Source organism: Fringilla coelebs (assembly GCF_963513975.1).
Source record: "Fringilla coelebs genome assembly, chromosome: 1".
Classification (NCBI taxonomy): domain Eukaryota; kingdom Metazoa; phylum Chordata; class Aves; order Passeriformes; family Fringillidae; genus Fringilla; species Fringilla coelebs.
Window position 1 is genome coordinate 106145379 of NC_140028.1, and position 144179 is coordinate 106289557.

At 43.5% G+C, this 144179-nt stretch overlaps 2 protein-coding genes across 2 annotated transcripts; one reads left to right on the top strand and one right to left on the bottom strand.

Annotated features, from left to right (window-relative positions):
- Positions 1-10978: 10978 nt before the first annotated feature.
- MATCAP2 (microtubule associated tyrosine carboxypeptidase 2) lies at positions 10979-35139 on the top strand (the record flags this gene model as incomplete). Its single annotated transcript, XM_084205516.1, has 7 exons — positions 10979-11123; positions 18088-18734; positions 26541-26684; positions 28784-28916; positions 30116-30421; positions 30931-31028; positions 34978-35139. Exons 1-7 carry the CDS (start codon positions 11099-11101, stop codon positions 35137-35139), a joined length of 1515 nt encoding a protein of 504 aa, XP_084061642.1. The 5' UTR covers positions 10979-11098.
- Positions 35140-45311: 10172 nt separating this feature from the next.
- EEPD1 (endonuclease/exonuclease/phosphatase family domain containing 1) lies at positions 45312-107552 on the bottom strand. The gene is made up of 7 exons (XM_084206721.1): positions 106396-107552; positions 74612-74663; positions 58172-58282; positions 54566-54700; positions 53152-53287; positions 45824-46018; positions 45312-45725 (listed from the first exon to the last, which is right to left on the bottom strand). The coding sequence occupies exons 1-7, from the start codon at positions 107247-107249 to the stop codon at positions 45526-45528; spliced, it is 1683 nt and encodes a 560-aa protein (XP_084062847.1). The 5' UTR covers positions 107250-107552; the 3' UTR covers positions 45312-45525.
- Positions 107553-144179: the final 36627 nt, after the last annotated feature.

Genomic DNA, 144179 nt, shown 5'->3' on the forward strand with positions numbered 1-144179 from the left:
GTAGGGAATGCAGGAAAACACCAGAAGACAAAATAGCCAATATGGAGCTCAAAGTCATTGGCAGAAAATAGAGAGAACTACCATTAAGTCCTTTCTTTCTCCTGCCCTCCCAAAGGAAGAAAAGTCATGTACAATTTGAACCCTTTAAATAATACAGAATTACTGCAATCTAAACATGCTTTCTGCTTTGCTTGTGGGTCTGTGAGATTTATATGGTGCAGCTCCATCTGTCCTTGGTCCATTTCCAAATGTGGCTCCATCCATTCCTGTTGTCTTTCAAATGACACAGCACAGCACATAATGCTCAGCCTGGGGGCCAACAGAACGGGGATGGCTGCACTGTTAATGTACATAAGGATGTTTAAATAACACTGACATATGCTAATTACTACTATTAAAAAGAAGAAAATCACAATTCTTGATCTGTGCAATAAATTTCTTGTAACATGTATTTCTGTGCAGTGTACTCTGAAAAATGAAATGGAGATTCCTAGGAGTGTATAACTGCTTAAATCAATTCAGTATATATGTGACAGTATATATGTGACAAATGTCCTTCCCTTTTGCTTTCTACAGAGCCAATAATTTCTTCATAATTTTGATCCAGACTTATCAAGGTCCTGCTAGAAATAAATAGAATACTTAGTTTCTCATCTTGTCAAGGAATTATGTCTGTCTTCCAGGAACCAGTGGACAGTAAATATATCTTATCCTTTTACCACTCTAAGCAGCCAAAGAAAGTCAGTCCTTTTCAGGAAATTAGATATAAAAATGAAGCCTGTTGTTTATATAGTGGTGGGGGTACAGCTCTTAGCAATGGAATTTTCATTCATTTTCAGTCATTGAAATTATATTTGTCTTAATAAATAAGTAAAACTATTTCTGCAGCAACTTATGGGAAGAAAAATCAACTGATCTTTCACAGTGCAAAGGCACAGAGAAAAAGAGAGGTAAAGAAAGGAATGCCATGTGAAACCAGCAGAACAATGAGCCAGTTCTGCCTGTTCAACAGCTTTATATTTTATGCCAGACTTTTGCATTCAAAAATTATGAATCACACCCTTCACTGTCTCCTCCCCTCACCTCACATGATGTGGTTTAAGATGTCTTCTTGCCAGGCATAAGCTAATGAAAAGAAATTCTTTCTGTAACAATAAATAACACAATACAAAGCACAGGGGGAACAGTTTTTGCTGGCTTGCAGTTTTCATGGGAGTTAAGAACTTATGCACTGGAGCCAGTCATTTTTCTTTTAACATGACAAGAAGAACATTTTCACTTTTCCCAGGTTTTCCTTCAGAAAGTTTTAAAGTGTAATGACTGTTTTCAGGGGTGCATTTTCAGAAGGTTATAAATGTTTGCACTAGCACTTTAATAAGGGTGGAGCACTTTTTAACTAATAAGGAGAACACTTGCCAAAGTGTTTTTTATCTCTGGCTTCCTTACAATATCAATACAATCAGAAATGTAAAATATTGACATTGAAAATGCTGATCCCACTGTAGTCCACTGTGTAGCTCCATTCTGTAATTGTCAGAGAATATTTCCTAAAACTTTCTTTCTGCTGAGAAACTGAGTTCATAATGCTGATTCCAAAGGAAAGATGAACAAAGTGGTTCCTTGATGGAGAGAAAAATCCTGTCAATTAGAGAAAAATTACTACTTTTCATCTTGTAATTTCCTTTTATTCATTGTTTAATTACTCAAAAGTTGATGCTCACCCATCTAGCACTTGCAAACACATTCAATTTGTAGCATGGTAATTAGAATACAGTAGTGTAGTATTCCTTGTAGTGTAGATTTCCTTTCAAAAAGTGTTTTTTGCCAGAAAAAATCCACTCTTCCACTAATAAGCTGAAGAGCTGTCATGATTTTGAGAGCCATTTCCCACCTCGTAATAGGATTGCATAGGAATCCACAGAGAGGAGAAGCAAATGTATGGCCTAGCACATGATGGTATGCAATATAATTTCTGGGCTAGAGTTCTAACTAGAATTAATTCTTCCCCATGACTTTAGACAAAGAGGCAAGAAGAACCTTGGGGAAGAGACAAGGTGACAGCCCTTGCAGAGCTTCTTGAGGACATCTCCTTCCCCTAGCCCACTTTCTTTTTTGCCTCTCCTGGATCCTGGAGGATGTATGGCACAGGTCTGACTCTCTGGGTTTTGGCTATGTCTAAGTTGAAGTCATGCTGTAGGGAATTCCCCTCTTCCCAGGCCCCTCAGCAGGACCCCTGTAGTAAGGGAATTCTGCACTACACAAGAGCAGTAAGAATATAATATCCATCCTTTCAGTGATTCTGAAATGAAGAGCCAATTGTGCTCTCAGATCCTCTTGAATATTCTAGTGTGCCAGAGAGCTGGCCTGGAAAAAGGCAATTTCACCTCTAAACAGAGAATAGAAGGGCAGATCCATAGTCTGGCAAAACGCTGCAGTTTAGATTAATCTGTACTTTCTATTACAAATGTTACATAATCAAAAACATTTTGATGGGCAGCATTTAGGATATGTTCTCTAAGCCAAGCCAAAGGTGATTATACTGCTTTTGTCAGCTCCTATGATAATCAGAGAGGCAATTTAGACTGACATTATCCAGTAAAGGAATATATTTATGTCAGGAACAAGACAGGTTTCAAGAGCGAGTAACCCAGTGTGTGACACGGATTTAAACTAGCAATGCTCAGAGCACAGGTCTCTCTCCTAACAGTCCAAATAGGAAATTCATAACCAGCTCACCCTGTGGCAGCAGCTCTCTGGCCTCAGAGAGCAATGCACAACTTTCCCAGGCATTGTCCTGAGGAAGGCGGTGAGAAGACCAACGAAAAGAATGATAAACCATTCATATCTTCACTTGCTGTGCCTATTGAAGATGTAGAATGTGTTATGGAGATTTGTTAACCAAAGGATGGTTCCTTAATCAGCCAGTGGTGATGGTGTTTGGATGGAAGGACCAGTTGGGTCCACCTGTGTCGTGTCTGTAAGGGCGATGGGTTTATTAATAAGTATAGAATAATGCAGTGATTGATCAGCCTTCTGAGAAGCATGGAGCCAATGCTAATTATTACCCAGCTGGGGGCCTGCGGTGACATCACCCAGACGAGAACAATGTGAGGCCCCATAGCCATTACAGTGTAACTTTTACCTGGGACTTTGTTTTCTATTACCAAAAGGATTCATTCCTTACTCTGCCTTGACAAGTGTAGCTGGGGGGAAATCCTTAAAGTTGATGCTTGCTGAGGGAAAATAGTACAGAAGCTCTCTTACGAGGAGCAACTGAAGGGAAAAATATCATGGAAATCAAAGCTGGAGGGAAATGCAAAAACATTTTAGGTTAATGGTGGACTCGATGATCTTAGAGGTCTTTTTTCAACCTTAATGATTCTATGATTATGGGGAGAAAGAACTACAACAGGATGAGTGAAAAATGGCAGACAAGGGAGGATAACAAAGAAACAGGGGAAAAGAAAGAGGATATATTAAAATGGAGAAGTTGTGAAACAAGGAATGAGATAAAAACCATATTTCATTAACAGCAAAAGACAATTGTCAAGTGGACTCAGTTTCAGAAAAAGATCTCTGGGTGGTTGAACTCTGCTTTTTTTACAAGGCTGTGGGAGTTAAGAAATATTTGCGTTTCATGCACTCTCAAAAGATTTATTGTCTTCAGTCAGTATAATATTGCATTTGTATCACTAAATCATAGAAAGTTTCTCAGGGCTGTTCATTTAGGTCTCCTCACTGATTTACACAGGAGAAAGAGTATTAGACTACTTTCTTTTGTGTCTCAAGGTAAAATACCCCCTTTTCTTTCTTTATCCATATGGTACAGACGTACCATTTGCTGACATAAAAATTCTGAAACTAGAGCAAAGGGTGTGAGAGTACTTAAGTGTTGCTATGTTAATTTAAACCAGGATATTACTCTCAGTATCTGACACTACAACAGTATCTGTTGCAACTACAACATAGAGCAAATGAAGTAATCACATCAGCAATTTCACCAGCCAAATTGTATTGCATTTTATGTTTTTGAAATATTTTCTGAACAATGGAAAAATTAGGACATTCTTGTTGAGAAACCGTTTTTCACTAACAAAAAAAAAGTATTCTATCAGCTCTAGCTTTTTTTTAAAGACTCCAAAGGCTGTAAGCTTAACAGGTGATAATTTTCTGACCTCTTGCCATCATATTATAAATAAATGTTACCTACAAAATCACCTGAAAGTTTTTAAAACCAAAATAGGTGCTTCAAATTAAATGTGGCCTATATGCTTTGCTAAATAGCAAAGGATACAATAGGATATGATAAGGATACAAAATGGGTTTTGAGTGAGTTCACAGTAGTTTTTTTCACTTTCTATATTAGTTCTTTAGAAAAAACCAAGCATAGAGTGTAATGAAATCCTTTCTGCAAAAGTAGCATATTTACACTAGAGGGTGCTACTTAGACAGGATTTTAGGCAGCTCAGTGCCTTGCTTTGGAAATCCCTTTTTCAACATTTGGAAAAAAATGAACATCTGAAATAAGAAACAGATGTTTCTTATGGGACAAATTCTACTGAAATAAACATAACTGAAATTTTATTTTCCACACACATATCCAAGAGGGACCCTGGTCCCTTATGTCATCTCAGCTTCAGTACAAACTGCATATATAATTACACTGAGGATGTGTTAGAGATGAGTAAATATCCTTAATATTTCAATCTGTTTCTGCTTAACAAACTGATATGACTCAGAAAATAGACTAACTAAAGGAATATAAAAATAAGACCATGTCTTTTCGTTAATGAGAAGGACAGAAGCATCTGATGGAGTAAAACCTAAATTAGCAGTCTACAGCTCAAACATTGTGTTACCGAACGCCTGGGTGAGTATGACAAAGGGTTGCTTCACCTTACAAAAAAGCATGAAAGAAGGCAAAGGGAATGGAAATGGCCAAGAAGTTATTTAAAATAATTCTTCCTTAATTCTTCCCATGGTGATGAGAATTGTGAAAACTCTGAATATGTCTCTCTACATCTCCAGGGCCTTTAGCTGTCTCGAGTCAGAGCCCACATGGAGATGGTGCGGATCTTGGGCCATGAAGATAACTGCTGCCCCCTAACAGCTGTTTGCAAGCAGGTTGGTATGGGCACCTTATCTTCTTATATGTCTAATTCAAAAATCTCTTTTGAACTTGGTAGGTCTGTAACAAGGTAATACAGTGTTTGCCCTGCTCTGTCCCCATCTCAGAGATGCTGCAGCTCCATATCTAGGACTCTACTAACACCATGATGAAGAGGTAGCCAGGGAATCTCCAAAACCAGCCAGGAGGTAGAGGTGAATAAAGTCTGAAAATACCTCTGGTTTGGTTTACTCTTTTCCTCAACACTACTGAACACTTTCCATTGGCTGAATTTGTCACTGATACCACTTGGAAGGTGTTATTACTCACAGAATAAATAAAATAGCCTCAGCTGTTTTGTAGCCCCATTTAACCTCACAAACTGTGTGAGAATCTGCAAAGTAAAGCTCAATAGCAGTACCAGGCAGGTACTTGGAAACTGGAAAAACAGAGTGAGTTTATACCTTGGGTTCTGCCCCTCACTGAGTCAGCGTTTCTCCTTGAAAACAGGTTTTACCAGAAGACCACCTTCTCCAGGCCAGGAAAAGTCTCTTCTGCTCGACAGATCCTTGTCGTGTGAGAATCTGGATGTCTCATGAAGTGAAATGCTTTGACGAAGAAGTACATCATCACTCTTTCCACAGCTATTGCATCACTGCCCCCTAATGTTGGCCGTGAAGGGTCCCCTGCTCCCAGCACTGGAGCTCCTGCTGCAGAAAAGTGCAGGGCCTGGCATGTAGGTGAGAGATGCCTCCATGTACTCCATGTACTCACACTTGCTACTGCACAAGGAGTAACTTTGTTTCTTGTAAAAATCTGCTAAGGAAGTGCTTTGTGTTTTTTGAATATCCCCTTCTCATTTTATAAGTCTGTTGTATAGCTTGGACTAGCAAAAACATACGGGATCAAATAAACAAAGTGGAAGAGGAAAAGATAAGGAGATGAATGGCAATAGAGAGAGGAAGATAGTGCCTTTTTCAGGTTGGTTAAGAAATAAGTGAATTGCTCACCTGAGAAGTCAAAACCAACAATGCACTGCTAGGAAGACTTTGCTTTTCAACTGAAATTATCCCAGCACCACAAAAGAGGTGACCAACTTCAAAAGGCACAAAGTGCAAATGTATAACAGATTGTCATTTTTTATGGCCTCTGGTGTAACCCCAGCCAGCAGCCAGACCCCATGCAGCTGGTCACTCACTCCCCCACCAGTGGGATCAGGGAGAGAATGGGAAATGTAAAAGCTAGAAAAACTTGTGGATTGAGATAAAGGCAGCTTGATAGAAAAAGGAAAAGCTGCTTGCACAAGCAAAGCAAAACAAGGGACTAATTCAGTGCTTCCCATGGGCAGGCAGGTGTTCAGCCAGCTCCAAGAGAGCAGGGCCATCACACATAGCAGTGACTTGGGAAGACAAACATGCACTCCAAACATCCCCCTCTTCCTCCTTCTTCCCTCCAGTTTATCTAGTGAGCATGATGTCAAATGGTCTGGAATGTCCCTTTGGTCACTTTGGGTCACCTGTCCTGGTTCCATCTCTTCCCAATCTCCCATGCACTTCCTGCCACTGTGGCAGTAGGAAAAGCAGAAAAGATCTCAGCTCTGTGTGAGCTTGGCTCAGCAATACCAAAACCTCTCTATATTATCAACCCTCTGTTCAGCACAAATCCAAAACACAGCCCCACACCAGCCACTGTGAGGAAAATTAACTCTACCCCAGCCAGAACCAGCATGGGGCAGATTGTCTTGTGCTGCCTGTGCTGCCTGACCTGGTATTTGTGTTGCCACAGCAAGGCACCTGTGATTCATCTGCTGGTGTTTGCAGTTTGGCAGGCAGCTTGTGCTCGGCTGCTCGCCAGTGCTGCCTGCCAGTGCTGCCTGCCACTGCCAAAGGCAGCACCCTGCCTTTCTGAGAAGGACCCCTGCAGGGACAAGGCATTGCTGCAGGAGTGGACAGACGGTTAGAGGAGGAAAGGTCAGGAGGGGTGAGTTGGTCCATCCATCCATACTGGAGGAGGTGAATGCTTTTCTGTGACTGTTACAAGCCAGTTGTCTGCCATAGGAAAGCAGCTTCTTTTTCATTAGTAGGTGTAAGTACATTTGTGAGTGTACAATAGACATCTTCGATTTCTTTCCTCATATGATAGCAGACAACAGTCAAGTGCACTCATAGGTTCACATCACAAGGATCTTACATTGCTTTCACTTCTCTGTACTTTACTGCAAGGTTTGCCTATGTTTTGTTTGCCCTTGTTGCATTGAGTGTATGGTTTTGAGCTTCCTTAGCATAGTGTGAACAAATTCAGTGGATAAATCAATCTCAATACTGGAGCTGTATCAAGTTGTGCATCTTAAAATAGCAGTCCCATTGAATAAGTCTATGAGTAAGCAGCTCCCACAAGCATGTGCTGCATTTGCTGTGTACTAGGAGTGTAGGACCCAGCTGGAATCAGAAGGCAATGTCAGACAATTCTGAAGGAGCTTCTAGAAAGAATATGTCTGGAAGGACAGTCAGTTGGAGTCACTTGGTCAGTGAAATTGTTTGGTCAGGAGATCCTCAGCCAGCTAAGAGTCATTAAGTGGGGAGGGAAGGCTGACCTTGCCACTCTGAAGGGCCTGAAGCTGTGCCAGATTATGCAGAGTTAGTTAAGGACTCTCATTCTCAGCTTTCATAGTTCATCAGTGATTCTTTGTTGTCATAGAGAAGTGGTGGAAAGATGGTGTGAATATGAGAGAGGAACCAAATAAAACCGATGTTAAAACAAGTGTGTATGTACAGATATATAGATATAGATATATATACACACATATACATATTTAAAATCCAAATGCAGATATACGCCTATATATTTTGATATGCATCTATATGGATGTGCATTTATATATGAGTGTATGTGTATTTATATATGGGTGTATGTGTTAGAATTTTGCAGTGTTAGCTTCTGACAGATGCAGAGATCAATAAAATGTGTCACTGCTCTTCCAGACTGTACACATTGCAGAGCTTGTTGATGCTAATATTCCTATAAAGATATTCCTCTGCGTGCAAGACATTGCAGTGTTTTTGATCAAGTGACTATGACATTACCTCTGAAGACATGGCCAGGTAAATCCAAAATTATCTGTGGAAGTAATGTTCCATTAAAGCTGAAATACAAGATGCATGTCCCCTTTAATTCTGGCTCCTAACAATGGCTATAGATCCATTTGGACTGTGGAACTGTGTCATTTAAGCTGTATTCCACAGTGTGGCTCATCTAAACATCACAATTTGTCCCTATGTTCCCTCATCTTGCTACAATGTGATCAGTGCCAGCTGCACTGATAGCCTCCAGAAATTTTTTCATGAGAGAATAGCTTGTCTTTTTCCCTGCTGTCTTTTCAGACAGACTTGCACACTAAGATGTCCTTAAGGTCAGAACTGCTAGAGGCACACTATATATATTTATATATATATATATAAAATTATATAATTATATATGTGTGTGTAGCACTTTTGTCATGAGATATTCAGTAATGTTTTTCTCAACTGACCTTTCCATGTTATGCTCTTCATCAGCAAATGTGACAAAGCTTGCTCAGAGATGAAGCAGAAAGCTGGGACAGGTGGCTCTTTAGCATCCCTCCTCTGTGCCTTCTGCTGCTATTGCTTTTGGCATCCTCTTGCTACAGCCAGGAGCTAGTATGACCTAAAAAAACCTTCACGCCATCCTGCAAATGAAAAGGCTAGTGAGGATGGAGAAGAAAACAAACTGGAAGCAGCAGATTCAGGGGTGACTGACTACTCAAGCACTCAGGGAAAGAAGACGCCAGGCAGGAGATGAGAGAGATGGAGAGAAGGAATCCACTGGATGGAGCAAGGAGAGGAGGTAGATGTGTAAAATACACAAAAATAGCTGGATAGTTACTAATTTCATTGCTATGGCATCCAAGTATATGTAAAATAGCACCTCTAGAAGGAGAATTGGGGTCTATGCAGCTAAATTCTTGGGAAATTTCATTAAAATGGTACACAGACTTTATATTTTAGCAGTTTATCATTTCTTCATCAGCTGTGCTAATTATTTGCAGTGCTTGAACCGATTCACTGTTTTTTGGGGTTTTTTTTTTCCTGCAATTGCCATGTATCACAAGCAAATTCTAACCCATTAGGGATAGCTTTGTCTCTCTAAATTTAAAAGAGTTTATTCAGTTCCTGCAATTTGAGATTTGGAGACAAGCCTGCAAGTTCCAGATGCTACATTGTTAGCAAAATGGTTTAGAGGGTACTTTAGGTTAAACTTGGATATGTTGACAGAGCATATATCTTTTTGGATCTTCAAAGAATTTAAGTTAAAAGAGACATCAAATTTGTCAGCTAGGTAGAAGTGTGTTTCAGCACTGGCTCCTCATTAGCCAACTGAGAAAAATGACACCTCAGTCTTTTCATAGCTGGTCCTAAGAGTACCTGGGTTTGACTGTGTGTGAGGCAGTAGAAAATAAAATGAAAATATTTGCTTTAAACCCTTACTTTTGGTTGTTTTTTTTTTTTTAATAATTGCCTGTGAACACTGACATGAAAGCAGACAGAGCAGTGTTTACTCAGTCTTGTGATTGCATACTTGCAAGTATGCATGTCTGTCTAAGAAGGATTCACAAATCTCAGTGAAACTTTACCAGATAGGAGGCAGAAGGGGAACCTCTGAAGTATCAACAAGCTGTGATCCATAGAATTTCCTCCACTGCTACCTGATGATACAGCCAGGTCTTACTGGGCAGTGCTGTGGAGGGAATCTCTGTGTAGAGCACGTTGCTGGTATGGATTTATTGATGAGATGGAACATGGCAGATATTTAAGATACTCAACTAAAGCACCACACAACTTCCCACCTTTCTTCTCCCTGGGAGATCACTCCCATAATCTGTGTTAAGTACTATTGTGCTGGTAAGTCACTTTCAATTAAATTGCTCTCTCCGATAAATGTTGAGCATTTAAGAAAAGTAAACGCATTATTAACACAGTAAAATGTATTGATGTGTAATCTGACTTCAGTAGTCCCCTTAAGTCTGCATGAAAAGTGCAGAATCTTCCTACACCATGCCTACATTAATGGGTTACACAACCATGATTGCTAAGATAAAATAACTTGTTCCTATTTGATGTTCATTTTTAAAACACGCAGATTGTATTTCAAGGAGTGAAAGGTTTCACAAGCAAAGCAACAGATTGCACAACAAGTAAGGCACAGGAGGGTGTAATATAAAGTCTGTCTTCTACTTTAAATTCTATTTACTACTTATCGGTGTATGATAACCATCAGTTACAACCTTAAACCGTTGCCCTCGTGCAATTTCTCCATTCTCGTTACATGGCACATTTCCAAGCACGAGACCCGTCTCCCAGGGTGGCACATATCCGGCTAAGCACCCTTGTCCCATACAGTCCTTCCTCTGCCTGCCGCAGATCTAGCAGATAATTACCAATCACACCAACTATTACCAATTGCTGCAATGATGGTAGCTGATGATTATCAAAGGACTGCAGCGCTGGTCTGTGCGTGAGTTATGCTCGCTAGATTCCTGCAAAGGATGACACTAAAGCCTCGCCTATGCTGCTGACTCCTGGGACCAGCTGTACCGGTGGGATACAGCGGGATGATGTTCCCGGGTGGCGTCGGCGGGGAGGCATCCCGGGACACCAGCAGCTGCACTACAGGTCCCAGGGTGCAGCGCGCCCTCACCCCGCCCCCTCCAGCTCTCGGGCCCCGCGGAGCCCGCCGGGACTTGTAGTCTGCAGGGGTGGGCGGGCGGGGGCTCTGCCGGCGCGGCTCCCGCCTGCCGGCCCGGGGCCAGCCGCGCTCCCCGGATCCGCCGAGGCGGCGAGGCGGGCGCATCCCGCGGCGCCGGGCGCTGCCTCCCCGCCGCCTCCCCTCTGGGCTCCCCGCCCGTGAGCCGGGAGCCCGCCGCGCGGGGGGCAGCCGGCGGGGCAGAGCGGCGGCGCTGCCCGGCGGAGCACCATGCTGGAGTCCATCTGTGTCACCGGTGAGGAGCGGGAGCGGGGGCGGCGCGGTCCCCGCCGCCTCGGGGCAGCCGGCGGGCCGCCAGCGCTTCCCCGCCCAGCGAGGAAGCATCGCCCGGGCGGCGCCGCGGGTGTCGGTGGGGTGTCCCCTGGGGACGGGGAAGGGGCTCCACACCTGCCTGGCTCCAGGAGCAGGAGCCCCCCGGTGACGGGGGAGTGAGCGTGTCACCTGCGGGCCCTGCCCCGCGACACGGGGGAGCGCGGAGATGACAGCCGCTCCACTGGAACCATGCAAGGAAGAATGCCAGTAAAACTACCGCCGGTTATATCTGGTGCTTACACGTTTTGGCTCTACCCTTTGCTGTGTTCTCGGAGAACTTAACAAATCCTTAGGGGATGTGTGTATACAAACCTCTGTAATGACTATATAACGGTAATATAGACTGGTACTTGGTGCCGCACAAAACTGTCTTCTTGTGCTGTGTATAATACAGCTGCTGCTTGAAAACGGATGTTTTCCTTGTTTAAATTTGACATCCTTTCTTGTGTCATTACTTCAGCTGGCTCAAGCCAATGTTACTTTTCCACGGGGAAATCTATCTACAAGAAATCTGCTGGAGGTGTCTTGGTGTGCCCTCATTTGATACCCTTGCAATCATAACTAAGATCTCTTACAGCTACTCTTTCTCTGCATAATTGATATGCTGTTCCATCTGTGCATGGATATGACTAGAGTGTTACTTCTGATAATGGGAACAGAAATAAAGTTCATGGGATCGATCAGAGCAACCCTGGAGATGTGCAATAGCCACTGCAATCTTAAAGGATGAGATTTTGTGAAAAATAGTTATTTTGAGTCCATATCCCTCCATCAAATATTCCTGACTGCACCTGTGTTGCAGTAGAAACCAGAGACCTGCTTGGATGAGTTTCATCCTGTGCAGGTCTGCCTGTAAATCAGTGTTCTGTGATAATATCCTGAGTTTATTACATCAGTGGGAGTTTGTTGCTTGATTTCATTAGAGCCAAGTCTTCACTTTTATTGATTATTACTGTGCCCATGTAATTTAATTTGAAGGGTCCAAATTTGGAGTCAGTTACATAATACTGTATTTCAATGTAGAAGTAAACGTGCAGGAAACTGCTTGCAAGTGAGTCCAGATCTTTCTTTTTTTTTTTTTTTTTTTTTTTTTTTAGGGTAGAAAGAGTACATCTCAAATAGCATTGTCATTCTAAAGAAGAAAATCCAAACTGCCAATCATCCCTAAAAATGCAGAGTTACTTATGAGCACTGGCAGCTAATGAATCAGATATACAAGCTGGCTGATAGCTGAAACCTGCCCTTGGTTTTGAAGCTCAGAATTAAAAGCTGGATGACAGATAACACCTTTTACAGGAGAAAAGTAAATAGGTGGTTATTTTGGGGGGAGCATGTGGAGGGGAAAAATGAGTCTTAGGTTAAATGTAAAAGTTCCCAATATCATACAGGCTCTAGTTAATAAATAAGATGCTTGTGAAAATAGAAGGTAACTCAATGTCAGTGTTTTTACAGAAACTCATTGCCTAATTCTGCTGTTACACCATGTTCTGTCATAGACAGAGCTTCCAGTGCATTCTAGTTCAAGTTGCCTGACAGCTTCTGTTCAAAACTGGAGTGTTTTTAAACTTTAAAGGGATTTCCAGTAGTGAGGAAATAGAATATAGAATTGTGGTCAGATTTCGTTATGCCACAAATACAAGCCTGTAATGTTTGAGAGATAGTGGAACATTACCGGTTCATATACAACACTTTATGTTGCCTGCTTTTTTTCAGAATATTCTTTCTATAGCCCTCTGCACAGATAAACCATACAGTCTAGAGCCCATAAACTACAGAGCGTTGTGAATCTATTCAAATTTTCTGACTATTGGAGATAAACATTTCTTTGTAATGTAATTGTACCTTTGCAGTGTGTCAAAAGAAGAATCTTACTTGTCACATCTGTGTAGTTCCTTCTTATCTCACAATTTCAAACTTAAGTATTGCTTGTAGATAGATCACATACATTATTTGCATTCATATAGATTTGAAAACTGAAGTCAGCCTTGCAATGATTTCTGATTTTGAGCAAAAAGAAACTCAGCCATATTCTAACAGGGCAATGGTAATCGTAAAAACAAAAGCAGTGGCTCAGACCATTACATCCCTAGGATAGAAGGAAGCGCTCCATGAATGTGTTTGCTGACCACCTTAGTCACACTTGCAGTTTGGACAGGATTTGTTCAGTGTGCATGTATAACCTGAGTGACAGCTGCTCGAAAACTGCAGGAGCTCTCTGCTATTTTAGAGCAAGGCTGGCCAGACAGAGATATCTGTGCCACAAATACCTGTCATTAACCTCATTCCACCTATGGAACAGGTATTTAAGAAGCTGCTTGGATAGTAGCTGCCCTGTAGTCTAGAGGAAGGTATTATTTATACAGCACACACCAAAGGCTAGAAAAATGCTTACACTGGGATTTTACCAGGCATATTATTGACTTATTAGCTCAATCCATCAGTTTCTAAAGGACAGAGACCAGTAACATGACCTGGCTCCTAAACATAGCATAAAATCTAACATTTTTTTGTAACAAATAACCTCTGACAAGATTAGGCAGTGTCTGCAGTAGTGCCAGGTTCAAGGCTAGTGACTGGGATGAAATTTATACATAGAACGTGTTTCGTAAGTGCGTAATTGTCATGAAATTTGTTGTTCCCACATATTGTCTGTTAGCACTCATGGAGTCCATCCCTTTTCCAGTACTGCTGTGACACCTGCCTGTGCATAACTGGAAGTTACAGATAAAACTCCTCTTTCTGCAAAATGAAGCCAGTGGTACTTTGAATTGTTCTGTGACACGTACTGCACTTATGTCTGCAGGATGAAGTAAGTCCAGTACTGCCAGTTGCAGCTGATCTCTTGACAATGATGGGATTTTGGCTAGGGCACAACCTGCTCTCTTGTGAGATTCTTTAGACTCACAGGGGTGGTTGCCTTTGGCTAGCTGGCTGCCCTGCTAGCCCAGCTTATGGGACAGCAGGTGTTGAACACCATCAAGAGTGGTAGAGTTCTACTCTGGCCCAAGACAGACCAAGTTGCCATTAACAGGAGGGTTTTCTGTTCTTTGGTACCCTAAATTATGACAAAATGGGGACATGCAGCCCTTCTCTCCCCTCCTTGCTTATCCTTTTGCCTTTTTCTTTCTGTTCCTGTTGCAACAGGAGGGTTTTCTGTTCTTTGGTATCCTAAATTAGGACAAAATGGGGACATGCAACCCTTCTGTCCCCTCCTTGCTTATCCTTTGCCATCACATTGCACGCCAGATATGACAGATTGTTGCATGTAATATTTCACCTGTGCCTCTAGGACCATGTTTTTATTAGTGTTGTTGCAGAAAGGAACAAGATAGAAATAAATGGAAGTAAACATGATGGGGAGAATCTTTTAGGAAGAGACTGTATTAGTTTTGTTGTGGGTTTTGGGGTTTTTTTTTAATTGCTGAAGGGCTTGTGGCTTTGTGACTGTTGAGTCTTTGGAATTGAGGACAATGAAAAGAATCCTGGCTCATAAATTACATGAGGGAGGTTCTCAAAGGTAACTAGAGCCTGGGGCATATGTTCTTTAACAGTTTTCTACAGCAAAAACAGAAATAAGTCAGGAAATTCAGATTTGTACTTCTCAGAACACATGTAGCACATGTGGATGATATACAAAAGATAAAACCTGTGGGATTTGTAGCGTGATATCTGTAGTGTTACCCTGCAGCATGGTGGTTTTCAATTTGCCTTTTTCATATCTTTTAGAAGTAATCTGTCCAATGGTATCCAGAATTTAAAAGCTGGGAATCACTGCTAAGCAATCTATTCAATTAATCTGGGTTGATAATCCATTCCAACTGGCTACTCTATAGCAGCACAGTATCTCAGTACTTACTGAAATACTGAAGCAGTATTTCAGGAGGTTTTCAGGAGGCAGTGAATTTGGTTTTGTGCAATGAATTTGTTCTAAATTCAGAATACCTCTATTTCAATCACCAGGCATTGCTAATCAGTGGAAGCTCTTGGATATAGTAAGACAAGTTTCCTAGAAGACAGTATTTTCTTAATTTGGTTGATGCCGTGTGATCTACAGATGTGAGTTTAAAATATGTAATAGCTTAAACAAATGTACTAGAGAATTTTCTAAGAGAAAGAATTTTAAATTTGGTGCTCTGCAACATGATTTTGACATAGTCTCAAATATTATTTTCTAGTTTAATTGGTAATGATGTTCAGAAGACCTATACAAAATGTTAGAATAGCAGTTAAATGACTTCTGTGAAAACTGCTTTGTTATCTGTTATAATATTTCAAATGTGCCAGATAACCTGTTGATTCTGGGTTTCCAGCACAAATAGGCATGGAACAGTATCCTTTAGTCTGAAGAAAATTAAGGACAGCCACACTTAGTTTAGCAGCTGAAAAATCACTTGGCTACGAGATTGTGCTTATAGAGTAACTACAGATTGGGAACAACTATTTTTGATATCAGCCATGTGCATGTGAAACCTGCCAGTGCATGTTCAGCACTCAGCCATCATTTGTGACACTTCCAGGAGAATTCTAACTTACGCCTTTCAGCGATTGTCCACATATAAAAGCATTTATTACTGGCCAGCTGTACCTCTTAGCTCTAACAGCTTGCTGGCATGAGTTTTTGGTATTAGATTGATACAAGCGTTGGGGGAGGGAGGGAATGGGTGGTTTAAGGTCATTTTGAGTTGTTTCCTTGAATTAAATTTCTATTTTTTTTCTTTTTTATTTATCACTTCTTAGATGCTTGTGTGATATCAGTTCTAATTGTTCCATAACAGCAGCAATTTAAGGCTTCTCTATTCTTTGTGGCTTTTAAGAGCTGGTTAATAGAGAAGGTGAAGCATTAATGCCTCTAGTGTCATGTTATTTCTTTGTCTGTATTTTAAGAAGTAGCTGTGTAATTTCCAACTCCGGTTTTGTCTACCTAAGCAAAGTCATGTGCTCAGAAATTTAATATGTGTTCAGACATTCTGGAAATCGTAGTTTTCATGTACTCTTCTTAAAAGTAAGGATTCTCATTCTGTAATAGTTGATACAGGTCTGAAGTCAGTCTCAAATACCAGAAATATGAGAATGGTCATCCTATTCTGTTGCATCCAAAAAATGCATTTCTCTTATGTATTTAGTTTGATGTTGGTCTCCTTGTGATGGGGAACTGTGGTTTCTCACCGCGACAGCTCATGGGAGAGTAAGATAAGCCATGCAGGCAGTTTGTCACGTATGTGATGAGAATGATCTGACAGAATTTGAACAGGAATGCCAAGGAGCACGCTCCTGTGCCAAGCATAGAAAGAGGATTCACAGACTTATGATGGAAGTAAACTGAGTTTGCATAGGACACACATGCTTTAGTGAAGGGTAATAATCTAAGGCTTCTACCTCTCTTCTTTCCAGTAGAGAAAACACCCTGGTTGCAGATCACTCATCACAGGTTGATGCAAACAGGATCTCTGGTCTTTTTGGTTTTTGGGGCAGGATGTTCGGGAGAGCTGAGGAACACAGGTTGATACGGAATTGACAGAGGTCCAACAGCATGAAATACATTGTCATTGTGCTTATGTTGGGAGCAAAACTGAATTTTACTGTGAAAATAAAGCTGAAATTAAGCCACTGTTGATTTTTTTTCTGCCTCGGAGGCATTTAATGATCTCTTTGCTGCTATTACCTTCAGAGTATAATTACTGTATGTAAAGTAATTACAGTTCAACTACATATAACTGGGGGATGAAGCTCAAATCCCTTTTGCAGGCTTTAATCATGCCACAGCCGTATCTCCTGTTCTGTGAATCCTTTTATTTTATGTACAGAAGTAGAAAATATTTCTCTGTGGCACAATTTATTTGTATGTGTGGTTTCAGCTCACCTAATGTTCTAGGAGGAACTGGTTGTCAAGAGGAGGGGATGGTTAGAACCAGTGAAGCGAGGTCAATTCTCTCTAACAAGCCAGCACAAATGTTAAATTCAGTTTTAATCCTCAGTGACTTTTCCCTGCAGCTGCTCTGCACCAGGGACCAGTCTCCCCCCAAGGGCTATCCCAGGGGTCAGAGCAAGAAAGGATGGTTCACTCTAATTAAAGAAACTTTATTTGCTTCTTGCACTTAGTTTGATTTATGTTTCTTTTCAAGTGTTTTTTTAAGTCAGCTGTTATGGTAGAACAACTTTGATTAGATGAAATACACTTTGTTGTCTTAAGGATTTCAGGAGCGTTACTAGCTGATCTCTCTTGCCTCTTTAAACATAGCTTATTGTCTGTATTAAGAGTGAACACGTTACTCTTAAGTCCTTTAAACATATATTACTATCCATATCCTGTTGAAGATTGTTTACAGTGGCTGGCCCTTTCCAATGTTCTCACCCTTTTCTGAGAGTAAATTCTGTGAATCAGATTTTGCAGATGAGATCTCACCAGACTGCTTATATCACAGCACAGATCCCTGTGGGACTTCACTGTAAACACTGCTCACATGCTCCTATGCAGTTTCCTATATTTTAAGTTAGTCTTTATCCTTACAGAAAGCCTTCCTTGCATGATAAAGATCAATCAGCTCGAAATGATACATTGGTTAATGTAGCAGTAAATGTTCATGGAGTCCTGCAGAGTCTTTTTTTAACAACTAAGTTCTTAGCTGCCAGCAGTGTAGTTGTACGTGGACATGCAGGCATAAAACACTCGTTTAGCTGGATCTTACAAGTCCCGGTCTAATTGTTCAGAAGCGATATACACACTCAGTTCTCCCCTATGCCTAGAAGTCAAGATTAATGTGATGTGAGTGCAGTTAAGACATTTTGTGTTTCCTTTATGTTAGAGTTTTGAGTCCTTAAGATTAGCATCGCTTTGTGAAAATCAAGTTTGTTCTCATCATTTCCCTTTTTTTCCTCCCTAAATGCAGAAAAACTTCACTGGCCTAAGACAGAGCTTTCTAGGAAATCAGTCCTGAGTCTGGAAGTACACAAGCTGAACATTAATAATGAAAACAGCCTCCAGCATCCGCCTTCTGGGATCCTTAAGGACATTTTCACGACAGGAACCAGTAGCTACAACGTCCTTCTGCAGAGCAAAGAGGAGAAAAAACACCACGCTCAGAAGCAGCCGTCCTCCCACCACAAGAAGCTCAGGAGGGCCGCCACCAAGCGCCCCTCCAGCCCGCGGGGCGGCCGCGGGAAGGCGGCGCTGCCGCTGCCGGCCGGGCGGCGCTGCGGGCCCCGGCAGCCGCCGCCGCTCCCCGCGGGCCCCGCGGCCGCCGCCCTCGGCAGCGCCCCGGCCCCGGCGGCCCGGCCCCGCGGCAGGGCCCGCAAGCACTGCGGCCTCGCCAAGCCGAGGCAGGGCCCGGCCGCCAAAAGCCGTGGGCCGGACGGCGACGCCGCCGGCCAGAAGCTGTGTTTGCTGACTGCCATCAAGCCGTCCAACGTGGAGAAAGAGAAGGTGAAGTTTTTCGAGTCGGATTTCACGTACAATCCTCAGTTTGAATATGAAAACCCCGCTCTGCCACATGTGTTAGCTAAGCACAGCCATGCGTCTGACAGATTTCTTAAGCAGGTAGAGTTGCTTTTAGTCCCCTCCGTTTCCATTGATGATTTCTTCCTACCTTCCGTGGTATTTGGCTTTGTTTGTAGCAAGTAATTTCTCCTTATTCTCCCCTGCTCTTTGAAAGATGCACCAAAGATGAGAATGCACTGGTAGAACTGAAATAAAATCTTTTTAATTAAAAAAAAATTAAAACCTTTATGAAATTTACAGGATTTTAAGGGATAAGGGCACAGTTCCTTCTAAATGGGTTTACAAGAAACATAATTTAAAGCAGGAAAGTTTTGTAGGCAATGAGGCAGGATCCAGTAGAGGAAAAACACAGTGCCTAAACAGGCAGAGGAATAAGGCAGCATAGAAATCCTGCCAATCCTCTTGGTGACACAGGGATTGGGAGGGGATCGCAATTATTTGAGGTCATAGTTATTGGATAAGCATGTGTTGATGTTCCTTGTTTTAATCAACTTTGAAAGGGTATTTGGATATACATTAGACTCAATCAAGCAGCAGCCAAATTCCATTCCAGAAGGAGGTAAATTTTAAGAAGAAAATTTTGGCTTTTCATAACTTGCAGCCACGCTGGTAACATAGCTACAGACATTTCCATTCTGTGTAACTGCCTCAGCTCCCTGAGTTGCAAAAAACCTAAACAAAAAAGCCCTTCTTTCAACTTTGACCTAAGTGACAAAACCCAGTGCTTATCTGTACAGTAGCAGAAGCAGTACTTGCTATTTTTAAATGTTTTTTTTATTTTTAAATGGTTTAGATCTTATTTTGGTTTGACAGGCTTTTCTAAACAGAGACTCTTACGTATTCAAGTGATACCTAACTTGGGAAGACATCCTGCCATTCCATGAGTTTCACTTCTTTGCAATATGAATATTTCACTTAAAACTAAAAATTCCTGGTGGCAAAGACACATAAGATACATGAATTAAAAGGACTAGGGATTGTAAGAACTGATCCCTGACTTGTGAACAGACTGATTTTTTTTTTCTCTTTCTAAATCCAAGAATGTACAAAAGTGTTGTTACCCGTTACATCATTGTATTGATAGTCTCCATTTTCACATTGAAAATATCTGTATTTTTTAACAACTCATTTTCTGGGTTTTCATTAAAAATTTATTTTCTTTATGAGAAAAGGGAACAGCTGTTCTATTCTTAAAATCTTCTTCTGTACTTCCAAACAACGAACTAAATTGCAATGACACCAAATAAAATTGCCCCTTGACTAGAGCTTTTTAATACGTTTTCCTTTGATTTTTTTAGCAATATTAGCAACATAGATGACAGCAAATCAACTACTGATTTGAGAAACTGAATTTAATTCAAATTATCCCTTTTAGGATGGGTTAGCAGAGCCTTAAAAGTCCTTTTATGCAGGATGATTTTCTGGAGCAAACCTGTCTGTGGTTTACCCTTCTTTTAACAAAAACCCGTACGTGTAAATACTGAATATTTTAATAAGAAATGATTCCTCAATATTTTTCTGATTTGTAACTCTACCTTTTTCCCTGTCCATAAAAAGTATGGGAAAATAAAGGCCCTGTAACAACTTTATAAAAGGCAGTAAATTATTTAATATTAAAGGAAGTATATTTCTAACAGTTAACAAGGAATATGTAAATTGTTTCACAAGACTCAATTTGAGTCACTAGAAAAGCATGTATTCAAAGTTCAGCTCCTAAAAATACCAAACAAAAATACCTTGCACTTAGAAATGCCCAAACCAGCAGCTTTAACACAGCTCCCAGCCCAGCAGGTGTCACTCTCTCTCCTTTATCTACAACTAGCTATAGACATTTTCATCTCCACGCAAATTTGAATTTAATTTCATGCAGATTTACTATCCAGAAAAAGCATTAATCAAAAATTTTAATCAGGAAGTATTGTAGGAGCACTTGCTTTTCCTCATTGCTATTTTTTTTCACGCAGATTTTACTTGTCAGAAGAAACACGTAGGTATCTTACAGGAAGTTCAGAAAGGATGACTTCAGTTGCAAAAAAAGTACTCACAGTATCAAGAGCTGGGTCTGCAGTAAAAATGCAACTGTGTGTAGTCGTCCTTTTTGCTACAAGAAGGTTCAGTTCAGTTTTGTTGGGGGCTTTTGGTTTTGGAAGCATATTTTGCTTCTATTTATTGCTCCACTCATTTTAGAAAGCCTTGGTAACTGTGAACAGTTATTCCTATTTTTTTCTACAAAAGGTGCTCATGGCAACTTACACTTGCTTGCTCTTTTTTGAGGAAAAAGCTGTAAACCCAGCTCTTACTGACTGAACCCACCATGTTTATATGGGGCTTTCAGGATATTTAGGCAAAATGAGCTCAAAACCTGACATTTCAGAATTTTAGAGAATTTTTCAGTCATGTCAGAAATCTTTTTACCCACAGCTGTGCCTAGCCTGCTAGGACATTAAAACAGATTGTGTTTTCTTATTGCCCTTTCTGCATTTGTGCATGTCTATGAAATTGGTTAATATAGCATTACTGAAATATGTCTGGAAGACAAATCACACTCTGCCCCATTTATTTACTTTTTTAAAGGCAAAGAGCACTGAAGATTTGCAAACCATTAACCCAGCAATACTGCAGTGGGGAATGCACAGGCTTGTGAGCACCCACTTTACCCCATGCCTCTGCTTAAATGGGAGCTTTTAAACCTTGGGCACAGCCCAACACTTTTATTGATTGACTTTTCACAGACATAGAGAAAACATTTTTGAGTGTTTAATGCATTTGAAAAATGCTAGTTTTAGTGTCTTCCTCCTCATGCTGTGTTCTGTTAGTTTCTCTCTTCGTATCTATGTTATGATATTTTCTTCTTAGTAAGGTTTTTTCTCACATGAGTCACACAATACAGTGCCTTTAGGGAAGTAAACTGGAGAATAGAAAATAGCATGCAGATTTTCACTCTTCACAAGGATTAACATATCTGATATTACAGAAGTTAATTTTCTTACCGCTGTGTTCCAGGTCACCGCAGCAGCTCTGTACTCTGAAAGCTTTCTGTCTCAAACTACTTATCCCTCATTGTGAAGTTTCTTAGCACTCAAAGTGTTCGTTATTTTTGCTCAGATGCTAGAGGTGGCAATATTTGCTTAGAAATAGTCGTTCCCAGTGTTTGCAGAGCAGATGAACTTAACAGTTGCAATTTGCTGAACCAAAATCAGCAAGTTGCAATTTTAGGTACCCTGTTTCTTTGAATTGTACAAGGCAGCAAGAATTCTGTTTCTGTATACATTGAAAAAACCAACAAAAAAACCCCAACCATTTCATCAAATGAGTGATCCTCCCACAAAAGAGGATCCCCTTCCCTTGTACTCATAAGAGTTTAGCAGTTTTGAATTAATAAATAAACCAGTTATACCACATTGCAAGTGTTTGTGTGACACCTTTTAAGGCAATAATAAAAGTAGCCTACAATTAGCAAATTTATCAGATGTTGGGGAAAAAAAAATTAGGTGGAGCTGGAAGGCTAATAAACAGCATGGCATTCAACACTGAGTAATCCTTTGCTATGTCCAAGTGATGTCACAGCTGAGGCATGTGGAAGATTCAAGGACATGGCACTGTCTGTATAAAGCACTTAGTGTGAAACACTTCATTCTGCACTAGTAACAAATTCCCTTGCTAACTAGGATTTATAGATAAGGTGTGCTAATACATAACACAAAGCATGTCAGGCCATCCAAGTGGCACAGGTTCTCAGGGGCTGACACAGATGTCTCTCTTCCTCTAGAAGGGACTAATAGATCACTTCTGGTGATACCACGGTAGGAAAATAGCTTTACTTCAGAGCACAGTCTCATACAAAAACCCAGCGAGTATTGACTTCATATTCTTTACAAAGTAATTTAAAAGTTTTTAATTAAAAAATATTTCTATCAGCTCTAAATTACTTAAACATGACCTTTATGCCACTAAGAACAAGCATGCCAAAGACAAGCCTCTATGAACACTGAATAAAACCCGAAATACTACAGCCTGAGTGGACTAGAAATGCATTCTTACCTCCCTCCCTCCATTCCTCTTGACCCAAACAGCCACCATTTTGTGGCTGTGGATTAAACTAACAAGCTCAGCCTGGTACTGTTACCTAATGTAGCACCTTGGAAGCTTTTCTCCCCTCAGCAGATAAGTTATGCAGGGAGAAGAGCAATGGTGTCTGTCTACCTTATCTGTTTTACAAATCTCAGCAGAGATTGCAACTCCTTTGCAGCAGAGCTGCTTCTGAATGTAGGATGAGCTGACTCAAGTAGGAGGCTGACTCCTAGATCAGTGAGACCCTTCTCTGACTTGCTCGCCTCACACTACTCATAAGAAGTCTTATCAGTACATATTTCTACAATAACTCTCAACCACTGAGCTTAGTTGCTGGACATGGGTGACATGAGACTCAGAGACCTACTTGGCTGTAAATAATTTGTTTTAAAAAGCCAACACCACCATAACCTAATCCAGTCAAACAGCCTTGCCTTGCTCTTGTTCATGCTTCTGTGTCATTGCTTTCTTGAGCATTGGTAGAGTTTGCTGTGCCAGGGGGCTTGTCTTATGGTTGCTACTTCTTTTGGCACTCTTTGGCAGTGATCAGAGGGATAAGCAGACATTTTAGTGAAAAGAGCAGGAATTATTACTCCTAACCAGTAACCTGGTATAGCCACATAATTCTTATTTTCTTATTTTCCTCTATTTTTTTACTTGTTGCTGAAGAGTTTACAGTTTGGCCTTAGGAACTCCAGCAGTACCAGTGTTCTGCTGGCCCGGAGGCTGGAAAATTAGCTCATAGTTGGATGCTGCAGTAGGCAGCAGCTGGCATGCTGGTCTGGATTTTCCCCTTTCCCAGCAAGTTCTCACAACAGCTGACTGAGTCATCTCACCTTGGAGGCAGGTGCAGAATCCCAAATTAAGGGCTTGTTGTTGTACTCAGCACCTGGAAACCAAACATTCCCAAACCTTTTCCCTTCTGGAACCACCCCCAGCAGGAGTGGTTGTGGCAAGAAATGTCCAAACCAGGAACATCACTGGGGACGGGGCTCACCCCAGTGTCAGGGCCATCTGCCACTCCCTAGGGATTTGTGTGCAATGTGTCTGTGTGTGATGGCTCTCCCTGTTGTTTCAGTGCTTCCAGAGCCACACCTGCCCACTTGGAAAGAACTTTCAGGACTTTTTTCACTTGAAACAGAGTCAAGAGAAAAAGTGATCAGGGGAGCACCCTTCTTAGTAATTTCTGAATATCTGTTCAGCAAGGAGGAGGCTTAAGCTTAATGACTTTCTCAGTATGCAGGAGCTCAAACCTGAAACACCTGTCTGGATGTGGATGGAATGTTGGGATGTGGGTTACCTAGTGTGGCACATAAAGAAGTTTCCCCTTGAAGCTGTGAACTCTGTCAGGTTAAGGTGAGAGAGGTTGGAGTGGGTCTGTGTTTCTTGAGGAGGACCTGTGTCTGAAAACCTGCTGTTTGTATTGTGCTGTTGATTCAAGTGTCTCACAGCATTTAGGAAAGTCTTCAACAGCCCAGGAAGGTGCTGGCAGGCAGGAAGAGTTAGAACTTGGGTCTCCTGACTCCCAAAATCATGCTGCCTCCTGTAGCCTGGAGGTCTCAGCTCCAGGGAGTTTGCTGTTACAGACAGCCAAGCAGGAGGTTTGATGTGTTCAGTGTTCATTTTCTCACTGTTCATTGTGATGAGGTGGTTTCAGAAAATTCCTGCACTCCAGCCCATCACAATGAACAGTGAGCAAATGGAAGGTGGAAGAGACCTTAAAGATCATCGAGTCCAACCCATGCCCTAACACCTCAACTAAACCATGGCGCTGAGTGGCACATCAAGTCTTTTCTGAAACACATCCAGGGATGGTGACTCCACCACCTCCCTGGGCAGACCATTCCAGAACTTTATCACCCTTTCGGTAAAAAACTTCCTCCCAATATGCAACTTATATTTCCCCTGGTGCAGCTTGAGACCAACCCCCACCTGGCTACAGCCACCTTTCAGGGAGTTGTAGAGAGTGATAAGGTCACCTCTGAGTGCATTTCAAACAAACTTAGGCATCCTAGAATTTAAGTGGGTACTTAGTGTTTAATCTTATAGATTTAATTGAAATTTAATATCAACAAGTGAAGACAAATTTCATGCTGGAAGATTGATTGACAGATGACTTCTTCCAGAGTGAACAAATAAAGTTAATTAATTGTTCATAGAAACCTGATATACCAAACAACTAGTAGGTGATATAAATATCTTAAGGATCTGGCACGTGGCAAAGGAGAATGAAGAACTGTTATCATGAATTGTTCAGGCTGCTGGCTGAGAATAAAGTTCCTGGGAAAAGGGTGGGAATATTTAGGTCGCTTCTTTAAGTGAGGATTTTGTATAAGACAGGCAAACGCCTCAGAATGTGCAGACACTAAAAAAATTATAAAACAGACAATGTTTTTAGAAGTTAAAATTCATAGGTAATTTTAAAAAAGGAAAAAATGGTTTGGAAAAATATACAAGACAAAGAAATACTGATCATTAGGTGCAATATTTCTTTGGCATTCAGGTAAGTGACATTTCCTCCATCAAAGAGCTATTAGACTTGAAGGATATGTCTAGCTGTCATTTATGGGTTTCAGTAGCAATTACTCAGGGTTGATTAGTTTCAACCTGAAAAACATCAGAGAAGGATTGTTGGTAGCTGTGAGAGATAAAAAATTAAGCCAATTTTTGTGGAAAATCAGTCAACCTGCCAATGTCAGAATTACATAGCTGGAGACAAATGCATTCATGAAGGGATGTAAGTGTATAATGTACAAAGAGATTCAGTCTCCAATATTTTCACCTTTTATTGTTAGTGGTATTTTCTTAGCCAGAATATTAATTTTTTAAGGTAGTGCCAGGAGCTTCTATTATCAAGTCTATGACACAAAGCTATTCCCTGTAGCTGGACTGTTGCTGGGAAAGAAGTTATTCCATACCAAATTTTCTTTTAAGAATGTGTAATGGCATGCTGGAAAGAAGATAACTGGGGATGAGCATTTCACACCCCATCAATAAAATCTTCAATATGCATAGTTCAGATCATGGCTATGAGCTGCTCTTCTAGCAGCAATTTCTAGGAGAATTGTTGATACTACTCTATTTATGTCATGAAATAGGCCTTCATTTTGGGGGGTTTTAAAGAAGTACTGTGGTTTAAATGAAAAGTTTAAATCAAAGTTCTGTAAATTAAAGTTCCTGCTCTCTCCCCCTTTCTTACACAGACACCCATGGTACAAGGGATTTTATTGCAAGGAGACATTTTTGGTAGAGGTATTATTGTTAAAATTATAGTTACACATCTGCTTAACCAGTGTTCCTAAATTAGAACATGCCAAGAAATGAAGCGAGATGACAGTAATTGTTGATCTTTTTAAAATTCTTTGGAAAAACATAAAAAGAAACATGCTGTCAAACTGCAAATGTCCTGGAGACCTGTTACATCTGTTTTACAAAGCAGTCGTACAACACTGCCAGAATGAAAGAGAAAATGGGTATTATTTCACTAGACTGATAATCATCTAATCATCATACTGATGTATGTGGGTCTAAGATGAGTTGATCAGAATCTTTTTTCAGTACTTTGGCATTAATGTATATCTGAAGATGGCATAAATTCATTGCAGAGCGTGTCAGCATGTATTAAATGAGTACAGCCTGTTAGTGACTGCCAGTGATTTCAGAAAAGGAGGATTTTAAACTATGAAAAAAAGAGAGATTGAGAAAGAGAGAAAGAATACAAGTGTCATGGGGATCTTACTGCCCTGATATTTGCTATGCTTTTTCATTTTATAGTCCATTAATATTATGAAGCGGACATTGCAGAAATATGGAAGCTATGAAAAATTTGAGCAGGCCACTGGAGGCAGCTTGCTGACCAAAAGTCGTATCTGGAATCACGTCAGGAAGTACATGGTGAAAGAAGGCTGTCTTGGTGAGGTAAGTCCTGCACTGCATCAGGAAAGAAACACTTGTGTGGACTTCAGACACTGGATGGACCCAAGAGACCATCTGGGAGGCCTTTCCTCCATAAGCACAAGAATATTCCTTACATCATACTTTTCTCATAGCTAAGCCCAGTCTTATGTCTGAACAATTGAAACTACACACATTCATTGTGAACCCTTCAGTCATCTCTCTGAGCCTGTTTCCTGATTCATATATGCTTTTTCTTAAATTCTCTTCTTTTGGGAGTACCCAAGAACGACACCCTTCCTTCCCTCCTTTTTTCAGCTACTTGGAGACCAGCACATTTCCATTTATTCATCAGTTCTGCCATCTGTTCTCCGGTATCAAATTATTTACACCAAAGGAAAGAGTTAAGAAAAGGCCAAGAAAAATAAGCAGCAGCCCAAGAGAATGATTTATAAGAAGCAGCACAAATGAAAGTGACATAAGTGAATAAAAATGTCTGAAAGAACTTGTTGAGTTGGTTTAAGTGCTGTTTTTTCCTGGCTTTAACCATCTAATTTTTAGAGCCCTGTGAAAAAAACCTTATTTTCTATATTCAGAAATTTAGAAGACCAGGTTGATGAAGTTACATGAAATTGCTTAGAAAAGTCAGATGAAATTGAATGTATAAGAAAGGGATTAATCCAAATGAAATCACCAGATGACGGAGTCAAAGACTTGGATGAGATCACTGGCAGCAAGCAAGAGGAGTCTGGAATCATGAGGCAAAAATTCATTTCCCAGAAACTAGGTCTAATTGGTCAACATAATATTATTAGAAGAAACTGCTAAACTCATCACATTTTTGTGAGACTATGGTTTGACAGTGATAACCAGAATTTACCCGGGTTACTAAGGGTGGGATTAATAAACTACAGTTTAGAGCAAGCAGAAAAAAATGTATGTTTTGTCTTTTCCTGTGCTTTTATCTCCGTGTTCATTTTTGGCTTGGTTTGACTTCATGGCAGCTGGATCCTGCATCCTCATCCAGCAGCCCATGTCCTTCTTAATGAAATACTTCACTCTTTCTGTGAAAATAGGGTTAATACATCATGCTTAGGATGGTCTAAAATATGAAAATACTCTCTCCAGCTGAAGAGGTGTTTTTATAAAGTCAAGTGGCACCTGTCCTTTATATCTAAATGCTTCGGGATTTACTTTTTTTACTGCCTCCTAAATGCAAGTTATATGGGACTGATGGTTTGCTGTTGAACTTGAAGCTGAAGGTGAGTTTTGAGTACAGGGAAGTGTTATATTCATGCCTTTGATCCCTGAGTCCTTTTTTTTGGATACTAAAAAAGTAATCTTTATTTAAAGTAGAGTCCCTTGTACTCTTTTGAGTGGTACTGTTTCATTAGGCTATACATGAAGAGGGAAAGGTGCTTAGTCTTCAACAAAGAGTTTCACTTTTCCCTTTCAGTCACTTGTTTAAAAAGGCCTTTGGAAGTCAAATAATACAATATATCAATATGCATTAGTTTCCTTCTCTGCAGGTTTTTGTTTTGATTACCAGTTTTCCAAGAGAAAACAGGAAAGCAAGAACTATTTTGCTGTGTAGAACAAAACAATGCCAGTATTTCAATATTTCAAGTCTGCATCATGTAACAGGAGAAAATGTACACAGTACTTCCCCCTCTCATTGAAGTGGCTTTAGAATTGCAACTGAAACGCATTCAGACAGCTAATTATATATATACCTAGTCAATTTACGTGTTCTGATCTAGTATTTTTCAGTTCTCAGTAATACTAAGATAATTCAACACAGTTCAAAACCTGGTATTTTCTCTAATTTATTGTGCATGCAATTGCTCCCTGCCCTCTGAGTCTAGTCACTATTACCATACTAAATTTTCCAGTCTCACTTTGGTCTATCTTCACCCGCACTCACCCCATAAAGTCTGAGCTTCTGTCAGTAGCACAGGTGAGCAGGATAAACTCCTTCAGAAGGCTCTCTCACGTGATCACAGGACAGTTGTGGAGGGCAAGGGACCAAAGAGAAATGAAATCATGGAAGAGCCAGAGGAAAAAGCAGGATCAGGAGCGAGAAGAGAGCTCTTTCAGTTCTGCCTGAACTCTCTCCTCTTCAGATTGTGGTCCATCTCACGGAGGACCTGCTGTCGCGAGCCTCCATGACCGTGGTGAACGGCCGCCCCACTCTCACCATCAATGTCTCCACCGCGCGAGAGCACTGGCTGGAGGGGATGCTGAGACACGAAATTGGTATGAGCATCACATCCCTTCTGCAGGCACAGGGGAGTACTTGCATGCATTCTTACTTATGGCACAGTGGTGGGCCAGGCACTGGACTGGTACAGTAGGAGGGAACATCCCTATCCAAAGAACCTCTGCTGGAGATGTGCTAAAGGGAAGGAAAAACCTTTTTGTTACTGCAGCATGCGGTAAAAGGATCCTAGGGTTCATAGATATTAGCATTTTAGATCAGATCCAGAGCAAGCTTTTGAAATGTGCCTACCAGCCAGTCCCACTTACAGCACTGAGGTTCCCATGCCAAAGGAATCTTGGAGCAGACAGAGAGTAATCCTTTCAGATGATGCTAACCAAAAGGCTCTGCTCCAGGGCAGACTTTCTGTGCTGTCATTGCTCAGGGACATTTTGCTCATTTGAGCAATTTTCTTTAAACTACTTTAGAGTTTAAAAAAAAAACAAAATAATATGACTGTTCAGCCTTGGCTCTGGCCATGTCACTTTACAAACCTGCATCTGTCACGCTGCACTGCTTGGAAATGTAAGCATGCTTTAGGTATAAAGAATTTATCCAGTGGTCCCTAAACTGGTGTAAAATTGCTGTAGTTTTGCATTACACAAGGTTGGCCCAGCCCTGCGGAAAATTTCTACTAATTTTTCAGTGCATCTGTTTCAACCAAGTACATAAAATATTGATAAACTTGACTAGTGCCTGAATAGCAACTGAAGAGTAAGCCTTGCAATTGCCTAGAGCCGCTGTTACTCACATTTTAGGGGACATAACATCTTCCAGGGCTGCAGTAGTGCTGTTTATTCACCTTCAGGAGGCAGCATTTCTGCCCTTTTACTTTGATTTTCCTTCCTGCTGTTCCCTACAATGCCTAGCCCATGCCAGAAACAATTCAGCGTGTAAGACTTCTGAAAATTCCTTTTCACAGATTTAGAAAGTCAAGTCCTCCTGATAGTTGCATTCCTTAAGCATTTTCAGGAATTTCACTTGCAGTCAGTAGGTGAATATTTGTGTGGTATATATATCTCTGACAAAATGTCTGTTGTAGACAAGGCTAAAATCATCTCTTTTCCCAGTGCCCAGTCCTACCAGCTCAGAGTTCTGAAATGGGTATCTCCTTATATATTTTGTAACTTCTTCTTAATCATTGGATGCTACTGTTCTAAGTTCCTGAGTTCCTTTAATTTTTTTATTTTTTTCCCAGGGACTCATTACTTTCGGGGTTTCAATAACAACAGCCAGCCTTGGTGCAACCGCAATGGCCGTAGGAAACACGGGTTAAAGCCAATCAACCCCACAGAAGAGGGGCTAGCGAGCATTCACAGTGTCCTGTTCCGCAAAGACCCTTTGCTCTGGAGAGCTGCCCTGCTCTACTACACAGTGTACCAGGCCAGCCAAATGTCCTTCAGTCAGCTTTTCCAGGATGTGGGCAAATTCGTCAAGGACCCCAACACTAGGTGGGATTACTGCGTACGGGCCAAGAGGGGGTGGACTGACACCTCACAACCAGGTGAGTTCCCTGTTTATCCTCTCTTGTTTTGGACTTCAGGGGGGTTTTTAGAACATGCACAGAGCTCCCTAATCATGTCACACAGTCAAACCTTTGCAAAAGGGAAAAATCGGACTCCACACTCTCTGAAACGGGATCTCAGGAATTCTGCTCTGGAAAACAAGGCTGAAAGTGCTCTTGGGTGAAACCTTCAAGCTGAATCAGTAAAGGATTTTTTTTTGGTGGAAGTGGAACATAAATGCAAAACTTTGAAAAAATTCATACTTACAGTTTGACCTGCTTTCTACAGATGTAATGTTGCCTGTGGTTATTCACAGGCCCTATCTTCTATATATGATTTCTTTTTCTGGCTGGTGGTTTTGCCTTCTAGCTAGTTTTTGGAAAGGTGTTCAAAGTCAGGGCTATAAATATCTGGTTTTTAAAAATAAAATTGTTCTGCTCATAATGGCTTCTGAGAACATGCCTTGACCAAACACTGATAGAGTGCAATGTATCTCCATTCCTTTCAGGCTGTTTCAATAAGGACCAGGTGTACTTGGATGGCATCCTCCGAATCCTGAGATACAGGGAATCCATTGATTTCCATCTTCTGACAGCCCTTGGAAAGGTGATTGAACTCATTATTCCCGAGGGTACAGTTTTATCATTTCAGCAAGCCTGCCTGTAATGAACTATGAGTCATGGTGCTTTTACTTTGATCTAGAATTCTCTGCTCTGTACAGCACCTTCAATTACACTGTGCAAGTTGCAAGTATTTTGAGGTCCTAAAAATTTCTATCAGCTTGACCTCATTCTTCACTTATCAGATTAAGATTTTATGGTCATATTTCTCAGAGTTTCCCACTGTTAATGGGATACTACCTGACTTGAAGTACAACAGACTGCCTTGGCCAAACAAGACAGGCACTAGATAAGGCAGTGGTCCTAGAAGATGACAAAAGGAACCATTTGACATTAATGCACCCCCCTTCCACCACAAAGAGTATTTCACCTCAAAGTTCTCTCACTGATGGCAGGAGTTTTTAAAAAATGAGGGTTTTTTTTCCCCCCAGAATAATGGCATTTCTATATTCACAGAATGTGAATGAACTTTAGGTCCATTCTAACTGTCGTGGCTTGTTTGTTCTCAGCTCATCCTAAAATGTGCAGAAATTTTGTCACACTTCCTAAACCCAAGGATTGCTAAGCTTTCACAGTTCATTAAGCAGGGTTCATACTCACATAAACAGGGAGTCAAATTGACTTGAGCTTGAATTTAGAGCTGGTATACCAACATTTCTGCCTACTTAGCAATCAGTGGGGGATAAAGGAAAGGGGTATATTATGATAGAGGGTTTTGGTCCACATTTGAGTTTTCCCTTTACTGTCAGAATCATCCTTATTGATAAGCAAGAGCTATTTAGGTAATTGAACCAAGTTAGGAAGCTTTGAAAATAAAATCACACTGTCAAATAAGTCTGCAAGTTTCTCTCTGAAATTTCCTTGTGCTTTAAGCCTGCTTAACTCCACACAGCTTCTGCCTGCTAAACCACTGAACACACAGTTCCTTTACTGCTTTATGCAGTAAAGGAAGTGCAGGGAGTCTGCAGGTTGTCAGGCCACTTGAAAAACACACCAAGTCAATCCTCATAAAATTACAGCTTCCACTATGACCCACATTGCATGGCACCCACATTAAAGGTCTACAAGCAATTTATTTCTAGCAGTATGATAATTTAAAAGTGCTTGATTTTACAACTTTTAAAATCAAGGGATCCTAAAATGTATTCTGAATGGTTTAGCTTCAGTCAAGCTGGAAATTTGTATATCAGGGCAATGTCTGTTTTCAGCATCACAGATTAGTTGAGGTCTGCAGAGCTCTCTCAACATCATCTAGTCCAACTTCCATGCTTAATTAGTATCAGCTAGAGCAGTTTGCCCTGGACCATGTCCAGTTGGGCTTTGAATATCTCCACTGATGGTGACTCCGTAACCCCTCTGGGTGGCTGGTGCCAGTGTTTTTCCACCCTCATTGTACAGAAATGTTTTTAGTTCAGATGGAATGTTATGCATTTTAACTGGTGCCCACTGCCCCTTGCCCTGCCAGTGTGTGTTGGTGAGAAGAGCCCCATTCCCATGTTTAGACACACGGATGATTCCCGTGAGCTTGTTTTTCTCCAGGCTAAACAGTTCCAGCTCTCTCAGCCTTTCCTCACAGGAGGGATACTCCAGTGCCTTCATCGTCTTAGTGACCCTTCACTGGGTCTGCTCCAATATGTCTTCTCACAAAAGAGAGAAGCATAAAACTTGCACTGGGATCCAGCCTAGTGATTTATCACCACTTTACATGGGGGATTTACTTGGTTTTTTTTAGGGTGGAATGGGAGGATCAGGTTGTTCCAAAGGGAGTATTAAGCTTGGCTGGCACATTTTCCATGTCCTGCCTTCCTGTTGCTTCTGACATTACTTACAGTGTAGAAGAGCGTGGTGTGAATATATGCAAGCTGTTCAACATACCTAGAAGTGACTAAGGAAAACACTTGAAACCTGAGAAAAGGTGCTTCTTAAAAGGAGCAGTTTTAAAACTTCGCAGGAAAGAATCAAATACAGGAAGCACTGCAAAATATTCATGTGGTAATTGCACCCAAATATTGCCAAAGAGAAATAGAATGCAGATACTGGGCGCACTTGAGTTTAGCATAACTACCAGAGTTTGAAAAAGTAAAAGCAGCAAAATATCACCTACTGCTGTTTCCCAAGAAACACATGAGCACATTATGAAGACCATAAATAAGCCTGTTTTAGCCTCAGTCTTTTTTATCTAGTGAAATGCCTAATAAAATGTGGTAAGGAAAGCAACCTGTTTCCACCATAGGATGGGATTATGTTTTTGATCTCCTCAGGAGGCCAACTTTGGTAATTTTTTAGCAATTGCAAGGACTGGAAAAATGCATGCCATTCAAACCGTATCTCAGATTATAGATACATGTTTCTTGTTTGCAGCAGTAACAGAAACCTCTGAACATAAATATGAGGGGAGAAGGATCCTTTTTCTTTCTTTGGGCAGGAAAAGAGGTAGAATTTTATTGCATGTGGTGCTGTGTCTCCAGACTGAGAGATGGTATGGTTTTGTGGAGCTCCTCTCTATCCACTTCTAAGTTAATTAGGTGTAATGCCACACAGTCTTCAAACAGCAGTATCTTAGTGACTTGAATAAGCCTGGGTACGGGTGTCTGTTTGTTTTCTTAATTGGGTGCATCTTGTCCTTGCAGCTAGAAAAGCCCACTTGTGTACTCGGATGCAGATTGATTCTCCTTGTGGGCTTTGTTCCAATTATCATTGCCGAGATATGCACCTGTCTCTGTGGATCAGGTTTAGCAATCTGGATTGCACTGTCCTGTCTTTCCAGAAAGCCCTTCCATGCCCCTTGCACACTGGTAAATCCTTCATCTGCACTTTAATTGCTGCTGAGTAGAAATCATCACCTGCCAAGAGGGCAGGCTGCTTCCAGGGAAACCAGACCCTACAGGGCTCAGCTCCTTAGGGGAAACATGGGGCAAAAAGGTTGGAAGGAGCAGGCTCCACTCAGGCCACCTGGCACAAAGCTCATTTGAAGCACAGCAAGGCTGGTGGGCTTTGCCAGAGCATATGCTGCTGTCTGCAGGGTGCCCAGAACACACAGCTTGGAGACAAAGTGACAACCACACAGATTTCATCACACTGGACAGCTGCCCAAGGAGTCCTCTGTGCATCCATGGAAGCTTGTGCCCAGCCAAAGCAGTCATCCTTTCTGGACTATCATTCACAGCATCTTGAGCTACTGTGATTAGAAGTCCTAGCTTTTAGAATCATGAGACTATGAAGATAGAAATATCCATTTTCCTTAGGGAAAAAAGCTACCAGATCCTCTAATAGCTGCAAAATGAGAGTTCAGTACCAATACCCAGAAGGCTCTGATGCCATGAGGCAAACCCAGTCTGCACTGTGCTGAATGTGATAAACAAAAAAACTAAAATTGGGATGCTTAGGTATTGTTCATGCTGTAGTTAGTTACTAGAGATGCATTTTAATTTAGCTTTGCATAAACACATTTACTAATGAAAATGAAACAGCAGAGTTTAGGTCAGCTGGCACCATGCATTTCCCAAACCTTTTCCTGTGCTGTGCCTGTGCTGCCCTCTCTTTCTAGTTCCTTAGACTTTTGCACAGTGTTTTTTCCATTCTCATGTAAATCTTTCTGCCTTTTTGAGAAGGCATTCCAAGACTCACATGTGCTCCATCCTTTCACTCTCTCTATTCCTGCAGCTGCTGTATATGATTCTCATTCACATTCCTGCAAGTCTGTTCACTGATTGAATCAAAACAGAATCAGGAATTATGAAAGCATTTGCTAAATTTACACTTCTTTTCCATCTTCCACCAAAGCACACAGTTGCTGATGTTTTCAAACGCTTCTCCAAGGTTTTAAATTCTCCTGCTCTGAAATATTTTCTCATTTACAGGAGAGAATTTACAGCAGCAGCAGCAGGGAGGCAATGGGACTGTACTGCTAAATTGATCCATGTCCTTCCTTACAGATCTCATATGAGGACGTGGATCGCCTGAAAGGATTGGCTGTGATTGAGAACATGAGGGTGCCGCACTTTTTGCAAGACCACGCCCGGTATATGGAACACTTGAAAAAGATCATGGAAGTCAATGAGCTGACTGATGAGGAGCTCCAGGATCTCATAAATTAACAGTAGTAGACGTCCATTCACTTACTGTGTGAGGATGTAGAACTGGACTTCCCAGAGCTTGCAAAAAGGGACTTATGAGGAGTGGGAGGGAAGAGTGGCCAGAATATGTGGAATTCAGAAAAAGCCCCTTTATGTCCTTTTGCATTGTGATTGTATGCTGATTATTTTTTAAAGGGATTGTGCATTTTTGTAAAATTTGGCTTAGAAATTCCTCTGCAGTGATCTGTCCAACCATCTACTCTGTTTTGTATGTTTGGTATAGTGCTCAGTGCTGTCTCTTGTAATGTATTGCCTTTTCCCTCCCAGGTTTAGAGGTGGAGGAAAGGAGACAGAGGATAAATTCCCCCTTAGTTCACTTTTGTTTGCCTTATCTTTGGTCATAGCTGTCACGGTTCATAGCAATAGAACTGCTGTAGATTATGCTGCATTGCTGTCTGCATAACTTTCCCATTTAGTCATCACTGCAATGAAAACAGAAAGTTTAAAACAGTGCACAGAAGCAGGTCTTTGTGCCATGGGATTGAAGTCTGTAACATCACAAAATGTTTCAGGGTTGTTTTTTTTTTTAGTGAGAGGATTAGCATTTAAGAAAAGAGAGAAAAGGTAGTAGTGCTGTTTTAATGATTGTAAGTGGGTAGCAAAGCTTTCCCCTTCATTCCCTCAAAAAGTTACACTGTTCTACATTTTTATGTGTATGGTACATGTTTCGGGAAGCTGAATTCTGGGAAGGGCCTCCCTCCTTTGAGGACAAGCATAGCATGTCTAGGAAATTCAGCATGGCAGTGTTTTGGAAGGAGGATTGAGCAAAACTGTGATTTCATGACCTATGGTTCTAAATAAATTCAGGAACACAGGGCCACAATCCAGCACAGCAGGCAACACACTTGTGCTTTGGATCACCTGAGCCTACAGAGGACCAGGTCACACTTTTGAGCAGTGCCCCCACACTGCAGCAAGCTTGAGCTTGCAGAGCTCATTTCAGAAAAGAGATGTGACTGGGGGAGAGAAGATGACTCTCAAGTGCCCTATTCCTGTGTTCCAGCAGAAGTGCTGCACCCCTCTGGAGCAACTTTACCTCTGTTTTAACTGCAGGTGCTATGTCCAGGACCAAGGAAAGAAAGCTTCTTGTAGCAAAGAGCTTTCTCTAGTCACATGATAAATAACTTAGATGATGCAGGAGGACTTACTACATAAGCTACATTTTCTGATTGTGGAGTATTATGGAATTGGTGAGGCAAAGGGTTTTGTTTTAGTAGGCAGAATTTTACAAGGGCTCCTCTGAGCTTCTGGGAAGCAGCTGTGGCCAGAGAGGCTGGGCAGAAACTAGTGGGAGCCTTGGACAGGGCTTCTGCCCTTTCTTATCCTGCTGCTCTTGCCCACTGGTAGCAGTCTTGGCATGGGATAAGGTGAGTAGATGAAGCCAAGATTTCCTCCACACCACATTTGCATGGACCTGAGCCACAGTATCCCTCCCCTCTTCTCTGTTCTTTAATGTAACAAATGCAATAACTATCCCACCTTGTTTTGTACCAGGACATTACCAGACATTACAGTAAAATCTTGAGAACATGTTTCCTGATCCATAGGAAAGTCTGTGAGGAAAGGGTGATGGCTGCCTAAGAGGTCTGAAGGTTTATAAATAATCCCATAAAAGCAGCTGCCTTTCAGATACTATTGCAGATTGTTTGCAGTGGCTGGCTGACTGCTGCAAAAAAGAAAATGCATTCAACAAGCATAAATTTACTAAATTTAGTTGTTTTCAAGGCAGGGACTGAGAACTGCTTGCAGCAGCCTTAATTTTGTGTTGTCAATATTGTTGAGGAGCTGAAAGCCATTCAGCCTCTATGCTGTTTTCTCTCCTTTCCTCCTCCAGTCTAGTTTGGTCACTGGTGACTTGGCCTGCCCAGCTTTGTTTTAGAGCTGTGCAGAGCAGGCTGCAGCAGCCTGACAGGAGCCATTTGCGGCCAGTCCCGCACGTGTGCTCCAGGTTTTGGCTCCTTTGCCAGAAACAGCAAGAAAGTCACACATGACTGAAGTCAAGCCAAGGATTACAGTCAGGAGCTGTCTTTAGAGTAAACTGGGCAGAGATCTTTTGAGCTACACTGTGGAAAAATCTGGCTCGCTTTGCTGACCCTGGGGTATGCAAAAGGGACAGTCCTTTAAGAAAGGAACAATTTTGAACTTATTTTGTGCTGACAGGAGAGATCCCTGCCTTTCTCCCATGACTTTTACATAAGCAAAGTGGTTTTCCTCCTCCCACAGTAGTAGCATCTTATAATCAAAGTGCACGTGCATAATGTGTCCTCAAAACCTGTGCTAGTCACACTTTTGCCACAAAATGCCATGCCTGCAGGCCTGACTCTTTTACACTCTGTAGCCCTAAATACTAGTACAGGCCTTTTTGCTTTACATGAAGACCTGCATCACCTTTTTTGCAAAGCAGTAGGTGCCATTAAACTTCCATTCTTCCTTATTCTAGAAATAGACTTGCCTGGTGCAAAGTTTGGAGTCTGGAAGTGGTCAGCATCAATATGTAGCAATAGGCGAAGCTGTCAGCTTCTGGTTTTGGCATCATGTCATTCCTCCTTTGTAAAAATGTCTCAAAGTTTGAAGTGCAACTTTTGTAAATTTTCTGGAATTTTTGTTCTTCACTGTGAAGAGGCTGGTTACTGAGTTGTGATACTGAAGTTCTGTGATGGAGTGTGTGGACAGCAGTGAGCTCATGTCACTGCACAGTTTCATGGTGTCAGTGCTGTGTTGGCAGCCTTTCCTGGCTGTCTGCCTTGGTTGCTTTGGTGTGTATCTATGTCTTGCTATGTTATTCCTATACAGAAACATGGCTGGCATTGGAAAAGCCTCCCCGTTTCACCAGACCAATTTTGAAAGGCATTTTATACAACTTTTACAAATAAAGACAAAATAATGACAAAGATGGGAGTATTGAAGTGTTACATCATGTTATGTCAGAGGGTTACTCTCTCCAATGGCCTCGGCTCTACAGCAACTTGGACGTCCTATGTTGTGTGTGGAAGAGGTGCCTTTCTGACTCTTTTTCAAAAATATCACTTAGGGGTGGAGTCACGAAGGGTCTGTTGAAGTCTTACACTGGGTATGGCTCTCCCTGCTCAGTCAAAAGACCTGGCTGCTCATGAGGAAATTATCCCCCTATTCTCTAGGATATGATCTGAGGCAGCATTGAAGCCTCTTTGCTGCAATGCAGTTCTCAGCACCATCCATGTGGGAAATAGCAACTCCAAATGTTCCACTTTAACACTTTGATCCACCCCCAAAACCCCCCCTCCCCTGCTGCTTCATTCCAGTGCTCCCCATCCCCTCTCACATTATAAAATGTGCTTACTTATCTCCAGGGAGTCCTGTCATCTCCTTATGGCTCAGATCCTTATGTGTAAGTAAGGGTAACATTCAAGGGTTGTGGGTTCTTTTTAAAGGAAATATTTTCAAAGTCAATTGCTAATTTTCCTTGCAAGTCTGCTAAGAATTATCACACCATATTCCCTTTCCCTTGCTAGGAAGTTTGGAAAACATGGCCTGAAATCTGTTCCTTCAAAGGCTCTCAAACCACCACCGTTGTCCCTTGCTCCATGCATCTCTGACACCCTTTGTACCGCATCAGTGGGGTGAAACACAGCCCTCAGCCATCCCTGGCAGGTCTGTTTCAGTACTGAATAAATCTCACATTTGTTACAGGTGTTCTGCAGGACCAATGCAGCTCTGAAGTTTTTTTGCAGCACTCAAGTGCCAGGCTTGTGAAGCTGGATGCCCTGCCAGCAGTTTGAGAAGCACCAAGCACCAAGGTTCTCTGAAAGGAGGGAAGGATGGAAATCATTTATGCTGGGAACTGGAATGGAAATCTGGAGACCCATGAGTCAGAGTGGAAGTTGAGAGACACCTTGTCTAAGCCAAGAGAAAGACAAAATGAAACAGCTGGAACAATTCTTTTGTCTAGGTTTGTTTGGGGGGATTTTTGTTATTTATTTATTTTGTTGGTCTGTTCAGTTTGGGATTTTTTAAGGGAATAGTCATTTAAAAGTGTATTAATAACTTCCATAATATATTAACAAAAAAATTAAGTTAGAGGGTTTTTTTTCAGTATGCAGTTTAAAATGAGTGTCTGAGATACAGAAAGGAGAATCTATTTTGGCTTTGATGAACAATTAGAGACTTCTCACAGTCTATATTAAATCCAGAAAATCTGGATATTGAATTTTAAAGCCTTTCATTTACATTTATTTCATTGCAGAAAGATGTCATCAGGACTACCTTTCAAGGCATATCCTTACTCTTCCCATTTAAGTTGTCCAAATTAATTTTTTATGCTGCTGCTGAAATGTTTTGTATCTCCCCCTATCACAAAGTGCCTCTGAGACACTTTAAACATCTTTTTCTGAGGTGTCTATGGACAAGCAGGGTGAAGTGCAGCATTATTTCAGCTCTTTAGAGGAAGGAAGTGAAGAAACTGAGGCTGAAGTTGGAACTGCACTAGCTACAGCATGAAGAAGGAAAGAGCAGGGGTAGAGAGCCCACAAACAGGGCTCTCATGAGTGAGCAGGGTTGGGTCGTACAGACATGGTTTGAAAAGAAAAAATTCCTGGAAAAAAATCCTAAGAAAGTTGGTGGCGGGAGAAATGCAGATGGTGGCACAGGAGGGGCTGGCATGAAGCCATGGGACTCCTGCCATCCCCCAGGGTCAGAGTGGGATGGACACCTCCCTGCAGGGACCTTCTCACTGGATCTGTGCAATTCCACTTCACACCGACTCCAGTACAGCAGAGCTGGGCTCATGTTCAGGCCCTGTCCCAGGAGTGCTCTGAAAAGGACACTTGGAGGGTCTCACATTTATACTTTAGGGCCCAGTTTCCATCCTGTGGCCCATTCCAAGCCACAGGAGACCTGTCAGGCTGCTGTCTCCAGCTTACTGGCTTATTTCTGTCTTGTTTGACTTTTGTCCTGGTCTCTAGCACTCATCCATCAGGCTGCTTTTTTTTTAATCCAAGTCCTTCATGTTCCATTTTATCTGAGGAATATATTCACTACCATATCATGCATCTCTGAGCCTAGAAAATAAGTAAATTCTCTCCCACCCACCAAAAAATTCACAAGTGATCTGTAAGTCAACCTCTTCTGCCTCTCCTCCTGGCAGTGTTTTAAAGCTAAACTGTCCTGTATTTTTGATCTTCCCATATAACTTTCAGCCAAGAAGCTTTTCCTAGCATGGGCAGGATATGTCACCAGAGGATCATGTGGAGAAGCTTCCAGCAGAGATTCACTCCTCCATCTGTTGTCTCATGTCTGTCCTTCCCCATTTCCCAGTCTCCCTAGTGCACACTCCTCCAGCTCCCAGCACCCTGGTCAGTAAAAGGAGCAATGGCTGTGCGCTTGAAGGAATCAAGGTAAGGTTCCCCCAAAGGAGGGTGTGCAGGGGTACCGAGGGGCCCAGCCAGGCGGGTATGAGTGACCTTTGTGGGATCCTGCTGAGAACTTCAGGCAGTAAGAATGGGGGGAGGTAAATTGACCACCCAGCTGCAAGGCAGCCTCTCTTGTCTACAGACATGGACGTCTGAAGGCAGAGCCTCCCTGAAGGTAGCTCTATAAAATCTGGTGGGGAAGTGCTCTGAGACCCTGGTGCTCCTTTTGTTTTCACATAAAGTTTGAGCAATGTTGCAGTTCAGGTCTGTGCACATTCCATTTTTTTCCCTTTTTAAATGAGGCCTTTCACACAGCTGATAAAGAGAAATTTGGACATTCCTCAGACTTGGAACCTCTCATTGTGCAGGGTTATGAGATGGCCAGAAGAATGGGTCATCCATGGGTCATCCAGCAACATATTTCCCAAGTGTACACCTAACCTGTAGGCACTTCAGAGTAAATCCCTTTAGCTACTTCGATTTTACAAAGGAGCTTTTTTACCTGCAGATACAGAGGTAAAATATGCTTAAGGCTTAAACCCCCTAAAACCAGGTAAGCAGACAAGGGCTCTGTCTGTAATTGTGTTCTTGTCCTGCTCGATGGAATGTGGGAAGCAACCCAGAACTGCTGAGTGTTGACAGTGAGAGCTGTGCAGCCTGCTGGCCCTCCAGTCACCCTGAGAGCAGCCAGCTCACAGAAACCTGCTGCTGCATCTCTTCTGGGGATGAAAAATGCTGCTGCAGGCTGTTTCCCACAAGAGCCCTGATTCACAGTCAGTGTGACTCCTAACATGGGGAAGAACTTTACATTTTGCTTAGGAAAAACAAAGAACATAAGCCTCCTATAAAGCTTTTCCCCTCTAGAAACTCTGTACAAAAGTGTTAAAGCCAGTGGCCCGGAAATGCCTGCACAACTTTGCCTTGCTTCCTGCAGCTAAGGAAAAGCTTGCAACCTAAATATTGGACATTTCCACCTAATTTCTGAGTACTTAAATGTATGACCTGATGTGCTCCCAGTGAAGAGCAGCTGTTGACCCAGGAGCTCTGCTTACCATTGTATCTGGCTCCTGCCCATGGCCAATATGCTCCATCAAAACACCAGGTTTAAAACCAAAAATCAACTCCATGTCAGAAGGCAGCATTTAGATGTCTAGGAAAACGTTGAAGTCCCCTGGACTGACCCTTTTCTGTCATTTTCTAGGAACACTGAGCACTGACTCCCCTTAGAGTTTAAGAATGCCAAGACCAAGGCTGATTAACTTGTACAGTCAAGCCTCCACTCCTGCCTGCTGCAGCAGGATTTATCAACCCACTGCTGCCACAACCTGGTTCTTGGAAGGTTCATCTCCAGGACAGTTATTTCCTTGTGTTTGCTCCTCAGAGGTTTTTAACATCTCCAAACCCTTCTATATCACACCTCCTTTTTTAGATGGCTTGCAGAACTGCAGGGCAACAACACTGCAAAGCCAGGTGACCAAATGGACATTTGCCAAGTTCTTTTAGAAAGCCCACAGGACAAAGCAGAGGGTTTCCCATGAAGCAATAGGGTCAGAGCAAATAGGAAAGGAGAATAAATTGGCTGAAAATAATTGAAAAGCTTTCATTGTGAGGAGCAAAGAGGCCAAATGCTCGAAATGCCCCCCTCAGCCTTGGTGAGCTAGGTGCTGCTTTAAGCTTTTTCCAGAAGATGCTAAAAGGTAGAAACTCAAATGTGTTTTTCCAGGAGCTACCTCTCCTGCCAGAAGGAGGAGTGAGCTCCCTGCAGAAGCCACCACAGTGAGGTCTCGCCAGCCACATCTACCACAGAGACCTGTGATGTGCTGTGCATCAGCTGTCACCATGTCCCCTGGCCAGGGGAGGTCTGAAGCTGGCAGCAGGGGACAGGAGGCAGCACTTTGTTGTAAGGAAGTGGCCAAAGCTCCATGTGAGCTGGGCAAGGAAGAGCTTCACCAACCTTCACTCTGCACAGCTGAGATAAATGGCCTTACAAAAAATTAAACCTGGATCAGATCAGTCTCTAGCCATTGGTGACATTACCAATGAAGCAGGACCCTGCCTCACAAAATTTGGGCTTCTGAGCCCAAAATTTGGGCTTCTCACAAAATTTGGGCTTCTGACCCCAAGGTGTGTAAGGTGTATCCACCCTTCTGTAAGAATGGCTCACTGTTTCTATACCCCCTCTTAGTTGCTGCCTTCCTTGGCACTGCTTGGGCATTAAAGCCACATCCAGCTGGGCCAGCAGAGCTTGCACTAGGAGCATCTTGAAATAAAATTGCTCTTCAGGTTTGCTCCCACAGGGGCAGGAGAAACACAGCCACCACTTCAGCTTCTGAACAACTATAGCACAACAGATGTTCTTGGGAAATCCAAAATCCATCAAACTCACAACCACCTCATCCTCCTCCAGGGCTGTCAGAAAAAACCAAACTCTTTAAAACCAGTGAGACCACAGTGAGGCACTGCTGATTGCCAACATGAAGTAACCAGGCACATACCTCATACAGATGCTCCACTCAAAGCAGAATTCCACCTGTAGGTATCCAATTTCTCCATCTTCCTCCGGTCTTATCCCAATGCATCTTTTTATCCACCAAGTAATCACCTTTCCAGAGCTCTGCACTGGGCTGAGGAACCTCTGGGCTACTGACCAGCCTCATTAACTTTCCCTACAGCTCACACATGGGTTATGAAGGGGGCTCAGCTCATTTCCCACATCTCAGCCCCTGCTAACTCATGACCCTGCAGCACCTGTGAGCCCTATCACCTGCTCAAGAGGCTGCAGGTGATTCTCCAGGCTTCAGTGCCTCTGCACTTATTTACACCTGCAGCAGAATAAATGGAATCTGGCCTTTCCAAGTTTTATTTCTAGAGCTATAAAATAATTTTAGCCTCCAAACATATAGATAGCAGGAAAACAGTAGCTGGTACAAGAGTGTGAGTGTGTTCTTGGGTATATTACTGCCTCTCACCTCATGTGATACTCATTTGACTAAGGCAACTCTATTGCATCTTTGCTTATATTTTGTTACTATCCAGTGGGAGTTTCTTGGGGAATCTGGTGCTGCTCAAATTAAGAGGGCAGAAAAATTGTGCCTGATTGAAAAGGACAAAGTTGCAGCAAGGATTGAGAATGAAAGCTGGAGCCAAGGTCTTTGGCTAGTTTCTTTAATGACCAGAAATAAGTGCCTGCATCTTCCATTTTCAACAGGGAGTGGTGAGCGACTAAAGGTACATTTTGGGGCTGATGTTCTGAGTTCTTAGTCATTCACTTGGCCTCTTGAAACATGCTTGAAATCTCCCTCAGTCTGAGAGTCATTTCCATGCTATGCCACCTTTTTCTGGGTTTAGGTTTTCATACAGATAGAAAAGCTGTTCAACGGTTGTGTTTGCATGGGAATTTATTTAGTTCTGGAGAAATTAGTTATTATTGAGTCGTTAGAAATGAGGTGATATCTCAGAAAGAGTAATAAAAATACTGCAAGAATATTTTACTGTTTTGCTCTAAAACCCTCAGTTACAACATCTCCTTTGGTGTGGCACTGGTGTCAAGAGTAGTGAGCCATAACAGAGAACTTTCCTTTCCTCTCAGCAGCAAAATGTGTGCTCATCTGCAGCCCAGAGCAGCAGGCACTGGGTGAGGGGGCAGCTCAGCGCTTTTCACACTCAACCTATTTCTTTTGCAGATGTTGAAGTGCTGATATGTTTCCCTTCTAGGTCACTGGTTATGGATTGCTGCATGAAAAATCTCACATGGATGGCAAATTCAACGCTCCATTCCTGGCACTGCCAAGGCAGGGCGCTGACTGAAGTGCCCCCACCCAGGGCATGCACAGAACCCAAACCTCCTTGGAAGCAGCCCCATCCCTGCCATATGGACAATGGCCACACACTGTAATTGTGGTTGTTGTGGTGAGTGAACCAGGCTTACGCAGCAGCAAGCTTCAGAAAAGGGATGCATAACTGCCTGGTCTGCCAGAGGGAGAAACTGAAACCCCCTAAAAAAGTCAATGGACTTTTGGAGGTCAATGCATCCTGTGGGCCAGCCCCTGCAGGGACCACATGAAATGGGCTCATCTCTAGACCTCCAGGATGCATGGCCTGCAGAACACCGACTCCTAGACAAAGACCCATGGCTACATGTCACTGATGCCAGCTGAAGGCCCAGAGGACATGGGCTGTTCCTGTGAGATGCCCAACAGGGAGCAAGGACACTGGAGAAGCGGACCTGGCTATGCAGAGGGAGAAGATGGTGCTTTCCCAGCTCCTGAAAACTTGTGCAGGAAGAAAACCCAACACTGAATGTTGCACCAAACAAAAAGATAAAGTCAAGCTCCAGGAAGCTATTCTGGGCCCCTGCCAGCAGTGTAAGGAAGGAGGAAAGAAAGGATGAGGGGGTGCCTACATGGGACTGTGGAGGAACAGTGTCTCTCCAGACTGGGGCAGAGGCACCACTCAGGTCTCACTGCAGGTCACATAGGGATCAGCTCCAGCAGCTTTTGCAGGTGCTGAATGGCATTCAAGAGTTGCCAAGAATGTCCACTGTGTCTCTCTTTTTGGGGCCCCTCTTACTAGCTCAATTTACAATCAGGCAAAGGAAAATAACCATCACCTGCCCTTCCCCCTCCCAGCAAAACCCTGTTCAGCTGCATTTCAGCAAAGAGCTTTTCCAATATTAAAAGTACACTTTATTTTCTGTACAATTCTTATCCAAATCTCCAGGTGTGGAAATGTCCACCGTGTCCCCGGAAAAAGTTGCAGATTGTTCTGCTGCCATGAGGCTCCATCCAGAACTGTCCAGGAGGGGCACAAAGCCAGGACCACCAAAATCAAGTGCTGATGCTTTCTAGGTGCAGGGAGGAGAGCAGGAAGGAGAGGGAGGGGAAGCCAGTCCTGCTCTGCTTGGAGCCATGAGTGACCAGAGCCTTCCCTGGGTGGCAGGAGAGGCGCCCTCAAGTTCACGTCATCGTTCGTGCTTAGTGTGGGAGTCGCTGCGTTCAACCGTCACCCCGTTCCCATTCCGCGTCACCTCCTTCCTGTTCCAGTCCTTTTCCAGGTAAAACTCGGCGAGCACGGGGCAGTGCTCTGAGGCCACCCCACCCCAGGACCAGTTATCGGGGATCCACGGGTTTGTGAGCCCTTCTCGCACGACAGCCCAGTGGCCTGCATCAAAGAGAGTCACAGGGAAAGCGTTAGGTGACAGTGCCCCCAGCCAGGCTGACCCAGCTCAAGGTCACACCACTTCACTCCAGCAACTCTACCTGTGAAAACCTTCTTCAAGCTCCGACTGATCCAGATGTTGTCCAGCGACTTGGACCCTTGCGGGTTCTTTGTGCTGATGTTGGTGAAGGTGCTGGAAGGGACCAGGTGGTGAAACTTCTCCTTCCTCAGGATGTCATGGTCGCTGCTGTCTGGGGCCTGGTTAAAATCTCCAAGGATTATTACATCTTTTTCTCCTAGAAAACAAGAAAAATAGAAAAAGAATGGGAGGAATGGACATCCATCACTAAAGTACAAGAGGATTAATGGAAAAAGGAAAAATACAAATACTGAATAAACAAAGTGATTGCATTCTGAACTCCTGAAAGAAATGCTGTTTAAAGCCCTTTCCACTGACTGTTTACTCATAGCCACTCTCTTCATGACAATAAAACCAGCCAGTACATATTTGATGCTAGTTTTTAAATATCATCTCATTTATTATAGGGTCATAGAATCATAGAAAATACTGGAGGTTGGAAGGGCCTCATAAGGGTCATTGAGTCCAACTCCTGGCCCTGCACAGGATACCCCAAGTCACACCATGTTCCTGAGAGCACTGTCCAAACATTTCTTCAACTCAGGCAGGCTTTGTGCTGTGATCACTTCTCTGGGGAGCCTGTCCCCATCCACTCTCTGGGTGAGGAACTTCTTAATACCCCACCTAAACCTCTGAACTCAGCTTCAGGCCTTTCCCTCAGGTACTGTCCCTGGGCACAAAAGAGATCAGTACCTGCCCCTCCTCTTCCCCTCCTGAGGATGTTCAAGATCACAATGAGATCTCCCCTTAGTCTCCTCTCCTCCAGGCTGAACAGAGAAATTACCTCAGATGCTCTTCATACAACTTTCCCTCAAGGCCCTTCACATCCTCATGGTGTTCCTCTGGACACTCTCTAACAGCTTAATGTCTTTTTTATATTGTGACACCCCAAACTGCCCCCAGCACTCAAAGTGAGGCCACCCCAGTGCAGAGCAGAGCAGAGCAGGACAATCCCCTCCCTTGCCCAGCTGGCAGTGCTGTCCCTGATGCTCCCCAGGACATGGTTGGTCCTCCTGGCTGCCAGGGCACTGCTGACTCATGTTCAGCTTGCCATCAACCAGGATCCCCAGGTCTTTTTTCCACAGGGCTGCTCTTCAGCCTCTCCTTTCCCAGTCTGTGCACCCAACCAGAGTTGTCCCATCCCAGATGCAGAATCTGGAACTTGTTAATCTTCATAAGGTTGGTGATTTTCCATCTCTCTAGTTTGTTGAAGTCTCTCTGCAGAACCTGTCTGCCCTCAAGGGAGCTGACAGCTCCTCACAATGTAGTGTTGTTTTCAAACTTAGTATTCCTTCAAGTCCCATGTCCATTACTGAAGATGCTGAAGAGAACTGGGCCAAGGATGGGGCCATGTGGAACCCCCTAATGACTGGATGCCAGCCTGATGTCACCCCATTCACTGTAAATTTTTGGGCCTGATCTGTGACCTGGTTGCTCACCCACCATGTAACATGGTTATCCAGCTGTGTGCTGGACATTTTGTCCAGAAGGGTACTGTGATAGACAAGCATTCCTGGAGCCCAAAGATTAGTGTCTTTTCCTTGCTACTCCCTGTTAGTGACAAGCTCAAAGACAAGCAGTGTTAGTCTCAGAGGTTTTTAGAAACCTGTGCCTCTTTTTTTGTTTTGTTTTTCTGCAAGAAATGTCTTCTGGCTTTAGCTTATGTGGACATTTTTAAAAATAGATTTTCTTTAAGATTCAAGGACACTTTTGTGAGGCACCCAGGAAGGTGCAGCCTTATGCTGGTATACACCACAGTGCCAAGAGTGCAGTGCTCATTCGAACCTCTGCATAAAAAAAAATCCCAAGGAATAGGACCAAGGAGCAGTTTGCAAGCCTGATGGCAGAAGATGAATTGAGAAACCACACAGACACTCCCTGACTACACCAACTTTCTTCTGCCTGGCTGACTGAAGGGATGATGCTCAACTTAGAACAGAAAATTACTTCAGTTATGTTTTGTTTCCAACCCCAATGAAGGAGAATAGAAACTCCAGACCCTAATCTCATATCCACAATGTGTGCTCTCCTAGCGCCACAAATGTGGATGCAGACATTCCACCTGTGCCCTTGGGTAAGAGGACAAAGCACACACTTCTGTGCCCATCTCAAACCACTGCCAGAAATATCTGACAAGACAACTGAAGAAGAATGCTGAGAGCTGATCAGAGATGCTGCCAAGTCGCTGCTTGGCACTCAAGAAGGATGGTGAAATGAGGCACAAATGCACAAAAAAAAAAAATTATCCCAAAGCTGACTTCAGAGGAGAGATCTATCTAGAGAAAAAGCCTATAAGCTTTTTCTTTCCCGGGATTGAAGTGTGAGAGGGGATGGGATGGACAGACTTTCTCTACCACACTCAGTGCTCTGGATAAACCTCATTTTTTGCTGTTGCTGTAGAAGTCGCTATCCAGGAGAGGGAGCACAAGCTCAACAAAATCTACTCCACTCCTGTCTTGCAGTGCAGAAAAGATGAATTGGGGAAGACAGCAACTGAGACTGAGGGCATACTGCTTACAAATACCTTCAAAACATGGTGCTTGCTAAGATGCAGAGGGGCAATGAATAGTTAGTGAAATTATTTGTGTTTTCACTACCCTTTGTAAGTCACAAATCCTATTGTAAATAACATGAAGTTTAAATACTATTATTTAAAGCATTCATTACAGCAGTCTTCCCACCTTTGAAGGAAAAAAAAACCACCTGAATCTGAACCTGAGTTATTTTAAGCTTCATAAGAACCCAAAAGAAGAATCAGTCTCTGTCTAATGGGATGACCATGCCTGCTGTGAGCTGCTAGTTGTGCATACATCTGATGACAAAGATCTTTTGCAAGATTTCTTGTTTGGCAGGACCAGGAAGCCTGAAATGTAACTTTGGTCCTTCAGTACTAACACTTGCTTAATGGCCCAGGCAGCACTTGGCTCCTTTCATGCTTTCATCTCCACACTGTGTTGGAGAAAACCATTACAGAAACCTCTGGAGCACATCCTTGGTATTTTAAAATGATAGACAGTCTGGGATCTTAACAGCAGTACCTTGATTATGCACAAAATCTAATCTATTCTATCCTAAACTATTCATGCTTTTTTTAGCAAATCTTCAAGACTACCTCCCTTACATGAACTATCTATGAAAAAACTGTACTTACAAGTGAAAATTTTAACTGACTGAAAATTTTAACCTTTCCATTCTGGAGAGGTTAGAAATAGATGAGGATAAATGATCCAGCACTTGGATGCACACTTGGAAGGACGTAAGAAGTCAGCTTGCAGCTGACTGCCCAGGGAGGGAATCACAATATTCTTCAACCATTTAGAATTTGCATGCAGAATAACTAAGCATAAAATCATAACAAAGTGTAAAGTTGACAGACAGAATAGGCTGGAGCTTGTTAAAGAAGCTAAAACCCCATTTGCCATTGGGGAGAGAAAGGAGTACTTTTGGTTCCCCTCTGAGAGGAGTTTCTGGGGCTCCTCAGACTGCAAAAGAGCGGGGAATACATCAGGCAGCCCTGTGCTAAGCAAGGAAGAGCAAGCAACCAATTTTCTAGACAACCACCAACTTCATTTCCCCTTCATCCTGGCTCACTCTCAGCCCTGCTCCTACCTCTGCCAGCTCCTGCAACAACAACATCATGCATGCCAGCACTGCAGTTTTGTGTCTGTCTGCCTCCCAAGACCCTGACAGACATCCAGCCATGAGAGGGAAGGAAGTGACCCTGCCTGGATGCTCCCAAGTGTGTGACTGTCTCACTGGATGCTCCTGGGTCTCTCGGCAGAGGCAGGGAGCAGAGCTGCCCACAGCAACTGCAGCTCTCAGAGGTCTCATGGATGAGCCCCAATGGCTCTCAGCCAAACTTAGCAAAAGTTCTGAAAGAAATCATGCCCTTGCTCATAAGGCATCAAAAACTGCCATCATGATGCCCATAGTTACAATCAGATGGAGATAAAAACAGAAAATTAAGACAATGCTATTGGTGCTGTGCTGTGATTCTCCTTTTTTGGAGGAAATGAGTTTAAGACTGGCAGGGCTTGATTCTGCTTCACCAATGCAATCTGGTCCTCCTCCTCCTCCAACAGCCAGAGCAGCAGGAGCTCTCTTAACAACCAATCTTCTGCTGCAAAGGTCCCTGACACAGACTGAATGTCCACAAGGACCCAGAGCCTCCATCTGTTGGGACATGATGGCATAAAGCCCACAGCAGCCAAGCACATGTCCTGTTCATGACCTCTCAGCAGTGCTCTCACACACATTCACACCCTCTGGGCCCAAAGCAACTGTGCCTTGTCAATGGAGAACTCCTCAGGTGAAAAAATAAGTCTGGTCTGTTTGCAAAGGCATCTTCAAATTCACTAAAGCACCAGCAAATTTTGGCAGTGCCTGCGGGTGGCTCTTGGCCAGCAAAGCAAAGCAGAAGCTTAACTCAGCCCTCTGCTGCAGTGGCTGAGCTCTGGTGTGCCAAGGCAATCAGCTGAGGGACTGACAGTGCCTGCAGAAGGTCTGCAGTGTCGAAATCTGCCTCTCTGCAGAAACTGGGAAACCCTCCTTTGCTTCATGGCAGGGCAAGGGGACATCTGTAGGACACACTCCCTGATTTTACCATGCCCTGGATGATTTCCCTCATGAATTAAACAGACTTTTAAATGCTCAAATCCTTCCTGGACAGAGTGACACACATATGATGGAAGGATATGATGTTACATCGGCTGCTAAATCTTCTCAAAAGTCTTGTAGGCCCAGTCCCTGATGCATGGGTAACCCATGGAATGTTGCCAAGCCACGTGGAAGAAGGTACCATAGAATCACAAAAAGGTTTGTGTTGGAAGGGACCTTTAAAGATCATCTAGTTTGAGCCCCCTGTCATGGGCAGGGACACCTCTCACTAGACCTGATCATTCAAAGCCCCATCCAGCTTGGCCTTGAATACTGCAAAGGAGGAGCATCCACAGATACTCTGGGCCACTTGTGCTTCGCCACCCTCACTATCAAGAATTTCTTCCTAACACCTCATCTAAAACTACCTTCTTTCAGTTCAAGGCCATTCCCCCTTGTTCCATCACTACATGTCCTCCTAGAAAGTCCCTCTTCAGCTCTCTTGTAGGCCCCTTTTAGGTACTGGAAGACTGCTGTAAGATATTCCCTAAGTCTTCTCTTCTTCAGACTGAACAACCCCAGATACCTCAGCCTTTCTTCACAGGAGAGGTGTTCTAACCCTCTGATCAGCTTCACAGCCCTTCTGTGGACTTGCTCCAACAGGTCCATGTCCTCCCTACGCTGGGGATCCCAGAGCTGGATGCAGCTCTCCAGGTGGGGTCACGTGGGAGCAGATTAGAGAGCCAGAATCCCCTCCCTCACCCTGCTGGCCACGCTGCTTTTGATGCAGCCAGGGATGAGGCTGACTTTCTGGGCTGCAAGTCCACATGGCTGCATCGTGTCCAGCCACTCATCCACCAGCACTTGCAAGTTGTTCTCCTCAGGACTCTCTCAATCCACCCAGCTTCCTGGTCCCTGCGTCCAGCCACTACCAGGACATCCAGAATAACATCTGTGTGCTGCCCATGGTCAGCACACTGGAGACAAACTGGTGGAGCTCTTGGGAGAAGACAGAAGAGCTGCTGCAAAGAGTTAGCTATGAGCAACTGACAGCCACTGCATCTCTCTAGTCCTGATGAAAGGAAGAAAAGAGAGGGAAAAAGGAACCAGGACCCACCAATCTAATGGGAGACATATGGGGATACTATGCCGTTTGTTAAGGGAGGCTGTGGATAGTAAACAATGTTCCTCAAATGCTCACCTGGCTCTTAGTAACAATAAAAGATAATAGAACAGGCATCTGTTAGCAAAATGGGAACAGAAACTCAGATTTGCAGTACCCACACACAAACCAGTTCTTACTGCCCGTATTTCGTGGACTAATTTGGAAGAAACTAGAGGATGGTGGTAATTTTAAGCATGAAATTCATTTTGGCAGGGTAATTCAGTACTTCAAAGTCACATGTGTGTGCACTACCATTTCCTTAGGAGACCACACCTGCATCCCACAAGTTTGGAGGAATCTGAATTTCTTCTTTTGTGAAAGACTAAGCCAAAAACAAGCATGCATGCTCCAGTAATGTGCCTGCCATATGAAAATATTAAAACATGAAATAAAGAGAACACCAACAGTCTAAATTTAGATGCAGTGGAAGTGCAGAGCAATTGACTTCAGAAGAGCTACACATTTATCCCATGTTTCAGTTCAGCCTTTGGGGACTAAACAAATGATCCTTTTGTTTACCTTTATCCTTTCCAATTTTAAAGTACGTGGACAAACACTTAAATCAGTAGCACTCAAAATAGCTCTGACTGGCTTCTGCAGCTCAAAAGGAATACAATAGAACACGCAGAAAAACTGCAAATACCTCTTGAGTTATACAAGAGGGACATTAACACTTCCAAGTGACCAAACTTGCTGAGCTGGGCCAAGTTCAAAATCATCACGCGAATAACCTTGCAACCCTTTCACATCTTTCTTGAGCAGTAAACAAAGGGCTAGAGTTTTTCTGTTCCAGTAACAAGATCAGCAACATTTACAATCTAAACTGCTTTGTTCTGCTTTGCAGGAAGTTAAACATAATTTGCAAGCTTCAAAGTAAAAAGCAAACTCATAGAAATGAAATAAAGAAATCCAGCTGCCTATTTCAGTGTTCAAGCTCAGGTCTAAATTCTGGTGTCATTTCATCCTGGTGAAAAGCCAGGACAACTTTTTCAAATCAACAAAATTATTCTACATATTTCATCCAGGTACCAAAGCAGGATTTGGTCTCTTTTCCCATTAGCAGCCATCTGCAAATTTGCATTGGGTTTTACAAAGAGCTTCCAATTATCCAAAAATTAAATATATAGAACTATTTCTCTTGGAAAAAAAAAAAATAAGCTTTGCTCTGATAACAGATAGGTGTCATTTCCACAAAGCACTTAAAATAGGGTCTCAACTCTAGTGATTTTTCTTTCCTTTGGCAGAAGTTGCTGTTACAGTAGCACAAAACCAGAAGGAACTTAATTTGAAAAAGTGGTGTCAAAGCCAGTAGGATCTCCTGTGCTGTTTGTGTTAATTAGGAAAGACTGTAAGACAATGAGCAAGGGAAAAGCAGGTTTGTCATGCCATGCATCACACAAATATGGGTAAAGACAATTATGAGGCTGATGAGGGTATTTCTGAAACGCTCACCGAGACAAAGTTCACTCTTTTAAAAATTCCTTTGAATTAGATAGTGTGACAGCTGGCAGGAAAATCCCCCGCCTTACCTTTGAGAGTCTCCTGCAAACTCTGTGCACAGGCTGCCAGTTTGTGGCTGTCGTGGTTCTTCCCGCTGTTCTCTCCTCCCGCGGAGGGCGGCAGGGCCAGGTGCAGGTTAACCACGGTCAGGTCGTTCAGCCCAACCTGGGGACAAGGAGGAGAAATCCATGCTGTGCACATGGGGAATGGAAGGTCACAACGCAAAACCACCCGCCAGCTCCCAGCACTCTCAGTGGTAAATCGGGAGCAGTAGGACTCACACTGCTGTGTACGGGGTATGTCTTGGTGTGTTTCAGTGTGGGGAGGAAGAGGAGGGAGGCATTTGCATTTTGCAGCTTTGTTTGCAGTACCCTCTCAGTTCTGGGGAAACTGGTTTGCATTAGCAAACAGCTTCCTTTCACCACTGTGGCGAGCAAGTCAGCAGAAAGAAGTCAGCTGCTTATGAAAATCAGTTTATGCAAAACCAGTTGTTAATAAGCTACAAATAATGTCATGGTCATTACAGGGGATAATTACTGCTCTCTTGTGATTAGCCTCGGCTCATCACAGAGACTAACCAAGAAACTTAATGTACATTGAAAGGAATTGTTGGCTCCCTGCAATCTCCTGTTCACCTTCTGGGAATCACTTTGACCTATTTGTATGACCAATTAATTACTAATACTTTATTTATTAATAATTATTCAATTAATGTTTCTCTCAAAGCATTCTCGTCATACCAGAGAATGTCAAGTTCCCTAAACTGGACCTTTTCATCACAGCCTGTGTGGAGATGGGCTCTCTCTGCTCATATGTTTGCTCCAGCATATGCCCAAGAGCTGGTTCCAAAAGTGATGATGTTCTTTTAGATAGGTTTGGCCCTAATGAAAAAGCTTTAAAATGGAAACTCTGAAGTCTGACAGCAACATAACATAGGCAACATAGACCAGCCCATCTCACTGGAGCACTGTGCCTTACACACACACATACTCATATATATATATATATATATGTGTATCTATATCTATATAAAAATATATAATATATATTTATATATTATAATTTATAATATATTTTAATGAATATATAATATATATATTCATTTCCATTCTTCCTGCACTCATCCCTCTTTGTGGCACTGACAAGAATCCCAGCCCTGTGGCCTTGCTGCTATTGAGGATCCACTGACCCTCAGGTTCTCAAATAGTCCCTTGCAGCAGGGTTTGCTTCCACAGGAGCAAGGGAAAGGACTAACTGTGGTGAGCTACCACATGTATTAAGGTGCATTAAGCACCTATCCATAATCAAGCCACGGGCCAGTGATAAGAAGGGTCAGAGGCTCATGCACATTTTTATCTGTGAGAAGGATGTGTCTCTTTTCACCGTAGCCAAATTCTTTTTAGTAAAAGTTCTGCAAGGTTGGACTGGCGCTGCGGCTGTTACCTTGAAATGTGCAAGATAAGGATGAGGATATGAGTGCCTCCCGTTGCCATTAGTCTGTGCAGTCTCCTGAGACGAGGCATCTTTCAGCTCAATGCCAGCTGTTGTATCCCAGAGGAAGCCAGAATATTCAACTCCCTGGAATGAAAAAGGAAAAAGAGAAATGCCGGTCACAAGATGGTAAAAACAAAACATTCTGCTCAAATGTAGCCCCATATCTCTCTCTCTCTCTCTCTATCTATCTATCTATCTATCTACCTACCTACCTACTCCTACATATATATTTATATCTATCTAGATCTAGATCTAGATCTAGATATCTATATCTAGGCATGGTGCCTGCCGAGGGCAGGAAGCCCAATTGGCTATGCCCAAGCATAAAGAAGAAACAGCTTCCTGGGCTTTTAGTGGAAGATACAGAGGACAAATAGGCTTCTTCACCTCTTCCAAAACTCCCACCAGATGTGGGAGGAATGCTTCCTGGAAGCTCCACTGACTTCACTAAAGAGTGAGTGTGCCAAGCTGAAACACTCATCACTCTGCTACTCACAGCCCCTCACACCTGCACACTGGCCAGCACTGCTCCAGTAAAGCCAAGGATTTAATAGTCTCTTTTATCTTCCAGAGGCAGAGCATGGTCAGGACCACTGCAGGGCTGAAGGATGCTGCCCCTCGTGTGCGTGTTTGGGCTGACGTGTCCCCATTTCCTCCTATCCAGGCAAGGCATTGGATACCTCTAAGACTGCTCAGTAATGAGTTGCTTTGGTACCCTCATGATTAATTGTCTAACCATGATTTTGGTGCCCTGAGGTCTCACTGGGTGACTGCTAGGGCTTGCAGCAGACGATGCTGTGCACAGTTGTTCCTTCTCCCCAGGCTCCACACCATCTCACTGCCTTTTTTCAGCTGCAAGCTATAAATATCCCAGCCCCTTCAGTCTCTTAGCTTGGAATCTGGTCTAAACCTCTCAGCCCTATCAATTTCTCTGTCTTTTTCAGCTTGTATGTTTCATGCTCAGCTCTCTGCTCCTTTCAGCTCTGCTTCTATGATCCTGAATGGGATTTTTTTTTGATCACTTCATGACGTGGAATTGGCATTTTGAGAAAGCTGTCTAGGCTGGTCACACCAGCAGCAGTATCTAATTCAAACAGTGTCAGCCTCTTCTCCTACCGCCCAGACACCATTTCCCTTGGCATCATTCAAACCCACTTCCCTTAGCAGATCACAATTAAATCTGTTGCAAGGAAGAGTCTTCTCCATTTCAGCTGCAATAAAAAAGTGCTAACTGCTTCGCTGACTTCCCAAGAGCCTTGAAGGGATTAAGGCTGGTTCAAATTCTTTGGTAGCTCCTTTGATAAGTCACCTTTAAAATACCGACAAAATTATTCCACCAGTAATAAGCCTAAGAACTAAAAACTGATACAGGAAAAGATGTGAAATAATAAAACTGCTGTCAACAGCTGTTGGCCATTTCCAAGCTCCAGACTTCATTTCAACGTGGCAGTCAAAAGTAATTGCCTGGTTGAAATGCTCAGACTGTATGGAAGCACAAGCCAGAAGCACCTTCCACCATTTTGTGTTATTTAGCCCTACACAGCATCCCAAAATCATCTTGTGCCGAAGATGCTGTGTTCTCGGGGTTACACTGTGTTACCTCACTGCATTTGTGTACACAGTGCTCAAACCTGACAGACTAACTAGCCCCAGAAAAAGAAGAGGCTTTTTGGCCTACTGAAGGGTTCTACAGCTCAGCCAGATTCCTGTTAAAGCAGCTACAAGGAAGAGTCAAGTAGATAAAATTTCTATTCTTAGTTTGGCTGCACATTTCTCCCATGATTTTGGGAACTGTTCATTCTTATATCCCTGTCTGTAAAACAAAGTGGATGACAATTTTTATTTAGTCACCCTGTAGTCAAAGCTGCCATTGTTATCTTTGGAAGTACAGGTCAAGAAAGAACTGACTAAAGACTCTGAATTAAACATAGAAATTCTGAGATATTTAATAATAATTCTTGGTAAGAAGAGAAAAAGTGGAGGGAACTACTTTGACAGCTTTGCACAGCTATTTATATTCAGTGCTTTAATGATCTGGCCCAACAAGAGATCCCAAAGGAAAACTCCTGCCACAAATAAAAATGTCCTGAAGGGCGTTTACATTCTGCACTGCAATTAAGTGTGGATTTTGTTAAACTTTAGACACATTCAGACACTCTGTATCTTTCCAGACCTTTCTTGACCCTGTGTGTCTGTCTAGCTAGAGTATAATCCTTGTGCTGCCCAGGTGGTGGGTTTTGGTTTGTTTGGATTTATTTTCCCCTCATTCTTGGGTTTTTCTCAGAAGAGCAATAAAAGGAGGTGCACCTGAGAAAGCATGAGTCCAAAACCAGTGAACAGTGATGCAACCTGATTTGGAAAATCCCAAACAAAGAAATGTGGATTCTAAGCAGTATGGCTGTAAGACACAGCTGCAGGCACTAACAAGAGTGCTCAGAATAGATCATTCTGGATCAATAGATTGCTGAAGACTGATCTATGTGCTAACAGGCACTACTTGTTACGTGACAGGTCTCAGATCCTGCTTCTCCCTACAACAACATCCACGCTGAAACAACTGCACCATGAGAACGACCCTCTGCAGCAACAACAGCCTCTAGCTCAAGGAGGGCACTGCTCTGAAAACTCATTAGCACCCTTAGAGGTGAAAAAGAGAGATTTCCCTTGGGGGAACTGCTTTTGGGCACTGTTAGTGATGTCCAGCCCAGTGCAGCTACACTTTGAATATTATCAAGGGTAGACAGGTGCAGCTGTCACCACCTTAATAAATCAGTACTTCCCTGCAGTACACATTTAAACACACTATATACACATTTATATATACACATTTAAACACACACACACACATATATGTATGTGTGTATATATATATATATATATATATATATATATATATATATATATATATATATATATATATATATATATATATATATATATATATATATATATATATATAGACAGAGCAGAAGATGCTGCAGGAAAAAGCACAGTGCAGCACAGTGCAGATTTCAAATGGAGTCCATAGTATTTTTAACACCTGTGCTGAGGACTCTGGGGAACACAACAGGTAAACTCTTCCAGGTGAGGATGGCAGGCTGCAGGGCTCCTCTGAGGGATCTTCACTTGCAAACTAGGAAAATGGTAGGAAAATAGAAAGCCCTTCCAAATGCCAGCCAGTGCAGCACCAGGGAGCAAGCTCAGGTGACTTGTCAGAAGTATTGCAGCCTGCCAGGGGAAAAACTCAGGACTCTTACCTTGTTCAAAAGCATGGCTTTTCATCTATATATCTGTACTGCTTTTGTCCACCTCCCCCAAAAAACACACACACCAAACACACACATACACATCTTCCTCCTTACAAGCATGCCACAATTCTTCCAGAATGTAGAGTCAAATTAAAAGCTATAGGAACAGCCAGCTTAAAAAACAAGAAATGCAAACCTTGCCAAAAAGGATTTGTAAAAAGTTTAGCCTTGAACATTCAAATATGTCCTTGGTCAGAGGAGGGGGAAAAAAAGCAAAGCCAAAGTTCAGACTTAGGGATTAATGTACCTTGTGTAGCTGGCCTGAGGGTTTTTCGGAAACAACACCCTTCCAACATCCTCTAGGGCCCTTCCACTTGCGGATGTTTGGCAGCGTCGGCTGGTTCAGCTCCATACAAAACTAGAGAGAGAGGAAAGGGGAAAAAAATAACATCAGCTTGGAGAGCTTTTTAAAAAATTGCAAAATAAAGTGTGTAGTAAAGCACTGGTAAGAGGCACAGAGGAGCACAGGCTGTGCTCTCTGCCTTCCCTGAAAGCTTGCAAAGGAGTTGGTCTGAGCCACATCCCAGGCTGACTCACCCCCAAACTGGAGATAAATAAAAACTAAAATAACTCAGTGCAAATCCTGCAAGAAGAACATTTATCCCTCAGACCCTTTTCTTTTCCTCCAGAGCTCCTTGTTTGACTGGAAAGGGGTTTCCTCTGTGCTGCCTCCGAAGATGCTGGCTGCACCATATCCCACCCCTGCCTGGGGCTGCACAAACAGCTGCAGAATCCTCCTGGGGCCAGGAGGCTCCCATGGCGTGGCTGGCCCCACTCCAACAACACAGCCACCGGCACGACATGAGAGGAAGGGTGTAGGCCAAGCTCAGTAGCTGGAGTTTTGGGGTTAAGGCTCCTCTGACTTTATGCCAGGGACACGTGCTCGATTTCCTCAGTGTATGAAGGAAGCAGCTGCACACTTTGCATGCAGTTCTAGCACGTCCTTCTCATGCTTCCCAGAGGTGCTCATCTCCTTGATCACTGCTGAACAGACACAGCACTCAGACACCATTACATGCCCAAGCTCAGGGTCAGAGCTAGAGAGGCAGCATCCTAATGCCCAGCAGATCAGAGATACCAGAACTCTGGACACTGTGGAGATCCCCTGAGTCCACCTGTGTAATATCTTGAGATTTAAATAAAAGTAAGTAAGTAAGTAAGTAAGTAAGTAAGTAAGTAAGTAAATAAATAAATAAATAAGAAAAACTACCCTGGGATTTCTGGGATCTGAAACTCCTTATGCAGATAATATATTATATGCAATATAATACTTTTTGTTAGGTGTTTTTCAAAACCAGGCTCAACAGGGGCTGGAGTCCTTTGCAAGGCTGATGTTGGCTCCAGGCAGGCTCTGGCTGGAAGCTGGCAGGGATAGGCAGCAGTCAGACGCCCTGGTTGTGGCAGAGGTTCTGGCTGTGGGGAAAGGGGCTGGGGAAAAGTCATCCCTGTGAAAGAGCAACAGGGACTTCCACCATGCATCATCTTGTTCTAATACTGGAGAAACTGTGTTGAAATGGAGGGGGTTTCACAGTGAAGAAGGATCCTCAGACAAAGTCTTGGATCCAAAACACCCCTCCAGATCAAGCAGCAATTTATCAAAGTATATGCAAGGCAAACAATAGCCTCATGTGCACAGTGACTCTTTGCAGTGGGATGTGTCACAGTTTGAAGAGCTACAGAGCTGCACGGATATAAGTATTTCCAACACAGATATCAGTACAATGATGGGATAATTATTTTCATTTTGATTCAGAAACTAAAATCAGATCCTGATCTTTCGCTGACTCCCTTGTCTGCAAGTTCAGCATCCTGCAGGCTGAATCTGTAGGCATTGATTCTCAGATACACACAGCCCAGGCACCCATATCTGCCTCAGAAGACCAAGAGCCGTTCTGGTTGCACACCCAAAGCAAAAACGCTTGGCACAAATTTTAAAACAAGTTTTCTGATGTGCAGAGGTTGGCTGAGGCTTCTTATTCAAGATGCCACAATAACATACCACATTGTTGCCCATTAAGTACCTTCAGGCAGGCTGGGGCTGGGCTGATTTATGGAACTCAGAGGCAGGTAGGGTGTTTGCACAGCCTGGGAACACAGCTCTGCTCTCAGCTGATCACCAGGTGCTACCCCAGCTAACACAATAAATCACAGCAGCAATAATTACTCACTCCTAATGCCATTCTGATGTCTTGAAACAGAGTGGATTTAGTCAATGAGTTTTCTAACACTTAAATAATTTGAATCAGAAAAATAAAAATATTGTTGAAATTAGGAGTTTAAATGTAACCTGACAAAGGACTTATCTCTAGGTTGCAGCTGTCTAGAAGGTCCAGCCAGCATAAAGCATATGACAGGACTGAAAAAATCCTACAGAAACCATCATTTTATTAAAAAGAGCATCTCCAGTTGACTAGTTTGAATAGTTTGTTTCCTTCAAATTGATTTTTTTTTTTAAGGCCTTGATTTGACTTTGTGGACACAAAAAGACAACAAATAGATTACACGGTTTGTTCAGAAAAAAAAGCCCATTCTGGGTATGGCTGCAGCCATGGAGAACTTGGCCTACAGCAGCTGATTTCAATCTGTACTCATTTCCCAAGGCTTACAGGCACACATATTTTGAAGCTGTGACAGAATACTTGCTGAGGTCATGTTTTTTTGCTGAAGTGAGAATGGCATTTTTCAAATCATGTTGTTCTGCCCACAAAACCCAACATCAACCAACATTACGCTTTCCCTCGTGCAGCAAAAATATACAGACAAGCTCCTCGTTCACGTTGGGAATGAAAAAAATGCCTTTTCTCTTTTGCGAAGATAAGTTAGAGCTATGCCAACCCCTTTAAGAGGCATTTCTTCAAGTGGTAAAGAAAAATTTAAATCTCAGTTAATCAAAACAACTTCCCCCCCCCCCCCGCCCAAAAAAAAATACTCCTAAGGAAAAGAGCTCTAGCTTTATTTTTTCCCTAGAGCCTTTCAAACTGCAAGTTTCCTGAAATGTAAGCAGCCTCTTCATTATAACCTACCAAGTCAAAGCTCACACACACACACACTGTGAGACCAGCAGCACCCAGGCTTATTTACACAGATGCCATGTGGTCTCTCCTCCAGCTGGGTGCTGGTTTTTGTGGGATAGGCAGTGCTGCCTGGGAACAGGAGCATGGCAGCACAGGTTCCAAGGCATACTCTAAACAAAGGGAAGTCTGTGCTTGTGAGTCTCTCCTTGTGCCAGGTAACTACCTGCCCAGTGGATTCAATGATCTTTATGGTCTTCTCCAACCAAAAACTGGTCTGCAGTTCTATGATTGCCCCGTCTGGCACACAGGGCACCGATAACAGCCCCTACCCCAGGAACTGGGACAAGCTCTGTGGCAATTACTGATAAGCAACATGTCATTTTCCCAAGAAGGGAGGATCCAAAGATGCAATTACTCTTTGCCCACCCTGATAAAGAGCTGGCACCTGTCCCTCCCTGCCTGTCCAGAAGCAGAGACAGGTACTTACGGCTGACTTAGGAAGAGAACAAAGGGCAGCTGGAAGAAGCTGGAGAAATGCACATTTGAGGAGTGACTGGAGAAGCGAAGGCAAGGGGTCTTGGACTAATTTGGGAGCTGGGAAAAAAACTTATGCTGGGCTGGTACATGCTGGAGACCATAAGGCAGTTACAGTCTTCCTAACACACCTACCTGCCTCCCCAGGGCACTCCAAGCACTTCAAGAACATCTAACCTGGGCATAAAGTTCAGTCTCCTCCAGTGCAGTAACTCTGCCCCCTGGTAGAGCTGCCAGCGAGCGCTCTGCAATTCTGCACACAAGCAGCTCCCACCGCCTCTTCTTGAGGTTGCCCTGGTTACTCTGTGTTTTATTTTGGGGTGCTATTTGTGCAGCCAACCCTATTTGTGCAGCAGGATCATCCTTCCCAGATGATGACACCACTCGATGCTGAGCATCTTGGCCTGCCAAGTGTTACTGCTGTAATGCCAGGTCTGGAGACCACCCTGAGCCAGTGACCTCCCTTGTGGTGAACATCTTTTGCTCAAAAGGAAGATGGGCTCCTCCTAAACCCTGAGGAAAATAAATGTGACCCAGGAAAACAATGCCTTAGGGTTTAATAAATTACACATTTCTTATTAGCCAGGGATTGCTCTTTGGAGGATCCCTTTGTTTCAGACCTGGAGTCAGAGCAGAGGCAGTGAGAAGGGCACGGGGAGAAAGAGCAGTGAAGAGGAGATTGCAGGGTGAGCCTGTTGTTGTGGCATGGTACATCTAGGTGCAGTAATCACCACCTGAACTTCAGAAAGGCACTCAAAACAATTAAATATCCATTTTGGTTAACCCCCACAGAAGCTGTCAGGCCAAAAGGGCACTGCAGTTGAGGTAAACAACTACTTGCTTCATCAAAGAAAAGGTGATTTCAGTTCCTCTTAACTGAGAAGAGAGATGAGAATGATAGAATAAATTTTCCTTTTCTAGATGTCAGGTATGCACAGTTACTTTTCTTTTAATAAGCACTAGAGGGAGCAGCTTTAATGAGTACCAAAGATGAGTAAGAAACTTCTATCAATTCCTTATCATCTCAGCCATGTGTAGATGTCATATTAGCAAAGATTTGTCTTTCCACGGGGAAAGACACTTGCAGTTTGAGGTAAGGGCTGTTTTGTAAGGGCTACAGAGCATCTCGCAGTTTGAAGGACTTGGTGCACCCAGGAAGGGTAAACAGAAGAGCTCTAGGATAGACCTTGTAAATTGAGCAGTGGCACTTGAGAAGAAGGCCCACAACATTCTCCAATAAAAATCCCACCCTGAAATACGATCTAATTTATTTCTGATAGAAGATACAACAAAATAGACAGTGGCTTCATGAGACCATCTGGCAATGTTAATTTCTAATCCATACTTATTTCCCTGCTCTATTCCTATGTACTGCATAAATTAAAAATTAAATGCACATTATCATTTCTTTATTCATCCAACTGGACTGTATGTTTATTTCTAATTGAAAAGGCAGACTTGAACACCCATAATCCAAATCCAATCTGCAGGACACAGCTACAGTTGGGTCACCCTAAGGAAGCCTGGCCCAGAAAGCCAGGAGCAGAAATGTTACAAATATTTCCAAGAACCTTTGGTTTTCAAGCAAAACTTTCTGATTTGACTTCCAGAAGATGAGTGTTGTGAGGAGGAAAAGCAGAGCTGAGGGCTGAAGAGACCTGTGGGTGCTGTATTTTATTGTACAGAGGAAAGGTCAGAGGCTTCAGGACTGGTGCCCTGGTGTGGCACACGTGACAGCGCAAGGCAAGTCAAGAGGAGATCAAAGACACAGCGGGGCCAGGATGCTCAGCACACTTGTGCAGCTGGGTGACACTGAATGCACTTCCCACGGGCTGGAGCAACTCAGGAAGGGGACACAGAGGAGCAGCAGGTGTTTCAGTGACATCTGCATTCTCCTATAACCAAATGTAACAGCACGGAAGGAAGCGTTACTACGATTAAAGCCTGAAACTGACAAGAATGTTGTCTCAGGCCTTCACTGCTTGTTTGCCTTTCTCTCAAGCATATCCCTTTCCTGTTTGCAACACAGTTGAAAAACACACACGTGAGAAGGAGATGCATCCCCTGTCGAGCAGGATGCACTCACTAGCTCTATTCCACATAAGTAGCATGTGGGAAAACTGGGGTGACCCTATGTTAAGTTAATATATGTTCATTATTCACATGCCCATTCAAATAGTCCCTTTCAGGAAGACTTCATTAAAGACTGCATCATTTTTACTGCTTGTGGTGTTCATGTATTGCTATTAGACAAAGGCATGAGGGTCTGATAGGCAGGTAATTATAAGTGTTTTCAAAGGAGAACAACCCCTCCTTCAGGGAATCTGTTTCAGTCTCAGCCATATGTATATATTTGTGATGGAAAAAGTTTTCTCTTTCGCAATATTGTACAAAATTCTACAATGACGTTGGAGCTGAGCAAATAATTTTAAATCATTTAAAAGTTTGGGAGAAAAATTCTAGGATAAAGAAAAAAAAAAACCGCTAATCAATCCACTGAACAGACAAAGGCCATAGATTCATGCCTGGAAAATTTATCTGCCCCTTTGGCCATGCCAGTGCATCCTATTTGTACTGGGTCATTGAGCCCTGGGGCAATACCTTCCCATCCTTTCTGTACTGGTTTGTTGTTCCTAGAACTAAATCAAAACATCCAGATTCATGACCAAATAAATTCTTGCCACCCTCCACGTTCTTCACATTACCTTATTCACCCTTCAAAAAGCTCTATACACTCATTGTAAGAGGTGAAATTAAGGCAGAGCCCTTCAGCACAGCCAAATATTCACCCCTTGTCTTTCTTCAGAAATAACACAGGACCCATAGGACCCACCTCTACATACCTGTGTGTGCTATGGACATACAAAGCTCATTTGTTGGGATAACGTGGCAGCTGGGGTCCTAAAGCTTGGTTCATCTGAAGGCACCTATAGCTTTTTCCTCAACCCAAGAAGGACTCTTTTTTCCTGGAAAAAGTGCTGCTTCTGCTTCTTAAAGAGCACACCAGTAATTCAGACACCCACAGAGGAAGGATTTCTTTCCTCTGAAGATCAGATTCTCACTCAGCTCTGGAAGGGCAGCTCCAGGCACTATGTTATGGACCACAGAGCAAACACCATACCGCAGCCTCACCCCCGTTAGCCTTGTGGTGACCTGAATTCCCAGCTTTGCTGCAGAAACCACTTCTAAGCTTTATACTTTTAAAAAAGGAAACCTTCAGGACTGAGCTTCTCAGAGGAGACAGGATGAGGAAGGATCATTTTTCAAGCCCAACTATATACAGGCTAGAAACGAAGTGGTGCAGTCCCTCTGCCTGCTTCAGAGGTGGGTAATTCCATGTCTGCAGAGAGGCACTGCTCAGCAAAGTGTCAGAGGTCATTTAAGGCACCCCGGGGTTAGGCAGCAGCTAAATGATGCTTGGCAGGATTGGAGGGTTTTTCAAACTGAAGGCATTGTTTCCCACATCAGGTACCTGAGCCCCTTCAAGAGCTTGACTCTCTTTTGAACCAGCCCCTGGATGTGGATCCAGCTCTCCTGCCGCTGCTGTGTTACTCACCCATTGTGCTTCGGGAATGTGCCGGAAATAATTCTGCTGATAAGTTTAACATTATCTCAGTTATCAAAAGTGTGTGATGGTTTGTTTCCAGACACAAACTTGTTGGAATCAGATCACTTTTTCTTTTTCCTAAGTCAGGCTTTTCAGGATCTATTGGGGAGTGGTAGAAGCCTAAGTTTGCACTCCCAAGTTACTTGCTTTCCCTTCTGAGTACTTACTTTGGAAAAAAACTTGAGTTTTACTTGCTTTGGAAAAATTTAGGAGAAACAGTGAGTTTCTACACTGCCCTCCCAAATGAATTATAGCTCACCACAGCCACCCAAATGCTTACTTTGCTGTACTAAGAGGAAATTACTGTCGCAATCTTTGAATATATGATTAAAAAAACATATTGTTGCCCATAAACCCAGTTCTTTGCTCACCTCTAAACACTGTGTTCCCAGGACAACAATGCAGGTCATTCACTGCCCTGTTCTCCTACCTTCATCCTAAACAAAGATGATTATTTATAAAAACAGTGTCTTTTTATAGATCTTCAAAAGGAAGACAAGGAAGGACCTTTGGCACAGAGCAGCAGAACAACAACTGAAAGAGGCAATACAGTAACTCCACTAACACATTTTTAGTGCTGGGGGCACTAGTGAAGAATTATGGGATGTTCAGCTGCCTCCTGTCAAAATTGAATACTCACTATCTTTCATCCAGTTTGCCGTTTAATGGGAAGGTGTCTTCAGAGATGCTTGGTGGAAATCTATGCTGTCCTTTCCCTGTGGAAGGGGACAGCCATATCTACCAGGCCTTATGTAGAACATTTGTGGGTTCTGAATTTTTCATGTTTCCATTCACAAGCCGAGCTTTTTCCTTATACTTTGCAGGATGGACTCATTTGGCAGAAGATGTTTCCTGACTACTTCTTTTTATACTCCAAAGACTTTTTTTATTTTCAACATAGTTCATAAATTAAGGCTCAAAAGGTCATCAAGGATGGTCACAAATTTATTCCTGAAGTCTTTTTAAGCCAGTGTTTTATACTTCATAAGTAGGCACTATAATCATTAACAGCTATAATGGCATGCAAAGGGGATTGACATGATATAAAAAGGAATTAAAAGAAGACTGTGAAAATATCTTTTTTATCACGCTGGTTTTACCAAAGTTGAGTGAGTTCAAGTAGTTGCACTATGTTGTCATCAAATAGTACCCAGCTCAACTGAGTAGCTGTGCTAAAATTGCAGAATCACAAAAATCATGAGCATCCATGCAGCAGTTGTCTGGAGACCTAAACTATGTGTCCATTTGGACTGGATATCGGGTACTGGGCAACCAGGAGTCAATGGATTCCTGGGAACACCTTTTATGGTTTTGGTTTGTTTTTTGTTTGTCTGGGATTCGGACATTTGCTGGTTGTGGGGTTTTTGTGGGGTTTTGTTGGGGGTTTTAAGTTTGTTTGGGAGGTTTTTTTTCCTTAGGGCCTGGGGGTTTGGTTTTTTTGCTTAATCCTGGGTCGATTATTTTCCCATTAAACCCAGGAATCAATTTCTGTGGCGTGGTGTAAAATGACACCACTGTGAATACAACCTTACTCACCCAGGAACTACCAGGACCGCACGAGGTGACAATGAGTTTATCAGAACCTAGCCCTTAATACAGAAAGCAAATAGAGAACTATCCTATGAAACATGAGATACAAAAGTGATAAGGAACAGTAGATTATTCACTGACTAAAAGCACCCTGAACAAAATGAGCTCTATCGATTTATCATCATCTGAATCTCCTCATCTGCACGCCACCTTCAGCCAGAGGAGAAGAGGAAGGGGGGGAAATGTTCTAATGCAAAAGAAGAACAAATAAAACTGAAAGGGAGCCGGCAAAGCACAATATTTGAATGTTGTTAATCAAAGAAAGCTGCTTAAGCATGTAAGCTTAGGTGTCCCTCCATCTCATGATAAAATTTCACTACATTTAGAGGTAATAGTAAGTGAGTTGGGTGTTTTGTGGCTTCATTTCTTTCCTACTGTTGGTATTACTGTTCTCCAACTGATTTAGAGCAAGCATTCTGCTTAGAGCAAGCATTCTTTCCCATGGTAAGAACACAAAAACAAGGAAGAAAGAAACATCTAATGTTATTCACAACCATTGCCAGCCTCAAATATTTATTCTTCCTTCAGGCATTGATTGCACCACCCTACAGAACACTGTGCCATCTTCTGTAAAGTTATTTAATCTGCCTCACCTCCTAATTCCTTTTTTTTTTTTAATGCTTATAATCTGGAGGATCTCTTCCGGGCTGTTAGCACTAGGCCATGTTATCTTACCTTTAGAAAAATTCAAAAAAACCCCTCATACTCCTTTCTTTTTTGTTTTTACAACTCTAGCCCTTAATTCAGAGGGCCCAATTTGACATTGATTCTTCTCTGAAACAGCTCATTCTTTATTTATAAGTTTCCATGAGTAATAATACATGGCTTTCTGTCTGTCCCTACTAGCATACTCTCCACGGAGTCTACAGGACTGTCCTTCAACCCTGACCAAAGTTCTGCTCCAACAGATGCCTGGATTCTGGCTTCCCATGGAGAGCATATGTATTACTATCAAAAATTATTTGGGATGACATTAAAACACCCTTGCTGCTATGTCAATCTAGCAAAAAAGGAAAAAAAAGCAACAAAACCAAAGAACACTCTTCCTCAAATTGCTGACTATTAAAAACTGTTCCTGTTCTTTGAACTTGCTTTGCCTTCTACTATCTTCTAGAAGAAATCAAGGAAAAAGGACTGAGTAAGTCCCCTCTTACTTCTACGACTCACAACCAAACCCTAACACTTGCCAGCACTTACAAACACATATTTTCTGTTTCTCCCTGCTCTGGAAGTGTAGAGAATGACTTCATTATTGGGTGAGATTGGCTTACGTTCAGGGACAAGACCAGATGATTTGCAAAAAATGCCAAGCTATTGGAACAAGCAATCTCCACACCACCTCTGCTCAGAGAGGCTCAGCAGTGCTCTAGGGAAGCAGAGGGCACCTAATAAGGGACAGCATTTTAAGAGAATTTGTGTTCTCTGTAGCTTCTGTGCTGTGTATAGCATGGCTTCTAGTGTTTTGGTTATTGAAGTCCACTGATCATCAGAAAAGAGATGGGCAATGCAACTACAGAGAAAAAGAATCCAGCCAAGATCAAAGACACCAGAAATCCTAGTAGATGAAAGCCTGTGCTTCCAATGCTGCTGGCCAAGTGATGACAGTTTGCAGGTGAGGGGAAAGATAAAGTAGTCACAGGTCTTCCTGCAGAGAGCTACTGGAATCATCATGGACCTGGCCAGAGTGGTAAGGTCCACCAATACATGTCCTTAAACTTCCAGCCATCTAGATCCCTCCTAGAGGACAGAAAGGAGGAAAAATATGAAAGGCCAGAATCAAACACCGTATAGCTGCAGTATTCCTAAGACAATTGAGGATATGCTAATGCCAAAAAAAGGCACGCATTTAGTAAAAAATGCTACAGCATTTGCAGCTTCATTCAGCCAAAAATTATTGCTTTCCAATTACAGCAATTCTTTCCTTCACTCTGAGATTTCATGACCCCATGGGGTGCAGTCTGAAAAAAATTAATACTTTGTATTCCTGAGTATTACCTTCAATCAGGTAAACAAGCAAGCCAACGGAGAGAGGGGGAAATACGGGAGGGTGTGGGAAAGCAAAAGGGTAAAGTAATAGGGTATAAGGTGAGAAAAAGAATAGAAGCAAAATCAGTGGTGTGATTTGGAATAATCTCCTTTTACTCTAAGAAATCAATCATTGAGTCCATGGTGGCTTTGAAGGAACAGAGCAGAAGGACCTACATCAGCTGATGAACTCTGCAGAAGCCCCAGCCCACAGCTCAGAGACTTGACTCCAGCTATCATCTCTAGAAATGTGGAGCAGAAAAACGAGGCAGTGACAGGGCTGGAAGAAACTGATCAAATGTCCTGATAGAGTCACTGGCCAAGCTGACATCTGCTTTTCCTGATCTCTGAAAGCAAGACTGCTGTTTCCTTATCTGACTCTAGAGGACATCCAAATGTACTTAATTTTCAAAGGGGTCAACTGCCTTCTGGAAAGGATAAGTCTAGGAACAGGCAGTAAATATAACTCCTTTACAGCAACTAATTCATTCGTTGCAAATCGCCTTATGATCTTTTTTAACCAACAGCCCAAAGCAAGATTGCAAGATAGGGCTCACACTGTACAGAAGGATTATGGCAATTAAAAATATGCACACAAAGACTCAGTCCCAGACTAACTTCATTTCTGGGCAACATTCAAAAAAAAAAAATCACACGAAATGCACACACAACCACATTTATATCCATGCAAGCAAGATGAGATGTGCCTATGCTTACCCCTGCAAATGAAAACCAGCACCTCTCTTTCAAACACCGAAAAGCTCCTAGGGATAACCTTTCACAAATAAACAACCTGCTCTGCTCAGAGAGGGATTTTATAAAGAACAGAGATTACAATGGGTTTAATCATGATTAAACACTGACCTGGCTCAATCTACTCAAAAGCAGACAAAAGATAAATAAAAACCTCCAGCAGATGCATTTCATACTGGAAATTCTGGAACTTCAATTGACGTCATACTTTTTATGTTCTGATAATATCTGGAGGAAACAGTACACTGGATCAAGAAAACAAAAGCAAATTTTTAGTTAAAATTCTCCCTGTGCTGTGTAAAAAGAAGGCAGCTACAGCAGGGAACACACAGGGCAGCTCAGCATTTTACAAACCTCTTTTTGACTGCAGCTGAAATTGCACCAGCAGAGCAATGCTACTAAAAATAAGCAAGCACCCCCTTTTTGCCCCATCTTACCCGGTGAAATTGTGCAACAGCAGTCACTGAATTTCCCCTCACACAAAAGCCACTTTTTGATCAATGGCAGGCATGTTAAAGTTCTTCTGGTAAAATAATGCCACGCTCAGTATTACCTCAGTCGTGCTTCACTGATTTCTCATGCACAGTGTGAAAATTCTGTGTGATGGGAAGGGGCTGAATTTAGCAAATATTTCCCAGATACAGATATCTGGTCTTTCCTATGGGTGAGGAAACCCAGGAAACTGATTCCACATCACGGAAGACAAGTCCAGCCAATAGTACTGCTCATGGAGGTGGGAAAAGCCAAAACAAATGAGCACAGATTGTAGAGATTGTTTGTTTACAGAGCTAAGTTGTCCATTTAATGCAACAAGGTAAATACAAAGAAAGACAAATGGCTCTTTAGGTGGTGTGGAGGGAATCTACCTGGAGGAGAAGGCTGATCAGAGTTTTCTCATTCTGTCACCTCCAGCAGAAATTCCCAATGGATGACCAAGTAAGGTCAGACCAGCAGACAGAAGAGATCCCTTCCCAAGTTGAGAAGGTGCATGGCTGCCTACCCTCGTGTCCAGAGAGTGCATGCTGCGCTTCAGAGGCACCAGGTGAAAGACTTTCAATCCCTCTTGATTTGTGACCTCCAAAACTTCTCCAGTGAAGGTGAAAATCCCCACACAGACAGCTCCAGCCTACTGATAATTGTTTTGCTCTTTTCACTTTCTTTTCACTGACCTCTTGGACACAGCTCACATAAATTAGCAGTCATTCTTATAGGCAGACTTTAATAGCAAAACCTGTGTAACTTACACTGATTTTCAAGCTGCAAGTCATTGTCAACTTCAAGAACATAATACCTTGACAAAATCAAAATTCTCACCCCAATTCCTATTGTCCTTCAGCCCACCTAGTGTGTCTGATAGCACTCCAAGTAGATCTCTTCCAACTCCAGGCAGAACAATCATCACTTTGCAAGTGAATTCCACACTTCACAAACTACAGATCAGAATCTCAAGATTTGCATTTCCTAGATGAGAAGCCAACAAACTTCTCTGTGGAGTCAAGTGAACAGTCCTTTGTCATCTTGAGTAACAGCAAATGCATTTACGTTTTAATACACAAATAGGAAAATAATGGGTTACTGTTACTTGCTCACAAAGCAGGTTTACCTTTAAAAAAGCTGTCAGGGGATTATTGAAATGTACAAATTATTTATTTTTCTCTATAACCCACCTCTGAAGCAGAAATGAGCTCAAGAGCCCCTGTTAACACCTGAAAGATGCAGGAGGAAATGCTTAGAATGCAAAGAATATTTTTATTTTTCTTGTAAGATGGATGACTCTTCCTGCATAACTTACTGCATCAAGCACCAATGAGAACAATTGCTTTGATGTACATGCTTGCCTATTGAAAAGGGCTATGATTTTACATGCTAAAACAGTAACCAATGAGAAATGTCACCTGGCTAGGCAGTTCAACCTAATTACTTACACAGCTTTATTTTTAAACTATAAAAACAGCATGTTCCTTGGGAGAAGTATTTTTTCCCCTTCCCCAAATAAATACAATTAACATTTGGCAAGTGGAATTCTTCTTCTGCAATTAAGGACTTGCCAAAATTAGATAAAGTAAAGTACTCAAACACACACCGGGGCAAGGGTGTCGCTGGGAGCGTCTCCCAGAGCTGTGCTTCTGGAAGAGGAAGAGATGTTCCACACAGGCCTCGGCACCAACAAGCCTGCGTGCCTGTGATTCTTCTTCCTAGAGCCTGAGCAGCCTTGAACCCTTGTGGGGACGAGGCTGGCATGGCTGGAAGCCCTCCCATGGCATCTGGCCATCTGTGCTCTTCCCTGCTCTCGGCAAATGCCGGCGGCACTTCTGCAGGGAAGGCACATAAGTAACACAACCCCACAGCAGCAGGGCAAGCTCAGCGAGGGGGCAGGGGGAAGCAAACACATTCATTTGAAGGCTCAAGGTAGGACAAAACACAGGTAAGCACAGGCTTGGTTTTAAGCTGCCTGCACGACCACTCACATGGAGCCTGTGCCGGAATGGATCTGACAGGCTATGGCCAAAACAAACACAAACCCACCTCTGACCCAGAATTTTCTCCAGGTAAAGGCTCTTGTTCTTATTATGTGATCTGGTTCACTGAAATAAATTATTATTTTCCCATTCCTCCTAACAGCAGTAAGCATGGTGCTGGGGCTCAGCTCCACAAGCAGCACCCTGTCTGCGGTGCTTACAGGAGATTGTGGCACCCCAGAACAACAAACCAGCTCATGAGCAGCATCCAAGGGTCAGTCCAGCCTGTTCCAATCCAGGACAGGCTATAATTAAACCTTGCCAGTCATCCCTCCTGTTTTGGCAACACCAGGCATAAATGCCACCAGTGTGGTAGATCTTGGCCTTAAAGGGCCATTGTGGCTCAATTTGCCAAGACGTTGGGATTTAGGAAATTAAACAAATGGAGTCTTTGCATGACACAAAGCTTCTCACAGTGTGTTAGTTCATTTTCAATAGCCAAGGTGGAAGAAACATTTAAAGACACCTAAGTACCTAAGACAGAACAGCACAAAATCCTTTTCCAGCAAGCAAGACCCCAACAGTTTCAAGCAAGTTCTCCCAGCCTGCTCCAACAGTGCACTGGTTTCATGCGCCTCACCTCCCAGTCTGCCTGTGTTATTTGTGGCCACAATAATTTTATAACACTGCCTCGAGGCCCTGGTTCTCAAGAGACTAGCTGCACATGCACCCACCTTCAATGTGGTTTGAATCTAATCTGCAGCCCCTAAGTCTGTTCAGCAGGGGGTTTCTGCTCACTCCAGGACTCCATGCAAGTGTCAAAAATATATAAGAACACTTTCAAAGCTGGGCAGCAAATTTTAGAAAAAAGAAATTTTCCAAAGTTCAAAACCATCTACGACAGACTGGAAAGTGCCCTACAGGAAAAACAGTTTTAAGTTATCATGTCCATAGCTACTTTAAAGGAAACTTCCCTTTGAAAACCAGAAAAACCCATCTTAGAATGAATATGGAAATATTATCACTTAATAATATTCTGTATTCCTGCAGTATAATGCTGATAAATAATGACTTAAGAATACAAAACTCAGCACAGTGTTCTCAAAACCTGACTCTGCAAGGAGGCTGGACAAGGGATTTCATTCTATTCTGTGGGCTTTTTCCCCTCCTGTACTTAAAAAATAAAGACAGCAAATTTCTTTGAACTTACATAATTCAAGCCTGTTATTTTCCACAGGGCTAAACTGGCCTTTTAAATTCTTTAAGCTTGGCATTGTATGAAAGCAGATATCAAATATTCAGAGAGCTCAATTTAGAAAGATCATTTTTCTGAGGCTGAGCCTTTCTGAAGAGCTTCCTGCAGCGCTCCAGACAATGCCTCAAACTGCCATTCCCACCAGGCTGAGGTCACTTAACCTTGCCAGGCCATGTTTTTGGAGGCATTGGGCCAAAGGGAGATACAGGTGCATTGGAAAGGTGGGAAGGGTACAGGGTGTGAGGGGCCAGAGAATCTGACTGCTGCAAACAATGAAAATTTGCTAAGATCAACCTGATTAGCACAACGAGTGGTTGAGGACCATGTCTTGTTCATGTGTGAAAAACTGCAATATCTCCTGTGTAGTCCTACCTTTTATCAAAATCTACCACTTTGTGTTAAAATCAGAGTTCCCAGTGAAGAGATGCCCCGTGTGAATTAACTGGGGTGTGTGGAGCATCTCAGCGAAGTGCATCTCCACTCAGTGGCAAAGCACAAGGCTGAGCACCCACTGCTGCTGTATCCTGTTTTCCTCATTTTTTCTAGAGTACCCAGCAGATGCAGCCTGAGCACAGCACTGCAGGACATCCTCCCTCACACAGACAAGGATGTGCTCAAGACAGGGTTGCTCCTTCCTCCCCGAGCCTTGCCACGCCACTCGTAGGCACAGAGGGGCTGCTTGGATCAGGACCAGCTCAATGCCTGCTCTAAGACAGCAGTTTTCCCAACAGGGCTCAGAATCCACTTGTTTTCTTTGCATTCTAAAAGGTCTCTCGTGCTGCCTCACAGCTGGCTCCTTGCTCTTGAGGTGAAGGAGTTAGTGTAGAAAGTGAAGGGAAGCCACTGGTCCCAGTATGGGCACTGGGAGTCCAGTCCTACTTGCCAGGCCAGAAGAATCATAAGGCAGAAAGGAATCTGGCTCTTCATCCAGAAGCAGGCCATCATAGAACTGTTTGGGTTCGAAGGGACCTTGAAAGATCATCTGGTTCCAACACCCCTGCCATGGGCTGGGACACCTTTCACCAGACCAGGGGGCTCAGAGCCCCATCCAACCTGGCCTTGGACTCTTCTAGGTGTGAGGCATCCACAGTCCTGAGGGACCTGTTCGGGTGCCTTCTTCTCAGCCCTACAGTAAAGAATTTCTTCATGTATCTGACCTGAGCCTGCTGTGCTTGCAATACCCTTGGATGAAGAGCAACACTGGATTTATCAGTTACTGCATATTATTAAGCATTGCTTACCCCAAGCTTGCTGTAAAATCAGAAAACACCAAAAGCACACGGTCAGCTTAGACTAAACATCGACCCTCTGCTTTCAAGCACTATGTAGCTAGGAAGATGTCCTATTTTATGCAGCATGGTGTTCCATGAAGTTAGGAAGAACAACTAACACAGAGGCTTTAAGAGCTTAAATCTGTTAAAATAATTGCATTAGATGTATTTTTAAATACCTTTTCCAACGCTTCTCTGTCAGCCAGCTCCTGCACAGCCAAAAGCTTGATACTGTAAGAAAAAACAGAGAGAAAAAGAGAATTATTCACTCTACTGCAAGCATTACAGAAATCAAAGAAACAGCAGAACTGCAGCACTGTTTTTATCCTCTCTCTTGAAAAAAGAAATACAAGAAATGCTCATGATGAAACACAATAAAGCAAGAGAGACAATGACATTTTGTTTGTCTTGAATTAGCTGTCGTAAGCAGATTTTTTGGTTTCCAAGTTACAAGCATATCTGAATTTGCCTTACAGAGAAACTGCATCAATCATTACTTTTGCAATATCCCAAATTAACACCAAAGGATCTTCTGAATGACAAACACAGAAAAAGATTCTAGACATTTCTATCAGTTGTAGTCAATTTTCGTCCTCAGTGTCAACAGGTTTCTATAAGTCCCAAAAAACCATTCCCAGGGATTCACAATATTATATATGATGTATGCTAATTAAGACCACCCAGCTCAATAAATCTGAGGGAGAGATGAGGGAAATGTGTACCACCACTTAAAGTTAGGGTAGAAAGGCAATCCTCAATTATTATTCTTGTAATGCCCTTTGTTAATCAATCACAAATTTCTTCACCTACTGAATCTTTTCTAAGTTTACCTCTAGGGGCTAAATCCTGCACACTGAATTTCATTCACTTCAACAAGGTTATGAGATCCACTCAGACAGGGTTCTACACCTGTATTGCAACTCCACAGGCTTATTTCCCTTACCCAGTCTTAAACCCAGTCACTTAATGTATTATCCTTGAACTCCAGAGGATAATTTCCTTTACCCGGGGATACAAAAACATTTTTATGGCAATAGAAGAATCAAATGATGCATATAAATATTGTTTAAATTACTCTCACCACCCTGCACACAGACACAGTAAAAAGCCAGTATAGTTAAAAGCTCATATTCAAGAAGGTGTGAATAGTCAACACAGAAGCCTGCCAAAGGATATAACACAAAAAGTTTTATTAGCCTTTCAAAACCCCAGAGCAATATTGCATAATTCTTGAGCATCCACTGACACCTTATATGCTAATTATGTACATCCATCCTGCAACAGCAGCTGGCAAAGCATAGTTCTAGTCCTGTCTTTCTATGGCTTCCCACTGCAGGTATTATAGCCTAATCCCTAAACACCAATGTGCTCTCGCTTTAATGGACTTCTAGCTTTCATTGTCTTCAAGGTATCATAAAAAGCCTATAACAAATGAATTATAAAATAGCTACAGGCAATGCATTTCTAGTCTGCAGAGACTATTAGTACTAAGACAAAGAGGGCGGAGATGGCTCAGAAAACAATGGGATAATCAGAAAAATGAAAAAGGTATTCCATTAAAGCCCAACCACTGTGGTAGCAGGGGACATGTGATTTGGTGTTACTGTTTGGTGAATGCACTAGGCTGCACACACACAAATTCAGCTGTACTGGAAGGCAGTTAGGGAAAGTACAAAACCAATACAAGGTATTTTGAAACATCATTTTCCTTGCAATTCAGCCAGCATGCAAAATAAAGATGGGCTGGGCAACAAGCAAAGAAGGCAGTTCCATTTAAAAAACACTGCAGCGCTGTGTCCAGCTCAGAAGGAGCCTTAGCTGATGCACCTTGGAGAACAAAGTCCAATAACCCAGGCAGGAACAATGCAGGCACAGTCAAGACCTGTCTCTGAATTCAGGAGCCACCTCTTGATTTTGGATTACTCACCTCTGTTGCAGAGCGCTTGAGAAATACACTGGACGGGTGAGAGGGAGGCAGGCTAACGCGCACAGGGATGCACTCAGGGTGCTCACAGCCACATGGGCTGCTGCAAAGGTGGCTTCAAGTCTATGCATACATGGGCTGGGAGTCTGCAAAATACTGTTGTATTTTTCTTTTTGAAGCTAGACTTTTTGATTACTTAATCAAATAAGTCAAGGCTGGGGATGCTTCTACCAATTGACTGATTTATTTCTAGAACGTTATATGTGAGTTATCTGACACTGAATAGCTACAGAAGAAAGATGTAGACTGCCCTAAATGCAAGTACCACTTTCATTAAAAATCATCATCTCACTGTAAAAATCATCACCTACCTTCCTTCCCATTTACACCTGTAAAGCCCCACAAGAACTTTTTCAACTGCGATGTGTTTATTTTAAAAAAAACATCCAGTCACAGAGAAGCACGTAATGAAACAGGAAGCAGGAATCTTTTTATTTTGTTTCATTATATTACGGAGATGCTGCACCCTTGTTCAGAGGTGAAGAAAACATACAAAGGCTTTACCTCTTGCAGAGATACTGCATATGCAGGGTCAGAATCAAATCTCAATTCAAAGTTGTTGCATGATTTGCAGCAACATTCTTTTGATTCCTGGAGAGAAAAAGACTTCCTCTGCTGCTACAAATTAAGAGATGAATGTTCTCCTCAGGTGACACCTGAAAATACCTCAGGTATTTTTTCTTGGTCAGAAGGAATCTGCAAACACAAGTATCAGCTGCAAGATCCTTCTTTCCTTAAAGCACCATCACAGATGCTTTCTCTGTCCATTGGATTACAGCCTGGAAAATTGCTCTTGATAACCAGTTATTTACTGCTATTTCTTCCAGCAGTTCCAAGCAACATTAGTATGTGCTACTTTGATGCAATGTCAGCTTGGAAATGCAGCTTCTTTCAAGGCTGCTGCTTTGGGCATTTGATGCTTCAAAAAGATTTCAGGCTGCTTATTTAGGCACTACATCAGCAATCTTACAACCACTGAGAGCAGCTCATAACTTCATTTGCTGTTTGTAGCTTTTTGGTTCTTCAAGGATTTCAAAGTAGATAGGAATACAGACAGTAACTGGGGGGAGAGAGGGGGAGGAAGTCTCCAATTAAAAAAATCTCAAATGAAATGCAAATAGTTACCAAAAGCCAAAGCTGAAGCCCAAGGTCTTGCAGTCTACAATACAACACCTAACTACACCTCTGTTTATGTATATGCTTGGCATTATTTCTTTCATCCTCACCCGTGTTGTGCAAACACTAACTCGTAAATAAAGTTGTCAAAAAGTCATATTTCCCAAAAAAACCTTATGGCTCCTGGAGAGTCTGCTCTAACTTACTAGCTTTAAAATATACTGGCTAAGAAAGCTGTAATATGAGTAACTATGCTGAAAATGCCTCTGCTTGAATATGAAACTCTATTATAAATATCACTGACTGAGTTACTTACATGATCTATTTAAATGAAGCTATTGAAATTAATATCCTGGCACCCCAGGCACACTCAAAATACTTGAAAACATGCAGTGATCAGGATGAAGGACTCTCCTCCAGCACTGAAAAAATGCAAACATGATGTGCTGTCAAGGAAACATGACTCCCTCTTTTTTTGGCCATGGGTGACGCACGGCATTCTCCTCTAAGGGAATTCCTTTTGGTTTCCAGAAGATTAGTCACAGTGCTGAGCAAATGCCTATAGCTTCAACACATTTCTACACCTCAGGGTATCATTGCAATCCTTTCCTCAAAGTCTTCCTACTCAAAAACAAGTAGCATTGGGTTTCTCTTTTTAATCCCACATACCCAGGAGTAATTTAAGTCTTTCTGGCAGTCTGTTGCAACACTGCAAACTTGCAGATAGGTCCCTTGCCTGCTGATGGCTTCCTGTTCACCCTGAGCCATGATGACCACATTTAATTTGCACTGAGCTTCACTTCCCAGCTTGAATTCACATTGCCCGCAAAATCCCATCTGCTCTTGCAGTGGGGAATGTTGGGGCTCTCCTAAGAACCACTAGAAGGTCATCTGCCTGCAAACCAGTGAACCTATGGCTCTGCAGCAAGGCAGATGGGATGGTCTGAGACTGCCACACATGGCAGATCCCAGCTCCATCCGCGCAGAATGCACCTCAGGTCTTTACCTGAGGAAGAGAAACTGCTTCCTCCAAAATCAGCTTGAAGGGTGCTTTAGGGGGAGGAAGGTTTTTAGAATTACAGTCTGTTTCTGGACCAACCCCTGCACAGAACTAGAACTGCAGCCATTGCAGACACAGGTCACCTGGCTGCCACTATCAAGAGAGAGGGTCCCCAGAGCAGAGCATCAGTGAGCACAGTGACCTATTTCTGCTGAGCCGAGCACAGCATGGAGCTGAGGCTTCCATTCAGTGCAGAACCTGGTAAATTTGAGGAAAGAGGAGAAAGTGAGGAAAATGTGAAGCATTAAGTTCAGCAATCAGAGACTCAGTGAAGTGTTTAAGTGCACACTTGTCCTCCCGGCGGTGCCCTACAAAAGCTCAATTACATACCTTTGCTGAAGGCCTGAGTTTTTCCAAAACCCTCATGCTTTCTATCAGCCACTGCATAAGCCTAAAGCTAACAACATTGAGAAATGCCATTTGACTTGTCTTGCTTTTCTGTCGCCTCCTTCAGCATACAGCTGCACCAAATCTTGCTTCAGCTAGACTCACAGACATTATTATAAATAGCCCACGCAAAAACCACTCAATCCCAAACCATTTTGAGCAATATTAAATGATTCCTTTCTCCTGTCCTTTTACTTTACAAACTCTTCCTCTTGAGATAAGGTATTATGGCCCATGGTGAAGTTTTATGGAACACTTACGTATCTAAGAGTAGAGCATGAATGCATGTAACTGAAGTGTTTGCTGACAGACACACCTGCGTGAGTTAGTTCGCAAAAAGAACAGGACAAAACCACTCAGGCCACCAAATTTGTATGTCAAAATTGTATCTGCAAATCTATCCAAACTGGCCTTGCTCATAAATCTATTCTGCTCTAAGAGATAGGCATGAAATGTGAGAGTTGGACTGAAAAAAGAAAAAAAAAAAGCATTTGAGCTGTGCTAATGGTACCTGGTACCTGGGAGGGAACACTCCCCATCAGCCGCCGGCTCGCCCCATCCCTCACCTTAGTCTCCACTTGTGCTGCTGAAAGGGCACACTCATCGCCATTCACACCACAGCCCCTGTTTTTCTTTCAGCATTTGCTGGATGAGTAACATTAGGGCAAGTAACAGTAAGGATGGGGGAGCACCCCATGCATGTAGGTATTCCCTGTGAGGGCTGTGGTGGTCCCTGCTGCCCCAGCTGTCAACAGCCTAAGGTCAAGGGCTGTGATTAACTCTTAGAGAAATAGATGGAGAGCAGGGAAAGTGAACAGCCCAAAAGTGGCAAACACAGATAAACACAGGTCTTGTGGCTTAAACAAATGTGGGGGGATGGGGGGGGGGGTGTTGAATAGAGGGGGCAGGGGTGGTTTTTTTTTTCTGTTTGGCTGTTTATTTTAAATATAGACCTGCTGGTGGACCTTACTGCTAATGACTAATGGGACCCAAGTCTTCTCTTCCTGACTCTGTCTGCCCCCGTGATGATTATCTTGCACAAGGGTAGGTGAGAGAACAGCAGGCTCCCATCAATAGCACCAATTGCACTTATTAGACTAGATTTAACACAGTGAGATGATGGGGGAGCAGGTCTGAGCACCCTGGGGCTGCAAAGGGATCTGTGCCACTCCTTTTTTGGGGCTGCCCACACTGACCAGGGCAATGGGTCACCTAAGTGGGATGCCTTCACACTGAATGAACAACTTTTAAGGCTTTCATCAATGCATACACTGTGAAATACATCTTATTTTTGCTGGCATACCCATTTACAAGGTAGTCATTTCCCCCCAAGACCCTGTTTACTCACACCCCCATAAAAACAAAAGCAGAAGGAGGAAAGAAAAGCACGCTCAATGACTTTCAGCCTTGTACACTTCCTTCATCTACCCCTGCAAAGCTGGATGAGGAAAAAATCCCCAGTTTCTCCTTTTCCAATAAAAGCATCTGCATCTGCTCAATCACTCCTTAAATGGAAGGAAAAACTGTGTCCAGTGCCACATCTTAACGGCTGCTGGAAGCCACCAGAGAGTTTCTGAAGTAAGCTTAAGGGCTTGGATGGGAATACCATGCCATATTGCTTTGGGACTAACTGCCAGCTAATGACACAACAAAATATGTTGGAAGATTCTCAGGAAAAAATGTATCCACAGTAAGAAGAAATAATGATAAAATCAGGGAGCTGCATTTCCTACATATGAAATGTATCTGTACCTATCTATACTACAGATACACATAAAACAGATCATACACATGTTAGATATAATTTTTGAAACATTCGTATAGCTACACAACTATATATAGGCAAATTTATTTAGGGCTGCTTTTTTTTGCAGCTTCCTCATTGGGATGAAAGCAGATATTCTTTAATGTCTAGTCATTGCTGATTTGCCTGCAGCATGGTCTGAAACCAAAAAGCAGATCAAGGCACTGCAGCTGGAAAGGGAACCGGGGTAAATGGAAGGAACAGAGAAGCCAAAATCCATCAAGCAAATTGGCAGTGTGGTTCAGGCCACACAAACACTCCCACCCTGATGCTTGCATTCATGGGTCCTATTACATTACGTGAGTGATTGAAGTATTTGCCACGGGGAGAAAGGAACCTGTAATGGAACTAGAAGAAGAAAAACATGAATTATGGATGGCTACCACTGAGAGTTGAAGGGGGAGAAAAGCAGCATTACAAGGCAGGAGGCAACTGAAATAGTTCATTTCTTTCCTTTCCTATTTCAGTGGTTTCCTGGATTCAGGGATGCTCTCCACTTGCTGTTCTCTGCCCTAAATTTGCAGCAAAGCCATCACTTTGCAGGACCTAAGAACTTTGCACTGAGGATCTGATTCATGTTCAGCTGATGCTGTGGTTTCAGTGCAGCTGTATCACTGCAGAGACAGAACGATGATTCATATACTCTGAGCATTGTGTACTCCCAAGGCATGAGGGAAAAACCAAAAAGGCTGCAAGGCAGCAAACTTCTTCCTAGAATTCTGGAAGGGAATAAAACATGCTCACAATGACCCAAACCACAACCAACTGCAGGAAACACGTGAATGCCCATGTATAATGAGACCTGGAAGCCTTCTTGACCACCTCCTTGGAAACACCCAACCCAAGCAATTTCCAAATGGATGAAATCCATGCTGCTGTGCACACAGACTTTCACTACATCAGTAAGCAGAGCAGGTCACGCTCAGCAAAATTAAGAGGGGAGCTGTTCAAAACTCGGCGAATCTCTGTGAGGCTAAAGAAACATCACTCTTATCCATCTACCCAGAAAAGGTGTCTCCTGAGTTGTGAGGCAGTGATGCTTTTTCAGGACACTTGTGCAAATTACGGGGGGTTCTATCAGGGAGAGTAGGTTAGGAGCAACTGGGAAGAGTCCTATTTACCTCTTTCTCCACATAGAGGATCAGATCTTGGGCCTAATTCTTTTCTTTTTTCAGGTAAGGGGGGAGAAGACAGGACATCATTTCTACCTGTATAAAGTCTCTCAGAAGATTCCCTCAAACTTTTACACTAGAGGAAGTCACAGAAGGGTCATCCTTTGGATGCATGCAATGGACACATAAATACTGTCCTTTCTTTCACTATTGGGCTCATAAATCTGCATTTGAGGTACAGAGTACTGAAGACTCAAGCATTGTGCTAACTGTACTTTTCAGAAACACTTGACTAAGTTAGAGGTCATCCTATGGCCTTTTCTATTGATATCCTGTTATTATTCTTTCATGTCCTTCTCCAATTCGGTCTCTGCAAACTGGTGCAATGCCAAGACAGTGGCAGCAGTTAGGAAAGTAAAAGTCAGGGAAGACTTCCAAGGTCCTCAGAAGAAATGCTGGTTATAAAGGGCTTGGATACATTGCACTTGATTGAACAGAATCAAAGCTCATTCCTGAGAGGCAAAGGTTAATTAGGCAAATGGCTCAAAAGGATCAATCTGTTCTAACCCATTATTTGTTGATTTTTTTTTTAATTTTAAAAGAGAGTTTAAAATAGACTAGGCAGCTGAAAATATGTCCCAAATTCCCAAACACATGAGATGAAACCACAAAAGGCCTGAGACTGCCAGGAACATAATGACTACAAAATAGTAACCTAATGAATAAAGAAACAGTAAATCAAATACCTATATTAAATTATACTAAACACAGCAAGCTTGTCCATCCATAAATACTAACAGGAACCAAGTACATGCAGTGGCAATGCAGCCAAACTCCCAAAATCATTCAAAACTCAGGGTGACAGTCCAGCAGGCTTCTTTGTCACCACCTCCACCTTCACTGATTGCTCCTGTGACAAACACTTCACTACATGCTAATTCAGGCAACAGAAGAGAGTACTACTGCAAGCAGCTCGTCTGTGTGTATGTGTGTTATATTTATGCACAAAAAAATTACACCAGTTGTTGCAACTCCCTTCTGACAGACAGCAAACCAAAATCAGTTGCTTGGATTAAAAAAAAAAAAGGGGGAGAGTTGCCTTTTGGCTTAAATCATATAATGATAAAATGCACTTTTCCTCCTCAGTATTTAATTTCTTATTATATTTAGCTAAGAACAATATGTCTTCATCTAAACCAGTTCACCTTACGCTCAATTGTTTTCAAGTTGGGCAAAATCCTCCATATAATGTCCACAGTCACAGGATTTTATTTTTTAATTTTTCAAAACATGCCTGTTTCTTTATAATTCCGCAGGAAGAGAGAGACTCACAGAGTCTGTGGCAACATTGATTTCTTCTGAGTCACTAAACTGGACATGTACACTTATTTAGCTTGCCCTGAATTATTCAAATCTGTCCAACAAGGGAGGAGATCAACACTGAAAACAAAAATTTAGAAGGTCATAAAAATCAAAGGTGACTTAGAGCTTCCAAATATAGGCATTATGTTATAGTGTACGCAGTCCCCGGCATTTGGCTCTTTTTCTGGATTTTCTGAATCATTCCCTGCTGGGGTAGAGTCTCCTAATTCCAGAAACAGCACCTTCTCCCACCCAATCCTGCCCTACAGCAGCAGTGGAAAAACTGAGTATTCTCTAGTTAAATATGTGGATATGCTTGGAAAGGGCAGACCAGCACACTTTCCTTCTGCATGAATTACAAAGCTTACAGCAAAATTATGGGGCCTTGGGAGGCAAAGTGGTTAATTGTGACTCTACTTTAAAAATATGCCTCTGTGTCCCTGCAAAATAAAATGTGATTTGAAATAGCCTACATCCCTTTCTCCGTTAGGTACATGAACCATATGCTATCAAGCTGTCATGTGAAAGCTCGTCATGGCCCTTTATGCAGCCTCAGAAACTTAAGGCAGTATTACTTTGCCATAGGTGCACAGCCTCATCTCAGAGAAATGAGTTTACACAGTTAAAATCATTACAAAGGAACACAGTGAAAGTCAGTTTGCTTTGCAAAAAATTTGCTCAAGAGCAATGGTGCAGCCTTATGGCAGTACAACTAAGATCAGCTGGTGACATCTGAGCGCCACTAAGATTCATCCTGGTGCTGTGCAAATAGTATTGAAGCCTCCTGGCTGAATCTGGATACAGAACTCTGCAGTTTTTTACAGCACACTCTTAAGAAAGAGATTGACCCTCAAGAGCTGGCTCCTTCTTCAAAGAGGCTGGCGAAGCGCCACAGCCATTGTGCATTTCATATGTGCATCTTTTGCAGAAGCCTTCATGCCAAAATGGAATTGTTTAAGTGGTGGAAGACACTAAACACTGGGTATTAAAACAGAAGAATGTGCACAAGAAATGCTCCAAGAGATTCTACAAAATTACTGTGGAGAGGCACTGCGATGAGGGAAAAAGAGCACTACAGAAACCAAGAGCAGTGCTTTGGTCAAGTGCACTTTTCTCCATGGCTCTTTCACGAGCAGCTTATGTTGTCTTACAAATTCAAGGACATTTTGACAAAAAGGCTAAAATGAAGTGCATCATTATAACAGGTGGGAAACAAAGCAGAAAATGTATTAGCAGACAGCCCTTATGTTTTAAGGAGTTCCCACTCTGTGGCCAAAGCCAGCCCACCTGTATTCCTAGAGTGGAGCTTGGGAAGCTGGTGACAAGACCTTGACACCAGTGCTCTGCAAGGGCAAGGGGCAGGCAGCCAAAGACTTTGTTAAGGTGACTGAGACCTTGTCACTGTGAGAGAGGGGAAAATATGGGTTTAACAAGATAACACATGCATTACTGCTCCAAGAAAAGTCTCCAGCGCAGGCCTAGCCTAACACTATTGAGTCTGTATGTCAACACAGTGGAGCGTCAGTCAGCACAGCCATCTGCTGCTCCACACACAGGAATGGCGTCAGGACCCACTGCCAACAACTGGGGTGCTCTCCTTACAGCACCTATCCCAGATGGTGAAGGAAAGGTCACAATAGATGAGAATTCCTCAAAACTGTCACTCAGCCCACGCAAAAGTTACTGAAAACAGAGCAACCCAAGCTTTCAATGAACATGAACATTCATCCTCCTAAAACAGAGGTCAATTGCACAGTCCAAAACAAAAAGTGAAGAAATGGAAAACTGCGAAGAGGAGCAGGCCAGAGGCATCAAAGACAGAAAATCCAAGTTTTGCATACCAGTGAAGATAACACTCCATCTTGCATGCACCCAAGCCTTTAAACCTCAGAAAAGCCACAGAAAACATCTCAGCCTTCTGTCAGTGTTCACTATTATTTACAAGTAATGTTGATGTTAAGCCATAAAGAATTTTGTTTACACTGATGTAACACTACTCTCTTAGGTTGCCAGAAATGCAAATAATATTGTAGCCAGAAAAAAACAATCAGCCAATACGGAGGTTGCATCTGCAAGAGCCCACAGAAAGCACAAATTAGATAAGAAAACTACCTGTCAAATAAAGGAAAGAAGTTAAAAGCCTTCTTTTCAAGAGCTAATTAACAAAATTATCCTATCAGCTTCATCTACAACATCACATGATACTGCATTAGAAAAGTGAATTTAGCTTATGGGGCATTTGGAGTGCCATTTATATAACTTTAACCCAAATAACAGACCAGACGGTCTTTCTATCAGTCCAGTTGTTTTGTAATGACACTTCAGTAATGGCTTTGAAGTGTGATGAGGGTTATGTGAAGCTTAAGCCTGCAGTTAGCCAAAAGCCACAACCGCATATAGCCTGTGCTCCGAGTATCGGAGTAACACGGAAAGGTTGGGATTTAAACCTCCCGTGGATGCATCACATAGCTGTAACTCTAATCCGGGAGCAAATGTAATCCTCCTCGGTTCTCAAAGTCAGAAAAACTGGCTGAGTCGACACTGTCCCAGCCAACAGCTGTCCTCAAACCAGCCTCTGCTCAGTTTGCAGAGATACACCAAGCAGAAGGGACAGACTACTCAAAAAGAAAGTAGAAGCAATGCAAACATGAAGCCAGGCAGACTATGGCCTATTTCCACAGGCTGCTGCCTTTCCCTTTTTCTACTGCTTCTCAGAAAATTCCTCGAGACTGTGTGTGGCAAAGAGAAGAATCTTCTACCAACCAAATCCTGAGTGCCTGTCTCCAGCAGTACTGCAGAGCCACAAACACAGGAACATTGGTCAAAAGAGACCACTAGACGCAGCAGTGTCCTCAACACGGGGCTATCTTGAGGTCAGCTGTAGTCCTGAAAACCTCTAATACACTAAGACACCTTAACCTTGAGATAACATCTTCCAGTGCTGCACCAGCCTCTGAGTGAGGAAGCTTCTTTCAATATCTGTTTTAAAGATCCCAAACCAACCAACTGCCCTCTTGTAGTAGAACAGGGAGTTATTTTACCTGCAGTGCTGAGCTATGGGCTTCCATTTGAACTTCACAAGGCTTCATTGCCACAGCTGAGTTTCTTCAGGATCTTCTGGATTCAAGGGCTACCATCTGCCACAGTGGCCACTCCCTCAAATTACACACTGTTATAGAGCATAATAACTTATTACTCATCATGAAGGATAATTATCCTGCATGGCAAATATCTACTGCCACAAACGGTCTTTGTTGACAAAGGAAGAGGCTTATCAGACAAGATACAGGGGTCAAGTAATGTTTTCTTTCCCCTGCCCCAACAGTAGCTTGTGCCAGATTCTTTAGAGATACATGGTAAGGAAGGCAAAGGGTTTTTCCACTTTCCCTGCTGTTCTCATCTCTCATAACAGGATGGCACCACTGTCCATATAAGCATCTCATCTGGTGGGTGCCAGGCTCTCTGGGCTGCAGCCGGCTGTCAAGATTGAAGCTGCCCTCCACAGCAGATGACATGCTGTTGTGAAATATTTGACCAAAAGATATACAAAAGGGATGTCTCACCAATGATGAGACCACAGTCAAATCAGTCACACCCCAGGAATGAAGTAGGTGGAGGGCAACTAATCCTTTATTTGAGCTCCTGCCTAGGTCCCAAACTGGCATGGGTTTATTAATGTGCCATGTTAAAAGTTTCCTTGAAAAAAGCACAGCAGAAGGTTTTTTCCCCTTGTTGTATAATGTGCTTAGCAAATAGCACAGCTGAGTTACTTTATTCACTTATCACAGCAGCCTCTTTGTTCTAGTATCTTATGACTTTGAGATCAGGACAAACTCCATCAGTTAAGGAGCCTCAATTAAAGTGATCTATTTCTCCTAGAGAAGAGGAAAAATCTTAAGTTTCTGTGATGGAAGTTATCACTGAGAGTTTTAAATTGTGGAATACTTATATGGGGAATAGCAAGTTTCAAATCAAGAGTGTTACATGTATACACACACAGAAGCTTATACTGCCTGTAATAACTGGCACTGTTACAAAAGCAGATCTTTTGGTCAATGTCTGCAGAAACACTGTGCACAGCAGCCTGCCTAGTAAATGTTTCTCTGCAGCACAGGTCTGTGCACAGAAGCATGACAGCTCACAGTTTCCCCTTGGTCCTAAGGAAAAGCCATGTTCTGTGGAAGCTCAAGAGGAATGCCATCAAAGTGGAGCCTCCTGAAACTCCAGGTGAATGGCAGAAAGCAACGAAGCCAGAACCCCATGTAATTTCAAGAGCAATTCCTGCAATTTCAAGAGCATGAGTCATGACTTTACAGCAAACAGAACCCTGCATTTGTCAGAGTGTTCAAACAAATAAAAAGCAAACAAATGAGAATTAGTGTCAGTCTCCAAGTGCCCGAATTTGATAAGGAATAGTACAGCACAGCTGAACAAGGCCAGGCAGAGCAGCATCATGCTGAAACACAACAGCACTGCCCAGGCACCCTGCTCCTAGCACCAGCACCAGGACCACGCTGGCCACATCCACCCTCCTGGTGGCCGTAGGACACGGCTCTCTCTTCCTCATAGGCAGCAGGACTGACCAAATGCCAGAGGTGACCACCCAGAAACCCTCGCCCTGTGCCTTGTTCCCACCACACAGCATCTCTCCTGCCTGTGTAATTTAAAGTTAATGTCTCCATACACCATTCCCTGTAGACTTGCATGTGCTTTACAGAGGCAGCAAGCGGTGATGGCCCAAGGAGCCAGGACGTAGTCTGGCTGTCTCCTGCAACTGCAGACAACATGGTCTGAACAGTCACCACTCCTGCTCAGCAAGCTGTATTCAGCAGCTGGTTAAGTGAAGCCAATTTACTTGGCAGAAGCTCCCAGATTAACCTGGATCAGCTCTGCGTTCTGAGAAAGAGCAACAAGAAGCTAGCGGGAGATCTCAGGGACACGTGCTGCTGCTTCTTCTTCACTGATCAGAATGTGCTTGAAGCCACAGAGAAGCGAGTGCACCCATCCAGCATTGTGTCAGAGAGGAGGTGGGACTGACCCAGAGTGGCCATAATTCCCAGCCACAGTCCACTCCACTTAGACCACCTTATGTTTTTGTTCCTCATTTAGACATTTTACAGAGCAGGAATGCATACATATTATATAAGTGCTAATTATATAGTGTACAGGGCTCCTACTTCCCACTTAAGGACAGCATTAATGCATTATTCATTACTTCAGCATTTACTCTTCACTATTTGGATCATTCCTCTGATTTTAGTTGTAGCCCCCTTTCCTCCTCCCCGTTCCCCCGCCCCCCCCCCAATTTAGTCAAATAGCTCCTAGCTATAATCTTGATTACAAATTGCAAGCCCTGGTTTTTAGAGGATTAATTATGGAGGCAGAGGAAAAACCTGGTGGATGACAAGTGGTAGTTTAGAAGCACAGGACAGCAACAGGAAGTGTCAGAGTCTTCTTCTCAGCAAGGCCCTGTTAAGCAACAGAAGTCTGAGAGTGTCTCTTTCTCAAAGGGCATCAAACAAATCCCCAAGCACTGAACAGCTGCAGCTTAATCCTAAATGGCCATATGCTATTTAAAAAATAAGCCAAAATAAATAAAAATTCAAACCAAAAGCAGAACACCTAAGAAATCACAAAGGCTGGGAGGATGGAAAGGGTCATTAATTTTATTTTAGAGCTCTTAATAAACACTGATGCCTGCAAACTGTCACAACTGCTGCAGGGCACAGCCAGCATGCAGGTATGTAACCAGTAACAATACAAAGTTGTAGAAATGACTATTACAAAAATTGCAGAGGACTGCATCTATGGAGGAATTACATTTAACCTGCTAGTGTCCTGCCTGCTAGTATCCACTAAGAATAAAAGGAAAGATTTAAGGTCTAAAGAAAAGAGGACTTGTCATATCTGCTTTGCCAGATGCATAATAGTGGACAATAAACATGATTCTGCTGTGTCAGCTCTGTCATCAAAGGTTTTTCTTTAAAGAGGGTACAGGTAAACTTAAAAGTAAAATCCCGAATCCTTATAATTTTAAAAGACTGTGAGCTTGTTGGGGATTAAAAAAAAAAAAAAAATCTTTTAAAAGCTCTTCAAAGAGCCATGGAAAGCAGATTTTGTTAAACACATGATTCTCAGCATCTTCTTATTTGTGCTACACAGTGTGTGTAGGGCAAAGATTTAAGGCGCTTTGCCTGTGAGTGGATGCAGCCTGCCATGAGCTGCAGCAGTGTGCATTGCCTGAACTGAAATAACCCTGCACAGGCAGGGATCCAGCCAGACATCTCAGGGGTTACTAGGATTCACACTGAAAGAGAGGAAACACTGACTCTCACTCTCTCTCACTAATAAAAATAAAAATTGCCAAAGGCAGATGTCTCCACATGCTTAAATTCAGCTGGATAGTATTTGGTTGGGATTGCATTGCCACAGGACTGAATAAGAGGAAGTTCTCTTATCTCCCTTGGTTAAGTAAAACCAGTATGACTTTTTTGCTTTACAGAGAAAAGAGAAAAATAGCACACACACCACACAGCTTCTGTACTACTGTAAGGGAAAGAAGTTCCTGATGTTATGCAAGTCCTAGCAGTGTAAGAAAGGTTAATAGAGTTTACTGAACTTTTAATAGGGCATAACTCTAGCATACCTGCACAGCATCAAAAAGGTGATTTCATTCCTTTTCCTGTTTATTGCCCCCATAACTCAAGGCTCAGAAAGGAGAAGGGGTTTGGAGGCAGAAGCCATTTCTCCTTTCCATTCACCTTGGCTAAGCATTCAGGTTTTTTGCAGATGTGCAGCACACATTAAGGGTACTGAGTCTTCCAGACACATTAATCACTTCAATGGAGCTGATGTTGGTTTGCAGACCAGGTGGCCGGGATACCCAGAGAGAAGGAAAGCCTCCACATCCACATGTTCTCCTGATGAAGGGGAGTCCATGGAACAGCGGCTGGGAAGGAGCAGCGCCCCATCAGGTTGGCTCATCTCATACACAATGCCAATCAGGCACTTGGGGCTTCCTGAATCTTAATCTACAGCTGAACTGCCTGTGGTCCCTAGAGGCTCACCAGCTTCACTAGCTTAATCAATAAAACACTGAGCAGATTATAAGCCTACTGTGGCATATACATATAAGCCAGTAAGGAAAATCACAACTGATTCCCCAGCGCCTGAAACCCCAATATTCAGGAAAAGACTGGCCATGTCACAGATGATGAAAAGAGAGCAGGTACAGCAGCATTCAGTCACTTCACTGCATAAAAAAGCCGACTGCAAGATGGCAATTTTGGCATCTCAGTAAGGTCAACATGAAGCAGCACCGTGCTTGGGGATAGGAGCATGAGGAAACGTAAAAATGAGCCCAAATGGAGCAAAGAGGTAGGATGGGTCTCTGGGTGACACCACAGGTCACAGCCAACCTCTTACTAAGTCCACAGCAAGGCAATGATAACAAGACTGGGTGGTCTCACTCAGACAGTGCCAGATGTACAAATGACCATGTAGTGACACGGGAGGATGCAGAAAGAAGCAGTACCCTTGGGGAAGAAAGGCTACAGAGGCTGCAGTCGTGCCTTCCTCTTTTAGGAGAACATCGGGAGGAGATGACAACATATGTTACATATCTCATGACATAAGCACAGAGGAAAATGCTAAGGACAGCTTTCCCAGAAAAGTGGGGTAGAAGAAGGGAGCAGAAAGGAGATTTTTAAATTGCCCTTCTCCTCTTCAGAGAAAAGCATAAATAGTTCAGGCAAAAAAAATGACACATATTAGTAGTCAGCATGGGCAGAAAAAGAGGCTGAGCTCACACTGGAACAGATCTTCAGCAGCGATGCTCCTCCCTTCATTTAAAAGGATGGCAGGGTGCTCTTCCCAGAGCCTGGGTCACTACAAAACCTCCCACCAGCTGAAGTTTGCTGATCACAGCCAGAAGCAGAGGGACAACCTGTTCTGATGAGCAAGCAGGGGCAACTTGTGCTTGCACAGATACAAAGACAGCGTGCAAAGGGAGTTTCGTTACACCATGAGGCAGAACCAACACTTTGTTGGGATCAATCTACCCCCCTGTCTGGCAGGAGAACATGAATTAGTCAACATTGCCACAAACCACCACTCCACAACCAGCTCTGCACTGAAGAAATCTCTCACAAGGCAAACCATCTGATTTCCTAAGTCAGCAAAGCCAGCATGCTGGGCTTTTGATTTCCTCTCTGCCCTACCCCCATCCCATAACACAATACTGCTTTAAAGCCCTCTTTCAAGAAGGGAAATACCCATCATGTCTACAGGATGCGAGGCGAAAAGGATGTGGGTTAGCTGGAGGAGGTGGAGCAATGACTGTGCCCTTCACGTCACACCAGGATGTGACCCAAAGCTCACAGTGGCAACCCATAGAATCATAGAAATATTTAGGCTGGGAAGACCTGCAGGATCACCAGCTCCAACCATTAACCTGACAGCACCAAGTCCACTACTAAACCCTGTCCCTAAGCACCACATCTACACATCTTTAAAGACCTCCAGGGTTTGCAACTCAACCCCTTCCCTTAGCAGCCTATTCCAATACTTGGCAACCCTTTAAGCCAAGAAATTTTCCCTAATATCCAATCTAAGATCATGCATATCATTGTGGGATTTGACTGACTACCCCCTCCCACTTTAGCTGTCCTATCTCCCAAGAGCACAGCCTCTTCCACAGGACATGCTCTGAGGGATGAAAGCAAAAAGTGTGAGATTACAGTAGCTCTAAGTTAATTCTGCTATTTTTTCATGAACTATCTTCACCATTTTTGAATATTCCCAGGAAGCAAAACTTGAAAGTTAGAGCCTGATACTGCAAAGGAGGCTCCAACATCTATTTAGGGAATAGATAGGACCCACCATAGATCCACCACTGATTTAATCCCAGTCATGCTGGCTGGTGCCCATGGTTATAGATGTTTCCAGGTTCTTGTCATTAGGAAAAAACCTGAAAAAATCCCAGCTTCAATCCAAGCTTCACCCTCCCTAAATATCTCCTTCAGCGCTCCAAATACACACAGCTAATAGCACCAGAAGGAGCAGAAGAGTGAACAGAACAGTAGCACAGCCAGATGTACCAGAAGCTCTAATTTCACCTGAGCTCCTGACCTGCTAGAACTTAGCTGGAATAAATTCCCTTTACTCTTCTTTCCTTTTAGACCTGTGAATGCCTTGAGAGATGTGCAAAGTCTTCTGAAGCCACACCTTCAGGCCACCATCTTGTAAGTGACACTATCCAAATCTCCAAGGTCAAATCCCTGCACTGAAAGATGCCCTTGTAAAGACATCTGAATATATCTATTTATTCATTACCTTGTTCTCTCTCTCTGCTTGTATCTGGGTTTGGGAAAAAAAAAAGCCAGTTCAGTAGAAAGCACCCTGCTCCCTGTCCCATTAACCTGCTTTTATTTCCCTAGGCTACCAGCACACAAAAAGAAACAGCAAACCAGGTGTGGATCAACCTCTGAGCGGCTGCAAGAAGGGGGATGGGGGAGCTGGCATTTCTTCCTCCTGAAACCCAGCGCCACCCCTGCTAAACATTTGTGCTTCTGGTTGGCAAGCCAGCAAGCAGATAAATGGAGCCCAGCCACAAGCCAGCCTGGCTAGCCAGACATCCTCCCTAACACAGCACAGAGCCAAAGGCTCATCCCACCATCACACCATGCAGCCGCCCTCCGCCTTGGCTCATCGCTAATTCAGGGTTACGCTATTCCCAGGAACCGCCGCTTGTGTTCCCGTGTGGAAAGCCAGCAAGGGAACATGCTAGCCTTCCGAAAAACCATGCTCTGTGAGAAGGAGGGGATTAGGAGGGAACAATGTCGGAGTGTCTTCAGTGAGCTGGAAGCAATCCCAGCTTCTAGCTGCACAATGACATGCAGGAAGGAGTTTTGAAAGCTCCTCAGTCACAGCGGACCCCTGCGTGCCAGGCTCGGAGACGTCTGGACATAAGAATGGCCTTTACAGCATAAGGATGCGAGAGGACTGCAGAGCCCCCTTTGCAGACCAGCCCTGGCCAAGCAGGGAATGGTGGCTCAAGTTTAGCTTTTCCTTTCTTGGCATTGGCTGCTAATTGTGTAGCCCAGATCCTTAACCTTATTTAGGTCAGGGGCTTCGGCACAAAACAGTCTTAGAAACACCAGACTTCTGTGGGAATGAGAAAGTCTGCTTTATGCAGACCCAGAGCTCTCCAAATATTGGAGCTGAAGTGCAAACGTATCTTGGAAAGGGATGGCAGGAGGAAATAATGCTTGATGGGATGCACATACTGGTGCAAAATTATGTCTTGTGCAGCTTTTGGTATGATTTGCATGTTTTGTAACAAGATCAAAGTCAAACAAGCTCTTAACAAACTACATGCAGGGCATGAAACAGAATTATGTGGATGCTCTTGAAGATGTTCCCCATAGGTTCTCCCAGATGCCCTGGCCCCCCACTGCCATGCCATGCATGCCTCCAGGTTGCCACTGATCTTCTCAAGCTCGAGCAGGTGGTAACACCCCAAAACCAGTGTTTGGGGAAATGGTGAAACTGGCAGTGCAGACACCTCCAGGGAAAACGAGCAAGAACATTGAATGCTGAGGCCTGGTGACAATTTTATTGGATTCAATAGAGGACATAAGGCAACACAAAGAGGGCACCAGTGATTCTTCTCACTGGCGTACACAGCCTGCAGGTCTAAAAAGTCCATGGAGGAAAAACTATAAACCTTTAACAATGTTGATCTCACTCCTGTTCCTTAATTATTCTGAGGAGGAAGTAATCATTGCTCCATGGAAATCATTCCAGATTATTTGAAGAGGTGGGCCTCACACAGACTTTGTTAGCATGACTGACTGCCTCCTAAAGTTGTGCTATAAAAACAGCCTATAAAAACCATCAAACCAGTAATTTAATACCTATGGGCAATAACACAGTACTCAAATATATCTTGGCATTCATTGCACCCATGGGGCAAAATGCCAGTATGGAAAACAAGACATAAAAATAGGGTGACAGGGAAACATGCAGAAGTGTTTGATTGGATTAAGCACTCAGAAGGACGAAAAAAGGGATAATCAAACTGTCCAAAATGTATCCACCAATTCAGTAGGAAAAAAATTCTAGATATGACAGCATTTCCAAGAAGACACCAGTTTTGAGGAGTAGACCTGGGAGGTGAAACTTGAGCCAAGCACAGGGAGTAATAAAAAGGGAAGCAACAATCTCCATGCTTTTATTGGATGCAGGATTCATGCTGTTGTATAAACCTTGCTCCTTGATAACATGAAATTATGCAGTAGATAAATACACAAGGAAATCTCATCTCCAGAAGAATCGAAGTTTTTAGACCATTCCTACTGAAAAACACCCTTAGGTACGAGTTAAGTGAGCACACACACTTTGTGCTGGTCCGGCTGCAGACTCCAAAACAATAATCCAAAATATATCACTAAGCACTCTAAAAACTGGGGCACAGGGAACCTTGTGTGGGCAACTCAGGCTTTCTCCTACTAATACCAGGGATTAGCCAAATCAATTTGGCACTGATGATGAACGACACCGCCATGACAAAGCTGATATTCCTCCAGTGCTTTCTATTTTTAAGAGATATTCTGAACAGAGTGCTGTGCTGAAGAGCTGCTAGACAAAAAAGATTCTTCTGATATAAATTCATCAGTCTCTCCTCACAGAGCTGACATCTCCAACACTATCTTCAGGAAGATAGGATGCATATGGAAGAGGAACCATAAACTGTCAGTGCAGCAGGCACCCGCACAGCATAATGAGATAGGAAAATATACTGAGTACTCACACTGCCAAGTGCCTAATGCACATTCAAATTCCTTTAAAACAACTGCTCAAAGAAGTTAAAAATAATACCACAACCAACACATCAGGAAGCTAACAATTCATTTCTCTGCAGAGCTTTTAGTACCTCTGAGAAACAGAAATAGAAAACATAAATACTTTTTTCCTTTAAAGCAATGGTACAAGAGCCTCCTCTAATTGCAAGAATTCCTAACACCCTCAGACATAAAAGGTGAGGCTGCAGTTTTCAGGCAGCTTTTGCCTGAAACTTAATATATCTTAAAAGGCACTGATTTTCAAACTGCCTGGCAAGAGGCCTCAGCAGAGAAAGAAATACTGCAGCACATCTTGGAGCAAGAAGATGGGATTAGAATGATTTGGGGGAAGTATCTCAGATGATCCAAGGAAACTGAAGTCTTCAGCCTTGTAGGTGAGAGATGATTTCATTCAGCCCTCATGGTGTGAAAGCAAATGCTTGATCAAGCAGCATTTGAGAAAACTGGAAGTGTTCAAGGTATGGCAAGACTTGAACATACCAAAAAGCCAAGTAAAACCAGTGAAAAGGCTTTATATTCCTGAGGGGTGGAAAGAGGACATGGAAGGGGAATTCATGTTCAGGTTGCAAGAGCAAGCTTCAAATATAAGGTCAAAGATAGAAGAACGTTTATGAGGCAACTTCCTTTCATCCTATAGACAACCAATATACAGATATCTGCCCAGTTTCTTACTTTCAGTTTCTTTTCGCCAAATTTCAGAGCTCATCTGCGCGATATCCTTGCATCATCCTTGCATCCAGCTCCTCAAAAAACCTGCTGCATACACACACACACACTAGAGAACTCAGAAGCAATTAAAGCCAGACATTGTAGGGGTTTTTGGCAACCAGTGGGTAAGCTTCACCAAGAGATCCCTCTGGGATGTGCTGGAAGTACCTCTGTGCTATCTGCCAGCAGTACCAACCCTTTTGCCCTCACCCAGGCCACACGCTGCTCACTGCCCAATGCCGTGATTTTGGGAGAGCAGCCAACAGGGACGGCAGTGGGCAGCTGGGAGTCTCCATGAATGATGAAAGGGGACTGTAAACACAGCTATAATAATGGAAAGAGCTGTACAAAGGACTAGCAGGAAGATATAGACAGATAGATAGCCAAATGACAGTGCTACCAAATTCTGGTAGCACTGTCATTGCCACCAGAATTATAGGAAAACTTGGTCTGGTCAGAATAAAGGTTGCAAAGGGTAGTCAGGTACCACTGCAGTATTTCCTTGGTAATAGCATTTATTTTATCTCTTAATTCACCAGCAGCTCTGGTGTTTCATGTGTGGGGGCAGAATCTCTTGCAGACACAGTGTACTTCCTCTCCTGTGTATTGTGGTGCTGGTATGTGCCTCACCACCATCAGCTCCACACATCACAAGAGGCGAACAACTCAAAGGTTTCCATAAGGCAATTTTTACCCATCACTGTGTTCGGTGGAAGAGCAGTATCTGCCCATATTAGCTTAAAATGGAACTACCACTGGTAATTTCCTGCCCTGTTAGAAAAGCAGACTGTTTTAAAACAAGTCATATAGGTTGTTCCCAGCCAAGACTACCCTCCCTGACAGGGGTTCACACTATTCCATGTTTCTGCCTGCTTAGAAGGAGGAAAAAAAAAGCAGTAAGGCAGTCATTTAACATTCTACAGGCAATAGGTTTGACAGCAAACCCGAAGAACTTGCCTTGCATGTATGAAAGGAAAACTTGCCTGACAGTTCATTTTTCAACACCTAATTAAGACCTGCTTTTGACACAACACCCTGCAATTCAACGGCGCTGAGACGGAACCACACTTGGTCTTATTTGTTTGAATGGAACAAATAAAGAAACCAAATATAAGGTTTCTAAGTTAACATCCAGTGTGTATCCAGCAGCACACTGCTTCCAGTTCGGCAGAAAGGCGGCTAACCTTTACTGCAGCCAAGCCTGAGCTAGAGGGAGCGGGCACTGACCGGCAATTACCTCAAGGGAGCCCGGAGCAAGCCCTGGGCAGCCGAGCGCCTGCGCCTCCGCACCCGCAGGGCTGTGACCGACACAGCGACACGGAAGCCACGGGGAGCAACGGAGCTATAAATACCAAGGAGTGGAAGGATAAGTCTGAAGGCAAAGCAGCAGCTCCTTTATTCCGCCCGCCTGGCGAAGCGGAGGGAACGGCGGCTCTGCGGGACTGGCGTGCGGCGAGCACGAGGGATTTGGGGCAGGAAGGCTCACGCAGCCAGAGCCGAGCTGATCAATTAGCTGCTCGGGAACCCATTGAAAACCCGCTCAGCTGTGAATGGCTTGGACAGCTGTTGTAGCTAAATTTGCACAGGAGATTGATCACGTTACCTGAAACACCTCTGAAAACAGGGAGAAAAATAGCCACACAGAAGGAAAAGGAAATTTTCTGGTTCCTCCTCATTATCAGTATCTGTAAGCCTACAGTAAGAGCTGCTTCCAGCTATAGCCTTGCCCACTGGGATGTTCACCACAAAGAGCAGAAGGGCATTACTGTGCTCTCCCCCTGTCGGAACTGAGGACATCCCTCTGCATGTCCAGAGATCCGATATCCCCACAACTCTGTGACAGACACAGGGACAGAACAGACAGACAGCCTGCATAAGGCTCCCTTTCAGACGGCCTCAGTCAGAGGGATTCCAATCCATTCTGCACAAGCAGGCTGCATTAATTCCACTGCACTCACAGTGCACATCCAGTATCCACAGTGTTCTCAGCCATCCCTAGCACACATGACAATATGACCCCAGGTGTATTTTTCCATAGGAATTAATTGTTTATTAAATTATATCTTTATACACAGTTCAACTTTTGGAACATGCACACACATGGGGCACATGCAGGGTAGACTTATTTCTCTTACTCACTGGCCTCTAATAATTTTACCACAGGCACTGAAAATAACAGCTTGGTGCTGACAGCGGGTTCCTTCCTGCACAAATCCCCAGCAGCAGGGAGGGAAAGGGGGTCAGTGGCACTGAGCCTCCCCGCCGGTGATCAAGCACTTTAAAACACTCATGCCATTTGAAAATGTCACATGGTCTGATCAGGACATGGATCTGCTGTATATGCCAGGGGTGAGATGAAACAATTTATTGACAGAAAATATCCTTTTTTACCACAGCTACATATTCCCTTCATATTTATCTACCACTGATATGATGCCCACCATGCTCTTGGCACCTTACAACGCATTTTGGAATCCTCTGTGGAGCACCCAGGCCTGAGATGAGGGAGAGGACACACATGAGAAAGGAGGTCTCTGGTAGGTCTTTCCCTCCCCTCAGCAAAACCATCATGCACTTTTACTATCTGATAAATCAACCGGGATCACCAGCTATTACTCAAACAAAGCACAGTACCTCTGCAAAATAATAATGAAAAAAAGATCTGGAAATGAAGAAGCTATTGTGTTCCTATTTTTAAGCACTGTTATTATTAATGTGCCACGGTTCTTGTCTCCATCACCACACCATATAATAGTGTTAAGAAATTACTGCAGCATGTTGTAATTATTTCAGTAAGGACACTGTGCTTCCATCTGTCAGCTTACACTTGCGTTACAATGAAGAACAATGTGACTTAAAAATAAAGTTACACACACACTGTAATCCATGACCTATCACCTCTTCTCTCCTCATCCAGCCAAATCTTGAAATCATGTTCCCAAAGAAACACTAATTAGAAGCTAAACAAGCAGGGTCCTCCTAACAATGAAGCTATAGGAAACACACTGAAGCTCAATTACATGAAGAAGGAGGCAGCTAAATTTGAAAAAAAGCCCTGCCCTAAATGTCCCTGTGTAACACTGCTAGAGACCCACACTCACAGTGAGCTAGACCAACACTTGGTTGCAGAGACAGCAAGTGACCAAGCTTCTGCTTGCACCTTGTCAGGAGCTGAGTAGTCCCTTGGTTCTTCTTTCCCAGTAAGAACTGGAAATGGTCCTATTGCTCTGTTCAAAGACAAAGCTAAAAAAACACCCTTCCTGCAGCTGTACTGCAAGCTCCCAAACCACAGGAAAAAAAAAAAAATCACGAAGCATTAAATATTTCTGTTTAGAGGATGAAGCCCTGTGTGTAGGCACCTAGTCTGTCTCCCACAGCCATGTGGCACAAGATTTCTGAGAAGTCAAGCAGAATGAGGTTATAGTCTTGTGGCCTCTGCTTGTGATTCAGGAACAGGCAGTACAGCATCACTTATTCACCAATTTATTACTATAAATCAGCCAACCCGTTTAATCTTTGCCACATGGAAAAAAGCAAACCTTGCAGGATCTACAGGAATAAGCTGGCAGCTCTGGTTTACCAAAATACCTGCAATGTGCAACATGAATCCAGTGACACAAAATAACACGTGCAAAATAGTCAAGCAGGCCATGGATTGAAACTATGTGGCCACTAAGTGCTGCCAGATGTATCACTTAGGCATGTTGGGAAAAAAGAATAATTTATGAATCAACTCGTTCCCCACTAACCTGTTTCATTGTAGTCAAGCTTTATGACACAAGTAACAGTGGCAGGGCATAGTTATAATTTTTAAAAGGTGAAGAATAATGTTTATTTTATGTGGATAAACCAGCATTTAACTATACTATTTTTCCAGCCACATTCTCAACTTTAAAACAGATAAAAATGACTGGTTGGATACAGCTCTTGAATGTTCAGGAAATACACAGAAACTGCTGTTGTGCAAAGTTAAAACAATGCCCAGATCTCCATTTAAAGCAGAAAATCCCTGGAAAGGCTACTCAGGGGTAATTTCAAGGGCTTGTCCTACATTCCTATGTCATGTCTGAGGAAGGAAATCTGTGGGGGCTGTGGCAACAGAGACCAAGCAGGATCAAGCAGCTAGCTCAGTGCATTCCCCTCTGAGATCTCCTGCAGAGCACGTGGCTCCAGATGCCTTCTCCAAGTGTCTGGACACAGGGATGGCATGCACCCTTCAGAGTCTTGCTGCAAATCCACCCACTGCTTTTGATCTCTCCTGCAAACACCCAGGAGTTGCAGACTATCTCGAACCAGCAGCCCACCTCCCTCAGGAGGAGCAGGTGATGCCCTTGGAGAGGGGCTCAGTACTGCATCCATACGAAGCAGAAGTTTGGAAATGGAATCCAATTAGCATATTATTTGATTAATTTAAAACTGACATCTCTTGCTCCCCCAGCAGCAGTCCTGAAAGTGGCTGGAACCCCTACCCAAGATGGGAACAGTACCTTGGAGGAGCCCTAACCCCCAGGGAGAGGGCAGTGCTCTTTAGCATTAAGCTTGGCAGCCTTCATGTGATTTTACACAGGCAAAGGAATGGGCCAAATCCTGAACAGTAAATCAGTCAAGTTTCACTTCACTGGAAAATACATATTTCAGGGTCTGACCTGCTGCTTTCCCATGCCAGATGGTATGCAGAAGGCAGTTCAAGGGTCCTACTAATCTCCAGTAAGTAAAATATCTTGGGTCTCATGCAGGTGTAGGCCAAAAAATACCAACAAAAAAGCCAATCCCCAAAACAACAGCTGTTCCATCACCCCACTTTTTTGTCCTCTGAGGTATCAGAAAGTCAAAATTAATGGTGGCTTCATATGCATCATTTTTTCTACTGCTCATTAAAATCCCTTTGTGAAGCACACATAAATGATATAATCTAACAATTCCTTTTTTTCCTTAAGTTTTCTCTGAAGTTGCAGGAGGCAGGATTTCCTCTCTATTACATAAGGAGAAGAGGGTGCATTTGTTCTTTTGCTGCTTAAGACTTATTAGCATGGTCAGGTTACTCGAGCCAGGCCCTTTTTCCTGATCTTTTCTTGCAGGGGAATTATTCTTGGCAAGGCTCCAGCCTAACCCAATGGAGGGAAAACCACGCAGCTTTACAAAGAACGAGATATAAAACAGATGCACCTCAGGGCTTTGACCAACCACTGAGAGCTTCAGCAACAGCACAGAAACAACAAATACGAGCTGGTGATGAGCCTCTGAAGTGTGCAAGTACACCCATCACTACTACCATGATAAATTGCCACGATGTCGGCTCCGTAGGGGTGCAATCTTTTTCCATCATCTTGATGGGAAACCCAATACAATCCTGGAGGCAAGGTACCACACCATACCCCTTCCCAAGCAAATTCACAAGGCCCAGTAGCAAAGAGCTGCCCCTTGTAGAACCTCACCTCTCAGCCCAGACTAAGAGACTGGAGGGGAAAGTAAAAGCCCCACCCTGTTATTTAGTGCAGGGGAGCAATGGCCAAAGTGGTTCTCCTGCCTCCAGCACCTAGTGCAGGGGCCTGAGCAAGATTAAGTTTTCCTCACGTCTTAATAGGAAGAGACTGCTTCAGAGGTTGGCTCAGAACCTCTTTTATTGGGTGACAAGAGGATGTGCTTAAGGTCTCCTGGGGTAGGTAAGGTTAAGAAGAGGAACTTGCAAGTATGGTGGCACAGCAAGGGTTACCCAGGGCCTGCCTGCCCACCGTGCCTCCCAGGAAGCAATTTTGGGCTGAGGTATACCTACTGTTCCCCCAACTGGAACACTGATTTAAGTCCCAGACACAGAAATTGAGATTAATTTCTTGCCTTTGAGAGACCTCTATGCTTCTGTCTAACCAAACTGAAAACAGATCACCATTTACAAACCTTGGGAAGGAAAATGAAAATGTTCTTAAGGCTTACTGTCCATGCCAAAGGAAAAAAAAAACAACACCAGTGCCAAGTACAAACCTTGTACTGCTATTTATATTTGTTACTCTATAGACATGTGAGTTATAACTTTTTTTATAGTGAAAAGAGTCAATCACTGGAACAACCTCCTAGGGATGCAGAAGAACCACACTGCTAGAGGTTTTCAAACCTCCAGCCTGTGTGATTGGACACAGGGATGGATAATTTCACCCAGGCTCCCTTTCCCAGGAAAGGCTGGGTCAGATGGTACTCTGAGGTCACTTTCAACCCGAGCTCTTCTGTGGTCCTGCAGTTTTTGCTACAAGTGTTAAGGCTTTATTGCTTACCCTTTTTGCATGTAGAAGATGTAACCACACCAAGAAGCTGCCCAAAGAAAGCAGCAGAAGGAAACAACAGCTTGAACTGCTTGACATCTGAAAGGAAGCAGAGCTGGTCTCTGTGGACCTTTGGACCCACCATGCTCTTGACACATGGTCTCCCTCCTTTAGATAGAGTACAAGCTCTGGCCTTCAAACCCTCTATCGTTTTCAGTCAACTGCAAAGTGTGCTTCCAAGGAAAAAAAAAGTTAAGAGGTCTTTACAAAGTTACTGCTCAGTATTATAAAGCATCATGAAAACCAGCTGGAAAAGCTCCACTGAAAACCATGCTGGGGAAGGTGCACAGCTGATCACTGCCCTTGGCTACTTCCAACTTTGAAGCACACAGCCAAACTGGAGTTTACACCTTTAAGGTGCCCTGTCTGTTGGTCAGTGTTGCGCAAACCTGCCCCACACTTCTTCATGGGATCATCCAGCTGGCACCCTGACAGCCAGAGAAAGCAGTCACAGGGTGTCACAGGAGCCACAAGCTCAGTTTTTGGCAAGGAGGGACAGGCCTGAGGCAGGTATGGACACGGAGTGGCAAAAGTACCCTTCCCTATGGACCTGGGTTACGGGACAGTTCTGGGGTGCTTCCACCATCCTTGTCCAGAGCAAACATCCTCTGGAGTTGGAAACATGGGGCTACTTATTCTCCACAAAAACACTTGCTGCCTTTGACCTGATCTTGCCCTTTTAATCATGCAGCTCTTACCCTACATTTTTCTTTATTTTTTTTGGTGAGAAGAAGTAGTTGATTCCCTCATTCTCCCTGAGAATGGGGAGGACATGGAGGTCAGATAGAGGGGATGACTTGTATCCCCAGAGACAGGCCAACTCTGACTCTTTTTGTCAATAAATCCCAGATTTTCTGAACAATACCTGCAAGAAATGCTGCAGGTTTGGGCAAACTCAGCCCAGACTTGATACTTCAATCCAATTATGCGTCATGCTCGCCTCCTCGTTCATCATGTTAAGCTCTTCTAAAATTACCCTCTAGTCCTCTGAATGAAAACACCTCACTCCTTCACTCCAAACACTGTGATAAACATAGGTCTTTGTAATATGAGAAAAGAGGGTGAGGACCTTGCTGTATTTCATTATTTTTGCACTACAGCAATGAATTTCAAAATAGCTTAGCAGTAGTAGTCATGCTTACTGATTTAGTGTACATTCCCTTTGCTGCTCTTCAGAAATTAAGCACTTCTGGGAACAAGCACGAGACTTTGAATTAAGTTGGTTTTTTTTCCTCTCCTCCCTTCAGCAGGTTGCAATATGACATTTTCTTGCATTTCATTTGGTTTGAATGAAAGTCCAGCCCTCTTTTGCTCCTGCAAAACTGTTCCCTCAATGCAAAGGGCTGGAAGACAGGAGGAGCACAGCCTTCCAGCCTCACCTGGAAAGAAGCAGTACTTTTCCCTGTGGTTAACACCTGAAAGAACAACCCCAAGGGGTTTTAAAGCCACTTGCTGTGACTGGGTCATGAAAACACAAAAAAACCCCAACCAACAAATTTCAAAAAAGCAAACCCCAAAGCAAGCCTTTTAGCTGGCAATAAAGTCCCCAATACATAAAATTTCAATTCTTTGCTTCTCTTTACACAGTTTTACTGATCTTCTTGATTTGCTGTTCTTTATTTCTGGACTTAAGAAACAAGGTGAGGCAGCTCCTCCAGCTGTATGTGCTGCAACAAGACTACTCCAACTCCTGAGAGCATCCTGGACTACCTGAGACCAGCCCTGACTGTAAGGAACCAGCAGGAAGGCACACACTTATTCCTGCACATCAGGGCAGCAGCAAGCAGGTGCCCATTAGCACGGCTCACCAGAGCACCTACTGTCAGGCCAAAGAGCCTTCAGATCCACCTCCAGCTTGGGTCATAGCTGGAGACTTGAGCAACACACGTGGGACACCCACAGAGCACCTTGAAAACACACCCATGGATTTTGTGAGGCTGACAGCCAGTGAGCCCCGTGCAGTGATATATTCTTGCCTGGAGAAGCAAGAGGTGAATTTCTCCAGCTGTCTGCTGAAGTTAATTTGTCTGGGCAAAGATTGGTTTGCAAGGCACTCTGTCCATTCCCAGGGTACACAACCTGAGCTGGGAGTGAGACCACAGAGCTCAAAAGCAGAATGAAGGCAGTTTCTGGCCTCAGCTGAGGCTGTTTTACAGCTGCAAAGCTCCACTGACCCCAGCAATGCTCACACAAGCAAGAGGAAATTCCTCCCTGAGTTGCTGAGTATGACTTTTCCCAATGTATATCTTTTTCCTGCATAGTGTTTCTTTTTTCTGTCCCCACATTTTCTTTCCCAGGAAAGTTTTGCAGGCTTGTCTGTGGATACACATTGCTCTCATTTCTTTCCAGCTTCTCATGTTATCACAAATTGGATCAAGTACAGAAAACAATTGCATCGTACTCACCCTGTGTGATTGATGACACAGATATGTGCAATAAAACAGAACAAAAACAAGTACTTCTACCAGGCTCCTTTGAAACTTCAAAGTATCCAGGAGACATTTTACAGCACCCAGCCCACCTAAGTGCCTGTTGGCTAAACTGCACAGAAACTAAGCACCATGCAGTCTAAGGGCAAAAATTAAAGTAACTTCTAAGGCCACACTCTGCACACACAGTGGCCAGCTTGGGCTAAGGCAGCTTTATTTTATAACCCACTACATCTTCCTGGTTCTTGTAAAAGGTGGGCCATCTTGTTTGGAGCTTTTCCCCCCAAAATGCTGAAGCTGCAGAAGTGACAGTTAGCCCTTTACTGGAGGAGGTACTTAAAAATCCCTTATATATGTATATAAAAAATATAAATAAATCACCAAAGTCACTTTTCTTCCAGAACTGGATTACTAGAATTATTCTGAGACTAGAGATAATCTGAGTTTCTATCCCCAGCAGATCCACTCCAGCTGCTTACCGAAAAAAAAAAACCAAACCCAAAACCCAAAACCAAAACAACAACAACAACAAAAAAAAAAAAAAAAAAAAGAGCAGGAGAAAGTGGGAAGCACAGGATACATGAACTAGTGAAGTAGTGAAGCAGAACATTGAAAGATGTTAGGCTGAAGCCATCAGTGTAACATCTCAATAACCCTGCTGGTTTATCATCTTCATTTTGGGTATCAAACAGTGGTGGCTGTGTGATGACAGATGTTTCCTATGTGAGAGCATCAGGCTCCCAAGCAGTGCACAGCAGAGGTATCCCTGGCCACAAATAGTGTACTGCAGCACAGGATTTCATATCACTGTCACCATCCTGCTCGCATGCCTGACCTCTGCAACCACACCAACAAGAGCTGTTATTCAGCATATTATTGGAAAAGGACAGAGATAACTGTTCATGAGCACTTCCCCTCCCCACAACATCCCTTTTGCAGAAGCCCAAGAGTCCCCTGCCCCTATTCATTTCCTGCTGGAAGTCTGAGTCACAGCCAGAGAGAAAAGTAACTTTACCTCTGTTCTAAACTAAATGCCAGATCAGCTGGGACAGATTTGACATATGAACAGGAAAGAGCTAGAGTTATTTCAAAATGCTTATTGCAATCTACATTTCTGTGTCCAGCAGAAAGTTTAGTAAGACAGACGTCCCCAGCACCCCTAACCAATTACACACAAAAAACAAAACCCAAACTCCCAGCTTTGCATTAATACCTGAAGTACCATCCTGTTTGCCACACCACCAGTCAGGGCACAAAGCCTGGCACAAGGACAGCACAGCCTCCCCAGGCAGGTGCTCCATGTCTCACATCCCCAAGGATGAGCAGTCCCTCCAGCTCAGGAGATGCCCCATGACCACTCATTAAGAAGCTGTGTCACCCTTGTGGGACGAGCTGTGGCATTCCACACCTGTTACACAGCCCTTCTCCTGCTACTGCCCCCCAGCTTCTGGCAGGAAAGGCAGCTCTCCATGACATGTTCAAACTGCTCTTAATGGAGAAACAATCCTTGACCAACCATTAACAGACCTAAGGTGACTGTGACAGCCCAGTCTCCCCTGCACAGCTGTGTGTACACACACACCCTCCTCAGGAACTCCACTGCCGATGGAGGGTTACAGCAGCTTTATGGAGGGACAGCCACTACAGTCCCAGCCTTATGACTCAAGTGCAGTTTCGTGCAAGAAGTGGGAAACCTTTAGTAATCCCGGGAAGGAGTGAGTCCCACTAGGATCACAACAAGACTCTACAGTGCCCAAACCTCAAAGGCATGAGCCTACAATCCTGCGTGCAGCTGGGCCTGCAGGTCAGGTGCTGCCTCTTACCTGTTCTCCAGCAGCGTCATGCACACGACCTCCCGCACGCCCGGGTTGTTGGCCTTCTCAATGGAGCAGCTTTGCAGGTTCCACGTAGCCACCCTGAAGACGGGTCTGCCATCTCTCACCCCCCCAAACATCTCCACAGAGGGGCGAGTGGATATGATCTGGGTTGGACCCCCGGGAGGAAAGTCCAAGTCCTCACTCTGCAGGCTTAGGGAGGTGGGGCTGGGGTGAGGCTTGGCCATGAAGTTGAGGCCACCATTGGTATTTGTTGAAGGGGGCCTGGAGCGCTCTGCAAAAATCTGGTGCCTGATTTTGTCCAGAAAGGAGGAATTGATGCAGTCCATCCTCACCAGGTCCTCGATACTTTTGAAGGGCCCGTGCTCTTTACGGTAGTCCACAATGCTGTTGGCGATCTTCTCAGTGATGCCACGGATGCTCATGAGCTGTGCCGGGGTGGCCGTATTGATGTTGATCTTGGTGGCGGACAGGTGGTGCTCCGAGGCCGGGTCCTTGCGCACGGAGCTGGGCGAGTGCTGCGCCGAGCTGCCCTTGCTGCTCACGCAGATCTCGAACTTCACCTGCTCCAGCTTGGCCGCCCCCACCCCGCTCACCAACGCCAGGTCCTCCACTTTCTTGAAGCCGCCGATGTACTCACGGTACTCCACGATGTTCTGGGCCACCACTCGGGTGACCCCGGGCAGGGTCATCAGTTCCTCCTCCGTGGCGGTGTTGATGTTGAGCCTCTCCTGGTTGACGAGGATGTTGCTGAAGTTGCACGCCGCGCTGAACTTGCGGCTGTGGCACAGGTCGGCCGGGTCGCGGGGGATGGAGCGGTGGCAGCCCAGGCTGCCCCCCATCTCACCGCCGCCACGGGCCGCTGCCGGAGCCGGGGGAGCGGGCGCGGGGCGCTGCCGGGGCTGCCCGCCCGCCACTCATGGACCTCCGCGGGAAACCGGCGGCAAACCGGGCGGCGGCGGGGCAACTGCGGACGCACCCCGCTCCGCCACACTCGCCCGCTCAGCGGAACCCTGCGCCTCGCCGAGGGGCCCCCGCGCTTTTCCTCGTTCTTCTCCTTCTCCTCCCTCCTCGGGCACCGCCGCTCTCCGGCGCAGGAGGAGCCTCCGCAGCCGCTGCCCGCCCGGCCCCGCTCCGGCCCCGGCGCTCCCAGCCGCCGCTGCCGCTGCCCCGCGCCCCGCCGGCGGTAGTAGTAGCTCTGCGGGAGCCCCCGCCCCTCGGCCGGCGAGGCGGGGCCGCCGCCGCCGCCACCGCCCCCCGGGCGTCACCCGCGCCGCGCCCGCCCCCGCCCCCGCCCGGGCAGCGCGGAGACCGGCTGGGCCGGGCCGGACCGGGCCGGGAGCGGCACCGCCGGGACTCCCCACGGAGGGGTCCTGGCCCCGGCGCCGGGCTCGGAGGTGGAGGAAGGTTGACCTTCCCGCGTGGGCACAGGGGACTAGGAACGTCCCCAGTGCTGTCGCCTGGCCGCTGAGGGCAGGCTTTTTCCGTCCCCAGGTGAAAGGACGCTGATGTCTCAGGTGTTTAGACGCTCCCTGCAGCATTACTGTCCCAGAAGTTCCCTGGGCTCGTCGCTGCATCTGGTGAGGCATAGGTGTGTTTTCAGACCTCATGAAAGCCTCATCAGCCGTCTCCACTGGTTTTGTGCTCCTGCAGGCACTATGCTTTTATGCATCGGAGTAAAAGTCTGCATTTTTTCCTTTCTTTTTTTTTTTTTTTAACATCTCAAGCAATTACAGGAGTGCTGAACAAACTGAAACTCCCCACCCACAGAATGATGCTTTTGGACACATTAGGTCTATATACTAGGTCTGCCTCAGCCGGGGTGGTGGTCTGCATCATGCCTAGCCCTTCCATGAGAGTAACCTCATTCTGCACCAAAATCGTGCCTGTGTATTGCCCATGTACCTCAGCTGGATTTAACACAGTTTGTTCGTGCGCTGAGAGCCACCGCAGCCCACCACAGCCCGTTTTGGTGAAGCCACTGAAATATTTACCCAGTTTCTACTGCATCCAGTCCCATGCTGCTCTGTCTGCAATGTTATCTGTAGCCAAATTAGCTCATTTGAAACTAGCCTGACTGTGCCCACACAGGAGTGACTGCAATGTCAATGAATCGAAATATAATCGGTGGGTGTAATTGAAAGGAAGGGGGAATTGAAAGAAAGAGCAAACATATGATTGCAGATGCCAGCTAAGCGCCCTGATGCTGCCTTGTGCTGTCTCTCTCTGTGTATTTCTTTTAGCTGCATAGAATATGGTACATATGTATTTTCAACATCAACACTCTTGGTTGGCCGTCTAATGAAAATGAAACCGCTTGCAGTAGCAGCTTGTACACGTATTTTTCATGGCATTTTTAATGGAAATTGGCGTTTTTAATGGAAATTATTTGCATCCACCTGAACTAAAGTTACATTTATTCCACTTCTTGGCAAAGGAGAATGTGCTTAAGGGAGTGCAGGCTGCACCAGGCTTTACCAGGCTCTCAGACCACACAGGGGCACGGGTGCTTTGACCCTGGCTCTGGATACTCTGCTGCGCATCCCACATTTCCCTTCTGCTCGCCCCAGCAGTGGAGTTAGCAAATCACCATTACGGGAAAGGCACTGGCTGCATTAGGGCACTGGCTGCATTGGCTCGCTGCTGGCTGCTGGAGTGCAGAAAGTGCTTGCTTAGGTGATTAAATGCTTCCACGTCTGCTGGAAAGTGCTCTGTGCGCTGCGATAACAGCGGCCAATGCAGCAGGAGTCATGCTGGGCCTGTTCCTGCTGGGACCATACCAGCACAGAGCTGGAAACAATTAACCATTGAAATGAGTATTCTTTGCAAGGCAGTATTATTACAGTAATAGCTCCACAAGCTGTTATCTCAATGGAGAACACACTCTTTTGCTTTCTACAGCAGGTTGTTTTGCATTGATCCAGGCTCATTAACTAAGTTTTGAAGCTGGAAAGCCCCAAAATGCATCTGAGGCATCATCCACATTGCTGGCAACACTAGATTTTCTGTGTTTCAGAAAAAAAGGCAGGAGCATCTTCAGAAAGAAAACAGATGTCCCTTTTGTCCAGCACTTTCTGTTGACAGCAACTACTCAACATTCCTTGAATTTGCAGCACCAAATTAACCTGTGAGACTGGATGCAGCTGAGGATGCAGAGCTCAGAGGGATGCAACAAGTGTACCATCACCTAATCCTGAGAATGACCTCATGCTAATGTGAGATGTGGGCTGGGGGGGGGGGGAGAATGAGGGGATTATCATTCCATTAGCCCCATACCTGTATTTTTTGTTGTTGTTGACAGTTACAGGAAGCTTGCTGAGATCTGAGTCAGCCTTTGGCACATTTCAGGAAAGCACCAAAAGATGTAGAAAGGTCTTGAAAAGTTAAACAGAAAACAAAGGAAAAAAAGATCAATCAATGGCCTGACATCAGTGTTAGGCAATCCATTAATTTGAGGCAATCCATTAAAATGAGGTTCAGTCAGTAAATTATTGACGAGACAATGGCAAAATTATTGACAGTGTAGGCAACAAAAAATAAATCTCATGAAACCCAGGGAGATCCTAGATTTCATCTTTGGTCCAATCCTGAGCTCAGTGTATGTAAACTTATTCAAGAAGCGATGGATTGATCATGGTCTCCTGGTGATCACAGGCTGGCAGGTAGCTTCCCTGGTCTGCTTGGCACCTATCCTGGCAAGGGGCCATGAATCCAGGATTCCTGAATCTCCGTCAGCCCCAACAGGTTTAGAGGGCTCTGAGACACCGTGGGTGGCTTATTCCTGAGGATCCTCAGCTTGCTGCCTACTGAGTGGCTGGCTGCTGGCCAGGGCTGGCTTAGAAACCTCTCAGTGACAGCAAAATTGAGTTTCGCTGCTCTGAGGGTGTGAATGGGGAGGACCTCACAGGGCCAGGCAGGCTCCAGCAGTGAGAGGTGTGGGGGGACACCCTCAAAAGGCCCCTGGGAGCAGCCATCACACTTGCTTGAAGAGTCTTTTTGTGTTTCACTGGACAGTGTTATAATGCAAGGAGCTGGAGAACAGTGGTTTTATCATTGCCCAGTGGCCATTTGTTGATCTTGGCATATCCTGTCCCCCTAAACTGGTAGTGAAAGAGGTTTCTGGATAGCTGAGTGGTACCAGGACAAGCAGCTGGCCACATGAAAAATGCAGGGGAAGGGTTGTGTCACCTGCTTATCAGCTCTGGAGGTCTCAAACGCTTCTTCCCTGTATGAGTTCTTCGAAGAGGAAAGAACAAAACCAAACCTTTTTCATCTGAAGGAGGTTCTGCAGTATTTCAGGCCTATAAATGCAATGTTTAAGGATGATATGGAAGTGCTTGAACCTGATGGAGTGGGAGCAGGTACTAGTGAACAATGTCTTTTGGCATAATTGATGCAAAAAATCAGCATACAGGCCAATAGATTTTAAAGGCTAACTTCTTAGCATTTTAATTTGGTCTTAAAATAATCTATTAATCTATTTTTGCATGTTTTAACATCCCTCACCTGCACTGCAGAGGCTCTAAACAAATAAACTGGATTTTATGATGAGGGATAGAAGGAGCTGGAAGATGTTACTCAACAGAAAAACACGGAGTTTGCCTTCAGTCTTCAGTCAGCAATTGCACTTCCTACCAGCCCACCATGTGATAGCAGTGCCTTTTCCAGCTCTCACACAGCCTTGGGGGGCTTGGCAATCACACTTTTACACCCTGTGTTTTCAGACCTGCTGCACCGGGCTCTTAACGGGCGAGGGCTCGAAAAGGCAGCTGATTAACTGCAGCGCCTGTATTCTTATTAAAGGGAGCTATTAAAATAATTGTTTTCTTTCTGCAAGGACGTCTTCAGTAACACTTGTAACAGATGCCCGAGGGAGAAGGCAGGCAGTGTTTTTATGAAGACAAGTAATAACAAGTAGGAGTTAGCAATTTCGTAAGTGGTGGGACTTACAAAGTCTGATTCTTGGTGGATCTTTCCTTTTTTGATTTTCTGATCTTTATTAATAAAACTGAGTCTCCATTAGTGTCTCAGTGGGGTCACTAATCTGGATATCTCTTTTCTACACGGCCATCAATATTTGTGGCTCTTTTAGAAACTCTGTGTTTTTTAGACATTTAACCTCTATCAAATTCACTTGAAATTAGCCCACTCTCTAATAAAATCCCTGGGGAAGGGATGAGAGCTAGAGCAGCAGAGCACACAATCACATGAGTTTTTTCTTGGGAATCCAATGTCTATGATGTGAGCTCTTTTTCCTGTAAGGCATTCTATACAGCTGCCAAACTTGTTGCAAAAAAAGTGATGTCACCAGTGCTGTGTTGCCAGGTTACGGGTGTCACATCCTACAGAGAAATACAGTCAGAAGGGTGAGCAGAAGTGAGTCATCCTCATACCTTGATTAGGGCTCCACTTGGCTTGGGCTTGAGTCTGAAACACAGACCTCTCCCTCCCAGAGATCTCAACTAGTTAGTGTCTCACCACCCTCTCTCTTTCCCTAGAGGGAAACAAAAGGAACCCAAGCTAGAGAACACAATCTCCAGCAAAGCGTGGGATGCATTTTCCAGTTTCCAGAGACAGCAGGGGGGATTTGATTCTCATGCCCCACATCTGAGGTGACTCAAATACCCCTTGGGGCACAAGAATAGAAAAGAACTAAAAAATCTGGTCCTTCCTTGACCCCAGGCCGACTCATCGAGGCCACGCTTACAGAAGCTTGACTACTCCAGGCCTCCAGTGGTGGTATCTCCTGAACTTCCCAGATGAGAAACACGGGATGTGGTGGAGCTGTGACCCAGCTAATGTTTTCTTTGAGGCCTAGTCCATCAAGCCTCCAGTAAAAATGCCCACAAATCACTGCTGTGTGAATCTGGCACGGAGGAGAGTCAGAATTGGTGACTTGTGAGCCGGGTGCCTAAGCCCTCACCGAGAGCAAGCTTTCTGTGCTTCCACCCAAAGGCAAGCATCAGGTGGGTTTTTGTGGAAAAGATACGGGCAATGAGATTTTAGGCACCTCGAGAGCCAAGCAGGAGACGAGAAGAAATAAAGCAATATGCTGGAAAGGGTTGCTCAGTATAGCTTTCAGCACTTCACACAGCACTTTGGTCATCAGCAGTTGGACCGCCAGCCTCTCAACTGAATAAATTCCTATTTTGCATAATTTGTATTTTTATCCTTTACCTGTAGTTACTAGGTTACCATAATTAATTTTCTTGTTAACAAATTTTAGAGAAATGTGTAAAAAATCCATTTCATGTTTACCTTTTACTTTTCAAAGAGTTTCATGACCATTAGTTAACTCATGCATACGGGTTTTTAACTCAGTGATTCTGCAGTTACTGTAGCAGCTACTGCAATTCTGCCCAGACTTAAATATTACTTATAACTTCTGCTGTTTGGGGGGTTTGCTTTTGGTTTGTGTTTTGGGTTTGGTTGGGAGTTTTTTGTTATAAAAACATAAGGGATTAGTCTCTACTCCTTAAACAGTTGTGTTTCAGACCTTAAAATTATTAAGATAGTCAAAACCTGGACTCTTAGTTCTCCTAATTTTCTTAGACATAAGGAGGGGTCAGTCAGGTCTCTGTGTGGTTTACTTGTGCTATGTTTGTATCCTGTCTTTTCCCCTTCATATAATCTTTTCACCTTCATATAATCTTTTCACCTTCATATATAATCAAAATTCTGTTTGCTGAGAAGAAAATAAAACACAAAGTAGAGTAAAACTTTCCTTTAGTCCCAAATTCTCAGAGATCTGCAGTCTAGAGTCCCAGTATAAAACCAGAGCTCTGTTGAGGATCAGATCAGTGGTTTATGAAATAAAAAATGTTTTGATTAAGACTTTTCACACAAAACATAGCACACTGCCTAAATTATCATCTCTGCAATGCTCTCCTGAGAAAATATGTCTCTCACATTTCAAGTCCTGTACCAACAATTAAAATGGTTTAATGGCTTCAACCACTCCCAGCAGACTTTGAACTTCTCTGAGGAGCCTCCCTGACAAGCAGCACAAGTTGCCTCGTTGTTACAACACCTTCAGTGAAAGCTTGATCCAATTCCCATGAAGACAAAGGAAAATGCCCAGAATGATTTAAAAGGCTGCTGTGCTGATTTGGGCAAGCAGGAGGGCCTGCACTGTTTGTGGAATTGACTCGTGTGGTTCTCCACCTGAGAGCAAGGTTTTACTGAAATGAAAGCATGCAGGAGGAAGAGCAGCAAGACAGTATAGAGGTCTTCCTCTAGGGACGGGTCCTGTAGGATGGCTGCTTGGAGGAGACAAGTGAGCTCAGGTCAGCAGCATCTGGGGAATGGGCAGCTGAGCATCTGAGCCATACTGGACCAGTGGAGGACAAGCAAGCCCCTGAGCACCTGGAACTGAACAGCACTGAGCTGATTAAAACCAAACTGAAGGACCTAGCTTTGATCACTTGAAAGACCCTGGTACAAATAAGGATTCTAAGTCCTTGGAAGGTAATTAGCTGTTGAAAAACCCCACCGGCATGGCTGTACCAAACTCACTTTTTTCTTTGATGGGGTGACTGACTTGAAGGATAGGACAGAAACAGCTGATTAATGAAAGAGGGTGTGGAAGAGCATATACTTGCAAAGCATGTGGGTGGAGTCAAAAAGCTGCAAGGACTTGGGTAGGTAGGATCAAAATTCAAAAGTCTACACAGGTCAGAGGGACATTCCAAAATGGACAAGATGAATTTTGGTAGAGACCTGGAGAGGAGAAATCAACATCATCCATTCAAATTGAGAATACCTGAGTCACAAATGGGACAGGAAAGGCTCAAAAATGTAAATAAGAGTCATCAGGCTGGCCCATTAAGTAGAGACCAAAGTCTGTTTTTAGCTTATCTCATGAATTCCAACAGCATGATTAGGAAGATAGCTGTGCATTGACACAGCTGCACTCAAGAATATGTTGCTTAGAGCCACCATGCCAAAGTATTGGTGAATTGCTGCCAGATGTTATACACATTGCAAAAACCGGAGTTCTCCCAAAACAAACCCCACAGCCCTGAAGTGCTTACTATTTCAAGGCTAGATCCTAGTCCTTGCTTATGCCAAGTAATATGTACTCTAACAATTGGAAACAAAGGAACTCTGAAGTTCTGTTGGACAGGAATAAAGCTTGCATATACTGGGTTGAGGAGTTTGCTGCCTAAAGGCCTAAAGTGGGTAAGATGTTAGAGTATTCTTTTTACTGTGTGTGAAGTTTTGGCTGAGGTCACAGCTCCAAACCTTGTTCCAGCCAAATAACATGTTTTTGAGAGACTTTTTCAAGGTTTGAAGAGACATGAGGAAAAATAGCTGTCACCATGTTACCCAAGCTTTTGCATTAGGTCAGAGCACGAGCTCCCCACACTCTGCAGGCCATTCATTCCTGCTCACCTGGTGTGTGCTCACCACCATGACTCACCACAAAAACAACTCAGCACATATTGGTTGGCTGTCATTTCCATGCAAACACTCTTCTAGGTATTGTGGGATGTCTGTTTTTCCTGTGATGGATTCTCAGACTTTGCTGTGGTTCAGGAATGGTTCCAGCACCTCCTGCTTCAAAAGTAATCTCACCAGGTATCCTGAAATCAGGTTCTAACAATTATCCCAAGTGTTCCAAAGCATGCAGTTGATTAATTCTGATTTCACATCACATATAGCCAGGTCACACACACATATTCTTGCCAGCCAGTATACGAGCCACATTCTTCCTGCGTTAGTCATGGAGCATGTCTGGCGCTCCTCCCATGACTCAGGAGATGTTTTGTCACTTGACACTGCAAGGTGCTGGGCATCCCTATCCTGATACATACCAAGTGACACCAGGGAATGCTGGTAACACACAGCATGACTCCTAAGACAGGACAGACGGAAGATGGGACATGCAGTGGGGTCAAACTCTGAGAAATGGTTGAATGAATGACTCACTTAAGCTGACTAAGGCCCATCCCAAAAGTGCCTGGTGCTGACTCTGACTGTTTCTGACTGTGCATGCACACCTGCAAACTGCGGCAATCAAACACCTTTGGGAAGACAGCTGCTGCTCCTTCAGTTTATGTACCATATTGCCATCCCCAACTGGATGAGAACTCACTCCACACTTAGGATTAGATGGCGGTGTTCCATGGGTTAGTGTCTTGGGCTTCAGAGTGTCAGGTACCTGCTTTGGATGTGCGGATTCCCTTGGTCTCTGCCTGACATCCAGCACAGCCTTGGTAAAGTCACAAGGCTGCCCACACACTGTTTACCTCTTAGACCATTAGATTTGCCAGGTATGACTTACCCTAACCAAGCAAGCAGTTGTTGTTACATGCACGGTCACCTCCATGGCACACAGGGATGTGGAGACTGATTTTCACCAAACCAAGTCATCACTCCTACTATTTATTTTTTTCACCTGCAACTTTTTTCAGGTTTCACTGCTTGCCATTGTTACTCCTACTAGTATAGGACAGAAGGGTTTTAGAAAGGTGGGTTAAAAGAGAACCAACAGAGGTCTCCATGTATTTTAGAGAACTTTAATACAGTAATTATCCATCACACCAATCAGAGTTTGCAGGTTTCTAATGGCTGCTGGTGAAATTCTGTGCGGTCTGTAGATCTGAGCCAGCCATTTCCCCACTGTGCATGAGGATCTGCCATCTGCACTGCCCTTGTTGAGTCCAGCCCTCTCTAGTGTGATTGTGATTAGCTGGGGAGTGGGGGATTGCCCACTGTGAGAAAAGGTATCAGCACGTGGCCCTCACAGGGGCTGTTTGGGACAGGCAGCATGCACACTAAGAGCTGGCAAGGACACTAAGCTGCATTCACATCATCCATCTTGACACCACCTGCTTCTGAAAGGGCTGATTCTTCCAAAGACAAGCAGTCGAGGCTTCTTGCCACCTTTGCCATAGGCTGAAAAGAAGAGGGGAAGGAGTTTTACTCCGTCTGTGTTCTCTTGTTCTCGATACTTTTAGATAAGGTGACACAAACTTGCAGATTCCCTTTGGATTCAAGCTAGTAATTGTTTAAGGCACAATGATAACTCTGTATCACAAGAACAAGTCATGAAAGAAACATTGTTAGAGAAGAAATCCTTTGAATCAGAAAGGCATTGTGTTTTGTCCTTCATTAAGCTCTGAATTTCATTTGGTTTTGCTGGGTGGAGGCTGTGGCAGGGACAATGTTGGGTGCACTGCCCAGCAAAAACATTCCACCAACTCGCTGCAGGATCATAAGTCAAAGTGGATACCAAAGACAAATTCTCTGCGGTGTTTGCAAGTCCCTCAGCAGTGGCAGGGACATTCTTCCCCTTGGATTTCAGGATTTCCAGGAGATCAGGCCAGGTGTGGTACATGAAAACAAAAAGGCAAGACAAGAATTTGTGTTAGCATAAACTAAATGGGGGAAAAACACAACAACAACAAAACAAACAAACAAACAAAAACCAACAAAACCCCCACCCAAGCAGAAAGCTGTAAAAACCATCTGTTTATATAAAGGTCAAGACAGGTTTCTTTCACATGATTCAGGAATTTCACAGTTCTTCCTCTAACTCACATTTTTAAATCAAAATGTTCAAAAACATTGCATCAAGAAGTTTCAAATTCCAGAGCTGGAACATGCAATAAGAAGTCAACTATAATCTTGGTTTTAAATGTTAAATTAAGCTTTAAAACAAACAAGCAAACAAATTGGAAAATTGGAATATCCCCCAAAAAATTCCTTGATTAGCATAGTTGCTCTTGCTCAAAGTTTTGGATGTTTGTGATGTCAAACAATCGCTCTAAGCTCATTGTTAAAAACAGCCCCCAGACTTTTGAGGATTTATTTTTTTCAAAACAGCATGAAAAACCTGTAATATTTGACTGATTTATGTTGTTAAAGGAATCAGCTGTAAGGGTCTTTGCTCACTATAGTGTGTCACTTTATATGGCAAGATATTTAATGCTCACATATTTTAATCCCTGGAGAAAGCACAGAGACTGCTCATAGATAAGATATCCAACATTCTCCAGAATGCCTCTGAATCCCCAGTTGCCACTGACTTCATTTTACAGCTCCTTGACTCATCTGGTGTCACCACAAGAGACATACTCAGTCCATTTAATACCGAGGAGAAAATTATCCAGGAGAAACCATTTGCTTTGCTTCCCACCTTCTGTGCCACCAACTCACCTTTCCCTTGGCATCCACCCCTGATCCTCAGAGCTGTTTTTGCCCTGGAGCTAGCAGTGGCAGAGGAGCAGCAGCAAAGCCTGGGCTGGATGAGGAAGCATGGGATGGCACAAGGATTTCTTTGGGCACTCCAGCATGCTCCCACTTTCATATCCTCTTCACAGCTCTGCTCATAAGGCTGTGACAGCTCACTGCTGTAGCGTTTTTGCTCTCCCTGACAAGGAAGAGACTCCTGCCTGTGCCTCTGAAGCATTAAAGCTGTGTTAAGATTCAAATTCAGTGCTCAGATTGCTGAGATGGAGGAGAGTCCCTTATGCCTGAATGCAAGAGGAGAAAATCCATTACTGCTAACCATGGCCTGGCTATTAAGAGTAATAGAACTAATTTTAACAGCATTAATCTCTTGAAATGTATTAAATTTCAGCAGAAAATTCTGAGTGATCTTTCCCCTCCAAATATGCCCATGACAGTGGTGCAGCCCAAGGGCAGGAGTCCAGAGAACCTGAGGAATCACCATCCTTGGAGATATTTGAAGCACAGCTCTTTGTGGTTCCAAACTTCAACCAGCAGGTCAGACTAGAAGATCTCCCTTTCAACCTAAATTATTCTGCAGCTTTGTAGAAAATGGTGGTCTTGGACTTGTTGGCATGATAAATAGGAGCTGGGGGAGGATTTGGTAAGCTGCAGAGAGCACAAATATTGAGAGAGAGAAAGGAGAATAGAGCAGGGGTTGTGTGGCATTGATAGTTTCATATCCATTCTTTGCAGATCCGTGGGGATAACCATCCCATTTTAAACAATAAAGTGGCTTACAGCTGTATGGTTTGGGGTTTTTTTAGTTAAAGAAGATATGTGATCTAAACTGGATTAAAAAAAAAAAGAAAGAAACAAGCAGAAAAGCCTCATCCATCTGTTCTCAAATAATTAAGATTTGTTTCTGATTCTGCAGGAATAGATATAGTGGTTTCTTAATACTGTAAGAATAAACTCCACAAGTTCTGAACCAAAGCTCAGTTGAAATGGTCCAGCAGAGAGACTCCCTAGTCAAGGGAATCACCTTCTGTGGGAGGAGAGGGACCTTCTCTGGAAAAGGAGAAACAGGGCAGCTTGCAACCAGCAACGCCACCGAGCTCTTATTCTGCTCTCACTCTGCACATTATATGGGGTTAATCTTAAGAGAGAAAAAAAAAACAACTTGCAGGGCTTCCTTAGCCAAACAGGGAGAAGTTTGATGGCTTCAAAACAATGGAAGCAAAGAGAACTCAAGGGAATTATTCATCTGGTAAATGGAATTTGATTTTCTAATGTGAAGAGCAGGCTTTAATTACTGCAAATTGAAACAATAGAACATTTCCTTACTAAAAAGTTGGAGGGCTTTTTGTTGCTATGATTACTATGTGAAGGGGATGTTTGTGCTTAGAAGCCTTAGCAATTATAGGAAGGTTTAACTTCAGCCAACTACTTTGTAGAAGTTACCATAATTGACAACAGGAATGTTTTCCTGTAACTTACTTCTCTTACAGACCAAATACAAATACCATGGTGTGTGATGTACTCCATTGGAACAGAAAGGGACAGATACCTCTGGGAAAGAAACACTTTCTTTATTGGAGAGCATAGCCCAGAAGAGAAGCAACACAAAAGGATCTCCATCTGCCACAGCAAATGGAATTTCCCATCCCTCAGAAGAAATATATCAAACACTTAAGCCACATTATAGTTCTGTCCAGTACTGCGTGAAGCAGTCCTTGCTAGCTCAGGGTCATTATATTTGTTACCATCTAAAAAAAAATTCTTATTTTATTGTATTTATTATGACTAGTTGCATTACTAGGATAGCCCAGGACTCAGTGGATATAACATGAGACAATGATTGATTTGGTATGATATGATATGATATGATATGATATGATATGATATGATATGATATGATATATAACACTCTGGTCAGGTGTTCAGGTTTAAAATGTTTCTTTTAAAGTTTATGCCATAGCCACACTCCCATCATGTGCTGGGCCACGTGTACTGGTTCCTGGCATCAGTTTTGGAAACAGAGGTTCCAAAACTTGAGGAAACTGAAGGAAAAGAAGAAATTCCCACACTACTGTGAGACTTTCTGAGTATGACAAAAATGCATGCTGTGTTTCTTAGAGGCTGCAGTCATATTAGAGATTAATTTCATTAACATTTAATGCTTAAAAATGTCAGGAAAGGACTAGAGGGGAAAAATAAATCAGAACTCAGAGACAGATAAGATGCACACAAGTTTAAATGCTGGATTTTGATTCCCAATGAGGAACTGTTACCATTATTTTTGCCTCATGCCAAACTGTAAACAAAAACTTTGTGTGTTTAATCTAAAAATGCCCCCACGTCTGGATTGCTAAGCTAGTTGAAGCTAACCAAATTGAACTACCACTTCAAGATGATTTTGTTCCCTGAAATGTTGTTTCATAATGAAAATTGTGATGGGGATAAAACAGATCATGCTCTTCTGAGGTCTCAGGGCTATCAGCCACGCTCCATTTAACCTTAGCAGTCATCTGAGCAGGAGCTTCAATTTTTTTGCAGGGAGTAGATGTGCTCAGAGCTGACTTGGCAACTGATGCTGTGCCTGCATAACAAGGAGTGAGTCCAGAAGGCTGCTGCCCATGCTCAGCACCTTGTTACTTGAGCCATGTAGCTCAGACCTTGTGGCTTTGGGAGACTGGTGGCCTGTCAGACTGAGGGGAGACTGAGCATACAGCCAGTGAATCCAGCTGAGGGAATACAGAAGCTCTACATGGGGACAGTCCCTGCTGATGGAAGAGGTTCTGTGCTGCCATTCTTTTAGTCACGAGATTTCTTGTCACCATGATATTTTCGGAAAAATCCTCTTTGCCCAGGATTTTCTCTTGGGAAGCTGAGAGGCCTCAGAAAAGAATGAAAACAATAATTATCTGATTGCTTGGGAATGTGATCTGGAGATCATTTACCAACAGGTGCATCTTTGATCGGTTCCATGTGAATTGTTTTTAATTAATGACCAATCACCATCAGCTGTATTGGACTCCAAGGAGTCAGTCACAAGCTTTCATTATCATTCTTGTTTAGCCTTCTGATGAATCCTTTCTCTTTCTTTAGTATAGTTTTAGTATAGTTTCTTTTAATGTACTATAACATCATAATATAATAAATCAGCCTTCTGAGAACATGGAGTCAAATTCTCATCTCTCACCTCGTCCTGGGGACTTCACAACACCGCAATTTCTCCTATCAACAGCTGTACAGAAGACTGATCCTGGTTATCTACTTCATAAAAGCCAGATGGAGTATTTTTCAAACTCTCATTGAGGAGGAACTTGGGAATTTTTGTTTGTTGTTGTTTCAGTTTTTTTAAATTATTATCCCCTCAAATATTAGTGAGGATTCCTGCAAAATGTAAGTTGTGCAGTCCTAGAAAGTCCAGTAAAAGCCTGTGCTTTGTGTTATTTGCTGAACGATATTCCAGTGGGATCACACTGCCAAGAACTTGGGATTTCATAGCAAAGTGAAATTACACATTAGAAGAGAATGCTCCTAAAATATGTTCATTTTTAATGAAGACATTAAAAAACCACTCAGAGCTTTGTCTCCTCACTCCTCCCAGCCTTCTGCCACTGTAGTGATCCTAAGGCTGGGAACCTGAAGAAGAGAGAGGCCTCAGTTTCTCTCTGTTAGTGAGATTTCAGGGTTTTGATCTCTTCATTTAAGAAATTACTTTACAGTAATGGAAAATAATGAAAGTTATTGATAAAAGTTAATGAAAGTCTGAAATATTTGAGCATAAATGTTTTTGAGTGGGGCCAAGGACTGTATGTCTCATGAATCTTCTCACCATACGTAAAACCCTAAGGAGGCTCTGTCTCAGACTATGGCAAGCACGGCAGTGGCCTGAGGTCTGAGGAAAATGAAGCAAAGGATCATAAATCTCTGAATGCAGCTAGAGGGGTTGTAGGGCATCATACAGAGCATTTAATGTCTCCTCTCTTCTAACAGCAAGGTTCAGACATAATATGTGGGTATCCTGTGTGTCCAGGATAGGGCATGTAGGAAAAAAGTCTTTGGGAAATGACCAGTGAAGGTATTTTCCTAGAGGATTCTGATGATCCCAAGCCACATTTGCAAACTGTTCAGACAAACTTGCTCCGCATGATCCAAATGGAGCAAGTCTGAAAAATTACAAACAAACTATGTGGGATTGGAAATAATTTGCTGAGGTCCTTTCTCCAATCTTTCTAATCTACATATTTAAGGAACATCACAGAAGTGTTTCCTCATAGCACCTTTGTTACAATGGAAGTGCCATTAAGCTCTTTTCACCACTGAAAAACTGGGGAATAAAATAAAATGCCTGAAGTCTCAGAGCTTGATCTGTACCAGGCTTTCCCCTTGCCCCTGGAACAAATGCAACATACAGACATCACTGTGAAGTCAAGCTGGGCAGGATAGAAAATTGGAACAGCAATTTGTTATGAGAAACACCATTCAGACACTGCATTTATCCTGCATGAGTCAAAGCAAATATTTTCTTCCTTCAGTACCCTCTCCTGCCAGCTCACCAATTTTTCAAGACAATATCCATAGAAAGTTATTTCTGTATGCATATGAAAATGAAATGTCATTGTACTGTAATGGCTTGTGGCATGGACATATATTGCATTTGAATTCTTGCTCATGATGGTTTTATTTCTGGACCGTGAAATCTTGGCCACCTGACTCTTAGATTAATATATTAACAAGATAAAATTATATACCGCAAGGCTGCTTAGATAAAAAGCTTAGCTATGCACGGGCTTCTTCTTATCCTTTTTATTCTCTGCTATGTCAGAATGAATTGTAGCATGTAACCAGCTAAGCTCCCTATTCAATCCCTGATGCTCAACAGATAGGATAACATTTATTTTGTTTTGGAGTTTAACTTTAGATGAGGTGACATGCAACAGAATGGAGCACAGACACAGCAAAACAGTCTCCTGCAGTGTGACAAATTACAGAGTACAAAGGAGTAGTGCAGAGGCAATTAAAAATGGAATATATCCCTGGAAGCTGGCATGCTGCAAACCCATGATTCAAACTCAGCCAAGCTGAGTCTTCAGCAATGGTTGTGCTCACATCTAACCATACAGCAGAACGTGAGGGGAAGAAGTTCTCCAAACAAGGAGAACTTTGGTCTGGTTCTGTGGCTGTGGTTATTTTTCTGTAGAAGAAAAAGGGTCACCCTATACACCACCCTTCCCTTCCTGTGCCATTATTCATGAAGTCATTCAAAATCATGTAGTATAGCTGAGTGAGTTGGAAGATCTTGCCTGTGCTGAGACCTCCCTCTCCATGCAATAAGGTTTCCAAGCAGCTGCTCATTTTGCAGAGCGTGCATAACCCCGCTGGCTTTAGTGGCCTAATGGTCCTGCGTGCATGCTTGTGTTTCTTTGGCTGGAAAAGGGCCCCTTCACTTGTCCCACTGGCCTGCCTTCTAAGAGGTTGCTTGACCTCAGGAAAATGACCTACAGACTTACAGGAGCTGGGATTGTCAGCAGCGTCCTTTAAGCCTAGCAAGCATTCAGCAGTTGGCTCTGTCCTCTGGAAAAGTGCTCTATGCTGCAGCTACAAAAGGCAGCAGGAGCAGGGGGACAGGTGGATTGAAATATATAAATTAAAACTTTAAAATGGCCATGATAATAGAGCAGGAAAATCGTTATTCCTCCTCCTAGCTTAGACTGGAGGGTAGAAAAGACACTTGGCAAAGTCCATTCCAAAAACATGCTAAGACAAAGAGTTAAGACGGGCCTAACTCTGAGTTTCACAGCTGTTACCAAGGCACTGTATAGTCTTGTTACAGCAACTAAGTTATCACACCAAGGCACTGAAATTAGTCACACAACAGAACACTGTAATTCACACTGTCAAAGCTATTTTTATTCACTTGGAGCTGTTTTTATAGACTGACATAATTGGACAACAGGTATGACAAGCCTTTACTGTGATCTTATCTTCACCGAGCCAGGGATTTTGTTGTAGGAGAGGTTGAAACACAGGGCTCTGACAAACAACCCAGCACAAAGGAAGCCTACCTCATCCATGGAAATCAGAGGGCCACGTTTTTCTTTCTCTGAAGGTAACACCAGTCCCACCAGAGCTACCTTATTGTTAAGACAAGAACTGTAGTGATGCTTCATACTGGACATTTCCTGAAAACCAGTTATAAACACAAGATATGAGCAATAGGGAAGAAGAAAGAGGAGAAGGAAAAAAAAAGAGGAAATAAATGATACAATATATTTTTTATCTAAATATTCACCTTTCTGCAAGCTCTTGACCCAGGCAGCTGGCTTTTGTTTCCACATTCACCTTCAAAGTCCACCTGCAGACCTGACCATACACAGCCACAGAACTTCAAAGCACATGTCATGTCAGTACAATAAGATTTGTTAATTTCTTTACCTTACCACACATATGAGGTTGGCCAGAGAAGTTGCGGATGCCCAACCCTGGCACTGTTCAAGGCCAGGTTGGATGGGATTTTTGAGCAATCTGGTCTAGTGGAAAGTGTCCTTGCCCTTAGCAGGGGACTGGAAGTAGATGATCTTTTAAGTCCCTTCCCACCCAAACCATTCTGATTCTATGTTAGCCCATACAGCTCATCTTTACTGAGCCAAGCAATATCCCAAAAGAGCAAGAATTTATCTGGACTTCATAATTATTAGTATGCTTAAATAGTATCTTCTTCACAGTGCTTCCCAACTTGCAGACAGACTGACTTCTTGCATTGGCCTCATCGTGGAAATTGTTAAGATTTAGCCTCATTTCACTCAATGAGCAATTCTAGCAGAGAAATTAGGTGAGAGTTCTGCAGCCACACAAGGCCACAAACACTGCTGCTTGGCACAATAGACTGCCTCAGCAAAGCTGCACCTACAGGGGCGTAAAGTAACCAAAATGAAATGAAATATTTACTTCCTCCTGATTTCAGCCTGGTCTGAGAAAACAGAAAAGGAGACCTTTGCAAACCATTCCCAGCTTTGCTCTGAGAGGCTCTGATCAAAAGCAGCTGGCTTTTGATGAGGCTTAAAACCCACATTGATTAGGGCTGATCTGTCTGGAGTTAGAAAACCTGATGCTTAAAAAAGGCAGCAAGTAGCTGCATCCCATGTCATTAGGAGATGTTTTCCCCATAGAGCACTAATGAGCTGGCACAGCTTTGGCTTTCAGTGGGAGCTCCTAGTCTTCCTAAGGTTACCTGACAAACTTCCCCAGGCACAGGCTACTTGTTTGTCATCCTTCCTGCGGTGTTTAGCCCTGGCCAGGAATAACACAGGCTGCTATAACATGAATAAGGAAAAAAATAATATCCCACTGTGCTGCTGACACCGGGAGAGCTCACTGGCTTGTGGCGAGCGAGGCGATAATAATTCTACCAGTCCTGATAGGGATCACCGAAATGTCAAGGCTGATAGCTGCCCTTTCCCTTCTGACATCACCATTAGCCCCTGGGAAGGAAATAAATTACTGAGCCACTTAACACCTCATTAGGAGTTAAAGCTATGTATTCAGCATCTCCAGGTCGGGTTTTAAAGTAGCTTGGGTGTTTAACAGCCAGCTGTGAAGTTAGCTCTGAAAGTATACAGCTGGCTGTTTCCTTAAGGGAAGCTTTTCCTTTAAAGGTCTCCAGATCCCAGGCAAACAATGTTTTCCATTCTCCCTGCTTAGCTGTACCGGTTTGGGATATATAGTAGTCTCTATTTATAAATAACCCATTTTGTTTATCAATTATTTTAAGTATTTTCAGGAAAGGGAAGGAAGAAAACTAGGAATATTGCAATTGCCTGACTGCCCTCATTAACCCAGTAATTATTGCACTGTAATTCAATTATTTCTTGTACTCAGTTCCAGATAAGAAGACTGCAAAGGCAATAATAGCTTAAGAAGTTTCCTCTTCTCTTTTTTTTTCCTTTTTTGCTTCCTTCTCTAAGGCTGTTTTTCTCTGCCTCTGCATCATTCCACGCTCCTCATTATGATATACAGGGAGCTTGCTGCTGTGCATTGAATCAGAGCTAAAAATAATTATCTTCCTTTCTTTTTGTAGCTTTAGATTATTTTAAAACCCAGATCAGTTGGCATTTGCATGGTGCATACACCCTGAAAGCTAAACGAGTTTTATCTTATTTTGTCCAAATTAATAAAATTGGCAAATAGGTTGTGACCTATTACTGGCAACTATGATGCTTTAATATCCCAATCTGTGATGACTCAAAACAGTGTCAGAGCAAATGCTTTGAAGTACAAACCAGCTTTTGATGCTCTTTGCTGTAGCAGTGGAAGTAGGGAGCACAAACTCAGGTCCCATGTACGGAAGGCTTCCTACCAGAAGTATGAATGGTGCAAAGTAGTCAGGTAAGGCTGGAGTTTCTGGATAGGAGCAACTTCCTTCTGTCAGGGACAAAAATTACCTGTCAATCTGGGCTGCTCTGGGAGGTGCAGTGTTTTAGGCTGAGCATCACCTGTCATCTTCATGGGCTTGTTGTGACCAGAGGTGCAACCACAGTGGCATCTCTGAGGGTGAGGGCACAGAGCTCTTCCTCCCTGTGGTTTCACAGCAGTGTCTCATCTTCCCTCTCCTGTGACCCCAAGGCTGTGGCTTGGTTATGAAAACACAGTTGTCATCTACCACAGGGTGCTTTTCTGTCACCCACAGCATTCCCTGGCTCAAGAGGGTGTCATTTGTTCTCCATTCAACTTCACATGCAAGTCGGATCATATCCAAAGACTGTCACCCAGTTCATTTGCTAAGGGGTCTTCTTTTGCTGACAGATCCAAGAACAGATTTGAGTTGAAGAAAAGTGACTCTAACTGCTACTAGAAAGGGGGATGAGGATGTGGTGTTTAAATACAGCTCCTCCTTTTTAAAAAAGCAAGCCTCAGGCTTAACTTGGTTGATGTAATTTTCTCAGTCAGTGTATGTTGGACCAAACTCATTTAGAATTGTATCTTGAGCCCAGCTGTAAAGCAAAAATGATTAATCTTTTCACTGCTTGACATATAACTGCATTTCAGAGCTTAAGAGCTTTCCTTACTTGGGGAAGAGTGGTACATTCCTCCTCCTGACACACACACACTCCCACATAGCTCATCAGAGCAACTGTGTGGAGCTGCTGCACCAAAATCCTGCTTTCTAGACCAAATGGCAGCCACCATCATTCCTCGGCTTGGCGTTCAAGTCTGTGTCACTTAGGTTTGGCAAGCTCCAGTGACATCTGTGTGTGCCAGATCCCATCACAACGGCCAGGTGCTGAGATTGGACATGTGAAGGGCCATGCACAGAGCAGATGAAGCATCATGCTCCACAGATCAGCTCCAAAAATGGGGGAAATATCTCTGTTTTCACCCATAGGAGCTGCATGTAATGTCAATGCATTTATCTTGTTCATAAGCTTGCCCCTTCTCAGGGAAGCCAGGATGTTTTGGGACCTGCATGAGAAGGGGGAACTTCCTACCTGATCCCTCTGATGTCTCTCAGATGGGAACAATATGCGTTTGGATTGCCCATCAGGGCTTTTTGGTCAGCCAAATGGCTACTGCCCTACCTCTTGTGAGCAATCCAGATCCAAATGGATGGAGGAAGAAGAAAAAAAAAAAGAAGATTTTTTTATTTTTTCCAAAAATAAGCCTAGGAGAACTCTCCAGCTCCCAAGAGTGATTAAGAGCTGGTGTATAACAATTGTTCTCAAAGCCAAATCTTCCATTAGCCTCCCTCTCCCCAGAGGCTTTTCTGGGGGATTATTTTTGAGTCCCACCACAGTTACAAATGGATAACTCACGTCCTTGCAAGCAGTGTTACCTGCCCCAGCAAGAGGATATGGGGGAAGCATAACCCAGAAGAGGAAGAGGGGGTGGGGGATTCTGCTGAGCTCGACTTAAGTCAGGCTGAGTCACCAGGAGGGATGACCAAAAGCAGATGGAAATATCTCCTTCAGAAAGGTTTTGGAAACTACCAGGGTCCTCTGAGACAGCCTCAGGCCTAACTCTGTGTCTGAATCCAGCATCAAGGTCTGTTTCAGCCAGTGCACGTCTTTGGGTGCAATGTGAAGTTCTCCTCAGTGCCATGTTTTTTCTTAAGGGACACACAGGACCATGTCAGCATACTAATAAATGTCCTTTAGCATCGTGTTTCCAGAAGGTTTTAACACCCAGCATCAGGAATGGGAATGGCTTATCTTGCAAAGGAACAAAAGGGACGGATGCCTGCTGCTGCCCTTGGGGTGGGGGGGAGTCTGTTCCGCTCCTTGCCTTCAGTCCTGCCTTGGCAACAGTGAAGGAAATTATTCTTCATGTTCTGAAACTGCAGACATTGACTAACTTTGCAGATTTTCCTTCATGCTTGGCAGCAAGCACCGAGGCCTGATGTGAAGAAGAGAAACTAGGTCTGGTGGCAGCAGCCTGAGCCTTTGAAGTGGTGAGAGCTGCTTTTCCCAGAAAGTCACTGGTGACCTTCTAAATGACCTTGGCATGCAGCAGTGTGACAACCCAGCTGACTGGTTTGCTACAGCAATGTCATTTCCAGGTTTACTGCAAGGAAATCAGAGAAGTCCAACACCACATTCTTCCCAGAGAGGGGATGGCCAAACAGGACTCCTGCTGATTTTCCTGTGCATAGACTGTCTCCATTTAATACACTCCCAGCTCTCTTATCAGTCCTGCAAATGTAACTGTAGCATTTGCAGTGCAACCAGCAACACTGCAGGGCAGCAGGATTATCCTGTAGGGATGGGTGAATTTCTCTGACCTCATTTCAGATCTCCTCAGGTATTATGGATTGGAAAGTTTGTCTTAGATTCATGCTTTTCTAGGGGTGGAATAAAAAAACTGTAAATGGGAAGAAAATAATGCAGGGAGGGAATGGTAGTCAGCCTATGAAGCCAACAATATAAAAATTATTATGAAATTAGAAGCTGAAATGGGAAAGAAAGTTTAGTAAGTCCCTAGCAGGCTGTGCCTTGTAGAAAATATGTTGGCTCTCAGAAGGACTTCATCCTTGGATCATTATCTGCTCCCAAGCTAGAGAACACTTTCAATCTAGATTAATGGACCACCCTAGAAACCCCAACATTTTGAAAGGTGGGTAGATTTGCAAACCTCTTCAAAAAGCATACTGAGCAGTTTGTAAAGCTCTGTGTTCCTCTATATCTACTTTCAGTACCAGAATTTTGGGAAACTGCAGCAAATGACACCATCCTTTCACCATAGAAGATTCACTCCTTTGTTTCTTTTTATTAATGTTATTTTTTTGAGTCCTCCTGAGACTGTTGCTCACCAATATCTGCAGTCCTGGGCCAGCTTGCTCCCTCAAGGTGTGCTGACCCATGGCAGTGCTGCCTGCCTACCTGCTCTAAAGTGACACGTACTTTCTGGGCAGTCCTCCACCCCAAGAAGGGAATGCAAAACTCGGGCAGATAGGTTTTTCAGGTCGAAAACTGAATTGTGGGGAACAGAAACATCTTGCTTAAGGATATTCAGCTAGTCAGGGACAGAAGGGGATGTCAAATCCCAGACTTTTCAAGACCAGGTTAGTGTTTTCTTCTCTGAAATTGAACTTGCTTCAGGAGAGCCAGATATACTCATTCCTCTGCTTGGGACCCTTCAGCAGCATAGCCCTTCCCATCTCACACCAATCCTAGGGCTACACAGGATGGAGAGGGACCTCAGACCTGCTTCTTTCTCCCAACCTCTCCTCTGGTGAGTCCCTGGCACAAAACCCTTCTCCATCCACCTAAAAAAAGAAAAATGCTATTTTACGTTCCTGGATAGCAAGAAATGAGCATGCTGCCAAAATCATTGGTATGGTACAGCACCATCCAGGAGGCAGCCAGCTCCTGTCAGGGGAAGTGCTCTGCAGACACAGAGGGATGTGCTGCCCAGGATTGCATGGTGGCTTTTGGCAAGGCTGCCAATGATGGGCTTTCCAAAGCTATTTCCTAAAGCCCCTCTGCGTAGTGAATGGAGAAAAAAATTCTCATTCTGTTCAAATACACCCATTAAATTCCCATTTTAAAATGTCTTTGGATGTAATTCAGCATTAACTGTAAACATGGATTCCTGACTATGTGAATATTTTATTATTGCAATTAGTCATCTATATTTTTAGAAATAGAGGGCATAAAAGATTGAAGTGATTTTGCTTCAGTTCTTTCATGCCAGAGACATTTTTCTCCAAAACATATTTTGTTGGAGCCTTGTGTTTCTGATGAAAGAAACTGAAGTTAAAAGGGAGATCTGTGCTCTAACACTCGCCTGAAAGACACCTCGGCAGGTGTCAGTGTGTAAAGTTTCATTTAGGCAGGTAGGAAATTCTCCTCTCCAGGTCTCTTCCCAGCACTGACTGTCTTAAATTCCTCCCTTACCACGCAGTTCATTTCCCCAGGGCTTACCCCCTCCTAGACAGAAACATACCTTTTAATTTTAAGCCACACAACATTTGTGCTCCACTATATTTAAAGACCCACGGTGGCTTTTCTAATGACCCATGGTGCTCCAACGGCTAAATCCTGCAGAAACCCATATCCTTATGCATGCCCAAGGGCTCCTGATGCTGCTTTAGCCCCAAGGACCCTAGTCAAATACAATTTATCATGTTATAAAAGATTCTCATTTACAAAGAGTTATAAAATTTGATGCCTTTTTGCCATCGGTGACCTGCTCCTTTAACCCTCCACCCCAGAGCCATTCCTCTGTAACTAGGGTTTGGTCATGTATGGCTGTACTTTTTCAGTACATCCTGCTAATTTCCAGCTGGTCTCTGGGTTATAGATGAAATTTTGGAGCTGCTGTAATTCATACCATAGCTGTTCAAAAGCACTGTGCCACCACAGGCGGGCTGGAACCCATTAAGCCAGGTTTTTTCCCATATAACATTATTTCTCACAGCTGCTGGGGGAGCACACATACCCTGATTTATAAATATAGAGAGCTGGGTATCTTCCACCTCACTCCCATTTTCCCACAGCTTGTTTTATATCTTCCAGACATGCATTCTTCTTTGAGCTTTACATGAGTTTCTGAACCCAACTGAAAGAGCCAGCAGGTCCATGATGAAAAGTCGCCACTTTTTAAGCTCAGCACGTGCAAGGTAAAGGAAGACTCACACTATTGCCAGTTATTTCCCTGGAGTGTTCCTATTCTTTTTGTTTGGCACTGGTAGTCCAGTCAAAGTAGCTGAAAGGGAAAATGTTTAACATAGGAACAAAAGGAAATAAATCTTTGGAGGCCTTGCCCAACTTGGCAGATTCTCTCCCTTTTAAAACTCTTTACAACTTACACTGTTTTAAAGAGAACCTGATCAACAAACTGTGGAATCACAGACCTTAATATCAGGGTGCAGCATGAGGGGATGAAAGACAGCCCAGAGATATTGCATTGGTCAAGATTTCCAACCATGCATTTCTCCCTCCTGCAACTCCAAGAACCAGACTCAGAAATGTGCCAAAAGGTGGAAACCTCTACTATTGATGTCCTTACAGCCCTTTTTTCTATGAAGCCACATCAAGTGACCTCTTAAGGCAGATATTGGTCTCACTACTAGGAGCCAGACAAGAAAGGGGAACGTAATTTGGTCATTAATGTCAACACTGTGGAACAGATACTGTGGGACAAACCTCACAGCCCTGGGTGCCTATTTCAACTCTCTTTCTGCTCTCCCATGCACATTTTTGTAGTCACAAGGGATACAGGACAAGAAAGAAACTCTAATTTTTTTTTTTTAATGTCCTGAGTACTTCTGCATGTATCTGTGAACTAGATTTTAAAAATTCCTTTACATCTGACAGAAACTACAGAAAAAACACTCTAGTGTTTAATGAGATGACTGAATGCTGCTTTCACATCAGAACTGAAAATTACCTGCTGGCTTTGCTGCACTGAAGTTTACTCTCCTAACTGGTGCACAAAGTCTAGTTTCAAACCATTTAGGTTAGCTGGTCAAAGTCATGGGGTCAGTTCTTACAGCCTCTGTCACTCCAAATATCTGCCAAGAAAGGTCAGTTTGATAACAGGGTTTCTCCATGTTGTCCTTCTTTTCATCATAGTTTTGCTGCTGGCCCAAAGCATGTGTGTCAGCTTTGAATTAAAAAGAAAATATCACACACACTGAAACAAATGAAACTGAGGGGAAGCCTGAGGGGAAGAATTACACCAAGGGCTCAACTCTCTGAGTAAGTTTTGCCACTTCTTTTAAATATGCTTAATTTTAATGATAGACATTTTACTCCTATTTCTGTGAAGGAACACTTATTTTATGTGTTTCAGAACAGCCCATGGTTTATGGGCTATCCCCTTTGGGCCAATGGAGTGATCCTTCTCCCCAGATGTTTTACTCCTTGAAACACTCTACCTAAATTACTGGAGACCAAGTTAAAGGACCAAGCCTGTGACATGGCAAACTGCTGCTGCTGTGAGGCTGAAAACTCAAAGCTTTTTTCCTCCAAATCTGTTCATTGGAATATTTTGGTGTATGCTGGATGTGTCCCATGCCCAGAGCCTCCATGTACTTCATGGGATCCTGTGTCCTACCTGGCATGAGGCTCAGGAGGGAGGAGAAAGCCCTTCCACCTTTGGCCCAAGGCTGTATTTCCAGGTGCACATGATAGTCCTTTATGTGCCTGTGGGACTGTTCTTATTCTTACCCTTTCTTTCAGTGTCTCAGAAAGCTGCACAATGGAAGCGAGAAGAATCCAACAGAGCTGCAGCTGCTTTGTTTGCCCCACTAAAACCATCTAGAGGACCCTGGTCAAAATTCATGGTCTTGTCCTGCTTAAAAGGAGAAAGTATCAGGGAAAACACCTGTTCCCAATTCCTATATCTGCTCCATGACCTTAGCAGAGGCATTTCACCTTTTACTGCCTCTGTGTCTGCATCTGTGAGGATAAATTGTGAAGAACTACATGGCATATGAGCAGGGAGAGCTGTAGGAAACTGAAATATCCCATCAGGAAGCACTAGTGATATCAGTCAACAAATGAAGGCTGAACAAGAACTGACTGTCTCTGCAGGACTGCTATATTTTGCAATCCTGCTATGTTATTTTTCTTCTCTTTTTTCCCTGCATTTTCTCTCCCAGGCGGTTCCACTTTTACAAGGGAAGTTTGCAACTCTCCCCTCTCCTCCCCTTTCCCAGAGAGAAATTACAGGTCTCCTGCTCAGAGATGCTCATATTTCACTCTGTGCCTCTGTGACCTTTAAAAATATAACCTGCCAGTGATAGGAAAAAGGTAAAGCAGGAATGTGTCCAGCTCAAAGCACAGGTTTTCACAGCAGTACAGCCTTGTGGGGCACACCTGCATGGAGGGGCTACCAAGGCAAGTGATAAGAAGAGCTGTACTGTGTGCCCAGAGCTGGAGAGACACCCTGGCCCAGGCCCTGTGGGTGCAGAGTGAAGCAGCCTCTTGCATTCCCCACTGTGAAGCTCACTGGCTACATCTGCCGTGACTGACAGCCCAGTACAAAAGAGGATCAGCAACGTGGCATTAGGCAGAAATTCCTGAGCGGGAAGAGGGAACATTCAATCATGTGCTGAAGTGGAGCCAGCCTGGGGACTGAGATTTACAGTTAATAACACCATATACTATTAATCCCCTGGTTGCACAGGACAGAAATCCACCATGTTGCAGGATTTTCATCCAATGCCTTCTCCTCTGTTTTCAGCAGCAGGGGATAAAAATAGGAAGGAGGTGTAAGTGATGATTAGAACTGTTAACTTCAGCTAAAATCAATTAGATGAGCAACAACTGCTTCATTCACTTGAAACACAGTTTTAGGAAAAGAACTTAAAGTCTTCCCAAGAAGGGAAAACAGAAGGATAAGCAGATTGTAATGCTTCTGGTGTCCTCCAAGCCACACTTGGGGAATTGGGATAAACAGCCACATGGTCCAGTGCACAATTCCAGTGGTATAATCTATTTCAGTAAAAGAAGCTAAAATACTTTTGAGAATCTCAGCAGCCACTGGAGTTTTTTGGTAAGTGAAAGATCCTCAAACCTCAGAGAAGCTGTCCTACAGTCACAGGTTCCTGGTTTTCTCTTGTCACTGTTGGGTGCCATAGAAATTAATTTGGGGAAGTATGTGCCTGGACAGTTCTCAAGCTGCGAAGAGCAGGGCAGCTGGATACGGGCTGGCAATTTTATCCCAATGCATCAGAGGAGAAGGATGTTAAAAAAAATTAATTCCATTTTGATCTGGCTCAGTATGTACCCATTTATACAGAAATGCTGGAGAAGTTATTTCAAGAAGAACATTTTCCACATAACACAGAAATCCAATTTCACACTACAGGAAAAATTTTGGAAGAAAACTTTAAACAACAGGAGTGTTTTCACAAATTATTTTGAGGGTTTTGATTTGAAAGGAGACATTTTTAAGAAGAAAGACATTGCGTGAAAAATTCAAATCGCCTGTAATTGAAACCAGCAGTGGACTGATATAAAACCCTGAAAAGAGCTTGCCAAATACATGTATTCGGGTTTTTTTTCCAGTTTATTGCTAGCACATTTTAGAAATGGAAAGCAAGCAATTACAATGGTTGTATTTGACAAACAACACTTGTAAAATGTAAATTAACAATGCCTGTTTCTGGGATTCTGCATCCTCCTTATGCCATTTTGTAATGGAGGGGAAGTGCTGCTTGTGCAGTGCTGGCAATGAAATATTAAGACGCGCCCAGCGGAAAATCGACTTGTCTCATATTTCAGCTCAGGCTTTGGATTAGACACTACCAGGAGAAGCTAATTTTCCCAACAGAGCCAGCGTGGAGAGCAAAACTTGGTCACTGACAGCAGAAGAAATCCTTGCTTTGAAACCTGTTGAACCAGAGGACCATTGCAGCCCCTTTGCTACCTTTTATTTTCTGGATATTAAGTGAAGGTGGCAGGTTTAAAATGAAGAAAAATAAGCAGCCCTTTGTGCAAAGCCTCATCAAGCTGTGTCTCCTCATGGTACCGACCCCATCAGTTCACAAGGACTGCAAGGATGGCGAGATAGCCCATAAGACAGAGTACCTGAGAGCCAGGAACTACCCAGAAAACACCAGTGAGTACCCCCATCCTTATACCTGTTGACAGGCGCTCACACCAGGGTAGGACGGCACAAAAATGGGAACCACGCTGATAGCAACCCACTGGTGTGGGCACAAGGAGAGCAAGGCAAGCCCATCCCCACAATGAACATAGCAAGATGTAAAGAGTTAAGCATATGCTGAAAACAGTGTGCAGATCAGCTTTGAGCTTATCAGGGGGCAAGGACTGCCAGGCAGCCGTGGCTCCAGGGTCTGTCCAGGCCACAGTGACACTGACCGAAAAAACACTTGATTGAATTTTGCCTTGCTGACCTGACTACCTGGCTGCAGCCCAGCTTTTGACATCAGTCTTTCAAGCCAGAAGGGAAATGCTGACCCACAGCCAAAAAGCAAAAACAGGGACAAATTGAGTTGGACAGGCATTAAAAATAATTTTTAAAAAACACACTTGAAGTCTTAAAGCACAGGATTACAGGGACTGTGGCTTTTCATATTTATTTGAAACTCTTATATATTTTCTTGTGATAAACAGGCAGCTGCTGGGTCAGGAGTACCCTGTGATTTCCAGTCTAATTTCAATGTTTTACTGCTGCCTTTAGCTGGTAAAGAGATAAAGACATCAGCCAAGCACTGGGCTCCTTCTCTACAGAAGTGGGTATTGAATCAGAACTCGGGTTTGTAACAAAACAAAACAGAATGTCCTCAATCTGAGTGTTTCTTTGCAAAGAAAGAAAGAAAGCTGACAAAGCAAAAACAATGCAACTTTTTGTGCAAACACCATTGCAGATGATACCTCTGGCCTTATACTGGCTTCCCTCTCTTGATGTGGGGCATGCCCTGAGCCCCAGTCCTTGCTTCAGACACTGCTGTGAAACCATTTGTCCAGAACCAAGAATCCATGAAGTCTCCAAGACACATAATTTCTATACTCCAGAAAGCAGTAAGAAAACTTAAGGGAAAATTTTCCATTTCCTATTTACTCTGCACTCACTGGAATTAAACTTCTCAGGGCATTCATAGCTCTCTGCAGGTGATGTTGCATATATCACTCAATTTTTACCCCCAGGAAAGATCTTGATATAAGGTACAAGCCATCTTTTTTTTCTGCTTGCTGAGGGCCCTGGCACAGTTCCCACATCCTACTGTGACACATGCAATAAATAGTACACCTTTGAATTTTTAAGGGATAATTTAGTACTGGCTTGGGAGTTTCCTCAGATCCTATGAAAAGGGCTCAAATCCTACTGAACTGTTTCATTATGAATGGATGTCAGCTGCAGCGTAGTATGCCCATCCCATGAGGGATGCCTTTGCCTCTACTGTAGGGCCCTCTGCAGAGTCTGTGCCCCACACCAGTGTTGGGGCTCCTTGTTTCACCTTTTTCTAACATAACTCCTTGTCAGCAAACACCAGAGAATATCTGAAAAGTGTCTTCAGCTTGGCTAGCCCTTCCTTTTTTCCTTTTTTGCCATTTTCCCCCTGCCCAATTATTTTAATTTCTCTAATTCAAGGTATTAGGGATGCTCAGGTGAACAAGGTGTGCTGCTAGAGAACACTTCCAGCAGGGAAGACTAAAATAATGCCCAGCTAATGTCCCAACAGGTACTTTCCACACAAAGTGGTCATTACAATTAGAAACCTCATCCTCAGAATGCCCAGAGTTAAAAAGAGTTGCAAGTATCAAGTTTCCTCCAGCACATGCCCTGGAGGACACAGTTTACCTCTCTTTCTATACAATTCACTTCACTTAACATACATTGCATTTTGTCTCCTGATTTTTGCAGACCTTATGCAGACTCAAAATAAGAGTTTAGAGAACAATGGATCTGTTGTGCTGGGTTTATAGATCAGTAGTGATATGAGCAGTGAAGAGTACCAAATTCAGAAATCAATTGTTCTTAGATGATGCACACACAGAGCTATATTTTGCTCAAATCATTTATAAACTCCTCAGAGACATTTTTATCTGTGTGCATCTGCAGGAATGTCTATATGTAGTTCTCTGCATGCATTTGTCTACATGGCACCTCCATTAGCCTCACCTTAGAAGCATGGTATGCAGCTCCAGCTCCCCCTTTTTTATTTTTCTTTTTTTATTCTCCTACCCACATCTCATTCCCTTTTGCTTCACCTGCCTATCCTCAATCCTGAGTTTCTCTCATTCCTGTCCTCCCTGCCTAGGCACCTCTCATACCCCTCTGAATACAGCTCCCAGGGGTGCTGTGTGTCCCTAAGCAGCTCTCTACACCTGTGGCACAGTCAGCAGCCACAGAAGAAAGGGAAAATAAAGATATTGCCTCCTGCCAGCTCGCTGCAGCAGCTAACCCACTTCTCACTGCTAGGAACAAAACACAGGCTCTTCCACCTGGTTCAGAACCCTTAGGGAAAACTACATTTTGTTGTTATTTTTTCTCCCTATCTACAAAGCATGTATTCATGGGAAGGCCAACAAAAGCAGACCAGGCAAGCAAGAAATTTCTAAGCCAAGCCAAAAATACAGTTGAGCCAAATAAACTCCCAAATATAACAACAACAACATAAGGAACAGCTTTTTGTTGGTTTTTTTTTTTTCAATCATTATAAGTTTGAAGTGCCTTCCATAAAATTTTAATAAAAAACACAGATCAACCTGCGTGGGTGAAGTAAAGGGAAAGAACATATCTATTATTGGCAGACAGTTTGACTTCAGCTAGAGAAGAGCTTGTATCTTTTAACATCTCCCAAAAAAGTCACCGAGAGCACAGAGAAGGGGGGAGGGGAGCGAAACAGCTCTGGATTAGCTTCCTCATGACTCATTTGCCACTGAATTTCCCCCGTCCCTATCCTGCACCAGTGCTGGTGGGGATACATGGTCTCCCCTTCTGCCGTGGGTTCCCTGTGTTCCTCTTCAGACACCCCAAAAGCCACAAGCCAGGAAGAAGCAGTGTGTGTAGGACACCACAGCTTCAGCCTTTGCTTCTAAAACTAAAACTTGGCAACTAGAACTTTAAATGTAACAGGCCCATGCTGGCAGAGAGCAGCCAGAGCCAGCTGTGTGCTAGGATGAAGTCCTGGCCCTTGATGGTAACAGATAGGGCTAAAACTTCCCTGCAGCTCGCTGGGAGGCCAGCATAGCTCAGCAGGGCAGGGGGAAAGGTCTGCCTCCTGGCTATAATTAGCAATCATTCAGCATGCTAGGAATGGATCAGTGGACCAAAGCAGCTGGTGCCCTTGCACTATAAGCAGTTCAAAGATTTTATTTCAGAGGAGGTCTGGTCCCCCCAACAGTGTCCCTGTCACGAGGACTTAAAATTGGTCTGGGCCACCCCAGATGGAGCCAGACCAGTTTTGATGTGCACATGAAGGCAGCTTCTGGTTTGGCTTCCTTCCCAGACACCTGGGTCAAATAAGCCAAAGTACCCTGCAGGTGCATCCAGTCCTCACATCCCAGCACACAACTGTTCCGGGTGAGCGGGAGGCCAGCAGGCACAGACTCAGACTCTCAGACTTGCATCTCTGTGCTGGAGGAAAACGAGGGTGGAGTACAAAGACAGCAGGCCTGGCTCTGTACTGTTGTTAATATGCAGCTTGGGCAGATAATGGTTCCTGCAGGCTTGGATCTGCCCTCTCCCAGGAGCTGGTCCCTCAGTCCCATCATCTCCCAGCTAGGGCAGGTCTTGTTAGGATGGTTCTGCAACTCCTTGCATGGCTGAGACCAGCTGGTATCACTGGTACAGGAATAGGGGTTGCTACAGACCATCACATACTTTAAACAGAAATGGAAGAAGGAAAAAGAAAAAGCAAGCAAATTTCACACCGTGCTACAAACTGAGGACTTGCTATTGACTTCTACCAGGGAAATGTCACAGCTCTGGATAGCCTGACACCCGAGGTGATAAATGGACACATTCATCACAGCTTGTGGCATTGCTTGACCTTTGGGGGAAGCTTCAAGGAAGTTTCTTTCCTTTTTTTTCCCTTCTTGCTTGGGAAGCAAGCTATCTGCACGAGAGGGTTTTAATTAGCTCAAAAATGTCATTAAGAAATAAAGCAGGCCAAGTTTGTGAAGGGAGTAAGTCTCATGAAGTCACCCTTATTGTACTCTAGGGGTCAATATTCTTCCTGCATATTTTGTAACCATGTTATGAAATAGTCAAGGCAACAAATAGATATTTTGACTGGAAATAGATTTCCCCAAAGAAGCATTTCCCCATTTTCACACGCATTTCACCTAGGACTAAGCCAGCAGCAGTTGTGGCTCCCCATCAGCTGCAGAGCAAATTCTTGTAGCAGTTTGCATAGCTGAAGCCCCAGATGGCCACTACCATCCGTGGGCTATTAATAAGGACTGTTTTGGAACAAATTATCATTTCACAAGCAACCAGTCTATTTATTAGCCTTATTATTATTACTGCCAGCTGCAAGGTGTTTCAACTCTGTCATGCATTGCAGATGTGGCCTGACCAAGAGACACAACGATGCCAGCACAGGTGACGAGCTGGCCTCTGTGTGCAGCTTTGGGACCTGTGTGCCTGATTGATTCTTTACAGTAATGACCTGCAGCAGCCATTCCTTATTGCTGGAAGCAAAAGAGATGGTGCTGTTCAACTTATCTGGGTTAGTCCCCTCAGGTATTGCTCCTTCCTGGCACACACTCTGCAAACAGAGCTTGATAACTCGGAGTGGCAGAGCTGCTCCCAGCTGAGTCAAGGCTCCAATTTACTTGTTGCTTTTTATAGATTGAGCTCTCCAAAATAATGTATTCTGCATGTTGAAGAATAAAACCACATGAAACTACTAAAAAAGAAGGGAAAGCAGGAATGTATGGTGAGGCAGCATCAGCCCAATGCAGTTCCTCAAGGGAATCCCTGCTTGGAACCCATCTTGAAACTTTTATTCTTTCAAATTCCTATGATGTGAAAAGGCAGCAATGGATTGGGTGGGGTTTTTGCTATATGATTTTGGTTAAATGATAATGCTGTCTTTAACTTCTATTCCCCATTAAGTGTCTTCTACAAAAGGCTCTTTTGTCCCACCTGCCTCTCAATCCTCTTCACCAGCATTAGGAGGACAAAGGTAGGACAAGAAGGTTTGCTAGCACAAAGCCCAGTTCTCAGACAAGTGCCTTTGTGGTTCTGCACAGCAAGGGTTGTAATGGGTGTCAGGTAAAACCTACACTTCATTACAGTGACAATAAACCCTTTCCAAGCCAAAGTGGCCAACAGCAGCTGCTCCCTGTTCCAGTGGCCACCAGGAGAGCACACACCAGGGAGTGACGCTCCCAATACCCCGGCTGCTCCAGACACCCTACTTCAAAATTTGCTGGAGAAAGCAAAGCAACTCCCTTATATCTACCCCTTCATCCTAAAGGTTTCCTACCTATGGATTTTGCCTCCTTATATGAAGCCTTTCACAGTCTGGGGGAGAAGCCAGAAGGCAGACTTATAATAGAAACTCAACCGCAGCCTTTGGCATAGTTTGGCAGCTCTAATCCTGTAATAAACTCAAAGCACACGTGAGTCTGAAAAACAGTGTGGTGAATTCTCTATTCCTGTCCTCAGTATTTTTAGCAACCAGGGTAATTTTTAGCCTGTGCTTTTCTGTTGGTTTTTTCCCCCTCTCTTTCGGTGTAAAGATGTTGTCAAAATACAGGCATTGCTCGCAGTGCAAACTGAAGTCAGTTGATTCAGACAGACACGCCTGACATTTCAAAACACAAAATGCTCAGCAACCAAATTCCTGGCATGCTATGAAATGCAAAAATGTGAAACTGTTACCTATGGCAAACATTTCTCCATTTAATGTATCACAGGACAGTAGTGAGGAAATTAATGGAAGAAAAGAGAAAAAGTCAGAGTTTATGTTTTGCGGATAGCTTAAGGGAAAGGAATCCTAAATCTTGAGCAAATGTTTGGTTTTGTATTGTGGCAAAAATGTTTGTTTCCTTTACATGGGGTGATTACAATGCAATCTGCATTTTTGTTTAAAAATACTTCTCCTGCTGTCTGGGCTGCAGTGTAAACAGGATGCACTGAAATGTCAGCCCATCCGTGGGCTCTGCTGTGGCAGACACACACAGAGATCCAGCACACTCTCACTCAAATCTGACCTGCTTCACCAAAATAGATCTTCAACACCCTTACAGAGCCATCATTGTCTAATTACAGATCCCCAGGCATGGAAGAACTTGGGGATGGGTAACTTGGTGTTTGTAGTTCGTGTGGCCAGAGGGAAAGGCTGGGGAATGCAGTGGGGGACACATCCATAGCCAAGCTGTGCAGGAGGGGGTCCTCAGCACAGAGCTCAAACCTCACTGTCCATGCTACCTCCTCTCATCATGCCATTGGAATAAATCCATCCTGGCTGGCGACTAGCAGTTGCCCACCCCTGCAGAGTTAAGGGTTGGATTTGTTTCTTGAACATCCCACCACAAATGTCAGGAAGAGATCCAGATATTTATCTTTGACTGTTTTTTACATTGGTACAAACTTAAGAAATAGAAACTGTCTTGTCTGTAAATTTTTCTCCTTTAAAAAAAAAAAAGTAAGACAGAAATCCTGCAAACCCCTCACACACAGCTCCTGTCTTTGCCAGCCTCTAGGCGAGGCAGAGTTAAAGCACAAATAGTTTCCTAGAATCATGGGCATTAAAATCTGCACAGAGAAATGCTGCTAGTTCTGGAACCAGCCTTTCTTCTGTGCTCTCCTCTCCATTGAAAGTTGCTCACATCTAATCTTCTTTAAAAGACAGAGATGTGAGATCAATAGGAAGCCTCAGCTAACAGACAATCAATATTCAACAGACTGCCTGTGACAAGGCCACTATCCCTTAGGTGGCACCAGCACTTGGCCTGCAAGAAAGAACATTTTCCTTGCTATAATCATGATTTTCATACAACACACATTTCTCAGTGAAAGGAGCTTCCCCACAAAGCTCCTGCAATGGTCTTCAGTAAAAAAAAATGTTCTTTCCTTTGTGTCTTCCTGAGCCCTGATCCAAGACAACAGTTCAACACAAGACTACCTTTAAGAATGCCTCTGATTGAGAGACTGTAACCAAGAGGAGTGCGAGTGACCTCCCTGTGACACGGACTCTGGGTTTCCAAAGCTCCATAATCAGGTTTCTTAGAAATAAATGTTTCTTGGAGCCTTGACTCTAAACACAACCTTACATATTTTGACTCATAAGACTTGGGTCTATGAGTATGCTCAAGTGTTTCAGTACTTCAAGACCTTAATTCAGTTCAGGAGTTACACTCAGGTTGAAAAACCCCAAATACATCTCAAAGTTCTGACAAGAATAGCAGTAGGTAGTTCTGATGGGTGCAACCATGTTAAACTAACTCATTATCCCATGAGCTCAAGTCTGCAGAGATTCTTAAAACTGCAATGACCAAACTCCTGGTCTCTAGCAGTGGTGCCCAACCAAGCTAAAGCTGGAAAAAAGGGTTTGGAAAAACCCATTTCACTCAACTGCCATCTCTTCTCGAAACATAATTCCCAGAAGACCAGCTGAATTTTTATGGAAAGGTCATTTGCAATTTCCTTGGCTGTGGAAAAATATTTTTCAGTGTATCACAACTACAAGGGGTAAGGATGAAACAAATTGCTTAGAAAATTACCTCCCAAAATTAAATAAAGGTATTTGTTTCAACTCAGTGAGCACAAACTGCCTCTTGAATGAGCCATCTTCTGTTTTCTTCTTTCTGGTTAATGACTGACCAAACAGGCTTCTTTTTCAGTATGTAGCCAACAACTGTAATCATCATGGTCCCTTGAAACAAGTCTTTGCTCTCTGTATTTTAGCCCAGAAATCAATGACAAATGTAAGGCTATCACTGATTTCCTTACAGGTGGCTGCAAATCCTTTCACAAGACATTTAGCACTGAGATATTCTTGGTCTCTCTCTAAAGCTGCCTTGGACTCTAGTGGTACAAGGGTCTGCTCAACACATCTGTTTTATTGTGTGCTGCTTGGTTCCATATGCAAAAGTGGAACATGCAAATGCATCTGCTAAAATGCAGCACACATTGAAGAAGGTGAAAATATCCACACAGAAACAGTTATAACATCAAAAAAGTTTTACAAGTGCAAGTGGGACACATTCCATTTGGGGGTTGAGAGCCCTCCTGACTTGTCTCTGCTGGCAGAGAGTGGGAAGGGCTGATGACAGGCACTGTTAACAACCCTGTGCTGGGGTCACAAATTTGACCATCCACATCTCTTCCAAACGCGGAGCGCTGCAATGCTAGACTGTTGCTGGAATTACCAAGAAAGCCCTTTTCTCCCAGTGGCCAACCTGGGTTTAAGGGTTTTTCCTAATAATTTTAAGGTGTGCACAGATGACCCATATAGACATAGACACCTTGTCATCAATAGAAAAAGATTTATCTGATGCAGTAAGCGCTGTGTGAAAGTTGAGGAAAGCCAGCTGGGATGGCTAGGATGTTTTGGGTGGGCTGGCAAGTCAGGAAGTGCACTTGGACTTCTGCTGACAGATTTTGGCTGAGCTGACAGGTGTTAGCAACATAAGATGAGGAGGTGGCAGCAGTCAGGAACAGTTGATCAAGCAGTGTTTACTGCTTAGAAACAAAACACAATAGGGTAGGTAGGCCTAAACACTTGAAAACCCCAATCCTCTTCTCTTTAACTTTCATTGAGAACAAAGATAAATTTTAATGTAAAAACAAACCCACAACCCACTCAGAATTTTTGTCGGTATTACTAACACAGAAGTGAAGCCACATTTCTCTCACTCAATCCCTGCTTGGAGTACATCTATGCATGACAGGTGTTTTACCATGCCAGACTTTTGGGTTGGGGTCATCCAAACCCAAAACATCCACACAAAGTGTAACGGATCTGGACACTGATGGAACACATGCTGCCTGAAATTTCTGCTGCCTGCACAGCTGAAAGGCAGCATCCCAGCAGTGGCAGCTCAGTCCCCATGACCACTGTGGGAGGGCATCAGTTCTCACTCATCAGCCCTGCACTTCTGGCCCACCTGCTTGCAGAGCGGTACTTGAAAACAGGCTCTTACCCACATCCCAAAAAGAGCTAGGCATTTAGTATTGCTTTCTTGCTGAGGAGATTAGGATGTTTTTATGGAGTAACAACAACTCATAGTTTCAGGCAAAGGATGGGCTGCCTCACGACTTTGAACTCCAGGAGCTGGCAAGGTGGTGAGGGTGAGGAAGCTGGCAGCTAACTCTGAGAAATCAGACTGCCTTTTCCCCTCCTCCCCTCCCACTCATTCCCTGCACCAGATGTCAACTGCTACATGCTGAAATGCCTGCCATCCTCCCAACTCCCTGCCTGCTGGCTTATGGCAAAGCCTTCCCAGCTTCCCAGCACTACCTGCCAGCAGGTCTTCTCCAGAGACAGCACTCAGTGCATGCTGAAAAGGCATCTGTGCTCGTTCCTCTCCATCCTCCTCCTCCACCTGCCTGTTATATATTGCAGAGGTGACTTTCAGATGTGATAGCAGATATGCAAAGAGTGCATTAAACACATGCTAAATGAAAATCCTGACAGGGAGGAAGAGCCCCAGAGG

Excerpts from the sequence above, each read along its gene's own strand:
- EEPD1 (XM_084206721.1), bottom strand. The coding sequence starts at position 107,249 with ATGGGGGGCAGCCTGGGCTGCCACCGCTCCATCCCCCGCGACCCGGCC. Across the intron at positions 54,701-58,171 it reads CCTCAGGCCAGCTACACAAG|GGAGTTGAATATTCTGGCTT; the intron begins GTACATTAATCC and ends TTTTCATTCCAG. Across the intron at positions 53,288-54,565 it reads CTTATCTTGCACATTTCAAG|GTTGGGCTGAACGACCTGAC; the intron begins GTAACAGCCGCA and ends CCTTGTCCCCAG.